This window comes from Pan paniscus, chromosome 19 (genome assembly GCF_029289425.2).
Source record: "Pan paniscus chromosome 19, NHGRI_mPanPan1-v2.0_pri, whole genome shotgun sequence".
Classification (NCBI taxonomy): domain Eukaryota; kingdom Metazoa; phylum Chordata; class Mammalia; order Primates; family Hominidae; genus Pan; species Pan paniscus.
Genome location: NC_073268.2, coordinates 12,277,259 through 12,378,690, shown reverse-complemented (window position 1 = coordinate 12,378,690; position 101,432 = coordinate 12,277,259). Strand labels below are relative to the sequence as shown.

General features: G+C 49.6%; 5 protein-coding genes and 1 pseudogene across 16 annotated transcripts; 3 read left to right on the top strand and 3 right to left on the bottom strand.

Annotated features, from left to right (window-relative positions):
• Positions 1 to 13,333: 13,333 nt before the first annotated feature.
• Positions 13,334 to 21,304, bottom strand: ZMYND15 (zinc finger MYND-type containing 15). Of its 4 annotated transcripts, none has more exons than XM_034941328.3 (14): positions 21,098 to 21,304; positions 20,008 to 20,629; positions 19,334 to 19,568; positions 19,080 to 19,235; positions 18,664 to 18,824; positions 17,698 to 17,850; positions 17,309 to 17,389; positions 17,049 to 17,165; positions 16,878 to 16,966; positions 16,689 to 16,787; positions 16,380 to 16,533; positions 16,230 to 16,288; positions 15,783 to 15,943; positions 13,335 to 15,222 (listed from the first exon to the last, which is right to left on the bottom strand). In XM_034941328.3, the coding sequence occupies exons 1-14, from the start codon at positions 21,302 to 21,304 to the stop codon at positions 15,051 to 15,053; spliced, it is 2,466 nt and encodes an 821-aa protein (XP_034797219.3). In that variant the 3' UTR covers positions 13,335 to 15,050. The 4 variants fall into 4 exon arrangements, with proteins under 4 accessions (XP_034797220.3, XP_034797219.3, XP_063454942.1 ...); XM_063598872.1 differs by having other exon boundaries at positions 21,131 to 21,304; XM_034941329.3 differs by lacking the exon at positions 17,049 to 17,165 and having other exon boundaries at positions 13,334 to 15,222.
• Positions 21,305 to 21,460: 156 nt separating this feature from the next.
• On the top strand, positions 21,461 to 27,591 carry CXCL16 (C-X-C motif chemokine ligand 16). Of its 2 annotated transcripts, XM_003810203.5 has the most exons (6): positions 21,461 to 21,881; positions 22,222 to 22,360; positions 22,652 to 22,734; positions 25,639 to 26,055; positions 26,495 to 26,564; positions 26,668 to 27,591. In XM_003810203.5, the coding sequence occupies exons 1-5, from the start codon at positions 21,752 to 21,754 to the stop codon at positions 26,539 to 26,541; spliced, it is 816 nt and encodes a 271-aa protein (XP_003810251.2). In that variant the 5' UTR covers positions 21,461 to 21,751; the 3' UTR covers positions 26,542 to 26,564; positions 26,668 to 27,591. The 2 variants fall into 2 exon arrangements, with proteins under 2 accessions (XP_003810251.2, XP_034797221.1); XM_034941330.3 differs by having other exon boundaries at positions 26,495 to 27,591.
• Positions 27,537 to 29,743, bottom strand: MED11 (mediator complex subunit 11). 2 transcript variants are annotated; one of them, XM_055101842.2, is made up of 3 exons: positions 29,564 to 29,743; positions 29,232 to 29,362; positions 27,537 to 28,193 (listed from the first exon to the last, which is right to left on the bottom strand). In XM_055101842.2, the coding sequence occupies exons 1-3, from the start codon at positions 29,646 to 29,648 to the stop codon at positions 28,152 to 28,154; spliced, it is 258 nt and encodes an 85-aa protein (XP_054957817.1). In that variant the 5' UTR covers positions 29,649 to 29,743; the 3' UTR covers positions 27,537 to 28,151. The 2 variants fall into 2 exon arrangements, with proteins under 2 accessions (XP_054957817.1, XP_003810252.1); XM_003810204.5 differs by having other exon boundaries at positions 27,537 to 28,082; positions 29,564 to 29,728.
• Positions 29,744 to 39,621: 9,878 nt separating this feature from the next.
• On the bottom strand, positions 39,622 to 50,358 carry ARRB2 (arrestin beta 2). 7 transcript variants are annotated; one of them, XM_003810205.5, is made up of 15 exons: positions 50,102 to 50,358; positions 46,056 to 46,086; positions 45,092 to 45,152; positions 44,934 to 44,978; positions 44,517 to 44,713; positions 43,846 to 43,905; positions 43,370 to 43,437; positions 43,099 to 43,234; positions 42,777 to 42,861; positions 42,438 to 42,510; positions 41,703 to 41,840; positions 40,823 to 40,906; positions 40,650 to 40,729; positions 40,482 to 40,536; positions 39,622 to 40,176 (listed from the first exon to the last, which is right to left on the bottom strand). In XM_003810205.5, exons 1-15 carry the CDS (start codon positions 50,122 to 50,124, stop codon positions 40,083 to 40,085), a joined length of 1,230 nt encoding a protein of 409 aa, XP_003810253.1. In that variant the 5' UTR covers positions 50,125 to 50,358; the 3' UTR covers positions 39,622 to 40,082. The 7 variants fall into 7 exon arrangements, with proteins under 7 accessions (XP_003810253.1, XP_034797217.1, XP_034797218.1 ...); XM_034941326.3 differs by having other exon boundaries at positions 40,482 to 40,572; positions 50,102 to 50,256; XM_034941327.3 differs by lacking the exon at positions 44,934 to 44,978 and having other exon boundaries at positions 40,482 to 40,572; positions 50,102 to 50,256.
• Positions 50,359 to 55,653: 5,295 nt separating this feature from the next.
• LOC106633942 (small ribosomal subunit protein eS12-like) lies at positions 55,654 to 56,122 on the top strand (annotated as a pseudogene).
• Positions 56,082 to 89,427, top strand: PELP1 (proline, glutamate and leucine rich protein 1). Its single transcript, XM_003810210.6, has 17 exons — positions 56,082 to 56,989; positions 69,390 to 69,454; positions 69,839 to 69,944; positions 77,875 to 78,024; positions 78,254 to 78,325; positions 84,012 to 84,071; positions 84,317 to 84,467; positions 84,662 to 84,788; positions 84,940 to 85,027; positions 85,462 to 85,550; positions 85,629 to 85,745; positions 85,868 to 86,015; positions 86,155 to 86,314; positions 87,151 to 87,206; positions 87,369 to 87,575; positions 87,680 to 89,128; positions 89,288 to 89,427. Exons 1-17 carry the CDS (start codon positions 56,435 to 56,437, stop codon positions 89,378 to 89,380), a joined length of 3,693 nt encoding a protein of 1,230 aa, XP_003810258.2. The 5' UTR covers positions 56,082 to 56,434; the 3' UTR covers positions 89,381 to 89,427.
• Positions 89,428 to 101,432: the final 12,005 nt, after the last annotated feature.

Here is a 101,432-nt window from a genome sequence, read left to right as displayed (position 1 = left end):
ATAAGACAGAGGAACTGGATTGAGAAAACTACATGGAGAATTTACCTCTTGAATCAGAGGATGTCTGAAAAAGAAAATACTTTGAACCTCCCCAACTATTTGTCTCTGACTCATAGGTAATTATGATGACTGATACATTTGGTTTTGCTTCTGTTGGCATGTTTAATGCTTTAAAAAACATTTCCATATTGCTTCTGATGTTTTCTGTCCCTCTTCTTTTTTGTTTTTTGAGACAGAATTTCGCTCTTGTTGCCCAGGCTGGAGTGCAGTGGTGCGATCATGGCTCACCGCAACCTCCACCTCCCAAGTTCAAGCAATTCTCCTGCCTCAGCCTCCCGAGTAGCTGGGATTATAGGCATGCGACACCACCCCCAGCTAATTTTGTATTTTTAGTAGAGACGGGGTTTCTCCACGTTGGCCAGGCTAGTCTCGAACTCCCAACCTCAGATGATCCCCGCCTCGGCCTCCGAAAATGCTGGGATTACAGGCATGAGCCACTGTGCCCAGCCTCTGTCCCTTTTCTTTAAAGATTTTACATTATCCTTTTTTTTTTTTTTTTTTTTGAGACAGGGTCTCTGTCACTCAGACTAGAGTGCCATGGTAAGATAATCATGGCTCGCTGCAGCTATGACCTCCTAGCTCAAGCTGTCTTCCCACTTCAGCCTCCTTAGTAGCCGGGATTACAGGCCCACACCACCACACTCAACTAATTTAAAAAATTTCTTTTGGCCGGGCGCGGTAGCTCACGCCTGTAATCCCCGCACTTTGGGAGGACAAGGTGGGCAGATCATGAGGTCAGGAGATTGAGACCATCCTGGCTACCATGGTGAAACCCTGTCTCTACTAAAAATACAAAAAAAAAATTAGCCGGGTGTGGTGGCAGGCACCTGTAATCCCAGCTACTCGGGTGGCTGAGGCAGGAGAATTGCTTGAACCCGGGAGATGGAGGTTGCAGTGAGCCAAGATTGCACCACTGGACTCCAGTCTGGGTGACAGAGGAAGACTCCATCTAGAAAAAAAAAAAAAAAAAAGATACAAGGAAAAGGGTCACCTTGGATCCCACCCTAGATCACCTGACCCGCAGCCAACTCCTGTGTGTGTATCAGTGAAATAAATGCTTATATTTATTTGACACTAAGACTTCGTCGAGGGGGATGGTTTGTTGCCCAGTAACAGGTTCCTAATACAGACCCCCTTATCCAGGCCAGGGCTGGTTGATTGAGGAACAAGTAGCTGACCCAAAGGCAGACATATAGCCAGAGACCTGTGAGGTCTCTCGAGGTGAGAACTCCATCCAACAGAGGTACACTGACTGGATAATGACCAATCCACCGACTGGATCTTCCTGATTGGGAAATGTGTCTGTGAGACAAGCTGAGACAGTCATCAGAGAGTGGGGTGGCTTCAGACTGAGAGTTGTATGCAAGAAAGAAGCAATCAAAAGCCAGAGGCAACTGACACCGGAAATAAGCAGAAGTCACAGCAAGAGAAGTGTATGGAGAATAGTTACTCTGAAACAGCGCCAGAGGGAGAAGCACAGGCACTGGAAAGCTCTGGTTCCTTAGGAGGTGGCCGATGAGAGGTTGTCACCAGCACTAATGTTGAACTACCAGAGCAACTGTCATATCTCGAATAGTGGCCCTTCCAACCGTGGACCTGAAGAGGGGATTCAGCCATTGTCCTGATGGACAGAGAGAAGGGCCAAGAGCTGGCCACCTATTTGTCTACAAGTTGCTCAAGCTGATTCTGAGAGATGGTGCCTCTTTTTTATTTTTTTTGAAACAGAGTTTCGCTCTTATTGCCCAGGCTGCAGTGCAGTGGTGTGATCTCGGCTCACCGCAACCTCCGCCTCCCGGGTTCAGGCGACTCAAGTAGTTGGGATTACAGGTGCCCGCCACCACGCTTGGCTAAGTTTTGTATTTTTTGTGAAGATGAAGACAGGGTTTCTCCATGTTGGCCAGGCTGATCTCGAACTCCTGATCTCAGGTGATCCACCCGCCTCGGTCTCCCAAAATGCTGGGATTACAGGTGTGAGCCACTGCGGCCAGCCAAATGGTGTCTGTTTTGAGGATGAATAAAGAGAAAAAAAATAGTTGTGTGGGTGGGGTGGTCCACAGGCATTCATTACATTATCTTTATACAATTCTGGATGAATGAAATAATGTTAATAATGTTAACAAAACATTATAGGGATTCTGAAAAATTTTCTCAAAACCAGTGGAGGGCAAATCAGCCTGAAGACTGAAAGAAACAGAATCCTCTGGAGGAGCATTTACTATAGGATTTGGAAGAGATTTCCAGGAAGATTTTTGGTGACATCACTAGAATTCTCCTGGAACTAGGAACAGAATAACTTAAGAAAGAAAAGGCTGGCTGGGCGCGGTGGCTCACGCCTGTAATCCCAGCACTTTGGGAGGCCAAGCTTGGTGAATCACCTAAGGTCAGGAGTTTGAGACCAGCCTGGCCAACATGGTGAAACCCCATCTTCACAAAAAATACAAAAATTAGCCAAGTGTGATGGCGGGCACCTGTAATCCCAGCTACTCAGGAGGCTGAGGCAGGAGAATCGCTTGAACCCGGGAGGTGGAGGTTGCAGTGAGCTGAGATCGCGCCATTGCACCCCAGTATGGGCAACAGAGCAAGACTCCATCTCAAAAAAAAAAAAAAAGGTCCGGGCGCAGTGGCTCACGCCTCTAATCCCAGCACTTTGGGAGGCCGAGGCGGGCAGATCACCTGAGGTCAGGAATTCGAGACCAGCCTGACCAACATGGGGAAACCCCGTCTCTACTAAAAATACAAAAATTAGTTGGGCATGGTGGCGGGTGCCCGTAATCCCAGCTACTCGGGAGGTTTAGGCAGGAGAATCGCTTGAACCCGGGAGGTGGAGATTGCAGTGAGCCAAGATCACGCCATTGTGCTTCAGCCTGGGTGACAGAGTGAGACTCTGGCTCAAAAAAAAAAAAAGAAAAAAATTCAGGAAACTGGCTTCTCCTAAGAACAAGAATAGAGCTGGTGGAAGTGACACAACAGTTAAAACATCTGCACTAGGAGAAGACGTCACTGAGCGCAGATAGATCCACTCAGGTCAGTAGGTTGAAAGTTATGCTGCACGGCAGGTAAAATATTAAAAGTCAGCTGACCATAGAGTCATCCTGACAAAATATCTGAATTAAAGGATACATCTAGGCAGAATTTAAAAAGGCTACTTAGAAAGAAACAATAGTTGGTGTGGCCAGAGTCTTCTCTGAAATACTGAATGTCAGAGGACAAAGGAGTAAGGCAGCTGTGTCCACCAAAAAAGGTAGAACTATCATATACATGTCTAAGTTGCATTTTGTATGTTAAGGGCAACACAATTGCATTTCTGAGAATGTTTGGATTTCAAAATAACACTTTGGCTCCTTTTTTTTTAGAGAAATTGTGTTGACTCACCAAGAGATGAAGCAAAATAAAAACCCCAAAATGGGGAAGTCTTGACGTAAGTCTAAATAATTTTCATATATCTGGTTACAAAACTGGATGCACATTTTGGAAAAAAATATTTTTCTTCTCCTTTGTTTTGAGTCAGAGTCTTGCTCTGTCATGCAGGCTGGAGTGCAGTGGCGTCATCTTGACTCTGCAACCTCAGCCTCCTGAGTTCAAGCGATTCTCCTGCCTTAGCCCCCCAAGTAGCTGGGATTACAAGTGTGGGCCACCAGGCCTGGCTAATTTTTATATTTTAATAGAGACTAAGTTTCACCATGTTGGCCAGGGTGGTCTTGAACTCCTGACCTCAAGTGATCCACCTGTCTCGGCCTCCCAAAGTGCTGGGATTACAGGTATGAGCCACCACAACCCGGCCAGAGCCATTGTGCCCAGTCTCATTTTTTTTTAAAGACAGTGTCTCACTCTGTTGTCCAGACTGGTGTGCAGTGGCATGATCTTGGCTCACTGCAAACTCTATCTCCTGGGCTCAAGTGATCGTCCTGCCTCAGCCTGCCAAGTAACTGGGACTACAGATGTTCACCACCCACCATGCTTGTCTAATCTTTTTGTGTGTATGTATGTAAATATATATATATATATATATATATTTTTTTTTTTTTTTGAGACAGAGTTTCACTCTTGTTGCCCAGGCTGGAGTGCAATGGCGCAATCTCAGCTTACTGCAACTTCTGCCTCCCGGGTTCAAGCGATTCTCCTGCCTCAGCCTCCCTAGTAGCTGGGATTACAGGCATGTGCCACCACGCCCGGCTAATTTTGTATTTTTAGTAGAGACGGGGTTTCTCCATGTGGGTCAGGCTGGTCTCAAACTCCTGACCTCAGGTGATCCGCCCACCTCGGCCTCCAAAAGTGCTGGGATTACAAGTGTGAACCACCGAGCCCGGCCATCATTTTGTATTTTTTGTAGAAATGGGGTTTCATTTTGTTGCCCAAGTGGTCTTGAACTCCTGGGCTCAAGAAATCTGCACACACAGGCTTCCCAAAGTGTTGGGATTACAGGCGTGAGCCACTGCACCTAGCCCCGTAAAAATTTCTTTTAAAGTGGCCGGGCGCGGTGGCTCACGCCTGTAATCCCAGCATTTTGGGAGGCCGAGGTAGGTGGCTCACCTGAGGTCGGGAGTTTGAGACCAGCCTGACCCACATGGAGAAACCGCATCTCTACTAAAAATACAAAATTAGCTGGACTTGGTAGCGCATGCCTGTAATCCCAGCTACTTGGGAAGGCTGAGGCAGGAGAATCGCTTGAACCTGGGAGGTGGAGGTTGCAGTGAGCCAAGATCGCGCCATTGCACTCCAGCCTGGGCAAGAGCAAAACTCTGTCTCAAAAAAAAAAAAAAATTCTTTTAAAGGGCAGCTGTATAATGTAAATTCTAAAAATGATATTAATACTATTAAATATGTCATTATTGCTTGCCATACTCTGGGTCCATTGTAAGGAACTATACCAGGTAACAGAAAACCCAACTCTATTGCAACAAAAAGGGAATTTATTGGTTCAAGCAATCAAAACATCCAGTAGGACTGAAGTAGGACTAACTGCAGGTGCAGTTTGGTCCAGAAGTTCAGGATGTCATCAGTGTTCTTGTTTCTCTGCCATTCTCTCTGCTGTTCCTTTTTTTGGCTTTGACTTCCTCCTTAAGTGGGATCTTCCTCCTGACAGTAGTATTAGCTGCAGCAGTTCCAGACCTTATGTCTTTACACCCTACCACCAGGAGGAAGAGAATCTCCTCACGTAGCTTTCCCTGAGTAGAGAGGAAGTTTCTTTCCCATTTACCCCAGAAAATTTCTCCTTGGTGCAGACTGGGTTCTATGTCTGTCCCTTACACGGATCACTGTGGCCAGAGGGTAGAACATGCTGTATGAGTCCGTTCTCACGCTGCTAATAAAGACATACCCGAGACTGGTACTTTATAGAGGAAAGAGGTTTAATTGACTCACAGTTTAGCATGGCTGGGGAGGCCTTAGGAAACTTACAATCATGGCGGAAGGGGAAGCAAACACGTCCTTCTTGACATGGGGGCATTCCAGCACAGGGAGGTGTTGTCAATTCCGTCTAAGCCACCAGGCTGGGAAATTAAGGGCAGTATTAGGAAGGAGGAAAGACAGAATGAATGATGGGGAGGCATCCAGCGAATATCCTCTCCAGGGAATCTGTCTAAACTCTGTGGCTCCGTACTCACTGCCCATAGCTGAGTAGCACATGCTTGACCTAGTATGTGACAGAGATAGTGAGTTAGTCCCAGTCTTCTGTTTTTATTATAGTAGTAGACTTTGTAGTCTGCTGCTAAAGGCACATGGCTGCTAAGCTAGAGACTATATTTTCGGCCAAGCCCGGTGGCTCACGCCTGTAATCCCAGCACTTCGGGAGGCTGAGGCGGGTGGATCACCTGAGGTCAGGAGTTTGAGACCAGCCTGGCCAACATGGTGAAACCTCGTCTCTACTAAAAATACAAAAATTAGCCAGGCGTGGTGTCTCACGTCTGTAATCCCAGCACTTTGGGGGGCCAAGGCAGGTGGATCACCTGAGGTTGGGAGTTTGAGGCCAGCCTGACCAATATGGAGAAACCCCATCTCTATGAAAATACAAAATTAGCCAGGCGTAGTGGCACATGCCTGTAATCCCAGCTGCTCCGGAGGCTGAGGCAGGAGAATCGCTTGAACCTGGGAGGCGGAGGTTGCAATGAACTGAGATCATGCCACTGCATGCACTCTAGCCTGGGCGACAGAGCGAGACCCCCTGTCAAAACAACAACAACAACAAAAAACCCTATTTTTTCTAACTTCTTTTGTAGCTGTGGCCATGCGTTGTCACATAGTTATGGCTTATGGGAAGGAGTGTAAATGATTTGATCAACTTTGTTTCTTTTTTGTGAGAATGCTGCTAGTTGATCTTACCTTACTGCAATGTTGGTTTTAAGGCATAATGCAGATGTTTTCTGTAAGTTCTATGAGATCCCCACAACAAAGTATTTAATTTATTTATAATTTCAGCTTTTATTTTAGATTTGGGGGTACATGTGCAGGTTTGTCATAAGGGTATATTGTGTGATGTTGAGGTTTAGGAACATGATTAATCCTGTCACCCAGGTACTGAGCATAGAACCCAGTAATTTTTTTGGTTTTTTGTTTTTTTGAGACAGCGTCTCACTTTGTCACCTAGGCTGGAGTGCAGTGGCACGATCTCGGCTCACTGCAACCTCGGCCTCCTGGGTTCAAGCGATTCTCCTGCCTCAGCCTCCCAAGTAGCTGAGATTACAGGCGCATGCCACCACACCTGACTAATTTTGGTATTTTTAGTAGAGATGGGGTTTCACCATGTTGACTAGGCTGGTCTCGAACTCCTGACCTCAGGTGATCCACCCGCCTCAGCCTCCCAAAGTGCTGGGATTACAGGCATGAGCCACTGCACCCGGCCAGAACCCAGTAGTTTTTTCAACCCTTTCCCCACTCTCTCCCTTCCCGTCTGGAGGCCCCAGTGTCGATTGTTTACATCCTTATGTCCATGTGCACCCAATGCTTAGCTCCCACTTGTAAGTGAGAACATGCAATATTTGGTTTTCAGTTCGTGTGTTAATTGGCTTAGAATAATGGCCTCCAGCTGTATCCATATTGCTGCAAAGGACATGATTTTGTTCTTTTTCAATGGCTGCAACAATCAACTTTGGTGGTAGACTTTAAGGAATGAGCTTCCCTTTCCTCATCCTGCTGGCTGGAATGTAGGCCAGGAGTTGAACCGTTTGGACTCTTTGGTGAGGACAACCCTTAGAGATGGTGGAACAACAATATCAGGATTCTGGGCTCCTGAACAACCTAGAAGAGCAGGAGTGCTGCTGTGGACCACCTGCCTCCTTACTATTTATTTATTTATTTATTTTGTGAGACGGAGTCTCGCTCTGTTGCCCAGGCTGGAGTGCAGTGGTGCGACCTTGGCTCACTGCAATCTCTGCCTCCTGGGTTCAAGCAATTCTCCTGCCTCAGCCTCCCAACTAGCTGGGATTGCAGGTGGGCACCACCACACCTGGCTAATTTGTGTATTTTTAGTAGAGACGGGGTTTCACCATGTTGGCCAGGCTGGTCTTGAACTCCTGACCTCAAATGACCCACTCCCCTCGGCCTCCCAAAAAGTGCTGGGATTCCAGGCGTGAAGCACCGGGCCCGGCAGCCTCGTTACTATTTTGTGAGCAAGAAATAAACTTCTACTCTATTTGAGACATTGGTAATTTCAGTCTTTGTTTAAAGCAGTGGAAGTTACCAGAAATTTGTAAACTGTACCACAAGCTGAGTGTCCAGGCCAATTAGATTTGCTTTCTCTTAGGATATAAACTGGGAAAAATGGAAAAATTTCCAGTGGTTTCTGGACTTTAAATTGGTTATGAGAATACTGTGAAATTGAGTCAGCGACGTTTATTTCTTTTCTTTTCTTTTTTTTTTTGAGACAGAGTCTCACTCCCAGGCTGGAGTGCAGTGGTGCAATCTGGGCTCACTGCAACCTCCACCTCCCGAATTCAAGTGATTCTCCTGCCTCAGCCTCCCAAGTAGCTGGGATTACAGGCGCACATCACCAAGCCCAGCTAATTTTTTGTATTTTTAGTAGAGATGGGGTTTCATCGTGTTGGTCAGGCTGGTCTTGAACTCCTGACCTCAGGTGATACACCCACCTCGGTCTCCCAAAGTGTTGTGATTACAGGTGTGAGCCACCTGTTTGGCCTATTTCTTAAATATTTAGCATATTTCAAATTTTTTTTTTTGGATACAGAATCTTACTCTGTCATGCAGGCTATAGTACAGCAGTGGTGTGATCTTGGCTCACTAAAACCTCAGCCTCCTGAGTAGTTGGGACTACAGCCATGTGTCACCACGCCTGGCTAATTTTTTGTATTTTTAGTAGAGATGGGGTTTCACCATGTTGGCCAGGCTGGTCTCGAACTTCTGGCCTCCAGTGATCTGCCCGCCTCGGCCTCCCAAAGTGCTGGGATTACAGGTGTGAGCCACTGCACCTGGCCAATCAATTCTAAGTCACGTGTTTTAGCACATTTTATTGTTCCCAAAATTAGGATATATTGTACAATCCATGGTGTCATACAACATGGTAGGTTTTGCCTACACTTGTGAGAACCCAGTCGTAGCTGTTCATATTGTTATCACTTCAGCTGAGTTGTGAACCCTACTGGTATTACACTTCTTGAGTTGAATTGCTGTTTATAATGTCTTCAAATAACACACAGTACCAATTACATTAGCACTGTCCCAAATTAAATACTGACATATAAATCTAACAAAATACGTATAAGATCTACATGAAGAAAACTACAAAACTCTGATGAAAGACATCGAAGAAGATATAAATAAATGGAGAGAGTCCATGTTCATATATAGGAACACTCAACATTGTCAAGATGTCAGTTCTTTCCAGCTTGATCTATATCTTCAACACAATCCCAATCAAAATGCCAGAAAGCCATTTCATGGATATTTACAAACTGATTCTAAAGTTTGTTTGGAGGGGCGAAAGACCCAGAATAGCCAACACAATATTGAAAGAGAGCAAAGTTGGAAGATTGACACGACCCAGCATCAAGACTTACTACAAAGCTCCAGTAGGGCTGGGCATGGTGGCTCATGCCTGTAATCCCAGTGCTTTGGGAGGATGAAGCGGGAGGATTGCTTGAGGGCAGGAGTTGCAAGTTACAGTGAGCTGTGATTGTGCCACTGCACTCCAACCTGGGTGACAGAGCAAGACCCTGTCTCTAACAAAAACAAACAAAAGGCCAGGTGTGGTGGCTCACACCTGTAATCCCAGCACTTTAGGAGGCTGAGGTGGGTAGATCCCTTGAGCCCAAGAGTTCAACACTAGCCTGGACAACATGGTGAAACCCTGTCTCTATTTAAAAAAAAAAAAAAAATAATAATAATAATAAACCAAAACCGCCGGGCGTGGTGGCTCACGCCTGTAATCCCAGCACTTTGGGAGGCTGAGGCTGGTGGATCACCTGAGGTCAGGAGTTCGAGACCAGCCTCAACATGGAGAAACCCAGACTCTACTAAAAATACAAAATTAGCCGGGCATGGTGGTGCATGCCTGTAATCCCAGCTACTTGGGAGGCTGGGGCAGGAGAATCGCTTGAACCTGGGAGGCGGAGGTTGTGGTGAGCCAAGATCTCGCCATTGCACTCCAGCCTGGGCAACAAGAGCGAAAGAAACTCCATCTTAAGGGAGAAAAAAAAAAAAAAAAGTAAAAGGCTACAAGTATATGACTTTCTGGAAAAAAAACAGAACTCTGAAGACAGTAAAAAGTCAGTGGCAGCCAGGGGTTGGTAGGGAGGGGAAGGAGGAATAAACACAGCACAGAGGATTTTAGGGCAGTGAAACTTCTTTGTATGATACTACATATATAATGGTGCGTCATTATATATTTGTCTAAACCCATGGAACGTGCAACACCACGAGCGAATCCTAATGTACACTATGCTATGGACTTTGGCTGATAATGACGTGTCAATGTAGTTCACTGATTGGAACAAATCTATCACTCTGGTGCCGGATGTTGATAGTGGGGGAGGTTGTGCATGTGTGGGGGTAGGAGTATAAGAAAACACTATACTTTCGGCTAGGCGCAGTGGCTCATGCCTGTAATCCCAGCACTTTGAGAGGCCGAGGCGGGCGGATCACTTCAGGTCAGGAGTTCAAGGCCAGCCTGGGCAACATGGTGAAACCCCATCTCTACTAAAACTACAAAAAAAAAAAAAAAAAGAAGAAGAAGAAGAAGAAGAAAAGAAAACCCTGTACTTTCTGCTCAATTTTGCTGTGAACCTAAAACTGCTTTTAAAAAATAAAGGCTATTCAGCCGGGTGCGGTGGCTCATGCCTGTAATCCCAGCACTTTGGGAGGCCGGGGCGGGCAGATCACTTGAGGTCAGGAGTTTGAGACCAGGCTGCACAACATGGCAAAACCTCATCTCTACTACAAATACAAAAATTAGCCAGGCATGGTGACGTACACCTGTAATCCCAGTTACTCCAGAGGTTGAGGCAGGAGAATCGCTTGAACCCAGGAGGCGGAGGTTGCAGTGAGCCGAGATAACACCACTGCACTCCAGCCTCGGTGACAGCAAGCGTGTCTCTAAATAAATAAATAAATAAATGCTATTAAGAAAAAAAATCTTCAAAAAGATAACATGCTTTAAAACAGAAATCAAAAGGAAATGATGTATTAAGCATAGAAATAAAGTAGTGGAGCGAAAATTTGTTAGTGAAGACATCAATTTTGTTGACACTATTTGGTAAAACAAGAATGTGTCACTAGCTTAGAAGAAAATCTCGGAGACAGTAGTGGAGCACTTTTTAAAGAAATTCCGCTTCTCCAATGCCCTCGACAGTAGAGGGGACAGCAACACAGACACTGATAGAAAGTGATTCAGAAGAGTCAGACTTCAAAGATTTTTTTGGAATATTTTAACCATATTATTTTTGTTTTTGTGTATGCACCAGAATTAGATTTTTTAATGGTCTGAAAGAGACTTCAATTAGCATAAAATAAAAATTGAAGTGTTAAGAAAGCATTGTATCATGGTTTGGCCGGGTGCTGTGGCTCACACCTGTAATCCCAGCACTTTGGGAGGCCGAGGCAGATGGATCACTTGAGGTCAGGAGTTTGAGACCAGCCGGACCAACATGGTGAAATGTCATCTCTCCTAAAAATACAAAAATTAGCCGGGCATGGTGGTGCACGCCTATAGTCCCAGGTACTCAGGAGACTGAGGCAGGAGGATCGCTTGAACCTAGGAGACAGAGGCTGTAGTGAGCCAAGATGATGCCACTGCACTCCAGCCTGGGCAACAGAGCCAGACTCTGTCTCAAAACAAACAAACAAACAAACAAAAGCATGATGTATAACACTTGAAAGTATTTAAGTCAGTGCAATGCAGGATCGAGTACCCTCTGTGTAACGTGCCTAGTTGTGAACCCAGTGGATACAGCACTAAACTTGACAGATGAGGTACCTCTTTGTAGTTTATATTATAGTTTGGGGAGACAGGCAGTAAACTAGAAATTAGAGGTTATGTTAAATTACATGAAAGGAAATAGGGTGGTGTGGTAGAGAGTGACTGGGAGGCAGCTACTGGGAGGCAGCTACTCAAGATTTGCTGGTCAGGGAATCAGAACTACCCTTAGACCTGGACAGGAGGGGCTCTTACTTGGCTGTCTGCTTAGTTCAGTACTTCTCAAACCGTAACTTCATACTGATTTCCTGAAGATGGTGTTAAAAGCAGATTCCGGGCTGGGCGCGGTGGCTCATGCCTATAATCCCAGCACTTTGGGAGGCCGAGGTGGGAGGATCACCTGAGGTGGGATTGTAGAGGAGAGCAGTGGAGGGAGGGAGACCAGGAATGAGAGTGATGCTTTTCTGAGGACCCATGAATTGCCACTGAAGGTGTTTGGCAATGTGACCTGGGGAGGAGTGGGGGTTGAATGCTCTCTGAGCAAGGCAAGGCCAGAGTTATCAGCTCCTGAGAACTAAGATCGACGTGAGGACCAGATGGAGTCATTAGAAGGGAAACCATCTCAGATGATGAAGATTGTTTGAAATCAGATTTTTCCATAGAAACCCTGCAAATATAGCCCTTTGACATTTCTCTCTTCTTCCTTCTCCTAGCTCAGACTCCTGGAGATCGGGAGACCAGAACTTGTTCACCCTCCTCTACGGTGAGCAGACACTGACATGCCAGAAAAAAAAAAAATGCATTTGGCTGTAATATTTGCAAGACCCAAGAAGGTACTGGGAATAAATTTATTTCCATAGAGGAAGTGGTTGGTGTTTTATGAGAAAGAGCACTCAGTCTCAAAAAAAAACAAAACAAAACAAACAAACAAAAAACCCCAAATAGTTAGAAATGCCGAGGGAGACTGTCAGAAATATAATAGTAGTGGGAAACTGTAATATAATTCTCTTCGACAAAGTAAGAAAAATATACAAACGTATAAAGAAACAGAGAACCTCAATGATAAAGTTGATTGATTAGTTAGCCTCTCATTCAACAAATATTTACTAAATGATATGTGCCAGGCCCTTTGCTGGATACCAGGAAGATATCAGCCATAAATACATCATCGGTGAACATCCTGAGCCTCCATCCTCCTGGAGCATGTATTCAAGTGCTATTTACTTGACTTTGTATCTCATAAATGGAGAACCTACCTTTTTCAATGCCAATAAAACATTTACAAATCTTGGTCAAATATTAGGCCGTGAAGGAGATGAAATTCCCCAAACTTGAAATTGTACTGGACTGATACTCAGACCATAATGCAATAAACCAGAAATTTCTAAATGTTTAAGTAACAGCAACCTCTTAAAAAATCCCCAAATAGTTCTAATCAGTGAGAATATTCAAATTGCAAATACAGATGATTATAAACAGACAATAAGATGAGGCTTGGTAGCTGATGCCTGTAATCCCAGAATTTTGGGAGGCCAAGGCAGAAGGGTTGCTTGAGGCCAGGAGTTCAAGACCAGCTTGGGCAACGCAGTGAGATCCCTGTCTCTCCAAAAAATGTTTACTTAAATTAGCCTGGCATGGTGACACACACCTGTAGTCCCAGCTACTCGGAAGGCTGAGGCAGGAGTATTGCTTGAGCTTAGGAGGTTGAGGCTGCAGTGAGCCAAGGTCACACTATGGGGCACAAATAATAACAGATTTTTAGGAGTGTGTTGCTGTTGTTGTTTTTTAAGAGACAGCATCTCGCTATGTTGCCCAGACTGGTCTTGAACTCCTGGCCTCAAGCAATCCTCCTGCCACAGCCTCCCAGCATGCTGGGTTTACAGGCATGAGCCACTGCGCCCAGCCATGTTATTATTTGATAATGAACTAAGCTTGGTGTTAGGGGCTTCTCATACTTTGTTTTATATAATCCTCACAACTAACCTAGGGTAGCACCCTGCTGCTGAGTAGGAACTCAGTAAGTATTTGTTGAATGAGTGGATGTAGCTCCGAGTGAAAGTAAGTTGCCTGGCCAGGTGTGGTGGCTCGCACCTGTAATCCCAGCACTTTGGGAAGCACAGACGGGGAGGATCCCTTGAGCTAAGGAGTTCAAGACCAGCCTGGGCAACACAGGGAGACCCCTGTCTGTATTTTTTTTTTTTAAGAGACAAAAAAAGGCCACCACACCCGACCTTTTTTTTTTTTTTTTTTAAATAAAGTGACTTGCCTAAGACTACACAGCAGAAGTTAGTCAAGCTGGGGCTTGCACTTAGGAGGCCTCTGCTTAGTTCTGTGCTTGTCACTGCGATGCTACTCGATCAACGTGGTTGTTGAAACATGCAGACAGGAAGAGCTAATGATTTAAGATGGCTTTAACCAAAACCTTTTCTTTTTTTTTTTTTGAGACGGAGTTTCTCTCTTGTTGCCCAAGCTAGAGTGCAATGGTGCGATCTCGGCTCACTGCAGCCTCTGCCTCCCGGATTCAAGCGATTCTCCTGCCTCAGTCTCCTGAGTAGCTGGGATTACAGGCATGCACCACCATGCCTAGCTAATTTTATATTTTTAGTGGAGACAGGGTTTCTCCATGTTGGTCAGGCTGGTCTCGAACTCCTGACTTCAGGTGATCCACCTGCCTCGGCCTCCCAAAGTGCTGGGATTATAGGCGTGAGCCACCGTGCCCGGCCCTCAGATGTCTTTTTTTGAGGAGGAATACTCTGGGCTGCAATGTGGCGATGAGATACAGTGGAGTTTGCAGCAGGAATGGACATACCTTGATGGACTTGAGTGATTTCAGAAGAGCTCAGCAGGAGTTGATTATTGAATACGAGGTGGTGAGAAAAGGTGGAGTTGGGTGGCTGGGGCCTTTCACTGAATCCAAACCAAGGATCTGTGTGGTCCCAGGAGGTTGATTGCTTCTCCCGCCCCCAGGAAGAAGCCACTTTCTGCTGCTCGGTCTTTCCTTGCCTTGGGGCTGGTCCCTGAGGGTTACCGGGGCTGGAAAGTGACTAGCCAACACATAATTAGGAGAACCATGGGATTACCAAGCAGGGTCACAATCCCTGACTCTGAGTTAAAGAAATGACAGCCGTCGAGGGGACTAAAAGGGGCTGGGGGAAAGTAAGTCATCCCTAACTCCTTTTCCGATGCGGGCGGATCACCTGAGGTCAGGAGTTCGAGACCAGCCTGGCCAATATGGCGAAACCCTGTCTCTACTAAAAATACAAAAATTAGCCGGGTGTGGTGGTGCATGCATGTAATCCCAGCTCCGGAGGGTGAGGCAGGAGAATCGCTTTAACCCGGGAGGCAGAGGTTGCAGTGAGCCGAGATCGTGTCCCCTGCACTCTAGCCTCGGTGACAAGAGGGAAACTCCGTCTCAAAAAACAAACAAACAAAAAAATCTTTCTCTTCCTTCCCAGTTTAATGGCCCAATTATGAGCGTGTAATCAAAAGATCCATGACTCAGTGGTTTCAAACAAGTAATTTTATTTACCTTTTCGTGTTTTACCAACCTGTCCTCCCCCTAGGCCTTGAGTGTTTTCACGTTTTCCTTTCAGTGTTTGGGAGCGGGGGACTACTAGGGTATCAGCATTCATTTCCGCCGGCGGGCCCCCCGCCCAGGTTTCTTTTCTCCTCGGCGCCTTCGGGTGAGGGCAGGAGGAGCAGAGGGAGTTGGGGACGGGGGTGGGGGGCCGGGGGCCGGGCGGGCCCCGCTCCCTTGCGCAGGCTTGTAAACCAGGTGGAAGATGAAGGCATTGCAGTACCTGCGGGGGCGCGGGGCGCAGTCAGGGACCACGGGGCGGGACTCCCAGGGGTCGGGGATCCCAGGGGTCGGGGCTCCCAGGGGCGCGGTCAGGGACAAGGGGGCGGGACTCCCAGCGAGCTGGGCTCCAGGGGGCGCGGTCAGGGACAAACGGGCGGGGCTCCACCGGGCGGTCAGGGACCAGGGGGCGGGGCTCCCAGGGAGCGGGGCTCCAGGGGGCGCGGTTAGGGACCAGGGGGCGGGGCTCCCAGGGGCGGGGCTTGCCCCTCTGAGTTCCAGGGCGTGGGGCTAGACTCAGGGTTGGGTCTGTTGGAGGGTCGCGGGGTCTTCTGTGGGTTGGGGAGATTCCGTGAGCTAGATCTAAAGAGGGGTGTGCTGGGGGATGTCGAGACCTCCCATGGGGGCGACGAGTAGTGGGGGCAGAGAAGGCAGGTTGCTGGGCTGGGGGCAGGAGGGCCCCAGGACAGCAGGGACTAGGGTAGAGGTGGGCCTTTGAGGATGTGGAGCCAGAGAGTAAGAGAAGTTAAGGGTCAGGAAGGAAATAGGGTCGCAGACCCTTACCAGGGCATGCAGTTGTCGGCCGCTCTGAGGCGAAAGGGGGAGCGGAAGGGGTTGGGCTGGGGAGGGCTGGTGCCCCCTCCTGTGGCCACCGCCATGGTCTGGCCGTCCATCACACAGCTGTACTCGCTGCTCTCGGTGAAGAAGGCTGGCACTCGGAGGGACTGGGGTGGAGCGAGAGTCGCTCTGAGAGGCCCCTCCCCAAATCCATCCCAGCAGCCAGAATGACAGACCGGGCTGAAAGCCGAGGTCCCCGGACAGACCGGGCGGAGGGGAGCAGGGGGAGGACGGAGACAGACACAGAGAGAGGCAGGGGGACCCGTGGGCACTCCCCAGGTTTGTGGAGCAGGTGATGGTGAAGAGGAGGAGAGCCCAGAGACTTTCAGAAAAGGAGATGGGGAGGGGCCAGGCAGGAGGGGAGAGAAGTTCCCTTTTGCCCCCATTGCCCACCTGTAACCGGGGCAGAGACCTCAGCCACGTATCCTTGAGAGCAAACCCAGAGTTAAATCCTGCAGACAGAGAGGAGGGAGAAGCTGGCTCCCACGGTGGGCTTCTCTCCCACCTTCCCCACATGCCTAACCCTGAGACCCAGGCTTTTACCAATAACCAGGTCAGGCTTGGGCCCCTGGAACAGGTGGTAGGGCCTTGCTGACACCTTGATCTGCAGGTCCCTGCGGCCCCCTTTCTCCTTAGTGCCAGAGCTGGGCCGTGCTGATATGCCGGAACCAGGCCGGACAGACACCTCCAGGCTGTCCTGAGGGGCCAGGAGTGGGGTGGAAAAGCCACTGGAAGTCAGGGAACTGGAGGATGCACCAGGCAAGATGGGGAGTGGGGGGCAGAAGGGCAGGACCCAACCAGGAGGTCACTGGAGGGGTCAGGGCTGAAAAGCAGGGCCCCCTCAGCCCTCACCCTCTGCAGGGTAAAATGCTGCTCGTCGCTTTCGGGGGGCAGGCCATCACCTACAAACTGCAGCTCCAGGGCCACGTGGGGGAGCAGGACCAAAAGCTCCTGAAGGACAGAAAGAAAGAAAGATCTGGGGTCTACCCTGTGCCCACCCCCATACCAAAATGCCCAACCTTCAGGCCTGGGGTGACTTACCCAAAACACCATGACAAGGTCAAACTCCTTCCCGGCCTCCACCACGTGGATCTTCAGTGATTGTTTGTTTTGGATGTTGAGCTCAGGGACTGGGTGAAAAACCAGCGCTTTAAGGATGTGGTCCGCTCTCACTCCCCCATCCTGCTCCACCCCCCACTCCGCTCTCCTTACAGGACTGGGGCACCAGGTGGGTGATGATGTAGTACACGGTCAGCGGGTAGGTGAGAAGCACGGCTGTGGGGGAGTCCAAGCTGAGGCCCCGCCATGTGTAGTAATCGTGCCATGAGCCTGGCAGGAGAGGGTTGCTAGAGGACCTGGCCCTGGGCCCCCACCCCCTCTAGTCTAACAAACCTCTTCTTCACAGCCACCCGGGCTCTGGTTCTCCAGTCCCTGGCCCTACCCCTAGCTTCCACAGGGCCCCTCCAGCTCACCAAAAACACCCTGGGGTGGATGTGGGGGCACAGGAGGCATCAGGGCAGTCCCGTCTCCCTGGAGAAGCTGGTAGGGGTCTCCTGAGAGGATGAAAGAAAGAGGGGCCTGGGGTCAGGGAGACCCCCACCTGACCCATCTCCTTCCTTCCAAAGGGGCTGTATTCCCTGAGACAGCCGCAGTAAGAGGAATGGGGGTTTGCATAGGGATGGGGTTTCTGGGTGGAGTTGGTAGGGGTGATTCCATTGAGGGCTGGGAAAGGCCTGAAATGGCCCTGGTGCTGTTGGTAGGGGCCGGTGTGTATGTGGAGGGATCATCTGGGACCCAGACAACTTCTTCCCAGTCCTTCCCTCTAGGCCAAGGGGCCCATGCCTGGAGAGACCCCACGCACCACCGCGAGGAAGGCTGAGGGACAGCGTGTTGCCTCGGGGGTGTCTGGAGAAGCCCGGGCCTGGAATCAGCATGCTGAGCTGCGTCCAGTAGCCACGCGTGAGGCCCCGAGAGGCCAGGAAGGCCTCTTTGTTGAAGGTTTCACTGGTCACCTCTGGAGAAGGAGAAGGGGAGGAGTTGAGGTGCTGGGCTAGAACCCCAGACATTTTTTTTTTTTTTTGAGACAGTGTCTTGCTCTATCACCCAAGCTAGAGTGCAGTGGCGTGATCACGGAACACTACAGCCTCGACCTCTTGGGCTCAAACGATTCTCCCACCTCAGTCTCCCGAGAATTGTGACCACAAGCGAGTGCACCATGCCTGACTAATTTTTTCTATTTTTTGTAGAGACAGAGTCTATGTTGCCCAGGCTGATCCCAAATTCCTGGGCTCAAGTTGGCCTCCCAAAGTGCTGGGATTACGGGTGTGAACCATTGCCCGGCCTAGAACCCCAGCCTTGAACTCTCCCTAGCCTCCCGCGAGGACCCTGGTTCTAAGTCTGGTTCCAGTCAGGCCGGGAACTACCATTTCTGAGTGCCTCCAGTGTACCAGGCACCAAGCCAAGATAATCCTTGTAACAATTCCATGGGCCTTCTCCGTATCCCTCATGAGGACACGGAAGCTTCAAGAAGTAAAGTGGTTTGTTTAAGGTCACACTGCAGTTAGTGGTGGAGCTGGGAAGCAAGTAAATGTTTGAATCCCTGTCCCCCAATCCCTGCACTCTCTCAGGGACCCAGACACTCAGGCCTCGGCTTCAGAGACCCTGTCTCCAGCCCCAAACACCCAGCCCCTGCCCTTGTTCCAGGGATCTAGGCTCTAGCCCCAGACACTTAGCCTTCAACTGCAGGACCCTGTTCCCAGACATCTAATACCCAGTCTCAAAGACCTGGTCCCAGTTTCCCCCAACCATTCTGACCTCCTTATGGTACCTGCGGTGTAGGTAAAAGGCAGGGTTGCCAGTTCTCCTGCCCGCTCCATGAAGGCTGCAAGCCTTGGGCACCAAAATCGGTGGCTCACATCATCTGGGCACCGCTGCCAGTCAGCCCGGAGACAAGCCTCTCCACAATACAAGACAGCACTACACTGGGGGCTGGGGACACAGCGGGTGGTGGGCACCTAGTGTTAACATCTGTAGGTCCTGTCTGCTGTTCAACTGCCCAGCAGCTGCCCATATGTCACTCGGTCTGTTTGTCTTACACCCTCTAACCGCCTGTAACAGTCTGTATTGTTTCCTCTGCATCTTCTCATGTCCCTGCCTCTCCTTCTGTCTGCTAGCCCCCCCTCCCCGCCTTCCTTCTATTTGCCTATTGGGGTCTTCCTCTCCCCCAGCTTTGGGGCTGCTCACCAAGGTGTCAGCTTCGCTTCAAAGCTGTGCCTGTGACACACATGGCAGGTTCGAGCACGAAGGGAAGCAAAGGTGAAGCCTGGCCGGGGACCCCATGTCCGCATTGGGGTTTTGGCTAACTTCACACCTAGCCTTGGGACCAAGCTCTCCAGCTCTCTAAATGCGGGGTGGGGGGAGATGGCATCAGGCTGGAGGAGGTGCTTGGGAATCCCGGGCCCCAGTCCTCCCCAGCCTCAGATACCAGATTTCTATACCGATGCAGCCGGGCATCTCCCACAGTAAGCTGTCGGGGCTTTCGGGGATCCCCAGAGCCCATGGGACAGGCCATGCTGTGACAGAGGAGAGCATAGGCCCAAGGAGCCAGGTCCTTGGTCCCTGAGCCCCAGCTTGCGGTTCCCTGGGCTCCATCCACTAGCAGATCAATGCCCAAGATGGTGCCATGCTCATCCGTCACAAGTAAGAGACAGGAAACGTGCAGGGGGGCAGCCTCTGGGGAAAGAGGGAAAAGTTGAGGTGGTAGGGGGCAGCGAGAGACAAATGTGGTCAGGGTCAGGAGTACCAAACTCAAATACCTACGGGGCTAGGCAAGAAACCTCACTGAGTAAAGGGCTCTGGGTAGAGAGGGCACGCTCCTTCTAAAGGGGACAGCTGCTACAGAGGACCAGAATGCGCTGCCATGCAGAAATGCAGGCCCACTGTCAGAGCTTGAGATTTTTCTTGGGAATGTGTAAATCCAGACTTCTGGATACTTTTTTTCTTGCAATGTTTAAACATTAAATTAAAAAAAAAACCCACTGTGGGTCAATAAAAACACCTTTTCAGGCCAGATTGGCCTGAAGGCCAGCACTCAGAACTAGTGGCAGGGGAGGGCTTCCGAAGGGAGGATGGCTGGGCAAGGGGTAGGGCAGGGCCAGCCCTGGGTTCTTACCACTCCTCTGTCCCTTCCTCTTCTGGGGTCTTGTTTCGTTCTCCACCCTGTCCTCTCGGCAGCCATCCTTGCCACCTCCTGCCTCCCGGGCAGCCTCCTCTGACTCTCCTGGAGGGTTTGTTTCCTGGGGGGACTCCCTGCTGGTAGGGGCTAGCTCCCGGTCCTCCTCTGGTTCCACCTTCTCTGTGCTGCCTGCACCCCCGTCCTCTCTCTTCTCTTCTTCTTCATCTTCCTCCTCTTCCTCCTCCCCTTCCTCCCCATCCTCTAGGCTGACAAAGCTGATGTAGGGGCTCAGGTCTCGCAGGTGGAGTGGAGGGTTGTCTCCCAGGAGCCAGGCAGTCCCCAGGCCTGGTCCAGGACCTGGTTCTGCCCCTTGCCCCAGGCTGATGCCCACACTATGGTTGGGCAGGATATGGAGCACCCAAAGGGCAGGGTCCTGGGGTAGCCTTCTGATCTGGGCCTCCAGCTGCCGGCAGCAGCCCTCAAGGCTAGTCCCTACAGCTCCACGCTCTGCCACAAACTTTCGGAACCAGCCGAAGAGAAGGGCAGTGAAATCAAGGAACTCATCCCGGTATCCAGACACAAACTCCATGTCTTCAGCGGCACAGGGCCCCGGCCCAGACTGAGCAAAAGAAGGGATATATGGTGAGGGACAGGAAAGCAATGATGGAGTTTGGGGCTGGGTCACAAATTGAGGGAGAGGGTAGGTTTGAGAGTCACTTAGGGTTGGATCCGTGGATATGCTAGGAGCGGAGAAGAGGATTTTTCAGGGCTGAGGATGGGAGTTTAGGGAGGAAAATGGGGGCTGGACTTGAAAGTGGGTGACCAGGGTTGGAGAAGACTACTCAGGGATGAGATGGTATTTGGGGCTTAAAATTAGCGAGTTCACACCCTCAAAAGCAGAGTTTAAATTAAGGCTAGAGAGGAGAGAGGGCTAATCCTATCGGGAACGGTTTGGTGGGGAGGGAAGCATTTTGGATGCGTCTGTGGGGTATGGGAGTGGGAGCGAGGGCGTTCCCTGGGCTCGGATCTGCGTGGCGGGCAGCCCCGGTAGACCTAGCCCCTCCCGGCCGCCCCACTCCTCCGGTACCTGCAGCCGCCACCACTTTTCGAAGGTAAATACCTCGCGGTGGAGGGTGCGCGGATGCGGCTGTGACGTCAGGGCTGCCCGAGCCCTCGCCGGCTCAGCGGGCGGCCACGCCCCCCGGGCTCGGTGCGTCCGCGGGTGGCTGCCCCGCAGGTGCGCGCGGCCGGGGCTGGCGGCGACTCTCTCCACCGGGCCGCCCGGGAGGCTCATGCAGCGCGGCTGGGTCCCGCGGCGCCCGGATCGGGGAAGTGAAAGTGCCTCGGAGGAGGAGGGCCGGTCCGGCAGTGCAGCCGCCTCACAGGTCGGCGGACGGGCCAGGCGGGCGGCCTCCTGAACCGAACCGAATCGGCTCCTCGGGCCGCCGTCCTCCCGCCCCTCCTCGCCCGCCGCCGGAGTTTTCTTTCGGTTTCTTCCAGGATTCCTGGCCTTCCCTCGACGGAGCCGGGCCCAGTGCGGGGGCGCAGGGCGCGGGAGCTCCACCTCCTCGGCTTGCCCTGCGTCCAGAGGCTGGCATGGCGCGGGCCGAGTACTGAGCGCACGGTCGGGGCACAGCAGGGCCGGGGGGTGCAGCTGGCTCGCGCCTCCTCTCCGGCCGCCGTCTCCTCCGGTCCCTGGCGAAAGCCATTGAGACACCAGCTGGACGTCACGCGCCGGAGCATGTCTGGGAGTCAGAGCGAGGTGGCTCCATCTCCGCAGAGTCCGCGGAGCCCCGAGATGAGACGGGACTTGCGGCCCGGGTCCCGCGTGCTCCTGCTCCTGCTCCTGCTGGTGTACCTGACTCAGCCAGGTTAGCCGGGGGCGGGGCAGGGGACCCAGATTCCCCTGTCATGGGAAGGGGGTGAGTTGGGGAGGGGACACGAGGCCCACGGAGTTGAGTGGATGAAGGCAGCGGGGACAAGAGGAAAGCCAGCCAGCCGCCTAGGGTTGGGGACACAGGCCCGGGGACGCCTGGCTCCGGGCGGGATTATGGATGTTGTCGGGGGCGTGATGATGTGTGGGTTGAGCCCGGCGCTCTGACCCTGGGTCCACCGAGAGGCTGTCATGGGGCTGTGGATTGGATGCCAGGGAACAGCGGAGTGGGGACCCTGGGCCTGGGAATGGGTGCCGACCACCTTCGTCCCGCGCAGGCAATGGCAACGAGGGCAGCGTCACTGGAAGTTGTTATTGTGGTAAAAGAATTTCTTCCGACTCCCCGCCATCGGTTCAGTTCATGAATCATCTCCGGAAACACCTGAGAGCTTACCATCGGTGTCTATACTACACGAGGTAATTTCACCTGCCTCTGCGAGGGCAGCGCCTGGGCGGCCCCTCCTTGCAGGTGCCTCCAGGACCCCCTCTGGTCCAACCTGAACTCCTTCCCGGCTCACCGAGCCCCATCTCCGGGTTCCGTTTGCTCTCATTCCCCGAAACTTCATGACTCCGTCTCACCCACTGGGGAGTTTCCCAGTCCCAGGAGAAAGGGCTCTTTCTTGGTGGCAACTTCACGCCTCTGGAATGAGGAAGGAGCCGGGGAAGGAAAGAAGGTGCCGCAGCTAAGCCCAGGTCTCTCCTCCGCAGGTTCCAGTTCCTTTCCTGGAGCGTGTGTGGGGGCAACAAGGACCCATGGGTTCGGGAATTGATGAGCTGTCTTGATCTCAAAGGTGAGACTTTTCCACTGCTCTTCAGGCTCTGCCTCCAGGGCTTAGCGGCTTCCACCTGACAGTTTTCTTTACCTGAGCCTTTTCCCCTGGGGCCGCACATTCCTAGAACCTTCTTCTGATCCTGTCCAAAGTACTTAGACTCCAGTCCCTGTTTGCCAAACGGGGTGATCATTCACCATCACCTTCATGAGTTTTGCCAATTCATTCTACCACGTGTGCTATTGCCTACTTATTAATATTTTTCTTGAAATCAAAGTACTATTTTATTTTTTTTTTGAGATGGAGTCTCACTCTGTCACCCAGGCTGGAGTGCAGTGGCACCATCTTGGCTCACTGCAACCTCTGCCTCCCAGGTTCAAGAGATTCTCCTGCCTCAGCCTCCTGAGTAGCTGGGATTACAGGCGCGCACCACCAAGCCTGGCTAATTTTTGTATTTTTAGTAGAGACGGGGTTTCACCATGTTGGCCAGGCTGGTCTCGAACTCCTGGCCTTGTGATCCGCCCGCCTCGGCCTCCAAAAGTGCTAGGATTACAGGCGTGAGCCACCACACCTGGCCTATTTTTCTTTTCCAATATTTTATTATGAAAATTTACACATATACAAAAGTTGAAAGAATGGCACACTGAATATCCAATGCCTCCACCTAGATTCTACAATTTTATTTATATATGTATATTTTACATATTTACATAAACATATATTTTACACTATCAATTTTACAGCAATTACACGATATTTGCTTTATTAAGTATCCATCTATTCATTCTTCTATCCATCATCCATCACCTCATTTCTTGATGCATTTCTTTTTTTTTTTTTTTTTTTTAATGGAGTCTTGCTCTGTCGCCCAGGCTGGAGTGCAATGGTGCCCTCAGCTCACTGCAGCCTCTGCCTCCCAGGTTCAAGCAATTCTCCTGCCTCAGCCTTCCGAGTAGCTGGGATTGCAGGTGCCCGCCACCATGCCCAGCTAATTTTTGTATTTTTTTAGTAGAGATGGGGTTTCACCGTGTTGGTCAGGCTGGTCTCAAACTCCTGACCTCAGGTGATCCACCCGCCTCAGCCTCCCAAAGTGCTGGGATTACAGGCGTGAACCGCCGTGCCCGGCCTCTTGATGCATTTCAAGGCAGGTTGCCGACATCATTGCACTTCATCCCAAGACATTTCAGCATGTATATTAAGTAGAGTTCAATATTTTAACGTTTTTTTTTTCTTTTGAGTTCAAATTTACATACAATGAAATGAATTACTTTTAAGCGTGCACAAACTAGTTTTGAAAACTTAAGTAGAGGCCAGGACGGTGGCTCACTCCTGTAATCCTAGCTCTTTGGGAGGTTGAGGCCGGTGGATCACCTGAGGTCAGGAGTTTGAGACCAGCCTGACCAACATGGTGAAACCCCATCTCTACTAAAAATACAAAATTAGCCAGGCATGGTGGCATGTGCCTGTAATTCCAGCTACTCAGGAGGTTGAGGCAGGAGAATCACTTGAGCCTGGAGGCGGAGGTTGCAGTGAGCCGAGATCAGGCCATTGCACTCCAGCCTGGGCAACAAAAAAAAAGAAAGAAAACTTAAATAGTAAATTATCCTAAGCAATAATATCTGTGAAGTCACAAGTTTGATGCATTGGTTGTATTTTTCTCTTAAAATAAATATACAACCATTAAAATACAAAAGGTTCTTCCATGTCCTAGCTAAAGTTTTGTAGGATCTGTGTCATCCATACTGCCTTTAAGTCTGCCTAGACCTCTATGATTTCCTTTCATCCTCCCAGGAACCCTGGCCCTTGGTACTACAATTATCCTCATTTTACAGCTGGAAGATATCACTTCCGGAGAGGTTAGGGACAAGGGGCGAGGTTACACAGCTACTTGAGGTTACACAGCTACTTTACAGCAGAGCTTGGAATCCAACCCTGGTCTTCTGATTTCCCAGTTCATGACACCCACTTGTCTCGTGGTTTGCTCACTTCCTTGTCCCCTACCTTTTCCGTCTGTCATCTGCCTTCCTCTTCTGGCCTTCAGCGTGATAACCTCCCTGACTCACTCTTCCCTCTGTTGGAGCTCAGAACATGACACTCCAAAACATGGCACCTTGGTAATTAAGAAAACAGCAGAAGTAAGTAGCTCACTCTGCTCTTTCTGTTTTTCTGTGAGAGCTGGCCATAAAGGAATTCTCTAACTTCACGTGGAAGTAGGTCATAGGCCCTCATTTCAGAGGGGTCCTGCCCTATACTTGGAGGCCAAGAAGAATCTGGACAGGCCTTGCTGCTCCCCCACCCCCCATTTATTGCCATTAGATCATACCCTTTTTGTCCAATCATACTTTTTTTTTTTTTTTTTTTTGAGATGGAGTTTCGCTCTTGTTGCCCAGGCTGGAGTGCAATTGTGCAATCTTGGCTCACTGCAACCTCCACCTCCTGGGTTCAAGCGATTCTGCCTCAGCCTCCCATGTAGCTGGGATTACAGGCGCATGACACCATGCCTGGCTAATTTTGTATTTTTAGTAGAGACTGGGTTTCTCCATGTTGGTCAGACTGGTCTCGAACTCCCGACCTCAGGTGATCCACCCATCTCAGCCTCCCAAAGTGCTGGGATTACAGGCGTGAACCACCGCGCCTGGCCAATCCAATCATACGTCTATACAACTGTCCATTCTTCACAGCAAGCCTAAGCATAAAAATGCACTTTTCCTCGGGTCTTTGTTTCTGAAGGTTCCTATGTCATGTAAAACTGTGATTAAATAAATGTTAGGCTTTTCTCTTGTTAATGTTTTTTATTTATAGGGGTATCAGCCTTGACCCTTGTGATGGGTGAGGAAAAGATATTACTTTTTCTCCCCTATACCTCTATCTGCTTTTTCACCTTGTCTCCTGATAGTCCTGATTCCTCATTTCTTTCCTTTCCAGAATGTGGACATGCTTACTCGGGGATTGTGGCCCACCAGAAGCATTTACTTCCTACCAGCCCCCCAATTTCTCAGGCCTCAGAGGGGGCATCTTCAGATATCCACACCCCTGCCCAGATGCTCCTGTCCACCTTGCAGTCCACTCAGCGCCCCACCCTCCCAGTAGGATCACTGTCCTTGGACAAAGAGCTCACTCGTCCCAATGAAACCACCATTCACACTGCGGGCCACAGTCTGGCAGTTGGGCCTGAGGCTGGGGAGAACCAGAAGCAGCTGGAAAAAAATGCTGGTCCCACAGCCAGGACATCAGCCACAGTGCCGGTCCTGTGCCTCCTGGCCATCATCTTCATCCTCACCGCAGCCCTTTCCTATGTGCTGTGCAAGAGGAGGAGGGGGCAGTCACCGCAGTCCTCTCCAGGTAAACTGGACCTTTGAACCCTCCCCCCAGGGACCCAGAGCCTTCCTGACAGGCATCCTGACCCAGTGGCTCTCAGGTGGCTGGAAACCTGGCCTTGGCACAGAAGTATCAAGGTTGTCTGCACAAGGTTGACTCTGGGCCCTCCGAGGACAGTCAGCCGGGGACTGTAGACAGTGGAGAGGGAAGGAAGCCACCACGGGCACAAGGACTAGTGCTTGGAGCAACATCATGGAGAAGATGGCTAGAGCAAGCTAGTGGGAGATGAAGCTGTGGAGGGAGGTGAGGGCCAGTCATTCAATTCACAGATTTTCACTGAGCACCTACTGTGGGCCAGGTCATAGTGTTGATGTCTTGATCTGATTCCCTAGTTCAAGCTATCATCCCCCAAACATTCTCCTTGATCTCAGAGCTCATCTGTCAATTTCTTTATCCTTTCCAGGTTTGCCGGTTCATTATATACCTGTGGCACCTGACTCTAATACCTGAGCCAAGAATGGAAGCTTGTGAGGGTAAACTGTGGCTTATTCTTACAAAAAGTGTAATAAAGAAGACTGACCCCTGACAACATGGTAGGCACTGTATACATACTTGTTTTTGTTTTTTGTTTTTTAGAGACGGACTCTATGTTGCCCAGGCTGTTATAGAACTCCTGAGTCAAGTGATCCTCCCACCTTGGCCTCTGAAGGTGTGAGGATTATAGGCATCACCTACCACATCCAGCCTACACATATTTGTTAATATCTAACATAGGACTAACCAGCCACTGCCCTCTCTTAGGCCCCTCATTTAAAAACCGTTATCCTATAAAATCTGCTTTTCACACTGGGTGATAATAACTTGGACAAATTCTATGTGTATTTTGTTTTGTTTTGCTTTGCTTTGTTTTGAGACGGAGTCTCGCTCTGTCACCCAGGCTGGAGTGCAGTGGCATGATCTCGGCTCACTGCAACCCCCATCTCCCAGGTTCAAGCGATTCTCCTGCCTCCTCCTGAGTAGCTGGGATTACAGGTGCTCACCACCACACTCGGCTAATTTTTTGTATTTTTAGTAGAGATGGGGTTTCACCATGTTGACCAGGCTGGTCTCGAACTCCTGACCTGGTGATCTGCCCACCCAGGCCTCCCAAAGTGCTGGGATTAAAGGTGTGAGCCACCATGCCTGGCCCTATGTGTGTTTTTTAACTACTAAAAATTATTTTTGTAATGATTGAGTCTTCTTTATGGAAACAACTGGCCTCAGCCCTTGCGCCCTTACTGTGATTCCTGGCTTCATTTTTTGCTGATGGTTCCCCCTCGTCCCAAATCTCTCTCCCAGTACACCAGTTGTTCCTCCCCCACCTCAGCCCTCTCCTGCATCCTCCTGTACCCGCAACGAAGGCCTGGGCTTTCCCACCCTCCCTCCTTAGCAGGCGCTGTGCTGGGACACCATACGGGTTGGTTTCACTTCCTCAGTCCCTTGCCTACCCCAGTGAGAGTCTGATCTTGTTTTTATTGTTATTGCTTTTATTATTATTAAAACCCTAGTTCTTGTTTTGTCTCTCCGAATGAAGAAGTATGTATCTTCGTTAGGCCAAGTCTGCGGGAAGCCTGGGGCAGCAGCATGAAGTGTTTGAGGAAGTGGGTTGGGTATGTCAGTTTCCATCTCCTCTCTGAGCCTGTCAGGGTGTTTCTGGAGTGCAGAGGAGGAGCACCCTGCTGGAGAGGCCAGGGCATAGCTGTGGGCAGGCTCGGGCTTCAGTTTTTCCATGCCTACCATTTGCCCCTTTGTCCTAGGGTACTTTGACCAGCAGGGTATGTTGGTGCTCATACTCCCCACCCTACATGTTCCCAGGTTCTGTCCCATGGCACAGGTGATGGTCTCCCTCTCAGCTCTGGGTCCATCTCCCTGGCCTAGTTCTCCAGCATCTGCTCACAGGTTCGAGCCACATCACTGAGCTTGAGGCGGGCATAGTCCACTCGCTTCAGAGCCATCTGACAGTCCTTCCTCGAAGAGTAGCTGGAGCCCTCATGGGGCTGCCCTGTGGCCACCTACAAGACAGACTATCAATGGAGCACCATCTCCTTTACCCTAACTCCAACCAGGCATCAGGTCTCGTCTCATTTCTTTCCCGAGTTTGAATTTGTTAGGCCACCTGGTAGCTGGGTAAATAAATCATTTAACTTATGTTAATCTTGCCTGTAAAATGGGGGTGACAATAACTACTTCCTAGAGTTGTTGAGGATTAGATAAAGTAATGCAGAGTATCTGGCACACCGTAAAAATTAGTAATGGTAGTGGTCCCTGCGACGATTTCAGAACCTTCTCAATCCTGTCCCTCTTCTCAGGATATAAGGATTTGGGACCTCGTGGCCTGGAGGTCAGGCCAAGTTTCCAGTGACAAAGTTCTGTAGTTCTAGCATTAGTTACACATCTTCTGCTAGGCACATGTGATGTTACCCAGTGAGGTATGCAGGGCCACCTTTAATTCTTTCATTTTATTATTTATTATTTTTTGAGACAGAGTTTTTGCTCTGTTACCCAGGCTGGAGTGCAATGGCATGACCTCGGCTAAGTACAACAACCTCCGCCTCCTGGGTTCAAGCGATTCTCCTGCCTCAGCCTTCCAAGTAGCTGGGATTACCGGTACTCACCACCAAGCCCGGCTTTTTTTTTTTTTTTTTGGAGACAGTCTTGCTTTGTCACCCAGGCTGGAGTGCAGTGCTGCAATCTTGGCTCACTGCAACCTCCACCTCCTGGGTTCAAGCGACTCTCCTGCCTCACCCTTCCAAGTAGCTGGGACTATAGGCGCCCACTGCCACACCCAGCTAATTTTTGTATTTTTAGTAGAGATGGAGTTTCACCATGTTGGCCAGGCTGGTCTCGAACTCCTGACCTCAGATGATCCACCCGCCTCAGCCTCCCAAAGTGCTGGGATTACAGGAGTGAGCCACCGCGCCTGGCCTAATTTTTATATTTTTAGTAGAAACGAGGTTTCACCGTGTTGGCCAGGCTGGTCTCGAACTCTGTCAAGCCACTGCGCCCGGCCCATTCTTTCCTTTTAGAGGAAGAAACCCGCTCTGGATGGCCGGCTGGGGAGGTCTGGTCCTGCCCAGTTAATGCTCCACCCGGGATCACCCAAGCCTGAGGCTTTGACCCAGAGCTGGGGTTCGCTCGCAGAACCCCCCAGACACACCGACCTGGGTGAGGTAGCGGATCTGAGCTGACAGCTCCGCCTCCACGTGTTGCACTGAAGCGGTGAAGGCCGCCGCCTGCCGGTCTAGGAGCCGCTCGTTAGTTTTTTCCTTGGACAATTCTAGGATCACAGTACCTGCCAGGGCGGAGAGAGGGCGGGGACACACGGAGACTGCCAGTGTAGCCTCCCCCTAGGCCAGCCCCTCTCAGTCCCGCCCTTTCGCTGCGCACGGAGGTAGGATTCCCTCCCCAACCCTGCTCCAAGTCCCAGGTCAGCCTGCCGGTGCAGCCCGGTCACGCTTTCGCTCCCCGCTGTCCGGGTTGTCGCATCCCGAACCTGCATTCTGAAGGATGGCGCCGATTTCCCGTTCAATGTCTTCCAGAGCGCGTAGTCTCTCGTTCGCCAGGCTGTAGGTAGCCATTATCACTCTGGGATTTCTCACCAAGAGTGTCTCCTCAGAAACGCGACGCTTGTTCCGGAAGTGGCTCTCGGTGTGCGCCTGCGCAGAGGGCACCGCGTAGCGAGCACTACGATTCCCAGGATGCTCAGCGCAGCCTCGCCTCCTCGTTCCGCTTGATGAACTACAACTCCCAGGGCCCGCTGCGCCTCAGCCACAGGACCACCCGTAGTCAGAGGCGACAGTGGAATATCCCCTAGCCCGAGGCCATTCAGGCCTGTCCATCTTCTTGACACTGTCTGTGGCCTCTAGTTTATTCTACACAAGTTTATTTATTTATGAGACAGTCTTACTCTGTCGTCCAGGTTGGAGTGCAGTCGCAAGATCTCCCTCCCTGCAACCTCCACCTCCCAGGTTCAAGCGATTCTCCTGCTTCAGCTTCCCGGGTGCCTGAGATTATAGGCGCCCGCCACCACGCCCGGCTAATTTTTGTATTTTTAGTAGAGACAGGGTTTCACCATGTTGGCCAGGCTGGTCTCGAACTCGACCTCAAGCGATCCACCCGCTTCGGCCTCCCAAAGTGCTGGGATTACAGGCGTGAGCTGAATCTTAAAGGTGAACTACGTGGATGAGAGCTTGTAGTGGAAAAGGGAGACGGCATAGGCAAGAGCATGGTGCTGTGACGGGAACAGCGCATGTGGAGTCCAGCAAGGGATTCTGCCTGCCTGGAGTGAACGGAATGTGGTGGGGGTTAGGTATGACAATGGTGAGGCTGGAGAGAGGAGCGGAAACAGGAAAAGGCTTGCAAGCTATGTACTTTGGACTTGAGTCTGAAGACATTTGAGCCTTTAAAGGGTTTTTAAGAAGTGTGTTATGACCAGAATTACCTTTTTTGGAAAGATCGCTTGTAACAGTTTATAGTGGATTATCAAGAATGAAACTAGTTTGCCCAAGGTTAGCAAATGAAGGTTAGACTCAGTTAAACTGAATGGTCTAGCCTGGGGAACATAGTGAGATACTGTCTTTATAAAAAAATTTGGGGGCTGGGCATGGTGGCTCACTCCTGTAATTTCAGCTCTTTGGGATGCTGAGGTGGGAGGATCACTTGAACTAAGGACTTCGAGACCAGCCTGGGCAATATAGTGAGACCCCGTCTCCTATATTTAAAAAATAAAGGCTGGGTGTGGTGGCTCACACCTGTAATCCCAGCACTTTGGGAGGCCGAGGCGGGTGGATCACCTGAGGTCAGGAGTTCGAGACCAGCCTGACCAACATGGAGAAACCCCGTCTCTACTAAAAATACAGAATTAGCTGGGCATGGTGGCGCATGCCTGTAATCCCAGCTACCCAGGAGGCTAAGGCAGGAGAATCACTTGAACCTGGGAGGCGGAGATTGCGGTGAGCTGAGATTGCGCTGTTGCACTCCAGCTGGGGCTACAAGAGTGAAACTCCGTCTCTAATAAATAAATAAATTCAAATAATTTTTTAAAAAGTATAAATTAAAAATTAAAAAAAATAGCCAGTCTTGGTGGCTGATGCCTGTATTCCCAGCTTCTTGGGAGGCTGAGATAGGAGGATTTCTTGAGCCTGAGAGGTCGAGGCTGCAGTGAGCCATGGATTGTGCCACTGCACTCCAGCCTGGGTAACAGAACGCGACCCTGTCTCAAAAAACAAAAAACTTGATGGGTCTGGCATTTGACTTAATCCTTCCCTAAATGCTAATAAAATAACAGAAAGTTGCTTTTTAAAAAAAATTTTATTTTTTGAGACAAGGTCTCACTCTGCTGCCCAGGCTGGAATGCAGTGGCTCAGTCATGGCTCACTGCAGCCTTAAACTCCCATGCTCAAGTGATCCTCTCACTTCAGCCTTCTGAAGAGTTAGGACCATAGATGTGTGCTACCATATCTGGCTAATTTTTAATTTTTTTTGTAGAGACAGGGTCTCATTGTGTTGCCTATGCTGGTCTTGAACTCCTGGACTCAAAGGATCCTCCTGCCTTGGCCTCCCAAAGTGCCAGGATTTCAGGTGTGAGCGTACTGTGCCTGGCCTAAAGTTGTTTTAAAAAGGAGTCAAAGGGAGAGGAGTTAATAGCAAAACTTTAGACAGATGCTGGAAAACAGACTCATTTTGCAGTGAGGTGGTAACTAAGCCAGCAGCAAAGAAAGCTTACAAGCAACCTGATTTACCATGAAATTAGTAGCATCGCTTACAGCTGGGGTGAAAGTGGTACTAAAATTAGGAGGATTATTTGAAGTTAGACCTCCAGATCTCTTTATTGACTCTATATATCTTGGCAACCGATCTCCCCCAACCCATCAGAATACTGGAGTTTGTTGGAAATGGAAAACGGGTTTTTTAGCTTAGAGGGCACCTGAGTACAGTTGAGGGCAAGGGTACTGCATTGAAAACAGAGATTAAGCCGGCCGCGGTGGCTCACGCTTGTATTCCCAGCACTTTGGGAGGCCTAGGCGGGTGGATCACCTGAGGGCAGAAGTTCGAGACCAGCCTGGGCAACAGGGTGAAACCCCGTCTCTACTAAAAATACAAAAAATGAGCCAGGCGTGGTGGCGGGTGCCTGTAATCCCAGCTACTTGGGAGGCTGAGGAGGTTGCAGTGAGCCGAGGTTGTGCCACTGCACTCCAGCCTGGGTGACAGAGTGAGACTCAGTCTCCAAAAAAGAAAAACAGAGATTAAGTGAAAGTTTAGGGCCAGGTGAGTTGGCTCATGCCTGTAATTCTAGCACTTTTGGAGGCCAAGGCAGGAGGATCACTTGAGCCCACGAGTTTGAGACCAGCCTGGGCAACATAGTGGGACCCTAACTCTACAAAAAGTATAAAAATAGCCTCAGCTACTTGGAGGGCCCTGAGGTGGGAGGATTGCTTGAGCCTGGGAGTTGAGACTGCAGGGAGTCCTCATCACGCCTCTGCTCTCCAGCCTGGGTGACAGAGTGAGACCCTGTATCAAAAAAAAAAACAAAAACAAAAACGAAAGTTTATATAGTGAGTGGTGGTTTCCAGAACTCCAGCAACAAGCTTATACTTTCCAGGTAAGAGACTGGAAGACTCTTCTCTGGGGAATTTGGTAAGTGAGAAAAGACCTCAGGATATGAACATCAGGGGTTCTCCAACCAGTCAGTTGGCCAGATCACCTCATACTGAAACTCACAGTTGGCAAGTCCCAACTGTGTACATGGAAATTCTAGTCAACTTCTTAGCACCTCACTCTTTTTTTTTTTTTTTAGTTTCTTGAGATAGGGCCTCTCTGTGTCACCCAGGCTAGAGTGCAGTGGCGCAATCATAAGTCATTGTAGTCCTGAACTCCTGGGCTCAAATGATCTTCCTGACTCAGCCTCCTGAGTAGCTGGGACTGCAGATGTGAGCCACCATGTCAAGCTAAGCACCCGCTCTTAAATGTGAGCAGAAAGCAAAAATTTCTAGGTATGTGAAGAAACTTTCTAACATGAAAGACAGAAACCAAAATAAAAAGGGGGAGGTGGGGACAACTGTTGAAGCTTTTAGGTAAGACATAGTATAAAACATGATTGAATCCGAAAAAGCATCCTTGGCTGGGCATGGTGGCTTATGCCTGCAATCCCAGCACTTTTGGAGGTCGAGGCGGGAGGATCACTTGAGGTCAGGAGTTCAAGGCCAGGGTCGGTATAGAGCTTTTCATTCCAGAGTCAGGCTCTCAAGGTAATTGGCAGAGAGCAATGCCAACATTTTATTGAAAGTAGATGTTGTTGCTATTGTTTATGTGTCCAGTAGGGTTGGTCCTGAGGGAATTTAAATGATGGTGCTACATTTCTTGATCCCTTCCTCCACAAACATTATTTTCAGAAGACTAGAAGGTATCAGTAACACTGCAATTTGGAGCAAGACTCCATCTCAAAAACAAAACAAACAAACAAACAAAACACCCTTGAAAAATCAAACCATGAGGGAAGTAATGAAAAAAATCTGTCACACAAGCCAGGTGTGGTGGCTCATGCCTATAATCCCAGCACTTTGGGAGGCCGGGACTGGCGGATCACCTGAGGTTGGGAGTTGGAAACCATCCTGGCCAACATGGTGAAACCCCATCTCTACTAAAAATACAAAAATTAGCTGGGCGTGGTGGCACGCATCTGTAGTCCCAGCTACTCAGGAGGCTGAGACAGGAGAATCGCTTGAACCTGGGAGGCAGAGGTTGCAGTAAGCTGAGATTGCACCATTGCACTCCAGCCTGGGCGACAGAGCGTGACCCTCTCTCAAAACAAAAAAAAACAAACAAAAACAAAAATCATGAAGTTGCCAAATAAGCATGTTTAGAGATAGGGAGGTAAATGCCAAAATAAACATGTAAAGGTGGTGAAAGTAAGCTGGGTGTAGACTGAGCGACGTGAGGATACTCCATCTCTACAAAAAATAAAAAAACTGGCCGGGCGCGGTGGCTCACGCCTGTCATCCCAACACTTTGGGAAGCCACGGTGGGTGGATCACCTGAGGTCAGGAGTTCAAGACCAACCTGGCCAACATGGTGAAACCCCATCTCTACTAAAAATATAAAAACTAGCTGGGCATGGTGGTGGACACCTGTAATCCCAGCTACTCGGGAGGCTGAGGCAGGAGAATTGCTTGAACCTAGCAGACGGAGGTTGCAGTGAGCCGACACAGTGCCACTGCACTCCAGCCTTGGCGACAGAGTGAGACTCTGTCTCAAAAAAAAAATTAATAAAATAATTTAAAAAGTTAAAAAAACTAGCTGGGCATGGTGGCTTGCACCTGTAGTCCCAGTTACTTGGGAGGCTGAGGTGGGAGGATCTCTTCAGCCTGGGGCATCGAGGAGGCTGCAGTAAGCTGTGATCATGCCAAGGGTGACAGAGCAAGACCCTGTCTCAAAAAAAAAAAGGTGGTGAAAGTAGTTGCCTCTGAGGAGGAGGAAATTAGAGCGGGAAGGGTCTGCTTTTTATTGTAATAGGTCTTGTAGTACTATCTGATTCTTTATATGTATATATAACGTTGAAAACAAAAAGTAAAGAAAGAATGAAGAGTGAGAGAGGGCTGGGTGCAGTAGCTCATGCCTGTAATCCCAGCACTTTGGGAGTCCGAGGCGGGCGGATCATGAGGTCAAGAGTTCGAGACCAGCCTGGCCAACATGGTGAAACCCTGTATCTACTAAAAATACAAAAATTAGCTGGGTATGGTGGTGGGTGCCTGTAATCCAAGCTACTCAGGAGGCTGAAGCTGGAGAATCACTTGAACCCAGGAGGCGGAGGTTACAGTGAGCTGAGATCTCGCCATTGCACTCCAGCCTGGGTGACAAGAGCGAAAATCTGTCTCAAAAAACAAAACAAAACAAAACCAAAGAAGAGAGGAAATAAAAAAGAGACGTAAGTGTAGAGGAGAGTGTATGGTTTGGTTTGTCCTTTCCTTCTTCCTCTTTTTTTTCTTCTCCCTCCTCTTTCCTTAAATGGAATAGACTTATGTGGGCTTATTTACCATGGAGGAAGAGCCATAGACACAGGTAGGAGAGGGGTGTGGTTTGGTGAATCAAGGTCTCAATGGAGGTGGGAGGACAGCAATCTGAGCACAGGTGGAGGGATTAGCTTTGAACTGGAGAAGGCATCTTAACCTTGGTTGTGTAGGAGAATTGGTGTAGATGTCACTGTTTGTCAGTAGGAGGTGGGAAATTGAAATTATTCATCCTTCATTGCCTAATCTCTGTGAAAAACAGAAGTCACTTTGAGCATGAGGAAGGTAGAAAATTAGTGCGTAGGTAGCTGGGCGCGGTGGCTCATGCCTGTAATCCTACCACTTTGGGAGGCTGAGGCGGGCAGATCACCTGAGGTCAGGAGTTTGAGACCAGCCTGGCCAACGTGGTGAAACCTCGTCTCTACTAAAAATACAAAAATTAGCCAGGCATGGTGGCGGGCGCCTGTAATCCCAGCTACTTGGGAGGCCGAGGTGGGAGAATCGCTCGAACCGGGGAGGCAGAGATTGCAGTGAGCCAAGGTCGTGCCATTGTACTCCAGCCTGGACAACAAGAGTGAAACTCCACCTTAAAAAAAAAAAAAAAAGAATTAGTGCATAGGATGGGAACAGGAGAGGGAGGTAACCAGGGACATGGAGAGAGACAAAAGCTTATCGGGTGTTGGGGGCCCACCTTGGGTTAGAGACCATATATTTTTAGCAGCCCCAGATTCATACCTAGTGTCTGGTACCTAGAATAAGTTCAAAAAAGTTTGTTGGCCAGGCGCGGTGGCTGACGCCTGTAATCCCAGCACTTTGGGAGGCTGAGGCAGGTGGATCACATGAGGCCAGGAGTTCGAGACCAGCCTGGCCAACGTGGTGAAACCCCATCTTTACTAAAAAATACAAAACTTAGCCAGGCGGGGTGGCGGGCACCTGTAATCCCAGCTACTCAGGAGGCTGAGGCAGGAGAATCGCTTGAACCCGGGAGGCGGAGGTTGTGGTGAGTCGAGATTGGGCCACTGCATTGTAGCGTGGGTGACACAGCGAGAACTGTCTCAAAAAAAAAATTTGTTGAATGAACAAGCAAGTGGTTGTATGAGCACCAACCCCTGTGTTCAGAGCAGAGAAGGGAGATAGTTGGATGGATCCAGGCTGTGGATTGAGAACAGGATTGTGAATGGAGGGTGGAGTGTGCTGATGAGATCGGGGTTGATACGGTGACCTTGAAGTATAGGCTGGAAAGAAAAGGAAGTGTCAAGTAGTGAGAAAACAGAAGGGCCAAAAGCTTTGTGACAAAACACCCAATAAGCTGGTTTTTTTGTTTGTTTGTTTGTTTTTGAGACGGAGTCTCGCTCTGTCACCCAGGCTGGAGTGCAGTGGCACCATCTCGGCTCACTGCAAGCTCCGTCTCCCGGGTTCACACCATTCTCTTGCTTAGCCTCCCGAGTAGCTGGGACTACAGGCACCCGCCACCCCGCCTGGCTAATTTTTTGTATTTTTAGTAGAGACGGGGTTTCACCGTGTTAGCAGGATGGTCTCGATCTCCTAACCTTGTGATCCGCCTGCCTCGGCCTCCCAAAGTGCTGGGATTACAGGCATGAGCCACCGCGCCTGGCCATAAGCTGTTTTTTTTTTTTTTTTTTTTTTTTTTGTGGCTATTATAACTGACTACATGAAAATAAATATAAAAAATTTTCCTAGTGTATGAACCTAAAAAGCAAAAAGAATTTTTTTTTTTTCTGAGATGGAGTTTTGTTCTTGTTGCCCAGGCTGGAGTGCAGTGGCACAATCTCAGCTCACTGTAACCTCCACCTCCAGGGTTCAAGTGATTCTCCTGCCTCACCCTCCCGAGTAGCTGGGATTACTGGCACCCGCCACCATGCTCAGCTAATTTTTTGTATTTTTAGTAGAGACGGGGTTTCACTATGTTGGCCAGGCTGTTCTCGAACTCCTGACCTCAGGCGATCCACCCGCCTCGGCTTCCCAAAGTGCTGGGATTACAAATCACAGGTGTGAGCCACTGTGCCCGGCCTTAAGAAAGACAATTTAAAAAAATTTATCTGTTATTGAAAATACAGGAAGCCAAATGTTTGGAAGTAGACAGAGGGGATTGTTGTACAACATTGTGAGTATACTAAATGCCATTGAATTAGACTATTTATTTATTGAGAGAGAGTTTTGCTCTTGTCGCCCAGGCTGGAGTGCAATGGCGAGACCTTGGCTCTATAAAAATACAAAAATTAGCCAGGTATGGTGGCACGTGCCTGTAATCCCAGCTACTCGGGAGGCTGAGGCAGGAGAACGGCTTGAACCCGGGAGGCGGAGGTTGCAGTGAGCTGAGATTGCGCCATTCCACTCCAGCCTGGGTGACAAAGTGAGACTCCATCTCAAAAAAAGATAATAATAAATGTTAATTAAATAAATAAAAAGGGCAGTTTCTCAAAGTGTGTACTAATTAAAAATCCGGATTTTTGGATTCTTCTTGGGACCTTGTGACTCAGAATCGGGAAAGGTGGAGCCCAACTCTGGATTTTTACCATGGCACCCCGAGGGTTCTGATTCTCCTGAAAAAAATTTGAGATCGGCCAGGCGCGGTGGCTCACGCCTGTAATCCCAGCACTTTGGGGGGCCAAGGTGGGCGGATCAGGAGGTCAGGAGTTCGAGACCAGCCTGGCCAATATGGCGAAACCTTGTCTTTACTAAAAATACAAAAATTAGCTGGGCGTGCTGGCGTGTGCCTGTAGTCCCAGTTACTTGGGAAGCTGAGGCAGAAGAATTGCTTGAACCTGGGAGGCAGAGGTTGCAGTGAGCCAAGATAGCACCATTGCATTCCAGCCTGGGTGAGAAAGCAAGACTCCATCTCAAAAAAAAAAAAAAAAAAAAGATTGAGATACCTGGGCTTAGAGGTCAAGGAGCAGGTGCATGGGAGTCGGAGGGATGCTGGAGATGGTATTAGGAGGGATGGTTCTTCCGTTCTTCCGCATGAGAAAGTCCAGGGTCTGCAGGGGAGGCTGCCGCCGTGGCGGGGTAAGCAAGGTCACGGGGCCTTTTGGCAGTACTTAAAGCTTGTGGGTAAATGGCGATTTAACTAGAAGTCACGAGTCATAACATAGACTAAAGGCCTGTGCGAGCCGTCCCCATCTGGCTCAGCAGCCAGAAGGAACTACTTTGCCTCTGGCTGTCTCTGTCCCAGTCTCTCTGGCCTCTTTAGGTCCCAGATGTGCTGTTTCCTCCTGCCTTCACACGACACTGCCATTGCCCAGAATGCTCATCCCTGGACGGTCCCCGAACTCCCCTCATCTTTCACTTCTCTGCTTAAAGGTCACTTTCTTAGGGAAATCTTCCCCAAACCCAACCTAGCTCAGAACTCCCTGTCACGCGTTCTCCTGGCTCCGGTACTTCTCCTCTGAAGCAAAGATATTGTAGTTAAATAACTAGGGAGGCCTGGCGCGGTGGCTCACACCTGTAATCCCAGCACTTTGGGAGGCCGAGGCGGGTGGACCACTTGAGGTGAGGAGTTTGAGAACAGCCTGACCAACATGGCGAAACCCCGTCTCCACTAAAAATACAAAAATTAGCCGGGAGTTGTGGCAGGCGCCTGTAATCCCAGCTACTCCGGAGGCTGAGGCAGGAGAATCACTTGTACCTGGGAGGCGGAGGTTACAGTGAGCCGAGATGGCGCCATTGCACTCCAGCCTGGACGACAGAGCAAGACTCTGTCTCAAAAGAAAAAAAAAAAAGGGAATGAATTAATGTTTTGTTGTTGTTGTTGTACTGCTATACTATGCCTGGTACCTTGTAGGGACTCAAATCCAGATTGTTTGTGGAATGAATGAAGGAGCTTTAGGAGAAAGATTGGGCTTCAGGAGTGGAAGCAGATGATGGAGGTGAGAAATGTTCGTGGAGTGATGCTAACTCCCTCCAGCCCAGCCTGGGGCTTCGGTCAAGCCTCAGGGAGTCCCTGATGAACATCCCATGAACAGCACTAAGATGTGGTCCCCAGGACAGGGGCCCACGGCAGCATGATGTTCTTGCTGCCCAAGCCTCAGCTTCTGTGTTAGAATGTAGGTACCAGACTCCAGAGACGTCATGTGGCTTGTCTGGTGAGGCCTGCGGTTGTGGCACCACCGAGCCACAGGAGCAGATTGCTTGAGCAACCATAAGGAGCAGTGGAAATGAACACGACTCGGTCACAACAGGTCACAGGTGGTCATGTGCGTCGGCCGCAACAGGGAAGGGCCTGCCCTGGCTAGCTCCTGTGAGCATCTGTGTGCAGGCAAGTTAGTTTAGTCACTGTGACCTCTATAAATGACTAAGTTTACTTTGTGGCCTTATCAAGCCTCACCCTTGAGTTTGGACTAAGTCAAGTTTTGATGTTTACCTTGGAACACAGCCACAGCACAGTCATCCAATAAACATTTACTGATAGCCTCCGTGTCAGGTGGCTTTTGGGTGCAGAAGAGAGACTGGGTCCTCCCCCACAAGCTAACAGAATCATGGATAAGCACACCATACACTCTCTAAACACTACAGAGAAAACACACACTCATGCTTAGTAAAAGATTTATTTTCTTCTTTATGCTCAGAAACAAAGAAACGGCCTTGTCCCCAAAGGGTCTCCTCTTGAAGGAATGGGGGCAGAGAGAGTGATAATGGGAGGTGTTGGTGTGAGGTTGAGAGTAGGAGTTTTGTCTCCCCCTTTCCCTCCTGTCACTCCTCTTTTCACTGTCCCCTTCCAGAAAATTTAGGTATGAACACAGCTTGCCACCCACGGCGGGGCTGGAGAAGCAGAGCTGCAGTCAAAAAATTAATGCCCACATTCAGCAAGAGAGGGTCCAGTGCGTATCTTGGGGGGATGGGGGAGAGAGTGTGAAGGGATTGGTTGAAGAAGCTTCCAGGTGAGGGGAAGGGAAGAGGGGCTGGGACAATCCCCCATTGACAGTGGGGATCTTAATCCTGCCCTCACCTCTCCCAGCCCCATCCCCTCCCTTCTTCCCACCCCGCTTCCTAGCACAGTTGATCATCATAGTCGTCATCCTTCATCCCCTTCAGCCGAAGCCGGGCAAAGTCCTCAAACACAATGTCATCATCTGTGGCATAGCTTGGTGGTGGGAAAGAGGGTTGTGAGGTGAGGGCTTCTGACTCTTGTCCCAGCCTCCCACTCCCTGCCCTCCCCGAAGCTAGGCCTCTGGGACAGAGGCGTTCGAACGGCAGTGGGACCAGAGGTATTTACAGGAAGGGACAAAGAAAAGGCAGCAAGAGGCAGCCTCACAAGGCTAAGGCATCTTGATTTGATGCTACAATCCGCTTCTCCCCCCCAAAAGCAAGGAAGAGGTATGAGGGCAGATTTGAATGTTATAGGAATCTTTGTCCCAAGAGGGTCAAGTAGGGGAATGAGTTTCTTACTTGGTATCAAATTCAATGAGGTTGGTGTCCACAGGGACATCTGTCTCCGGAGCGGCTGGGGGGACGGGAAGAGGGGGTGTGGGGGTGGGTGCTGGAAGGGCCAGTTTTCCTCCACTGGCCCTGCTTCAGGCCCTCCCTCTGAGGGCTTGGGGTGGGTAGTGTGCTCACCTGACTGGGGTCTGGGGAGGGGGATGTGGTCGTGGGGCTTGGGGTGCATAAGAACAAAAGGCAGCTCCACAGAGACATCCCTGGGGAAGGGGAGAGGCATCGTGAAGAGGACGACGACATGGGACTAGAGAGAGCCAGTGTGACCCCCACCCAGGCTCCCCCATGACACTCACCCGCCTCGAGACACCACCAGCTTCACCTTGACCCTGTAGGACACCAGGATTCCCAGCACCTCCTTGTTGGCACCCTCCTTCACGCTGCAATTGAGGGTGTTGGAGTCAGACCAGGGCCTATCACCCTGTCACCTGGCCCACCGTGGGGTTCCCACGGGGACTCTGGGCAGGACCACAAACTCGCACAGGCCCCCAGGGCCCCAGCAGCCCAGGCCGTGCGGTTATGGTACAGTGCGCACTGCACTCCCTGCTCAGAGCCTCCTGTGGCTCCTCTCCAGGAAAAGCTGACGTCCTTCTCCGCTAACAGCCCTGCACCGTCTGGCTCTCCATTAGCCCCTGACCTCACCTCCTCCTCCTCTCCTGGTACTTAGTTCTTCTCCCTAAGTTGCCCTCCGGGCCTGCTGTGTGTGGCTGTGCAGTGAGAACCCTGAACAAAGGCATCCGGAGAGGTGAAATCCAGCCCTTTGTGAAGCTGGGGACCTCCAGGGCTGCTCCTGCCCGAGGGCACGATGGCACCTCCCCATTCCTCCAACACCCCAGGCTGCCCCACCTCTGAGTCTTTGTTTTCTCTCTGCCCAGAACCCTCCTTTCCTGCTCACCCACATTGCTTACTTCCGCTGGGTCCTTACTCTGAATTCACCTTCGCACCTCACTGTCCCCCATCCCTTCCTTCTCTGCCTGGCTTTTTCTCCTTCATACTTGTCACTAAACCTGCTGTACAGTGACCACTGATCAGATTTGGCTATCCTCCCTCCCCTAGACTGTAAGAGTTCTTTTTGTCTCTTCTGTTCACTGATACATCCCTGGCACACTAGGATAGAGCACTGAACCGACGTCTGGCCCCTGGCCTGCAGGGGACCCACCCCAGCCCCACCCTCACATGGTGCTGGAAGCCAGGTTGGTGTCCTCGTGCTTGAGTTTCCCATCCAGGGCGAGACCCCGCTTCTCCCGGTTGTCGCTGAGCAGTGGGGTTATGGTGTACACCTTACAGAATGTGGAGCTGGGAGATACCTGGTCACTGGGGGTGGGGACAAGAGAACAAGACGCTTAGGGGCGCTGGGCTGGGCAAGGGGCGGCCTATCACCCCCAAGCAGCATCTCCCCCTCACTAGTCCCTGGTTTCTTTGGACACAGGTCACAAGGGAGTAGGTTTTGGCTCAATGTGCTCAAGAAAATTAACAGCCTGGAGCCTGGCTGTGGAGGGAATACCCTTTTAAGTGAAGATGGTGGCCAGTCGCGGCGGCTCACGCCTGTAATCCCAGCACTTTGAGAGGCGCGACGGGTGGGTCGCTTGAGGTCAGGGGTTCGCGACTAGCTTGCCCAACATGGTGAAACCTCGTCTCTATTAAAAATAAGCCGGGTATGGTGGTGCATGCCTGTAGTCCCAGCTACTTGGGAGGCTGAGGCAGGAGAATCGCTTGAACCCGGGAGGTGGAGGTTGCAGTGAGCAGAGGTTGCCCCATTGCACTCCAGGCTGGGCAACAAGAGCAAAAACTCCATCTCAAAATAAAAAAAAAAAGTGGAGATGGCTCAGGAAGAATTCTTCCTCCACCTCACATTCTCCTGATCCTGCTCTTCTCCCCTAGATTGGAACATGGGTCTCTCCCGATACTCACTCTTGTTCGAGTTGAGCCACAGGACACTTGTACTGGGCGGTGCTGAAGAGGCAGATGTCGGCGTACTGTCTCACTGTGGGGTGGGACGGGGTCAGGCAGCTCTGGATGGAGCACAAGCCACCACCACACCGCAACTCCAGACCCCGTGGCGTGGCCCCCCCATGCTCCCCACTGAAGCAGTAAACACCGAGGCTCCCCGTATCATTCTGGAACAGCCTAAATTCTTTGAGCCCTGGTGGGTCTCCCGCACTGGGAAATGGCCTGGGCTGAGATCACACCAGGAGCCACCTGTGCAGTAACGCCCTCCCCGAAGACCCCCTTCCAAACCCCACCTCCTACCAGAGACTTTGATCTTCTTGACGGTCTTGGTGGAGTTGTTGGTGACGTGGACATTTACACTGAGGGGCTCCCCATGGTAGTACAGCTTTTGGGGGGAGGGGGTCATGTGAATTGGAACTGGTTTTCACTGTTCCCATCATCAGTGTGTCCCCAAACACAGACACATTGTTCTGGCCCCCTCCCCTCAAACCCAAGCCCACGGCAACTGTCCACACCCAGCCAAAGCAACCTCCTTTACAAATGTCATCTTGATGTGTGGCTTCGCCCCTCCCCCAGGGTCTAAACTGCACCGTGGCATCCGTGTCACCCTCTCACGCCCCACCTCCTTGTCCAGGGAAGCCTCGAGGTGCAGGGACCGGTCAGACATGAGGAAGTGGCGTGTGGTTTCGGCTGAAGGCTGGGGGCCGGGTTTCTCCGGGGCGAACTGCACCTTTCGGATCACCAGCCGCACGGAGTTCCTGGGATCAGAGTAGGGGCAGGAGGGGTCATTCCTCACACACCCCAACCCTACTCCTCCCCCGCACGGGGCCTGGGCTCCTGGAAGCGGGGAGGAAAGCCTCCTCTTATACCACAGAGGAGGTCACTTCCCTTACCTTTTGTGGCTTTTCTCTTCTAGTGATTTAGCACAGAAGGCTCGAATCTCAAAGTCTACGCCGCAGGCCTCGGGAAGGGGAGAAAAGGCCACATCTTACCGGAGGCTCCCGCCACCATCACTGCCCTTTCTTCCTCCCCCTTCCCTCCTCTCGGGCAGGGACTCTTGCCTCATTGTGGTCTCACGACCCTGGGGACTAAGTCTTCTTCCTCTCCAAAGCCCAGAACCTGGCAGAGGCTTGGTCATGGTAGTGCAAGGGGAGCCCCCATCCCCAGATCCATGCGGGTCCACAGAGCAGGAGGCAGTGTCATGCGTGCACAATGACCACCATATACGCCCCACTTCCACGGGGGACACTGGCCTACCCTCGGCCCCACCCTGGCATCTCGACAGTTCACCCTCTGGCTCAGCTGTGCCTCCAGGCTCCTGCTGGCCCCTGTCCTGCCCTAGGAGCCCTCAGAGCTGTTCCTCCCGTACCTTCCCTGTATCCTCTGGGCCTGGCTGCAGTGTGACGGAGCATGGAAGATTCTGGGGTATCTGTGGCGGAGGAAAGAGAAGACTTCAGTTCTTCCAGAAAGCCCCCATATCTTCCTCCAAATCTCAACCTAAGAGGCTGGAGACGCTAGGTGTGGTGGCTCATGCCTGTAATCCCAACACTTTGGAAGGCTAAGGTGGGCGGATCACCTGAGGTCAGGGGTTCCAGACCAGCCTGACCAACGTGGCAAAACCCCATCACTACTAAAAATACAAAATTAGTCGTGTGTGGTGGTGCGTGCCTGTAATCCCAGCTACTCGGGAGGCTGAGGCATGAGAATCACTTGAACCTGGGAGGCGGAGGTTGCAGTGAACCAAGATTGTGCCACTGCACTCCAGCCTGGGCGACAGAGCGAGACTTTGTCTCAACAACAACAACAAAAAAGAGGCTGGAGAAAGGTATCCTGGGGATGAGAAGGGAAGAAGGAAGGGGCCCCAGAGAGGAGGCAGATAATCAAGGGCTTCCTGAATGCACTGGGACCCTGAAGGGAAGTGGAACTAGGGTCCCTGCCTCACTGTTTCTTCCAGATCTGCCCACAGCAGTGCCTTACCCCCACCCCAGACACAGTCCCAGCCCCAGCCCCCTGGCCCTCAGAGGGCAGGGGCATCCTCACGGTGAAGAAGAAGGGGTGGGCATGCTGGCCCAGCTTCCTCAGCAGCCGGTCCTGCAGGCGGGTGGGGGGCCGGGGCGGGTTGGGCACCGGGGGGAAGGCCTGGTAGGTGGCGATGAACAGGTCTTTGCGGAAGGACAAGCCCAGCACATCCAGGTCTTCACGGCCATAGCGGAAGGCGCAGGTGAGGGTCACAAACACTGGCAAGGGAGGGTGAGATGAGTGGTCAGGAGCCCCACTTCCCCAGTCCCCCGGCACCTAGCAGCCGCTGCTCCTCCCTCAGCAGCATAAGACTTGCCTGAACCCTACTCCTGGCTTCCACCTCCAGCCTCCATCTCTCTGGGGCGCCCTTCCAAGGCCAGCCCATTTCACTTCCCTAGCCCCCACTTTCCCTGGGCCCCCTGGACTTGGGGCCAGTACCTTTGCGGTCCTTCAGGTAGTCAGGGTCCACAAGCACCACGCCATCTAGGAGGGGGACACACCAGCTCACTTCCTGAAAGGGCCGCTCCCCCCTTTCCTGGGCCCGGGAACTTCTTCCCCTCTTGGGGAACGAGCTGTCCCTTTCTGGGAAAACTTACCTACAGGGTCCACTTTGTCCAGGTGATCTACGAAGTCCCGCTTGCCCAAGTACACGGTGAGCTGAGGATGTCAAGGGGTCACAGGGGAGATTGGGGAGGATGGTGACAGGGCATCGGAGCCCTCAAAACTGGCTGCCCTGCCCGGGGATCTCCAGGCTGGGCTATCAGGAAGGAGTTGTTCCAGGCTTCCTCCCAATAGTGTTGGAAAGTGAGGGTGGTGGCGTTTCTCAGACTAGTGGACCTTTAGGCTTTTGAGCTGCTCCTTTATCTCTGCACACCTCTGCCCACCAGCCCGGTGTGTGTGTGTGTGTGTGTGTGTGTGTGTCCTCAGCCAACCAGTCAGGTGTGTGTGTGAACATGTATGTGCATGTGTGTCTGTGTGTGTCCTCAGGGAGGACTCAGCCCAACCAGCGAGGTGTGTTTGTGTGTGTCCGTGTGTGTGTGTGTGTCCGTGTGTGTGTGTGTTTGCATCCTCAGGGAGGACTCAGCCCAACCAGCCAGGTGTGTGTGTGTGTGTGTGTCTGTGTGTGTGTGTGTTTGGATCCTCGGGGAGAACTCAGCCCAACCAGCCAGCTAGAGAGCAGCTGCCACCCTCACTAGGTCCCCTCAAGGGGCTCTAGGATAAATAGGCCATAGCCCGGGGGCTGTTAGGTTTTCCCAGCCCCACGCACCTTGGGTTGGCTCCTAGGAGGGCTACAGGCACATGGCTTGCTTTTGGCCTCCTCCTCTGTGGTCTTGCTTGGGGACCCAAGCCTGCCCCACCCAGCCCTGTGGCTGGCTCAGGCTGAGCAGCCTCTGCGGCAAGGGGCTTCAGGAGGGAAGGAAGTCGGCGCTTAGCTGTCACAGGAAGTGGGGAGCTAGGGGTTGGGGATCATCTTTGGGTAGGTTGGGGATCGTCTAGGGGAAGGCTGGGCTTTGTTGGGGCCCAGGGAGGGTCAAAAGGGTAAGTGCTGTGGAGACTCACCTTGCAGTTAGGGCTCGACTTCTTGAAGACCCTAACAAAACAGAAAGGGAAACCCCACTGCCTCCCTCAGACTCAGCAGGGACCCCACACCAGGACCCTCTCCCTCCCAGGCCTGAGAAGCAGTGCTCACCCAGGCCTCCTGCCTGAGGCTGCGGGGCTTTGCCCAGCTCTGCCCCTTTCCCCTTCTTCCCGGAAGGTCCTTCCTATTTCTAACGTGGTGGCAAGGGGAAATGCCCCTTGTCTTGTCCACCCTCCTTCGTCCCCTTCCCTCCGCAGTAATGGCCACTGGTTGCCCTAGGAACCACCCAGGCTCTTCCCAGAGGACCCGAATGGGCAGGTAGCCGCAGTGTCTGGATAAGACCTAACCATCTTTCCATCTGGTCTACAGCTCTGACAGCTGGAGCATATAGGAGAGCAATGACCCTGGCCTTTGGCCCTCAGATAGTTTCTACCACAGGCCCTACCCAAGTTCGACTCTACTCATCTCCAACTGTCCCCAACTCCGATCTCAAGAGCTTAAAAGCCTATTTGTCTTTTAAGGCCCAGCCTTTAGGAAGCTGACCCAGCCCAGACCCTGGTCACTCCTTGTTTTGGGTTCCTGTCACACCTTGTTTATGTTTTACTTGTGGTGTGGTAGCACACAAGGATAGTTAGCTCTCTCCCCCCTCAGACTGTGAGCCTCAGAGGCCTTATTAATTTAGGCATCTCCAGCACAATGCCAGCCATATCATGAAGATGGTAATGCTGCTAACATTTCAGAGTGACTACTCCATGCCCAGCACTGTTCCAAGTGTTTCAAATGTGTCATCTCTTGTAATACTCTGTTTTTTGAGACGGAGTCTCACTCTGTTGCCCAGGCTGGAGTGCAGTGGTGCGATCTCAGCTCACTGCAACCTCCGCCTCCCAGGTTTAAGCGATTCTCCTGCTTCAGCCTCCCGAGTAGCTGGGATTACAGGAGTGAGCCACCACGTCCGGCTATGTTTTGTATTTTTTTTTTTTTTTTGGAGACGGAGTCTCACTCTATCACCAAGGCTGGAGTAGAGTGGCACGCTGTCAGCTCACTGCAACCTCTACCTCCTGGGTTCAAGTGATTCTCATGCCTCAGCTTCCTGAGTAGCTGGGATTAGAGGTGCCTGCCATCATGCCTGGCTAATTTTTTGTTTGAAACGGAGTCTCACTCTGTCACCCAGGCTGGAGTGCAGTGGTGCGATCTCGGCTCACTGCGACCTCTGCCTCTCGGGTTCACGCCATTCTCCTGCCTCAGCCTCCCGAGTAGCTGGGACTACAGGTGCCCACCACCACGCCCGGCAAATTTTGGTATTTTTAGTAGAGATGGGGTTTCACCGTGTTAGTTAGGATGGTCTCAATCTCCCGACCTCGTGATCCACCTGTCTCAGCCTCCCAAAGTGCTGGGATTACAGGCGTGAGCCACCACGCCCAGCCGCTAATTTTTATATTTTTAGTATAGATGGGGTTTCCCCATGTTGGCCAGGCTGATCTCAAACTCCTGACCTCTAGTGATCCGCCCGCCTCAGCCTCCCAAAAGGCTGGGATTACAGGCTTGAGTCACTGTGTCTGGCCTGTATTTTGTATTTTTTTAGTAGAGAGGAGGTTTCCCCATGTTAGCCAGGCTGATCTCCAACTTCTGACCTCAGGTGATCCACCCGCCTCAGCCTACCAAAGTGCTGGGATTACAGGCATGAGCCACCGTGCCCGGCCTTAGGTTGCAGTGAGCTGAGATTGAGCCACTGCACTCCAGCCTGGGTGACAGAGCAAGACTTTGTCTCAATAAATAAATAAATAAATAAATAAATAAAATAAAATAAAACCACCCAGTGATGGAGCTCCTAATATCTCTGTTTTACAGGTGAGGAAACTGAGGCAGAGAGAGGTCAAGTGTTTCAAGGTCACAGAGGGAGTAAATGGTGGGAATTAATAGAAACCAAGGCAGTCTGGCTCCAAGTCCATCCTCTCGATCAATATTACACTATCTGTCTCTGCAGTTGGCATAAATAGTTTGTTGAATTGAAGGTTATTCGCTTTCCAGTTGCTGAAACAATTTAAGCCTGGACTCCACCCATTGCTGGGAGGGTAAGGAAGTGTTTGGCAACCCCAGTGATCTGGCCAATTGTGGGCCTGTTCTTTGAAGCACCACCTTACTCCTTCCAATCCACTCTGCCTCAGCAGTGATCCCTGGAAAGGATCCTCAGATAGACAGCAGAAACGTGAACTCCTGCCAACTAGCCCATCCCTCCTCCAAGTCTACCACCCCATTCCCAGAGGACCCCAATGGGCAGGTTACCACAGTGTCTGGGTAAGACCTAACCATCTTTCCATCTGGTCTCCAGCTCTGACAGCTGGAGCATATAGGAGAGCAATGACCCTGGCCTTTGGCCCTAAATGGTTTCTACCATAGGCCCAGTTTCTGCTACTTCACTTGCCCCTTCTTCCCAGAAAGCCAAGCTGTCCAAAGGTTGTAAGGCAAAGGGTATGGAGGGCCCCAGGTATTCCTAACCAATAAAAGAGAATACACATCGATATGGTAGCCGCTAGAATAAACACCCTATCTTTCATCCCAACTTGGGAGCTGAGTGCCGTGGCATCATCCAGGCTCTCCCTCCCCTTTGCTTCTGGTTTTCCTCTTTGTCCCAGGGTGTCCTCCCATTAGGAGCCCTGGCACAGGGCTGTGACAGCCACAATCAGTGGGCCAACTGGAGTGTGGTTCTGGGGCAATTGCCCTGGAGCAGCTGCAAGGCACCTGCCCTTTGGATCCTAACCCAGCCACCTCCTGCCAGGCTGGGGAGGAGCAGCATGCATATACTAGGCTGGCCAAGGAGGCAGAGTGTGGGGATGACCAGGGAGGTGCCCAGTGGGAGCAGGGGTAGCTGAAGCAGATGTCCTTTCACACTTCCTGCTATTCGCTCCATTTCCTGTGGCCCAGAATTTGATGGGGGTGAGGGAAATTGTGCCAAGTTAGCAGTCCCCTTTGGTCCATCTGTCCCACTCCCTGAACCACATGACGGAAATCAGGGGCCTCCCACAAGTCAGCAACTTCCCCTTTCTCTGGGATGTTTAAACCCTGATCCAGGAGACCGATCATCTCTCTGATGATCTCTTTCTGATGCTCGTCCACTTGATGCTCAGAAACCCGGGTTCTCATACTCTATAGGTTGGAAGTGGGGTTGATATGATGTTTTGCAGAGCAAGCCAGAGCTCAGGACCAATTCCCTATTCCTGATACCCTCTGAGTTGAGGCCTACAGCCCCAACCTTTTCGTCTTTTGCTCCCGCTCCCCTGGGACTCAGGCATCCACCCCTTGCCCCTTGGGGGTGTTGAGTCACAACAGGAAGTGGATTTTGCTAGAGACCAAAAAAGAGAACTCGGGGTATCAGTGGAAGGAAAGAGCCTCGATTGCACAGAAAACATCCGGGGAGTGGACGCGCGCCCAGGGCGAATACTGCCTCCCCCACCCCCAGAGAGAGGGATACGATCTAGTTTCAGGGAGGGTCGCCACGCACTCGGCTCCCCCAAGATGAAGCTGTTGCTCCTGGCAACCCAAGGGAAGGTAGAAGTTTGGGTGAGGAGCCACCCGGCCCTCGGGACAGGTGTGGGCAGCGCGACTACCTGGGGGATATTGGACAGGAGGCTTTCCATTGGCTTGGCGCGAGTCTGGAGTGGATCCCCCACCTCCCGGCATCCAGCCTCCCCGTACACGACCCCTCGGGGCCAGCCACCTGCTCCTCCTTCCTCCGTCCCTGCATCGCAGCCTGCACGGGAGAGCCCAGTAGTCTGGCCCCACATCCCTGCGAGAACCCCGACACCGGTTTTTCTGATCCCCCTCAGGCCTCGCTTTCTGCAGGGGCCCGGGCATTTCCCTCCCACCCTCATTATCCTCGAGGACCTGCGCGTGCGGCCCCGGATGGCTGTCCCTAGGGACCCAGGCGTCCGGCCCCCAGATCCTCTCCGCTGCGCCCTCGTCTGGGACCGTCCCAGCCCCCGCCCCGAGCCGCCGCCCATGCCCCGCCGCGTGGCCCCACCTCCCTTACCTGGTCCCGGGTTTCTCCCCCATGGTGCGCGCGCCCGCCGCCCGCTCGGTTCGCGGCTCGCTCGCAGCCTCCTCGCCCGCTGCCAAGATCCCTGCTCCTCCCCGCGCCAATGCGCACGCGCGCCCTCCGCGCTCTCGCCTCTTCCCCCTCCCTCCCGGCCCCGCTCTGGTCTGGGGGAACCGGGGCCAGATGCGTCAGCCGGATCGCGCGCGCCGCGGCGCTGCCCGCCCTCTCCTAGCAGACACGCGGGGCCATTGGCTCCGCCCCCAGCCCTTCGCGCTCCTTGCCAGCCTGGTAGCCCTCCCCCGCGCGCGGGGCCCGCTCCCGCTCCTCCCGCCCATCTCCCCGCCCCGCTGCAACCCCTTGAAACCGATTGGACCCCCCTAAACCAAGGCGCCCGCCTTCCAGGGGATCTAAGTCTTTCGATTGGCCTTCGGCATCCAGAACCTGCAGGGGTCTCCTCCCCTTTGTTTGCTTTCTCAGTGGCGGTGGGGGCGACCGGGCTGCTGGGGGCTGTGGAATGAGCTGAAGCGCCGTCTGGGAAGGAGGATGGTGGGGGGGAACACGTGGGTGAGCGGTTCAATTGCGTGATGCTTGCTTCAGTGCGCGCCGCTCACCTGCTCCACTCGGAGCGTGCCGCCTTCTGTGGCCAGCCCTCCCGCTTCTTCACTGCAGCGTGTCAGCTCCTCCTGGTGTTTGCATTTGATCTTCGCAGGGTTCCCTTTTCCAATGTCTCTGACTATCCATCTCCTTCACCCACCCATCCCAGCTAACATCCACTCACTCACCCGCTCCCATCCATCGGTCCATCTATGGACCCATCCATCCGTGCCTATGTTATGCTATTCACTATGCCAATCGATGGGGACACATACGAATTACCATGGCCCCTACCTTCCTAGAATAGTTGAGGAGACACATACACAGGTATTACCCAGGAATGCTATTACAGAGGTCTGAGTCAGAAGACACAGCCGCTAACAGCAATTGGCCCGGGCGGGGGTGGAGGGAGTGCAGGCTGTCCAGAGCGGGCAACGGATGAGGACAGTCTTTCTGAAGGATGCGCAGAAGTTTTTTTTCTTTTTCTTTTTTCTTTTTTTTTTTTTTTTGAGACAGAGTCTCACTCTGTCGCCGAGGCTGGAGTGCAGTGGTGAGAGGTGACAGCGTGCTGGCAGCCCTCACTCGCTCTCGGCGTTCCTCGGCCTTGGAACCCACTCTGGCCGCGCTTGAGGAGCCCTTCAGCCCTCCACTGCACTGTGGGAGTTCCTTTCTGGGCTGTCCAAGGCCGGAGCCGGTTCCCTCAGCTTGCGGGGAGGTGTGGAGGGAGAGGCGCGGGCGGGAACCGGGGTTGCGCGCGGTGCTTGCGGGCCAGCGCGAGTTCCGGGTGGGCGTGGGCTCGGCGGCCCCGCACTCGGAGTGGCCGGCCAGCCCCGGGCAGTGAGGGGCTTAGCACCTGGGCCAGCAGCTGCTGTGCTCAATTTCTCGCTGGGCCTTAGCTGCCTTCCCTCGGGGCAGGGCTCGGGACCTGCAGCCCGCCATGCCTGAGCCTCCCCTCCCCCTCCGTGGGCTCCTGTGCGGCCCGAGCCTCCCCGATGAGCACCGCCCCCTGCTCCAAGGCACACAGTCCCATCGACCACCCAAGGGCTGAGGAGTGCAGGCACACGGCACAGGACTGGCAGGCAGCTCCACTTGCGGCCCCCAAGCGGGATCCACTGGGTGAAGCCAAATGGGCTCCTGAGTCTGGTGGGGACTTGGAGAACCTTTATGTCTAGCTAAGGGATTGTAAATACACCAATCGGCACTCTGTATCTAGCTCAAGGTTTGTAAACACACCAATCAGCACCCTGTGTCTAGCTCAGGGTTTGTGAATGCACCAATCCACACTCTGTATCTAGCTACTCTGGTGGGGACTTGGAGAACCTTTGTGTCTACACTCTATCTAGCTAATCTAGTGGGGACTTGGAGAACTTTTGTGTCTAGCTCAGGGATTGTAAATGCACCAATCAGCACCCTGCCAAAACAGACCAATCAGCTCTCTGTAAAATGGACCAATCAGCTCTCTGTAAAATGAACCAATCAGCAGGATTGTGGGTGGGGCTGATTAGAGAATAAAAGCAGGCTGCCTGAGCTAGCAGTGGCAATGCCTTTGGGTACTCTTCTGTTAAGGTAGACCGTTTGTTCTTTTGCTTTTTGCAGTTAAATCTTGCTGTTGCTGCTGCTTCCGCTTCCTCTTTGGGTCCATACTGCCTTTATGAGCTGTAACACTCACTGTGGAGGTCTGCAGGTTCACTCCTGAAGCCAGCATAAACCACGAACCCACCAGGAAGAATGAACAACTTCGGAGACACGGCCTTAAGAGGATTAACACCACAGAGGTCTGCAGCTTCACTCTTAAGCCAGCAAGACCACGAACCCACCAGAAGGAAGAAACTCCGAACACATCTGAACGTCATGAAGGAACGAACTCCGGATATGCTGCCTTTAAGAACTTTAACACTTGCTGTGAGGGTCCATGGCTTCATTCTTAAAGTCAGTAAGACCAAGAACCCCATCAATTCTGGACACAGTGGTGTTGTGTTGGCTCACTGCAACTTCCATCTCCTGGGTTCAAGCAGTTCTCCTGCCTCAGTCTCCCGCGTAGCTGGGATTATAGGCGTCCACTACCCTGCCTGGCTAGTTTTTAAATTTTTTTTTTAGTAGAGATGAGGTTTCAATATGTTGGCCAGGTTGCTCTTGACCTCCTGACCTCAGATGATCTGCCTGCGGGGGCCTCCCAAAGTGCTGGGATTATAGATGTGAGCCACTGTGCCCAGCCTTTTTTTTTTTTCTTTTTTATGAGATGGAGTCTCACTCTGTCACCCTGGCTGGAGTGCAGTGGCGGGATCTCGGCTCACCAAAACCCCTGCCTCCTGGGTTCAAGCAATTCTCTGCCTCAGCCTCGTGAGTAGCTGGTGTATTACAGGCACCTGCAACGCCTGGCTACTTTTTGTATTTTTAATAGAGACGGGGTTTCACCATGTTGGCCAAGCTGGTCTCGAACGCCTGACCTTGTGTTCCACCTGCCTCAGCCTCCCAAAGTACTGGAATTACAGGTGTGAGCCACCGCGCCCGGCCGGGCAGAAGTTGAGAAAGGGCATTTCAAAGAGAAAGACAAGGCACGTCCTGTTGCGTAGTGTTGGTGGGGAAGTCTGGAACAGGCTGTGGAGGAGTTTGTATAGCAGATGGAATGAGATTGAGGGCCGCACAGAAGGACATGTGGAACCAGTACTGGTTTTTAAAGCAGAGAGGGTTGGGTTCAGTGGCTCACACTTGTAATCCCAGTACTTTGGGAGGCCGAGGGGGGCGGATCACCTGAGGTCAGGAGTTCGAGACCAGTCTGGCTAACATGGTGAAATTTAGCCTGTAATCCCAGCTACTCGTGAGGCTGAGGCAGAAGAATCGCTTGAACCTGGGAGACGGAGGTTGCAGTGAGCTGAGATCGTGCCGTTATACTCCAGCCTGAGTGAGAATAGTGAAATTTCGTCTCAAAAACGAACGGGCCGGGCGTGGTGGCTCACGCCTGTAATCCCAGCACTTTGGGAGGCTGAGGCGGGCGGATCACGAGGTCAGGAGATCGAGACCATCCTGGCTAACATGGTGAAACCCTGTCTCTACAAAAAAGTACAAAAAATTAGCCAGGCATGGTGGCAGGCACCTGTAGTCCCAGCTACTTGGGAGGCTGAGGCAGGAGAATGGCCTGAACCTGGGAGGCAGAGCTTGCAGTGAGCCAAGATCGCGCCACTGCACTCCAGCCTGGGTGACAGTGCAAAACTCCATCTCGAGGAAAAAACAAAAAACCTCCAAAAAACCAAAAATGAGCCAAGTATAGTGGCTAGTGCCTAGAGTCTCATGTACTAGGGAGGCTGAGGTGGGAAGATCGTTTGAGCTGGGAGGTCAAGGCTGCAGTGAGCTGTGATCGTGCAACTGCACTCCAGCCTGGGGAAATATTTTTTCAGCACCTTTTATGTACCAGGCACTGTTTTAGGTGATAGGAATAGCATAGTGTAGGAGACAGGAGCCCTTTCATGGAGTTTGTATTTTAGACAAGAGATAGTTAATAAGAAAGCAAATAAATTTCTGGTAATGACATGAATTATAAACAGGCAAATGTGATGGAGGCTGATGGGGGTTGGAGTGGGAGCTACCGAAAAGTCGTCTCAGGATGGCAAAATGGCGTTAGTTACATAGAATCAGGACAGTTTCTCCAGCATAATCAGCAACATGTGCAAAGGTTTGGATGTGAGAATGGGCTTTGCTGGAAAATAGAAGGCTAGTGTGGCTCAAGAATAGGAAGAGAGAAGGAAAGTGGTACTTGTATGTGTTGAGGTCAGGGAGGTGGGTATGAGTCAGATTGGGTGGATTCTTGTAGGCCTCAGTGACGAGAGGGGATTTCATTCTCATCACATTTGGAAGCCACAGAGGGGTTGAAGCTAGGAGTGACGAGAACTTGTTTACATTTGAAAAGACCACTTTGGTTGCTGTGTGAAGGGACTACAAGGTGCTAAGAGGGAAGCAGAGAGCAACGAAGGCTTTGTAAGAGACTAGGTGAGAGTGAATGGTAATTTGGACCGGAGCGGCAGTGGAGATTGGAGAAAAATTAATGCTATTGGGTTAATGTATTTTGGAGGCCTTGAATGCCAGGACTTGAAGGATTGGATAGGAGGCAATAAGAGGAAAAACGGGCCAGGCGGGGTGGCTCACACCTGTAATCCCAGGACTTTGGGAGGCTGAGGCCGGCAGATCACTTGAGGTCAGGAGTTTGAGACCAGCTTGGCCAACATGGTGAAGCCCCGTCTCTACTAAAAATACAAAAATTAGCTGGGCGTGGTGGGTGCCTGTACTTCCAGCTACTTGGGAGGCTGAGGCAGGAGAATCACTTGAACTTGGGAGGCGGAGGTTGCAGTGAGCCGAGATCGTGCCATTGCACTCTAGCCTGGGCGACAGAGAGAGACTCCTCAAAAAATAAAGAAAAATGATGACTCTTGGATTTGAATCTAACAATCACAAAAGTACACAAACATAGTTATCAGCGTGTTCACTACAGTGTTTGCATTAGCAAAAAGCTGGAGCAGCCTTTAAGCATTAATTCAGCAATAGAATTATTAAATCATGGTGCACCCATTTCATTCATACCACAGTTTAAAAAACAGCATAAAGAAGGCCATGAGTGAAAAGCCACACGCAGACCCCAATCTTGTAAAATATTCATTTATGTGCTTGTGCATAGACTAATATTAGGAAAGTATACACGCTACTGGGGCAGGGCTTTGCGGGGAGGAGCAGTTTTTCTTTTTTACTTTATGCCCTTCTGTACTGTTTGAATTGGCTTTTGCAAGGCGCACATCTTGTATCATTTCTGAAGTTGCAAATGTAGTTAAAAATGTCTGTGATTTCAAGTTACCTAGAGAGTTATTGATTCCTTCTCTTTCCCTGCCGCTGCCAAGTTGCGCGGAGGCGGAGGCTTGGGTACCTTCAAGATTCAGCTTCACTTGTAACCCACCGCCACGGCCGAGGAAGGCATTGCTGCTGGAGGTGTAATGGATGTTAGTACTGCTTTACAAGAGGTGCTGAAGACCGCCCTCATCCACCATGACCTAGCACGTGGTGGAATTCGCGAAGCTGCCAAAGCCTTAGACAAACGCCAAGCCCATCTTTGTGTGCTTGCATCCAACTATGATGAGCCTACTATGTATGTCAAGTTGGTGGAGGCCTTTGTGCTGAACACCAAATCAACCTAATTAAGGTTGATGACAACAGGAAACTAGGAGAATGGGTAGGGCTCTGTAAAATCGACAGAGGGGAAACCCCGTAAAGTGGTTGGTTGCAGTTGTGTAGTAGTTAAGGACTATGGCAAGGAGTCTCAGGCCAAGGATGTCATCGAAGAGTACTTGAAATGCAAGAAATGAAATCTTTGGCGCGCGCGCGCGCACACACACACACGTTACTGATTCCTAGGCCGGGCGCGGTGGCTCATGCCTGTAATCTCAGCACTCTGGGAGGCCAAGGCGGGCGGAACACCTGAGGTCAGGAGTTCAAGACCAGCCTGGCCAACACGGTGAAACGCCATCTCTACAAAAATACAAAAAAAATTAGCCGGGCGTGGTGGCGCGCGACTGTAATCCCAGCTACTCGGGAGGCCGAAGCAGGGAAATCGCTTGAACCCGGGAGGTGGAGGTTGCGGTGAGCCGAGATCGCGCCACTGCACTCCAGCCTGGGCCACAGAACGAGACTCCGTCTCAAAAAAAAGAGTTACTGATTCCTACAGCGAAGATGTCCCAAGACTCCGTCCGCTAAATGGAAATCGTTCCGACTTTGGCGCCTTTTGTCCGGACCACGTGTACCTTTAACATCACAGGACCGCCTCGGACACGCTCACAGGAAGCCTCATCCGCCATCACTCCGGGAACCGAGCACCCCGCTGCCTCGGCGCCCAGGCTGCTCTCTCCGCGCATGCTCCTTCCCAGCTTGAGCCCGCGAGTCCAGCCTGCCTTCACTCAGTGCGCAAGACCGCAGCCCCCTCCCCAGGCCCCCTCCCCAGTAGGCGGCCGTCGCGGTGTGTTTGCGTCATCGCGCCACGCCACCACTGGAACCCGGGGGAAGATGGCGGCAGCCGTTCTGAGTGGGCCCTCTGCGGGCTCCGCGGCTGGGGTTCCTGGCGGGACCGGGGGTCTCTCGGCAGTGAGCTCGGGCCCGCGGCTCCGCCTGCTGCTGCTGGAGAGTGTTTCTGGTTTGCTGCAACCTCGAACGGGGTCTGCCGTTGCTCCGGTGCATCCCCCAAACCGCTCGGCCCCACATTTGCCCGCGCTCATGTGCCTATTGCGGCTGCATGGGTCGGTGGGCGGGGCCCAGGTGAGTCCGTGGCCCGCGTGCCCGCGGCCCTGTGGGGAGGTTGGCGCGGCGCCTGTGCGCCGGGATTACGGTGCAGTGCAAGTGCGATAGGGAGGTTGAAGGAAGGAGAGCTGCGGGCAGAAAGGGGATCCAGGTATCAGTCCGGACGGGATGCACGTATTTCTCCTTTATCGGCCATGAGTTTCTCCAGGGGAAAAATGGGCCTTATTTTTCTGTTGTTAGGCTATTGGTCGGCACACAGGAATCGATTAGGTTCCAGGCCCGGTCACTCACTAGTTGTATAATCTAAAAGCCTCTTTTTCCTCTGGCAATATCTGTTTCGGGGATTGTTTCGACTGACTTAATGACGCATCCAACAATAAACATTTACCGAGCTCTTATTGAGGGTCAGATACTGTACTAGGCGCTCCGGTTACAGACGTGGTGGCGATACACAAAATGCTGCGAAACAGATGAGAATTGAATATCAGGGGTCTCTAACCTTATCTGAAGACTGGCAGAGATTTTTCCAAAGAAACCGGCGTTTAAGCCGAGACCGTAAGGATGAATAGGGGTTGGGTAGGGAAAAAATATGGGAGGGGCTGTTCAGTCAGAGGAGAGCTCATGTGGGAAGACCCTGTGGTAGGAAGGAACTGGAAAGAAGGGCATCGTTCCTGGAGCTCAGATGTGGAGGGGAAGAGAGTGGATACAGATGAGACTGGTGAGATGGGTAGGCAGTGGTCGAGTCATGCAGAGCGTTTTAGGCCGGGTTAGGAGCCTTTGGAATTCTATAAGAATGGAATCTAATAACCATTCAGTTCTGCAAGCTAGACACTCAAGTAATTCTAAACTCTTCTTCATACACCTCCATAAGCAATCTGTCAAGTCCTGTTGATTTTATCCTTTGAGTAGTTTTCAGATCTGTCCACTCTTTTCCATCTTTCTCCTTGCTCCCATTCTAGCTTGAACCCCCACCATCTTGTCCAGGTGAAGGCACTGATTCTAAGAAGGCATATTTCTAGCCCATAATAGCTGCTCCTTTAACAATCTCCTATCTTCCCTTCTCTCCCACTAAACCTCCCCCAAATTCTACCCATCCTTCAAGACCCATAAACACGAGATCTTCTGTGTCCACCCTTCATTCCTGGGACCTTCCCAGCTCTATGCTACCTTCCAGGAAGATGGTTGTCACAATCTGCTGGGTGGTTCAATAATCTTAACCCCAGATTTATCACAGATAACCCTATCTGTTTGTCTTTAACATTACTCTGCATAATTGAGGGTGACAAAACTATATCTCTGCTATCTCAGCCCAGTATCAGAGGCTGGAGCTGATTATGTATTTTCTCTTGTCTCTAAATTCCCCTCTTCTAATTTATGTGGTTTTCATCAGTCAGTTATATTACAGTGGGGTTTTTCTGTTTTCTTTATCTCACAATAGTCCCAGAATTATTATTATTTTTGAGACAAGGTCTTACTCTGTCACCCAGGTTGGAGTGCAGTGGCATGATCTTGGCTCACTGCAACCTCCATTTCCCAGCCTCAAGGGATCCTCCCACCTCAGCCTCCAGAGTAGCTGGGACCACAGGCATGCGCCACCATGCCCGGCTAATTTTTGTATTTTTGGTAGAGACGGGGTTTTGCCATGTTGCCCAGGCTGGTCTCAAAGTCCTGAGTTCAGGCGATTCACTTGCCTTGGCTTCCCAAAGTGCTGGAATTACAGGCACAGGCCACCATGCCTTGCCCCCCAGAAATTTTTTTTATAAGTATTTGTGAAATATTACCTATCCCGCCTATAAATGTGTGATTTCTTTCATCATCTCTTTCAGGACTTCCTCTCCTCCCTCAAAGTCAACTACATGAACTTAACGTCTTGCTTATTTTTCTTACATGTCTGAAGTCTAGTAGAATTTTGAGTAAAGAAGCTAAGAGTGATGTGGGAAACTAGGGCCGCCCTTTAATATTTCCTGTGCTACATGTTTAGATACATCCTGCCTTGAATTTTTTTTCTACTTGTGTCCTTTGAATTGGGATTATGTGGAGGGTTTCCTTTCCTTCCCCAAAAGTTTCATTCAACAAACATTTATTGAGTATCTGTTATGTTTTATGTACTGTTCCTCGTCTCTAGGTAGATAAATAAGACATGGTCCTTTCCCTCAGAGAATTTCTAGTCTAGTTAAGATGAGAAATGAAAGTCAGCAATAGACCTGGAGCTTGCGAGCAAGGGGGATCCACTGTTTGATCATCCACCTACCAACATGGCCTTTCCGCAGGTACTGCAAGCTCAGTAGTTCCAAAATGGAATGATCCTAGCACAGTGCTCCATATCTAGCTTGGAGTATATTATAGCAACAATCTTCTAACGGGTCTCCTTACCTTCAGTCTTGCCCTCTGTAATCCGTTCCCCACACAGTAGCTGGAGTGAGCTTTCTAAAGTAAAATTCTGATCCTGTTTGCAGCTTTTAAAAATCCTTCAGCCTCTGGGTGTTCTTTCCTCAGAGGCTTTGTACTTACTGTTCTCGGAATCCCTCCCTGTGCAGCACCCCCACCCCCCCAACTCTCATCCTCCTTCCCAGTCTTCTCAATTCTTTGCTTATTTGTCACTGCCTTTGGGATATATTTCTTGGCCACCTATGATTGACTGCTCTTTATCCTACTGTCTATTTATTTCACATATACTTATAACCTTTCTCCCCTACATTCAGCAAGTCTTTGATTTGTTCTTGTATGTAATTAATAAAACTTATATAAAATTTCAGACATAAATAGTATTTTCCCCACCGCACCCTGTGCTGCCCCCATCACTCAAATTTAACTGAACGTTTGCCAATGTTATTTCATTCCTCCCATAGCTTGGCTTTTTTTTTTTTTTTTTTAGTGGAACTTTGCTTTTTCTTTCTTTCTTTCTCTTTTTCTTTTCTTTTCTTTCTTTTTTTCTTTTTTGAGATAGGGCCTTACTCTAACTCAGGGTGGAGTGCAGTGGCCAGATTATGGCTCACTGCGGCCTTGGCCTCAACCTCCCAGGTTCAAGTAATCCTTCCACCTCAGCCTCCCGAGTAGCTGGGACTACAGGTGTGCCACCACCCCTGGCTAATTTAAAAATTTTTTTTGTAGACATGGGGGCTTTATATGTTGTCCAGGCTGGTCTTGAGCTCCTGAACTCAAGTGATCCTCCCGCCTTGGCCCCCCAAAATCCTGGGATTACAGAGGTGAACCACCGTGCTCAGCTTGGTGGACCATTTTAAAGCAAATCCCAAATGTCATTTATCCTGTATATTCTTTTGAAGGACAGAAACAGTGTCTTGTTCTGTCTTCTACGTAGGCCTCAGCCTCCTGAGTAGCTGGGATTACAGGTGCCTGCCACCATACCCAGCTAATTTTGTATTTTTAGTAGAGACGGAGTTTCACCATGTTGGTCAGGCTGGTCTCGAACTTCTGACCTTAAGTTATCCTCCCCACTCGACCTCCCAAAGTGCTGAGAATACAGGCGTGAGCCACCACATCCGGCCACTTTTTGTCGTATTTTAGAGTGTACTCCTACTTAAATAAAAAAATCTTCCTGCCTCAGCCTCCCAAAATGTTGGGATTACAGGGATGAGCCACTGCACCTGGCCTCTCTTTTTGTTGGATCATTTTCATCAGCATACAGCTCAAAACTTCACCCTTGGCCAGGCGTGATGGCTCACGCCTGTAATCCCAGCACTTTGGGAGGCCAAGGTGGGTGGATCACAAGGTCAGGAGTTTAAGACCAGCCTGGCCAAGATGGTGACCCCGTCTGTATTAAAAATACAAAAATTAGCCGGGCGCAGTGGCAGGCATCTGTAATCCTGTAATCCCAGCCATTCAGGAGGCTGAGGCAGGAGAATCGCTTGAACTCGGGGCAGAGGTTGCAGTGAGCCGAGATCGCGCCTCTGCACTCTAGCCTGGGTGATAGAGTGAAACTCTGTCTCAAAAAAAAAAAAAAAAAAAAAAATCACCCTCTAGGGCTGGGTGCAGTGACTCACATCTGTAATCCCAGCACTTTGGGAGGCTGAGATGGGTAGATCATTTGAGGCCAGGAGTTCGAGACCAGCCTGACCAACATGGCGAAACCTCATCTTTACTAAAAATGCAAAAATTAGCTGGGCGTGGTGACGCATGCCTGTAATCCCAGATAATCAGGAGACTGAGGCAGGAGAATTGCTTGAGCCTGGGAGGCAGGCATTGCAGTGAGCCGAGATTGCGCCTGCGAACTCTGGCCTGGGCAACAGAGGGAGACTTTGTCTCAAAAAACAAACAAATCACCCTCTAGCTATTGCCTCATTTGCCATTTGTGTACTTCCTTTTATGGCAAAAACTCCTTGAAAGTGTTATCTGTACTTTTTGTCTCTCATTCTTCTTCTTTTAGCGTTACTTTGAAATAACTGAAAATTTACAGAAAAGTTGGAACAATATTTGAAAGAATTTCAATATATACCCTTCTCCTAGATTCTCCATTTTTTTTTTCTTTTTGAGATGGAGTCTTGCTTTGTTGCCCAGGCTGGAGTGCAGTGGTGCGATTTTGGCTCACTGCAAGCTCTGCCTCCCGGGTTCACGTCATTCTCCTGCCTCAGCCTCCCAAAGCTGGGACTACAGTTGCCCACCACCATGCCCGGCTATTTTTTTGTATTTTTAGTGGAGACGGGGTTTCACCGTGTTAGCCAGGACGGTCTCAATCTCCTGACCTCGTGATCCGCCCGCCTCGGCACTCAAAGTGCTGGGATTACAGGCCTGAGCCACCGCACCTGGCTGGATTCTTCAGTTTTTAAATGCATATTTATGTTATTCTGATAATGACAGATCTCCTAAACTATCATTCTGAGAATAACATAAATGCACATTTGAAAACTGGAGAATTCTGGGTGAAGAGGATACAGGAATTCTTTCAGATATTTTTTCTGGGTCCATTTAGGAGTAAGTTGCAGATATGTCCTTTTACTTTGACATATTTTAGTGTGTATTTCCTTAAAAACAAGGACATTCTCTTACATAATCATACTCTATCATCATGATCAGAGAATTAATATTGGTACAATAAATTATTTAACCTACAGATCTTTTTTAAGTTTTGCCATCAGTTCTCCTAAAGGCATCCATTATAACAACAACAACAACAACATTTCTAGTCCAGGATTTAATGTAGGATCACACGTTGCATTTAGTTGTTTTTTTTGTTGTTGTTTGTTTTGCCTTTTTTTTTTTTTTGAGATAATCTCAGTCTGTTGCCTAGGCTGGAGTGCAGTGGCATGATCTTGGCTCACTGGAACCTCCGCCCCCTGGGTTTAAGCGATTCTCCTGCCTCAGCCTCCCAAGTAGCTGGGATTACAAGTGCCTGCTACCATGCCTGGCTAATTTTTTTTCTTTTTTTTTTTTTAGTAGTGATGGGGTTTCGCCATGTTGGCCAGGCTGGTCTCGAACTCCTGACCTCAGATCATCCACCCGCGTTGTCCTCCCGAAGTGCTGGTGTGAGCCACCGCGCCCAGCTTGCTTTTAGTTATAATGTCTCTTTAGTATTCTTTAATCTGAAATAGTTCTTCAGCCTTTGTCTTATGATCTTGATATTTTTAAAGAGTACAGGATAGTTATTTCGTAGGATGCCCCTCAGGTTAGGATCTAATCATGAGGAAACAGCAGACAAATTAAACTGGAGATTTGTGCGTTTTCAGCAAGAATACTGCAGAAGTCGTCCAGGTGCAGTGGCTCATGCCTGTTATCCCCGCATGAGATTCAGAGGCTTAGTGGGAGGCCGAAGTGGGAGGATCACTGAGTGCAGGAGTTCAAGACTAGCTTGGGCAACATGGCAAGACCCTATCTCTACAAAAAAAAAAAAAAACCTTGCAGAAATGATGTGTCATTCTTGGTGCATCATATCAGGAGCACGTATTCTAGGTTAAGCAGGTCTCTCTGCCAGATTTCTTCACTGTTATAAAGGTATGATTTTTTTTTTTTTTTCCATTTGTAGTTAAGTGTCTTGGGGGGAGATAATGTGAATGTCTTAGGTCTTGTCAACCTTTCACCCACTCATTTTAACATCTATTAAAGGTTCTTCCCTGAATGAATTATTACTATGATGGTTGTTCCGTTGAACTCATTACATTCAGGCTTTTAGCCTAAATGTTGCCGAAACAACCCTTTGCTGGGTGAAATGGTAACTCTTGAAGATCACTGGTGTCCATCAAGACATTAAGTTCAAAGGTCAATATGGGTCATCATATTTGACTTATCACTACCATTTGATACAGTTAATTATACTTTCCTATTTAAAAAACTGTCTTCACTTGACTTCTGGGATATCTCTCCCCTGTCTTTTTGTTTTTGTTTGTTTGTTTCATTGAGACAGGGTCTCGCTGTGTTGCCCAGGCTGGAGTGCAGTGGCGCGATCATAGCTTACTGCAGCCTTGATCTTCCAGGCTGAGGCAGTCCGCCCTGCTCAGCCTTCTGGGTAGCTGGGACCACAGGCTTGTGCCCCCACACCCAGCTAATCTGTTTGATTTTTAGTAGAAACAAGGTCTCGCTATGTTGCTGAGGCTGGTCTTGAACTCTTGAGCTCAAGCAGTCTTCCCACTTTAGCCTCCTAAAGTACTGGGATTATAGGCGTTAGTCACCCTCCCAGCCCCTCTCCTCTCCTCTCGATTCTCCTGTTACCACACTGGTTACTCCTTTCCAGTAAAGACTGATCCCTCCTCACCTCTGTGACCTCTGAAGGTTTGAGTGCCTACATCCCAGGCCTTGCACTGTTTCTCTTCTCTTTACTCTTATTCCCTTGGTGAACTGATCCAGTCTCAAGGCCCACACCTCTTGAGTTTACATCTCCAGCCAGAAGTTCTCTTCACACTTGTCTAGCCGGTGCCTATTTGGCATCTCCGTTTTCATGTTAAATACACATCACAGATTGAACAGATCTGAAACTGAACTCCCTATTGTCACCCCAAAACCTGCTCCTCCTGCATTAGTTCCCTTCTCGGTGAATGGCAGCTTCATCTTTCTAGTTGTTCAGCAAAAAACCTTGGCATTATCTTGGACCCTTCTTTTTATTTTCCACCCATATCCAATTTGATGGCACATCCCGTTGGCTCTACCTTCACAATACTTCCTGATTTTGACTGCTTTGTATTGCCACAGTTGCCACATTCTTCAAGCTGCATCATCATTTGTCTGGAATATTACAGTAACCTTCTACCTCATCTGTTTGCTTCTGCCTTCTCAACAAGACAACACAAATGCTGTTGATTAAAAACAAAACAAAACAAAAAGCAAACCAGAAGTCAGATATTGTCACTCCTGTGCGCAATTTCTCTCTCCCCCTCGTGGCTTTTATCTTCCTCAGGGTGAAAGTCGGTAATCACCTATATGTCTCTGCACAGTCTGGTCCCACTCCCTTAACCTTCATCATTGGTTACTCCTCTCCACCTTGCTCACTTTTCTCCATCAACAATTTGTCTCCTTGTTGTTCTTTGGAAATAACGAAGTATGCTCTCATCTCACAGTCTTCGCTCTTTTTATTTTTCTTTTTTGAGACAGGATGTTGCTTTGCTGTTCAGGCTGGAGTGTAGTGGTGGCGATCATGGCTCACTGCAGTCTTGACCTCCCGGGGTCAAGCAGCCCTCCCACCTTAGCCTCCCAAGTAGCTGTGACCACAGGTGCCCTCCACCATGTTCGGCTAATTTTTAAAAATTCTTTGTGGAGAATGGGGGTCTCCCTCGGTTGCATAGGCTGATCTTGACCTCCTGGGCTCAAGCCATCCTGCTGCCTTGGCCTCCCAGTGTTGGGATTACAGTCATGAGCCCCTTGCCCAGCCTGTTTTTTTTTTCTTTTCCTGGAACACTCTTTTTTTTATGGTTATTAGTATGCCTTTTTATAAAAACAGCTCTACTGCGGGGGTTCACGGTGGTTCACTCCTGTAATCCCAGCACTTTCGGAGGCCAAGGTGGGCGGATCACCTGAGGTCAGGAGTTGGAGACCAGCCTGACCAATATGGTGAAACCACACCACCACGTCTGGCTAATTTTTGTATTTTTAGTAGATTTTTAGATGTTTAGTTTCGCCATGTTGGCCAGGCTGTTCTCAAACTCCTAACCTCAAATGATCTGCCCACCTTGGCCTCCCCAAGTGCTGGGATTACAGGCGTGAATCACTGCCCCCTGCCAGATTTTTTTTTTTTTTTTTTTAAGAGAGAGGGTCTCACTCTTTTGCCCAGGCTGGAGTATAGTAGTGTGTTCATAGCTCACTGCAGCCTTGAACGCCTGGATTCAAGCGATCCTTCTGCCTCAGCCTCCCGAGTAGCTGGGACTGCAGGTGCATGCCATTGCACCTGGCTAATTTTAAAAAATTTTTGTAGAGATGGTGTCTCTCTGTGTTGCCCAGGCTGGTATGGAACTCCTGGCCTCAAGTGATTCGCCTGCCTTGGTTTCCCAGAATTTTGGGATTACAGGCCACCATGCCTGGCCAAAACAGCTTTATTGAGAAATAATTCACAAACCATACAATTTAGCCATTCTATGTATTTATTTATTTATTTTTTCCAGACGGAGTCTCACTCTGTTGCCGAGGCTGGAGTGCAGTGGCGTGATCTCGGCTCACTGCAACCTCTGCCTCCCGGGTTCAAGCGATTCTCCTGCCTCAGCCTCCCTAGTAGTTGGGATTACGGGCGCCCGCCACCATGTCCGGCTAATTTTTGTATTTTTTAGTAGAGATGGGTTTTCATCATGTTGGCCAGGCTGGTCTCAAACTCCTGACCTCGTGATCCACCCGCTTCGGCTGCCCAAAGTGCTGGAATTACAGGCATGAGCCACGGTGCCTGGCCTTTTATTTTTTTCGAAATGGAGTCTCACATTGTCACCCAGGCTGGAGTACAGTGGTGCAATCTTGGCAAACTGCAATTTCTGCATCCTGGGTTCAAGCGATTCTCCCGGGTTCAAGTGATTCTCCCGGGTTCAAGCGATTCTCTCAGGTTCAAGCGATTCTCCTTCCTTAGCCTCCCGAGTAGCTGGGATTACAGGCGCCCACCACCACGCCTGGCTAATTTTTGTATTTTTAGTAGAGCCGGGGTTTCACCATGTTGGCCAGGCTGGTCTTGAACTCCTGACCTCATGATCCACCTGCCTCGGCTCCCCAAAGTGCTGGCATTACAGGCGTAAGCCACCGTGCCCGGCCCATTTTATTTTTATTTTATTTTATTTTTTTGAGGTGGAGTCTCATTCTGTCACCCAGACTGGAGTGCAGTGTCACGATCTTGGCTCATTGCGACCTCCGCCTCCCGTTCTCAAGCGGTTCTCCTGCCTCAGCCTTTGGAGTAGCTGGGATTACAGGCGCCTGCCACCACGCCTGGATGATTTTTTTTTTTTTTTGTATTTTTGGTAGAGATGGCGTTTCACCATGTTGGCCAGGCTGGTCTCAAATCCCTGACCTCAGGTGGTCTGCCCACCTTGGCCTCCCAAAGTACTGGGATTATAGGCATGAGCCACTGCGCCCGGCCACAGTTCACTCACTTAGAGTATACAATTCCGTGGATTTAGTATATTTGCAGAGTTGTGCAGTCATTGCTGTGCTGAGTTTTGGAATATTTTCATCACTCCATAAGGAAATTCTGTACCCACTTACAGTCATTCCCATTGCCCACCAAGCCCTCCCTGGCTGCCTCCAGCTTTAGGCAAAGAGTAATCTACTTTTTTTCTTTAGAGATTTGCCTATTCTGGCCATTTGATAGAAATGAATTGTATAATATGTAGCCTTTGGGTTTGGCTTCTTTCACTTAGCAGTCAGTTTTCAAGGTTCATCCATGTGTCAAGACTTTATTACTCTTTTCTGTTTTGCTGTGTTGGGTCTTGTGTTGCCTAGGCTGGATTCAAACTCTCAGGATTAGTCAAGTGATTCTTATGCCTCAGCCTCCCAAGTAGCTGGGACTACAGGCGGGTGCCATTGTGCCTGGCTAAAACTTCATTCCTATTTATGGCCTTTTATGCAATAGTCCCCTCTTATCTGTGCTTTCCCTTTCCATGGTTTTACTTACCTGTGGTCAACCATGGTCTGAAAATATTAGGTGGAAAATTCCGGAAATAAGTAATTCATAAGTTTTAAATTACGTGCCATTCTGAGCAGCGTGATGGACTCTCGAGGAGTTCTGCTTCATCCTACCTGGGACGTGAATCGGACATGAGTCATCCTTTTGTCCAGTGTATCCATGTTGCACACGCTCCCTGCCTGAGGGTCACCTTGTAACCATCTCGGTGATCAGATCCACTGTGGCGGTATTGCAGTGCTCGTGTTCAAGTCACCTTTATTTTACTTCATAATGGCCCAAAGCGTAAGAGTAGAGATGCTGGCATATTATTATAGTTGCTGTACTGTATTATTAGTGGTTGTTAATCTCTTACTGTGCCTAACTGATAAAATCTTTCATAGGCTTGTATGTATAGGAAAAAAAATAGTTTATGTAGGGTTTGGTAGTATCCGAAGTTTCTGAGGTTTCAGGCACCTGCCTGGGGTTTTGGAAGCACCCCCTGCAGATAAGGGGGCGCTGCTGCACTATATTTGATCTGTTCACCAGTGGGTGGACGTTTGGGTTGTTTTCCCATTTTGGTTATTATGAATGATGCTGCTGTGAACGTCCATGTACAAGTTGTTGTGAGGATGTAGGTTTTCATTTCTCTTGGGTATATACGTAGGGTGGAATGGCTGGGTCATGTGTTCACTCTATGTATAACTTTTTGAGGAACTGCCAGATTGCTTTCCAGAGTGGCTGCGCCATTTTATATTTGTGGCAAATGTTTGAGAGTATCAATACATCTTGTTCTCACTTTCCTTTAGGTCTCTGCTAAATGGCTTTTTCTTTTTTTGAGATGGAGTTTTGCTCTTGTTGCCCAGGCTGGAGTGCAATGGTGTGATCTCAGCTCACTGCAACCTCTGCCTCCTGGGTTCAAGCGAGTCTCCTGCCTCAGCCTCCCGAGTAGCTGGGATGACAGGCGCGTGTCACCATAACTAGCTGATTTTTCTATTTTTAGTAGAGACGGGGTTTCACCATGTTGGCCAGGCTGGTCTCGAACTCCTGACCTCAGGTGACCCACCTGCCTCGGCATCCCAAAGTGCTGGGATTACAGGCGTGAGCTACCACGCCAGGCCTAAATGGCCTTTTTGGAGATGCTCTTTGTACCTACTCTCCTAAATAAAATCCTGTCCCCTTTGCCTACTCTGGGCACTCCTTTCCTTCCTTACTCTGCTTTATTTTTCCTTGGAGTTCTTAGCACCCTCTGATACACTATGTATTTACTTTGTCAGTTGTTTATTTTCTGTCTCCTCTTAACTAGAAAATAAGTACCTGGCACCTAAAATAAGGTCTCACATGAAGTATATATCAAGTAAATATTTTCTTTTTTTTTTTTTGAGACAGAGTCTTGCTGTGTTGCCCAGGCTGGAGTGCAGTGGCGTGATCTCGGCTCACTGCAAACTCCGTCTCCTGGGTTCACGCCATTCTCCTGCCTCAGCCTCCCGAGTAGCTGGGACTACAGGTGCCCGCCTCCACGCCCGGCTAATTTTTTGTACTTTTAGTAGAGACGGGGTTTCACCATGTTAGCCAGGATGGTCTCGATCTCCTGACCTTGTGATCCGCCTGCTTTGGCCTCCCAAAGTGCTGGGATTACAGGCGTGAGCCACTGCGCCCGGCCATGTCAAGTAAATATTTATTTAACGAATAAATATTTCCCTCCACAAAAGGGAGAGACCTTATTAATTTTATTCAGCTCTGTATTCCTTCACGTAACCTCATGCATAGTGTATGTGTTGGAAGAAGGAACGATGCACGCCGTTAGGGAGACGCGGGTGCCGTGAGAGGAGGCTGGCCATTTGGGGCATGGAGAGGTTACCTGGGGGGCTGATGAGGAAACTCTTTCGTGGGCTTCCAGAATGTGAGAGAAGGGGAGAACTGGAAGGAGGATTCTTGTTGACTCGGTCTGTGTTGGCATTTTTACAGCTGTAAGGAAGCCAGGAATAGGGGGAGGAGGATTTGTTTGAGGGTGAAGGAGGGATAATGGATGAGTTCAGTGTCCATTCAGCAAGCATTTATGGATGTCTCCTATTAGGTGCTGCCCAGACATATAGAGGTGAAGCAGACCCATCTTTGAAGTCTGGTAGTGGGATTAGTTGGGCTGTCCTGTGTTTGGCACTACTTGGGTGGGGCATGGAGGGAAGGATCAGGCAAAATATAACTCGAGGAAAGGCCGAGAAACAGCCTTTCCCACAGGAAAAAAGGGGGAAAAGCTCAAGGCTTCTAGTGGGATGGCCTTTTGGCCTCAGAGGAGGTGCGACTTCAGAAAGGCTTCATAGGTGCTGGGACAGAGAAGGGCTTGAAGAATCTTCTGCATTTTTAACATCCCGTTTGTGACTCGCTTCCCTGTTTTCTTTCCTCCAGAACCTTTCAGCTCTTGGGGCATTGGTGAGTCTCAGTAATGCACGTCTCAGTTCCATCAAAACTCGGTAAGTCTTTGGCCCTTTTTTTTCTCCAGGGGCGTGTTCCCTTAGCAAGTGGGCATATGTACATCTTTGCTTTCATTGTTACCGTCCCCAGGATTCAAGACCTCTCTCTATTCCCAAGAGTGTGGAGAGTTACATTCCTTTTGTGAGCTCACTTGATTTGAACCCTACCTTTTCCAGCTCCCAGATGTCCTATTCCACCCTGGGATTACCTCTGCTCCCTTCTTTCTTTGCTTCTTCCACCTCATTCCAAGTATTTCAGGAGTTGGAAACCACAGTGGATCTGGGGATGAAGTCTTGCTGTAGCCTAGTGAGAATAAAAGAGCAGTCACTTTCTCTGAAGTCTAGCCTCCGCCCACTTAACATGACTCTCTTCTTTCTTTGAAGGTTTGAGGGCCTGTGTCTGCTGTCCCTGCTGGTAGGGGAGAGCCCCACAGAGCTATTCCAGCAGCACTGTGTGTCTTGGCTTCGGAGCATTCAGCAGGTGTTACAGGTGAGGTTTCAGCTGCTGCCCTACTTCCTCCTCCTCCCCCATCTTATTCCCCATCTTGGATGTGGCATGTTCTTTTCAACTTGGACATGTAGTTCTGGGGACAGAATAATTGGAAACAATTCCCTGATAGCAGAGAGGATAAGCTTCAAATAGAAACTTTTTTTTTTGAGATGGAGTCTCGCTTTGTCACTCAGGCTGGAGGGCAGTGGCATGATCTTGGCTCACTGCATCCTCTGCCTCTTGGGTTCGAATGATTCTCCTGCCTCAGCCTCCTGAGTAGCTGGGATTACAGGCCTCTGCCACCACGCCTGGCTAATTTTTGTATTTTTAGTAGAGACGAGGTTTTAACATGTTGGCCAGGCTGGTCTCAAATGCCTGACTTCAAGTGATCCGCCTGCCTCAGCCTCCCAAAGTGCTGGGATTACAGGTGTGAGCCACTGTGCCCAGCCTATATATATATTTTTATTTCAGTAGTTTTGGGGAACAGATGGTGTTTGGTTACATGGATAATTTCTTTAGTGGTAATTTCTGAGATGTTGGTGCACCCATCACCCGAGCAGTGTACGTTGTACTCAATATGTAGTTTTTTATCCCTCACCAATCTCCCACATTTCCGCCCGAGTCCTCAGAGTTCATTATATCATTTTTATGCCTTTGCGTCCTCATAGCTTAACTCCCAGTTGTAAGTGAGAACATACGATGTTTGGTTTTTCATTCTTGAGTTACTTCACTTAGATTAATGGTCACCAACGCCATCCAGGTTGCTGCGAATGCCATTATTTTGTTCCTTTTTATGGCTGAGTAGTATTCCATGGTATATATACACCACATTTTCTCTCTCTCTCTCTCTGTCTCTGTCTCTCTCTCGACAAAGTTTTGCTCTGTCGCCCAGGCTGGAGTGCAGTGGCGCGCTCTCAGCTCACTGCAACCTCTGCCTCCCGGGTTCAAGCAATTCTCTTGCCTCAGCCTCCTGAGTAGCTGGGATTACAAGCGTGCACCACCATTCCTGGCTAATTTTTTACATTTTACTAGAGATGGGGTTTCACCATGTTGGCTAGGCTGGTCTCGAACTCCTGACCTCGTGATCCACCTGCCTTGGCCTCCCAAAGTGCTGGGATTACAGGCATGAGCCGCCACTCCTGGCCCACACTACATTTTCTTTATCCACTTGTTGGTTGATGGGTATTTAGGCTGGTTCCATATTTTTGCAATTGTGAATTGTGCTGCTATAAAATATTGTGCGCAAGGGTCTTTCTCATATAATGGCTTCTTTTCCTCTGGTAGATGTCCAGTAGTGGGATTGCTGGATCAAATGGTAGTGATGTTTCATGTTTGTTGGCCATTTGTATATCTTCTTTTGAGAATTGCCTGTTCATGTCCTTAGCTCACTTTTTGATGTGATTATTTGTTTTTTTCTGGCTGATTTGTTTGAATTCTTTGTAAATTCTGGATGTTAGTTCTTTGTCAGATGCATAGTTTGTGAAGATTTTCTCCCGCTTTGTGGGTTGTTTACTGATTATTTGTTTTGCTGTGCAGAGGCTTTTTAGTTAAGTCCCATCTATTTATCTTTGTTTTTGTTGCTTTTGGATTCTTGGTCATGAACTCTTTGCCTAAGCCAATGTCTAGAAGGGTTTTTCTGATGTTATCTTCTAGAATTGTTATGGTTTCAGGTCTTAGATTTAAGTCCTTGATCCATCTTGAGCTGATTTTTGTGTAAGGTGAGAGTGATCCAGTTTCATTCTTCTACATGTGGCTTGCCAATTATCCCAGAACCATTTGTTGAAAAGGGTGTCCTTTCCCCACTTGTTTTTGTTTGCTTTGTTGAAGATCAGTTGGGTGTAAGTATTTGGCTTTATATCTGGGTTCTCCCTTCTGTTCCATTGGTCTATGTGCCTATTTTTATATCAGTATCATGCTGTTTTGGTAACTGTAGCCTTGTAGTATATTTTGAAGTCAGGTAATGTGATGCGCCCAGATTTGTTCTTTTTGCTTAGCCTTGCTTTGGCTTTATGGGATCTTTTTTGGTTCCATATGAATTTTTGGATTGTTTTTTCGAGTTCTGTGAAGAATGATGGTGGTATTTTGGTGGGAATTGCATTGAATTTGTAGATTGCTTTTGGCAGTATGGCCATTTTCACAATATTGATTGTACCTATCCATGAACATGGATGTGTTTCCATTTGTTTGTGTCGTCTGTGATTTCTTTTAGCAGTGTTTTGTAGTTTTTCCTTGTAGAGGTCTTTCACCTCCTTGGTTAGGTGTATTCCTAAGTATTTTATTTTATTTTTTGCAGCTGTTGTAAAGGTGGTTGAGTTCTTGATTTTATTCTCAGCTTAGTTGCTGATGGTGTTTAGCAGTGCTGCTGATGTGTATACATTGATTTTGTATCCTGAAACTTTACTGGCTTCATTTATTGGATCTAGGAGCTTTCTGGATGAGTCTTTAGGGTGTTCTAGGTATATGATCATATCACTGGTGAATAACGACAGTTTGACTTCCTCTTTACCGATTTAGATGTCCTTTATTTCTTCCTTTCTTCCTTTTTTTTTTCTTTTAGATGGAGTCTCTCATTCTGTTGCCCAGGCTGTAGTGCAGTGGCGCAGACTTGGCTCACTGCACCCTCCGCCTCCTGGGTTCAAGCAATTCTTCTGCCTCAGCCTTCCAGGTAGCCGGGATTACAGGTGCCTGCCACCCCGCCCGGCTAATTTTTGTATTTTTAGTAGAGATAGGGTTTCGCCATGTTGGCCAGGCTGGTCTCAAACTCCTGACCTCAGGTGATCTGACTGCCTCGGCCTCCCTAAGTGCTAAGATTACAGGTGTGAGCCACTGTGCCTGGCCTAGACGCCCTTTATTTCTTTCTCTTGTCTGATTGCTCTAGCTAGGACTTCCAGTACTATGTTGAATAGAAGTGGTGAAAGTGGGCATCCTTGTCTTGTTCCAGTTCTCAAGGGGAATGCTTTCAACTTTTCCCTGTTCAGTATAAGGTTGGTTGTGCGTTTGTCATACTTTGTTGCTCTTTTAACGTTTTAATTTTTTCCCCTACTTTTACATCCTTTGATAACATCTCCACTTAGTTATTTAACAAGCATTTTCTGAGCACATATAGCAGGCAGTGTACCAAGCTCTGGGGAGACAGTGAGATGTACATGGACCCTGCTTTCATGGTACTCAGAGTCTAGCACTTTTTCTATGAAGTAAATGTTTACAAATAGGAAGTGTTTATGCTTTGTGAACCACATATAGTTTCTATTGTATATTGTTTATTTTCCAATCCTTTAAAATGTAAAAGCCATTCTTAGTTTGTGGGCCATGCAAAAACAGGCACCCATAGACCATCATTTACTGATTCCTGTTCTAGTTGAAGATACCTTTTTTTTTTTTTTTTTTTGAGATGGAGTCTTGCTGTGTCGCCTAGGCTGGAGTGCAGTGGCGTGACTGCCTCAGCCTCCCGAGTAGCTAGGACTACAGGCTCCCGTCACCACACTTGGCTAATTTTTTGTATTTTTAGTAGAGATGGGGTTTCACCGTGTTAGTCAGGATGATCTCGATCTCCTGACCTCATGATCCGCCCGCCTTGGCCTCCCAAAGTGCTTGGATTACAGGTGTGAGCCACCACACCCAGCGAAGATACTTTAATTGAATAATTATATAAATGAATATGAAGTGATAAACTGAGGTAGGTGCTGTGGAGGTAAAGACTATAGTTCTTGGAAAACATGTAACAGGAGAATCTGACTTCAGCTGGGGTGGTGTGGGTATTTGTGATCAGGGCCAGCAGTCCAGGGAGAGCTTTTCTGAACTGATCAATAGAAGTTAATTGGGTTAAGAAAGTGTTCTAATGTGCCAAAGCCGTGAGAGAAGAGGAGCATGGCCTGTTTGAAGAATTCCAGCATGTGGCTAGAATTGATGAGATGTGGCTGGGGAGATAGGAAGACTGGGGACCAAGTTGTGTATGGCCTTATAGACCATGCTAAGGGTTTTGGCTTTTATTCTTGGAGTAGTGGCAACTCATGGAAGGTTTTAAGCAGGGATGAGGAGGTGGTGGTGGTGATTGAAAGTATCTCTCTGAGGCCAGGCGTGGTGGCTCACGCCTGTAATCCCAGCACTTTGGGAGGCCGAGGTGGGCGGATCACCTGAGGTCAGGAGTTCGAGACCAGCCTGGCCAACATGGTGAAACCCTGTTTCTACTAAAAATACAAAAATTAGCCAGGCGTGGTGGCAGGCACCTGTAATCCCAGCTACTTGGGAGGCTGAGGTGGGAGAATTGCTCTAACCCGGGAGGTGGAGGTTGCAGTGAGCCGAGATCGTGCCACTGCACTCCAGCCTGGGTGACAGAGCAAGACTCCATCTCAAATAAGAAAGAAAGAAAATATATCTCTGGCTGCCTCTGGATAATGGATTAGAAAGGAACAGATTGGAAGCAGAAACTCTATGTAGATGGCTGCTAAAGTAATCTAGGAGAACATTCATAGTAGCTTGGACTAGGGTTGTGGCAGTAGAACTGATGAGAACGATATAGGTTTGAGAGAGATTTAGTGTCAGAGTGGCAGATGCTGAGGATAGATTAGCATCGAGTAGAACACATGTCCAGGGTGACTCCTGGATTCCTGAACACTGGAAGACAGGTTTGGAGGTGTGGGAAGAAAATACCATGGCTGTGGCCTTGAGCATTCAGTAGAAGCACCATTAGTAACTATCCCCCTGATCCGGCATCAGTGGAAGTGGCCAGGCATCTCAGTGTAGCCTTGATGGTTCAGTGGGTGGAGGCTTTAGTTGGCTGTTTTTTGAGGTGGAGTCTAGCTCTGTGGCCCAGGCTGGAGTGCAGTGGCGCGGTCTCGGCTCACTGCAACCTCCGCCTCCCGGGTTCAAATGATTTTCCTGCCTCAGCCTCCTGAGTAGCTGGGATTACAGGCGCCTATCACCACACCACACCTGTCTAATTTTTGTATTTTTAGTAGAGATGGGGTTTCACCATGTTGTCCAGGCTGGTCTTGAACTCCTGACCTCAAGTGATCCACCCACCTTGGCCTTCCAAAGTGCTGGGATTACAGGTGTGAGCCACCAAGCCCAGCCCTTTTTTTGTTCTTTTTCTTTTTTTTTTTTTTTAAGACATGGTTTCATTTTGTCACCTGGGCTAGAATATAGTGGTGTGATCATGGCTGACTGCAGCCTTGACCTCTGGTGCTCACATCAGTACCCCCCACCGCACCCACCAATAGCTGGGACTACAGGCGTGTACCACCACCCCCCGCTAATTAAAAAAATTTTTTTGTACAGATGGGTTCTTGCTATATTGTCCAGGCTGGTCTCGAACTTCTGGGCTCAAGCAGTCCTCCCACCTTGGCCTCCCAAAGTGTTGGGATTACAGGCATGTGCTACCGTGCCTGGCCTGGCATCTTTTACTAGGGGGAAGAGTCTTCAGTGTTTAGATGGCAGTTGAAGCTGAGGATGAGATTATCAAAATGAGCCCTTTTATGGACGGGATTTTAAAGCACACCACACTTAATGGTCAGGTAGAGGAAGATGAACTGACTAAGGAGACTGAGACAGGCCAACAGAAAGAAGAAGATAACCGGGATTGCGGGCTGGAGGGGGCCAAGCGAAGACTACTTGAGGGACGAGGGAGGAGTTATTTCTGTGTGTGCCTCCTGAGGTGGGACAAGACGCAGACTGAGAATTGTTGATCAGATTAGCAGCATGGGTGGTAAGACCATAGTGAGAGTGGTTTTGCTGGAGCAGTGGACGCTGAAGCCAGACTGGCACGGGATAAGAAGCCAATGGGAGAAGGGAAATGGAAGGAGAGAAGATGGGAAATCTTTTCGAGATGCTGGGCTCTAACGATGAGGGAGAGAAATTGGGTGATTACTGGGATTTGGCAAGTGAAGTATGGGCTCAAGAAAAGACTTTTTTGGTGGCTCACCCCTGTAATCCCAGCACTTTGGGAGGCCAAGGCAGGCAGATAACGAGGTCAGGAATTCAAGACCAGTCTGGCCAACATGGTGAAACCCCATCTCTACTAAAAATACAAAAATTAACTGGGCATGGTGGCATGTGCCTGTAATCCCAGCTACGAGGGAGGCTGAGGCAGGAGAATCGCTTGAACCAGGACCCGGGAGGCGGAGGTTGCAGTGAGCCAAGATCACACCACTGCACTCCAGCCTGGGCTACAGAAGGAAACTCCATCTCAAAATAAATAAATAAAATAAAAAAGACAAGATTTTTTTAAGATGGGAGAGACTTGAGCTGTATAAATGTCAGTGGGAAGAGTCCATGTGGTGGGGACTGGTTAGAAATTCAAGGGAGATAAAGCGAGTGACAGTGTAAGGTTCTGAGAGGAAGGGAGGAAGATAGTATTGAAAGCACAGCAGAGGGACTGTCTTTGGGTAGGAAGAGGGCAGGAGAGGGTGGGTAGGATGAAGATGAAATTTCGAAGTTTGGGAGTGGGAAGCGAAGGCTGTTTTATTAGGTTGGTGCAAAAGTAATTGCTGTTTTTATAGTTACTTGTAATTATCTCTGGGCTTCAGTTTTTTCTGTGAAGTTATGGGCAAGGTTAAACAGAGGTGACAGTGGTGGGAGAAGTAGCGATTTGGAAATTGGAGGAGAAAACTTTAGTAGCAGCGTTAACCAGAGAAATGCGGTAGGATTACTGGACAGGGATGAGGGCCTGTGTCGTTGGTAGGCCTGCCTGTTTTTGCTTCATAAGTATTCTCTTTTTTTGACACATGGTCTCCTCTCGTCTAGCAGGAGATATATGCTGGATGTTTTTCCTTAGATACATATTAATTTTCTAAGGAAGTCCTTTTAAATTCAAATTGTTTTTTCTCCATGGGTTCCAGGGTGGGTTTGAGCCAGCTAGCAACAACCTCGAAGAGATGGCACAGTCTTGTTATGGTTGAGGCTTATTTTTCAGTCTGAAAAGTGCTCTTCTCCCTTTCTAGCAGGGAACATTAGTATGAGATCATCGGAAAATCTTTCCAGGGCTGCGGTGAGCCAAGATTGCGCCACTGCACTCCAGCCTGGATGACAGAGTGAGACCCTGTCTCAAAAAAAAAAAAAAAGGCTGGGCACCATGGCTCACACCTGTAATCCTAGCACTTTGGGAGTCTGAAGTGGGTGGATCACTTGACTCCCAGAGTTCAAGACCAGCCTGGCCAATGTGGCAAAACCCCATCTCTACTAAAAATACAAAAATTAGCCAAGCATGATGGTCCATGCCTGTAATCCCAGCTACTCAGGAGGCTGAGGCATGAGAATCACTTGAACCCAGGAGTCAGAGGTTGCAGTGAGCTGAGATTGCCGCAGTGCATTCCACCCTGGGGGACAGAGCAAGACTCTGTCTCAAAAAAAGAAAAGAAAAGAAAACTCGGCTGGGCACGGTGGCTCACACCTGTAATCCCAGCACTTTGGGAGGCCAGGGCGGGCAGATCACGAGGTCAGGAGATCGAGACCATCCTGGCTAACATGGTGAAACCCCGTCTCTACTAAAAATACAAAAAATTAGCCAGGCGTGGTGGCGGGCGCCTGTAGTCCCAGCTACTCAGGAGGCTGAGGCAGGAGAATGGCGTGAACCCGGGAGGCGGAGCTTGCAGTGAGCCGAGATCGCGGCACTGCACTCCAGCCTGGGCGACGGAGCAAGACTCCGTCTCAAAAAAAAAAAAAAAAGAAAACTCTTCAGTTAATCAGGTCTTTAAGGTATAGCTTTGTTACTCTTTTTTTCCCCCACACAAATTCCTAGGACCCCAGATACCCGTAATAGTAAAATGTAAATACAGTATCCGTGTCTCCACACCCTCTTTTCCGCCAGGTAGTGGCTTGGATGGTCAGACTGACATTAACCGTGGCATTTCTCAGAAGGCTTGTATTTTCTCCTGCTGCTCTTTGGTGACAATCAAGGTGAGGCTGGAAGCACGAGACATTATTTTTTCTTTAGACCCAGGACCCGCCTGCCACAATGGAGCTGGCCGTGGCTGTCCTGAGGGACCTCCTCAGATATGCAGCCCAGCTGCCTGCACTGTTCCGGGACATCTCCATGAACCACCTCCCTGGCCTTCTCACCTCCCTGCTGGGCCTCAGGCCAGAGGTGAGATGTCTCCCTGGACCCTTCCCCATGGCCCCCCGCAGTCCTCACCTTCACACACTGTTTAATTGTTTGATGGAAGTGACTGGGGAATAGGATTGAAGAAGTGAGAAGAGGGAGGGGCCAAGAAAAAGTGATTTCTGGAGAAGGGCCCTTGTGGGGTGCTGGGGGAGATGGAATATGGTGACATGGTGCTCTCAGCCTCTCGTTTCTCCCTTTGTTTTTCCTACAGTGTGAGCAGTCAGCATTGGAAGGAATGAAGGCTTGTATGACCTATTTCCCTCGGGCTTGTGGTTCTCTCAAAGTAAGTATTTATGCACTCTTCTCCCCACCAGTGTAAGCGTTGAGAGCTCTTACCTCAGATTCCTGTCCTGAGATTCCTAAGCACCTATCTTCTGATTATCCTTTAAAGTTACCTATCTCCACAAGTACACTTCTACCACTTTGTAGCACTTACCTCATTTAACCCTTGTTTTTCCAAAGAAGTTGGAATTGAGAACTTGCTAAGATCAGCAGGCACTGGAACCTGTATCTGTTTGATGCCTAAGCCAGACTCTGAACCATGGGCTCCTTCCTTTTTCTGCCTTGCCTTTTCTGTATCTCTTAAAATGCCCTACCCACTTTTCTACCACCTTGTCTTTTTTTTGAGACAGGGTCTTACTCTGTTGTCCAGGCTGGGGCGCAGTGGCACACACTTGGCTCACTGTAGCCTTGACCTCCTGGGCTCAAGCAGTTCTCCCACCTCAGCCTCCCAAGTAGCTGGGACTAAGGCGTGTGCCACCACGCCCAGCTAATTATTAAATTTTTTGTAGGGGGTCTCGCCATGTTACCCAGGCTGGTCTTGAACTCCTGACCTCAAGTGATCCTCCTGCCTCAGCTTCTCAAAGTGCTGGGATTATAAGTGTGAGCCACTGTGCCTGGCCCCCTATCTTACTTTATTCATTTTTTTTTTTTTAATTTTTAACATTCAACCAATTCACATCATATCTTATTTTATTAATTTTTTTTGAGATGGAGTCTCACTCTGTTGCCAGGCTGGAGTGCAGTGGCGTGATCTTGGCTCACTGCAACCTCTGCCTCCCGGGTTCAAGCAATTGTCCTGCCTCAGCCTCCCGAGTAGCTGGGACTGCAGGTGCATACCACCACGCCCAGCTAATTTTTGTATTTTTAGTAGAGATGGGGTTTCACCATGTTGGCCAGGATGGTCTCGATCTCTTGACTTTGTGATCCGACCGCCTTGACCTCCCAAAATGCTGGGATTACAGGCATTAGCTACTGCGCCTGGCCATTTTATTTTTTTTGAGAGAGTCTCTGTTGTCCAGACTGGAGTGCAGTGGTGTGATATCGGTTCACTGCAAGCTCCACCTCCCAGGTTCCAAGTGATTCTCTTGCCTTAGCCTCCGAGTAGCTGGGATTACAGACGTATGCAAGTAGCTGGGATTACCGACATATGCCACCACGCCCAGCTAATTTTTATATTTGTAGTAGAGACGTATCACTATGTTGGCCAGGCTGGTCTTGAACTCCTGGCTCCACGTGATCCTCCCGCCTTGGCCTCCCAAAGTGTTGGGATTACAGGCATGAGCCACCTGCACACCCAGCCTTTACTTTATTCTTGAAGGTCTTGTAATTTTCTCTGGGAATGCTTTCTGACATATCACTTCCCTAGGACAATTGCCCTAACACTTCTTTCTGTGTATATTCCTGTTTAAACTCCCTCTGTCGCTTCCTGACTCCTTCCTCCCAGTTGTCATGACACATACAAGGTGACTACAAAAGAGCCTTAGTAGGTCAGACAGGCAGGTCAGGGTGTATGTGGGTCAGATGATGGAGGAGGTCAGGAGAAGAATTACAGTGTTGTTTTTAGGGAGATACAATAACAAACATGAATGCTTTACAAATTCTACCTAAGCAGTCACAGTTAAAGGGCCATTCGTAATTGGCACATTTGTTGTTTGCAGTATAATTGGATGCCAACTATACCTAAGAACAAGTAGATGTTCCCCTGTAGATTAAATGTTCTCTTACTTTGTTATATTCACCATTGGTTTGACAAACGATTGGACACCTGCTTACTCAGATGGAAACACAAATCTCTAGAGAGCTGGAATTTGTGGCAAATTAGTAATTTTTTGTTTAACTGGTGGGGTTAACTGTATTTGCCATTAGTATTGTTAGTCAAGGGGGAGTTTGCTATTCAGGTTGTCTTGAAAGTGAGATTATGAGGCCGGGCGTGGTGGCTCATGCCTGTAATCCCAGCACTTTGAGAGGCCAAGGCGGGCAGATTGCATGAGCTCAGGAGTTTGAGACCAGCCTGGGCAACACAGTGAAACCTCGCCTCTACTAAAATACAAAAAATTAGCCAGGCGTGGCGGTGTGTGCCTGTAGTCCCAGTTACTTGGGAGGCTGAGGCAGGAGAATTGCTTGGACCCAGGAGGCAGAGGTTGCGGTGAGCCGAGATCGCACCACTGTACTCCAGCCTGGGTGACAGAGTGAGACTCCGTCTCCAAAAAAAAAAAAGAAAGTGAGATTAGTGTGGTTCTGTGACCAAAGCAAGAAAGTAAGTTCTTGGAGGGACAGGGAACTGGTCTTTAGTGGGTGCCCACTGTGCCATTCACTCTCCTGAGTGTCTAAGATGTGTTGTGTCATTTTATCATTGTAATTATTCTGTGGAATTTGTATCATTGCATTTTACAGAGGAGAAAACCAGCTGAGAGGGACTTAAGTGACGTAACCAAAGGTTATATTATCTGGTAATTGTAAAACCGGGGCAGGTAGCAGCTCTAGTCAATTGTTAGTGGCTGTGTAGCTCGCTGGCCTGGGAAGGACTGTGAGTCAGAGTTCCATCGGCCTGAGCGCTGTGATCAGGGAGTGATGCCTGCAGTGTCGTTAGTAACTGGTTACTCGCAGTATCTGAAAAGTGCCTGAGCAGATGCTAGTTCTGAGTGAGCGTGGGGTTGTGTCCTTGCTGGTTCCTTCTTTTCATGTGAATGCCTCTAATCACAGCTAATAGAATCTTTGGGTAGGCAGGGCAGGACTTTTTGTCAAGAAGGTATTTGGAGTGACTCATCGATTTTATTAAAGATTAGCAGAGGTTATTTACTGAGGTTTTACTAAGTTTAGTAAAAACTGGTTATCTTGTCAAATGTTCTGTAAGTTAACCTCTCAAATGACACAGGCCAGCAGTTTGTCCCTGAACAAAGGTTTGGTTTTACTGCAAAAGTGTATTTTGATTCAGCTCTGTTAGGTATTATCTTTATCTACCTGCATCCCCCATGAAAGTGGAGGGGAAATTGAGTGTTACTTAACAGGGTAGAAGTGTGAATAGTAAGAGTTAAGGAGACTAGAATGCTAAGTGTTCTTCTGCTGTTGCTTTTTTATTTTCAGTGTGAGTAGTCAGGAGAATTTATCTGTAATTCTCAACCTTTTGTCAGACAGTTGAACTTAAGGCCTGCATTTTGAGTACCCTTTCCAAACTAACAAATGTTCCTGTGTCCTTCCAGGGAGTGTCTTACCTTTATTTCCCTAAGAATCAAGTGCCATCTGCCAGGAGTTTGAGATCAGCCTGGCCAACATGGTGAAACCTACCTCTACCAAAAATACAAAAAAATTAGCTGGGTGTGGTGGTGTGTGCCTGTGGTTCCAGCTACTTGGAACATTGAGGCAGGAGATCCCCTGAAGCTGGGAGGCAGAGGTTGCAGTGAGCTGAGATCGTGGCACTGCACTCTAGCCTGAGTAACAGAGTGAGACCCTGTCTCAAAAAAAAAAAAGGTCATCTGGAGAACTTCCCTCTGTTGAGGGTGTTGAGGGTTTTGGCTTTGTTGGTTGCCAGCACTTCAGATAAGAATCTGTCATGCAGAGGCTCCGGGGCAATTTGCACTTGGAAAATCTCGCAGACTAGTACTTAGGAAAACTGGTAACTGCCGTTTTGAAGTGTCTGTGTTTTCTGTTACATTCCCCAGGTACTCTCAGGGTAATTGTAGACTCCAAGCTCAGGATTACTACTCCCAAGTAATGTGAATCAAGCATTCTGAGTCCATGAGGTCAATTCCTGCAGAGACTTGAACTCACTTCCTCCTCCTTGCCACATTGATGAGCAGTTCCTCGGAATGGGTGGGAAGACTGACCTACTCTTGAGAGAGCCCCAGGACATGCTGTGTGTGTGCGCGTTTTGAGTGAACTGTTCCAAGCGAGTCATCGCTTTGGTTTGCTTTGTGGGTCAGCCAGGGTAACCTGTGGTTAGAGCCGTGTCGCTTCACCGTACACTGCTTTATTGCAGTCACATAAGCAGACTTCTGTTGGCCTCAGTCCAGCTTTTTGAGCCGTTTTTGGAGATAGGGTCTCGCTCTGTGACCCAGGAGTGCAGTGTTAAGATTGTAGCTCACTGTAACCTTGAACTCCTGGGCTCAAGTGATCCTCCCACGTCAGTCTCCCAAGTAGCTAGGACTACAGGTGTGCACCACTAGGATGTCTCGGGGAAAGCGTGAGCCTGCTCTTTCCCCTTCTCTGTATGTTGCCAGTGTTGGCTCCAGATTCTTGTTTTTCCATATGCTTGTCTTGTTGTCCTTACTAATTCTTTTTTTTTTCTGAGACAGAGTCTTGCTCTGTCACCCAGGCTAGAGTGCAGTGGCGTGATCTCGGCTCACTGCAACTTCTGCCTCCTGGGTTCAAGCAATTCTCCTGCCTCAGCCTCCCAAGTAGCTGGGATTACAGGTGCCCACCACTGTGCCCGGCTAATTTTTGTACTTTTAGTAGAGACGGGGTTTCACCATGTTGGCCAGGCTGGTCTTGAACTCCTGACCTCGTGATCTGCTCACCTCAGCCTCCCAAAGTGCTGGGATTACAGGTATGAGCCACCGTGCCTGGCCTTTTTTTTTTTCTTTTTGAGACAGGGTCTCACTCTCATCACCCAGGCTAGAGTACACTTGACTGGCGTGATCTCGGTTCTGGGCTTGGGTGGTCCTCCCACCGCAGCCTCCCAAGTAGCTGGGACTACAGGTGTGCGCCACCACACCCGGCTAAGTTTTTGTATTTTTAGTAGAGATAGGGTTTCTTCATGTTGCCCAGACTGGTCTCAAACTCCTTGGCTCAAGTAATCCGCCTGCCTTGACCTCCCAAAGTGCCTGGATTACAGGCGTGAGCTACTGCACCCAGCCTGTGCTTTTTTATTGACATGTTAAGTAATAAGATCCAGAAGCAGGTCTTACGACGACTATAATTGCAAATTAGTGATGCATGTGAATGATATTTCAGGATGTGTTACAATTATAATGTGACATGAAAATGATTCTATTAGTGACAGTCACAGGTACTGCTGATACTACTGTGGCTATTTGTCTGCATTTATAAGTGAAGGAAACACTACATTTTACAAATAGGCTAGTGGGAGTAATTTTTTTCCCCATCCATGTTCACAGGCCCCCTATGATTATATATCCAACTAAATTGTGGTTCTCAGGTTAAACACTCCTGCCCTAGCACCTTCACACAGCAGGCAGAGAAAGTGCTGAATGACAGATTGCTACTCCGAGACTTGCTGCCTTACTTCTGCTCTAGCAGCCTTCTTTTTTGACCTTGTCCTGCCCTCATACCTCTGGTTAGTGTCTTAACTTCCAGCTTGGACCCTCGTTTTTGTGTGTGAGCTGGTAGAGAGTTGGAGTGTGGAGACTGTTTTTTAGTACTATGTCCTTTCGGCTTGAGGGAAAAATTTTGCAAAAACTGTCAAGGAGGAAGCCCAGCTGTCTCTGGGACAGGGCCAGGCCCTTTTCGCTCCCAAGCAGGAAGCCGAGGACCAGAGCTGGCGTTGAGGAGTCTTTTACCATGAAAGCATGTCCGTGCCTGGTGTTGATGCCCCATAGAGGGCTTTGCTTCTTGTGTCTACAGGAAAAAGAGACCTGGGCTTAGAGTCTGCTGCTGGGAATGGATGGGATGTACATCTCTGGCTCTCAGAGCTGGCTCACCGGCCTCTTCCTTTTTTCCTCCACATCCAGGGCAAGCTGGCCTCATTTTTTCTGTCTAGGGTGGATGCCTTGAGCCCTCAGCTCCAACAGGTAAAGGGCAGGGAGGGAGAGGGAGAGCCCGGGGATCTGAGCCTGGATTGTCTCTTGCTGCTCCTCCTCCAGCTTTTCTGTCCTGCCTTCATATGCCCATCTGTGTCCTTCGGCCTCATTGTCCCATCTCAGGTTTCCCTCAGAGCTCTCTCTGATCTCCGTCTCTTTTGGGTATCAGTGGGGCTGGGGGTTCTGTGGCTGGACTGGATTCCCATCTGACCAGGTTTCTGTCCTTTCTCCCGCAGTTGGCCTGTGAGTGTTATTCCCGGCTGCCCTCTTTAGGGGCTGGCTTTTCCCAAGGCCTGAAGCACACCGAGAGCTGGGAGCAGGAGCTACACAGTCTGCTGGCCTCACTGCACACCCTGCTGGGGGCCCTGTACGAGGGAGCAGAGACCGGTAGGGACCAGGGCTGCTAGTTAGTGGAATAATAGTGAGGAAGCGTGGCAGGAAGGAACAGGAGGGGAGCCCAGAGACATGGGGCAGTTGGTTTTTGGGGAAAATGGGTTAGAATACAGGCAGGTCGTCCACCAGAAATGACAGAGGAGGGGATGGAAGAAAGACAGTGTACAGGGTAGTTGTGCTTCTGCCAGCTCCTGTGCAGAATGAAGGCCCTGGGGTGGAGATGCTGCTGTCCTCAGAAGATGGTGATGCCCATGTCCTTCTCCAGCTTCGGCAGAGGTTTTCGGGACTGGCCCGCTGCCTAGGGCTCATGCTCAGGTGTGTGTGGGTATTGGAGGGAGCGGAGGCGTGGAGCAGGAGGGATTGATGAGGGAGTGTCGCCTTCATCAGGAGAAAAGAGATGAAGGTGGGTGTGGGAGTTATGCCAGGGAGCCTGCTCTGAGGGTCTCCCTGCTCTGATTCTCTTTAGCTCTGAGTTTGGAGCACCCGTGTCCGTCCCTGTGCAGGAAATCCTGGATTTCATCTGCCGGACCCTCAGCGTCAGTAGCAAGAATATTGTAAGTGGGATTTGTCATCTCTTCAGAGCCCTTGCTCAGGATACCAGGCAACCAGGAAAGTACTGGGGACCTGAGTCTCCCCAAACAGTGTCATCCTGGAGTCGTCCCAGAGAGCTTCCTACTTTTGTCCAAATAACATCACTTCCTATGTGTCGTGACACAGGAGCACAGTGTCAGAGTGTAGCAAATGCTTCCTTGGGGGAGGGTGAATTTGGGGATCAGCTGAGTCATTGCTGAGAGGCCCAGCCATCCTTCTTACCTTCCATCCAGGGTCTATTTTAGAGGATAGGGGTTTGATTTTGTTGGGAGAGCTGAGATCAGGGGTTGGGTTTCTTACCTATGTGTACATATGTAAATGGTCTGTCCCTGTTTCTGTCTCTTTCTGGCTCTCACTTTCTTCCCCCACTCTTCATCTCTGCCACTTTTTTCTCCAGAGCTTGCATGGAGATGGTCCCCTGCGGCTGCTGCTGCTGCCCTCTATCCACCTTGAGGCCTTGGACCTGCTGTCTGCACTCATCCTCGCGTGAGTGGGATTGGGCTGGCTGTGGTGAAGGGATAGGGCATGCCAGAAACGAGGGTCACCATTCCTTCTCTGCCCCAGGTGTGGAAGCCGGCTCTTGCGCTTTGGGATCCTGATCGGCCGCCTGCTTCCCCAGGTCCTCAATTCCTGGAGCATCGGTAGAGATTCCCTCTCTCCAGGCCAGGAGAGGCCTTATAGGTGACCATCCAGGAAGGCAGGAAGGGAATAAAGAGGAGAGGGGGGTGAGGGGGTGCAGGTGGGCTGGGGCTTCTGGCATGTTGACCCCCCATTCATAACTGCCATCTTTGCTCATGACACAGCACGGTTCGGACCAAGGTGTACGCGATATTAGAGCTGTGGGTGCAGGTTTGTGGGGCCTCGGCGGGAATGCTTCAGGGAGGAGCCTCTGGAGAGGCCCTGCTCACCCACCTGCTCAGCGACATCTCCCCGCCAGCTGATGCCCTTAAGGTGAGGAGGCCTCGGCTCCGCCTTAGGACTCATCCTGTGCCCTTTGACCAAGTGTGCCTGCTCAGGAAACACTGTCTGCTGTGGCTGTCCTGCCTTCTTGTTTGCCTGTGGATGTGATTTATGTTTTCTCTGCCTCCAGCTGCGTAGCCCGCGGGGGAGCCCTGATGGGAGTTTGCAGACTGGGAAGCCTAGCGCCCCCAAGAAGCTAAAGCTGGATGTGGGGGAAGCTATGGCCCCGCCAAGCCACCGGAAAGGGGATAGCAATGCCAACAGCGACGTGTGTGCGGCTGCACTCAGAGGTGGGTGAGGCCTGTGCCCTGGACCACTGGGGCTCAAACGGGACCCCATCCTTTCCCCTAGTGGGACTCCCCTACCTACTATACCCTTAGATGAAACTTTTGTGGGGAGAGTGCCCAGACCAGCCTTTGTCCACTGCGATAAGTGATCCCCCAAACAGCAGGTGAAGGGGAAGGTGCCTGTGAAATGCAGAGCCAGGTGGAAGCCCGCAGAGAGGCCAGGAGGAGGCACCCAAGCAGCCACCCTGTTGCCAGGGCTTCAGGCGGCCTCGGGTCCTGCGGTTAGACCGGGAGCTCTGGTAGCCGACACAGCCCCTCCAAGGCCTTCGCTTCCTCCTGCGTTCAGCACGTCCTTGGTGTATCCACTTTCTATCAGGCAGAGTTCCAGCATGCGGGGAAGGCTCCTCCCTGTGAAGCTGACATTCTTCCAAGGGCAGGCTGCCTGGGGGAGCTCCCTGCTCTCACCGTAACCACTGACCTGTCCACAGGTTGCTAGTCAGATACTGTGCAGTTAATGGATGCCTTTCCTCTGGGTCCCATATATTTCACTGCCTGCCACCCCATCGCATGGGAAGGGGAGAACCGATTGTTCCCAAATACATAAATGCAAAATTATAAAATTTATAATTTTTTACTTACATTGTCTCAATTAAATACCGTCAGTGGCCCTATACAGTAGAGGTACTTTTATGATCCCCATTTTCTAGTTGAGAAGTTAAATGACTTGGCCAAGATAGGCAGTGGCAGAGTTGATGCCCATTTTGGGCTGTGTGCTTCAGAAGCCCTTGCCGTCAGTCCTGTTGGGAGCCTACCCTTTACACACCATTCTTCTTCCCCAGGCCTCAGCCGGACCATCCTCATGTGTGGGCCTCTCATCAAGGAGGAGACTCACAGGGTTAGTGGAGCCTCGTCTCCGTGGAGATAGGGGAAGGGGCCCCTGCTCTGTACACATTGGGGGGTGTGGCCCAGAGCTGGGTCCATTCAGACCTGGGAGTAGGCTCTGGAGAAGGGTTGGGTGGTCTTGGGGATGTTTCCAGGTGTGCTCTGTCCTTTTCAGAGACTGCATGACCTGGTCCTCCCCCTGGTCATGGGTGTACAGCAGGGTGAGGTCCTAGGCAGCTCCCCGTACACGAGCTCCCGCTGCCGCCGTGAACTCTACTGCCTGCTGCTGGCGCTGCTGCTGGCCCCGTCTCCTCGCTGCCCACCTCCTCTTGCCTGTGCCCTGCAAGCCTTCTCCCTCGGCCAGCGAGAAGATAGCCTTGAGGTAACTGTGATGGGCCAAGCCCCTCTTTGGTTCCTGGAGTCTCTTGTTTCCAAGAGACTCCCAGTATTTCTGGTGCTCACACTTGCCCTTTCTTCTTTCCTCAGGTCTCCTCTTTCTGCTCAGAAGCACTGGTGACCTGTGCTGCTCTGACCCACCCCCGGGTTCCTCCCCTGCAGCCCATGGGCCCCACCTGCCCCACACCTGCTCCAGTTCCCCCTCCTGAGGCCCCATCGCCCTTCAGGGCCCCACCCTTCCATCCTCCGGGCCCCATGCCCTCAGTGGGCTCCATGCCCTCAGCAGGCCCCATGCCTTCAGCAGGCCCCATGCCCTCAGCAGGCCCTGTGTCCTCGGCACGCCCTGGACCTCCCACCACAGCCAACCACCTAGGCCTTTCTGTCCCAGGCCTAGTGTCTGTCCCTCCCCGGCTTCTTCCTGGCCCTGAGAACCACCGGGCAGGCTCAAATGAGGACCCCATCCTTGCCCCTAGTGGGACTCCCCCACCTACTATACCCCCAGATGAAACTTTTGGGGGGAGAGTGCCCAGACCAGCCTTTGTCCACTATGACAAGGAGGAGGCATCTGATGTGGAGATCTCCTTGGAAAGTGACTCTGATGACAGCGTGGTGATCGTGCCCGAGGGGCTTCCCCCCCTGCCACCCCCACCACCCTCAGGTGCCACACCACCCCCTATAGCCCCCACTGGGCCACCAACAGCCTCCCCTCCTGTGCCAGCGAAGGAGGAGCCTGAAGAACTTCCTGCAGCCCCAGGGCCTCTCCCGCCACCCCCACCTCCGCCCCCGCCTGTTCCTGGTCCTGTGACGCTCCCTCCACCCCAGTTGGTCCCTGAAGGGACTCCTGGTGGGGGAGGACCCCCAGCCCTGGAAGAGGATTTGACAGTTATTAATATCAACAGCAGTGATGAAGAGGAGGAGGAAGAGGAAGAAGAGGAGGAAGAAGAAGAGGAAGAGGAGGAAGAGGAGGAAGACTTTGAGGAAGAGGAAGAGGATGAAGAGGAATATTTTGAAGAGGAAGAAGAGGAAGAAGAGTTTGAGGAAGACTTTGAGGAAGAAGAAGGTGAGTTAGAGGAAGAAGAGGAAGAGGAGGATGACGAGGAGGAGGAACTGGAAGACGTGGAAGACCTGGAGTTTGGCACAGCAGGAGGGGAGGTAGAAGAAGGTGCACCTCCACCCCCAACCCTGCCTCCGGCTCTGCCTCCCCCTGAGTCTCCCCCAAAGGTGCAGCCAGAACCCGAACCCGAACCCGGGCTGCTTTTGGAAGTGGAGGAGCCAGGGACGGAGGAGGAGCGTGGGGCTGACACAGCTCCCACCCTGGCCCCTGAAGCGCTCCCCTCCCAGGGAGAGGTGGAGAGGGAAGGGGAAAGCCCTGCAGCAGGGCCCCCTCCCCAGGAGCTTGTTGAAGAAGAGCCCTCTGCTCCCCCAACCCTGTTGGAAGAGGAGACTGAGGATGGGAGTGACAAGGTGCAGCCCCCACCAGAGACACCTGCAGAAGAAGAGATGGAGACAGAGACAGAGGCCGAAGCTCTCCAGGAAAAGGTGAGAGGCCAGGCAGGGAAGGTTCCTTGGGCGAGAAGGTGGGGCTGGCGGGAGAAGGGGTGACAGCTGCTTCTCTTAGGAGAGGTTTGCCCAGCCTGAACCATTCTTCTGTGTATATGTGTGTGACTATTCTGAATCTTGTGTCTTTGTGCCTAAAAGGAGCAGGATGACACAGCTGCCATGCTGGCCGACTTCATCGATTGTCCCCCTGATGATGAGAAGCCACCACCTCCCACAGAGCCTGACTCCTAGCCATCTTCTGCACCCCACTCTTTGTTTCCAATAAAGTTATGTCCTTAGATAGCGACTGCTGCTTCTGCCTTTTGCCACACCTGGGTCCCCAGCCAGAAGCTCAAGTGTCTGCTGGGCTTTTCAGGGTGTCCATAGTATTCCCCAGATGTCTCCATAGCTGTCCTCTTTTTGACGATCCAGAGAGGAACAATTGACATATTGGTGTAATGGACTGTCCCATCAGTCAGCACGATGGTGTCAGAATTGTAGGATTCTGGCTGGATGCTAAACGTGCAGAATTGTGTGTAGGGTTAAGAATGAGGAGTTATAGAGACACAGCCCTGCTTTCGTGTTTGTATTCGGGGTGGGAAATGTGTGGAGAATGCATCCTAGTGAGTGGACCTGTGTCAACACCCACATGCCCACACGCATGCGTGCTCAAACATACGGCCCCTTGGTCTGAAAGGGCAGGCTGAGTGATTGCTCAGTCTATGGAAGTTTAGGAAATTAGGAAAAGGTGTGGAGCAGTTTAGTCATTGAATTCTGGGAAATTTGGACCTTACCCCAAGATGAAAGGGTGTCCGTAGTGGGTACGTTGGGAATGACCTCTGTTTTGGGGCTAGTCCTCCTAATGACGGTTCCCCTCACAGCTCCCTGGCAGGAGTTTGATAAGCTCACCCCAGGCCTTTCTGCTCACTCTTGAGGTGTGGACATTTCCCACCCAGTGTCTTGTCTTGTCTTTTTTTTTTTTTGAGATGGACTCCTGCTCTGTTGCCCAGGCTGGAGTGCAGTGGCATGGTCTCAGCTCACTGCAACCTCTGCCTCCCAGGTTCAAGCAATTCTCTGCCTCAGCCTCCTGAGTAGCTGGGATTACAGGCGCCCGCCACTGCCTGGCTAATTTTTGTATTTTTAGTAGAGATGGGGTTTCACCATGTTGGCCAGGCTGGTCTTGAACTCCTGAGCTCATGATCCACCTGCCTTGGACTCCCAAAGTGCTGGGATCACAAGCATGAGCCACCGCACCTGACCGTCCCAGTGTCTTTTCTTTAAGCACTAATCCTATTCTAGGCCTTGCTGGGATGGACGTGTGAGGATGAACCGAGAGATGTGTCTGTGAGAGGGTACCAAGATTGGTGGGCTTGAACTAGGGGCCCCGTGGTTTTTTTTGCTCAGTCAGTTGAATCATGAACGTAAGTAAAGTGCCTTCGCAATGCAGAAGAGGGAGTCATTTCTCCCAACATGTATCCTGAAGAGCCCTTTGAGGAGGTGGCATTTGAGCTAATTTTTGGAAACTTCAGTAGGATTTTAAAAAGTTACCCCTCAACTTGTTTTCGAAATAAACAGAAAAGTGAGAACAGTATAATAGATAACCTTTGCCTAGATTTGCCAATTAACATTTAGTCATGTTAGCTCTTATCCCTATAAACTGCGTATCTACATGTAGACATGTATCTATATTACACCCATATATCTGTCTAATCTATACATCTGTAGTTATACACATTTCTTTTTTCATGGGACCACGTGAAAGTAAGCTGTAGACGCCGTGGCCCTTCCCATCCCAGATTCTTTAACATGAATTATCTTCTAAGATAAGAATGTTTTTCTGCACAATCCTGATACCGTTATCAAACCTAAGAAAAATAACAGTAATCCAGTGATAATTGTGATATTAAAATTTTCCTATTCCTAAAATGTCTTAATAGCTTTTTTTTTTTTTTTTTTTCCTCCTCTGAGTTCAAGAGGAATTTCTTGTAGGTGGAGAAGGCCCTGGAAGGTTTAAGGATCACTGCAAGGACAAGGGTGTAGTGTGAACAGTGCAATAGTGGTTTTTCAGAAAGGGAAAGAACCTGATTTCTGGAAACTGTAGATAGGTGAAGTTGACATTGATTTTGGGGAAGAGGCTAGAACAGAATTTTTTCTCATTTGAATGGTGTTCTGGATCGGGAAAACATCCACATGGTTCAAAAGTCAAGAGGTACAAAAGGTTTGTTGAAAAGTCCTCTTTAGCCATGAGATTTTCTGCCAGAGCAGCCAGTATGATCAGTTTTTGCATATTCATCTGGAGATATTGTATGCACATACAAATATATATATATAATTTTAAATGCAAATGGTAGTATATTATCACGTAACATAAATCAGAGGCTGTCTCTACTAAAAAATGCAAAAAATTAGCTGGGTGTGGTGGCAGGCACCTGTAGTCCCAGCTGCTCAGGAGGCTGAGGTGAGAGAATGGCGTGAACCCGGGAGGCGGAGCTTGCAGTGAGCCATCGCGCCACTGCACTCCAGCCTGGGCGACAGTGAGACTCCATCTCAAAAAAAAAATTAGCTGGATGTGGTGGAGTGCACCTGTAATCTCAGCTACTCGGGAGGCTGAGACAGGAGAATTGCTTGAACCCAGGAGGCGGAAATTGCAGTGAGCTGAGATCGCGCCACTGCACTCCAGCCTGGGCAACAGAGTGAGATTTCGTCTCAAAAAAAATATATATATATATATATATATGTATGTGTGTATATATATGCATGTATGTATATATATGTATATGTGTGTATATATATGTATGTATGTGTATATAATGTATGTAACTATAGGTCCACAGGAGGTTGCAGAGATGCTAATGAGAGGGTAGGTGTGACAAGCTGTCCTTCAGCCAGTTTCCTCCAGTGGTTACATCTTACATTATTACAGTAAAACCAGAAATTTGATGTTGGTAGTCATTGATAGGCACTGTTTTACAAAGCTGGAGATACAGCAGTGAACAAAATGCAGAAATCTCTGCCCTGCCCTTGTGGGATCTATATTCTAGATATTTTGGGGGTGGGGGGTAGACAAATAAGTAAGATGTATATTTGATGGTGAGCACAGTGGGAAAATAAAGCAAGGAAAGGGATAGATTCGTGTGGGTGTATTGTTTTCAGTATTTTGAATTTTTAAATTGTAACTTATTTAGTTTTCAAGATGGAGTTTTGCCCCAGGCTGGAGTGCAGCATTATGATCTCGGCTCACTGCACCTCTGCCTCCTGGGTTCAAGCACTTCTCCTGCCTCAGCCTCCTGAGTAGCTGAGTAGCCGGGCATGCACCACCACGCCCGGCTACTTTTTGTATTTTTAGTAGAAACGAGGTTTCATCATGTTGGCCAGGCTGGTCTTGAACTCCTGACCTCGTGATCCGCCTGCCTCAGCCTCCCAAAGTGCTGGGATTATAGGTGTGAGCCACCGCGCCCAGCCTGTTTTCAATATTTTATAATGAAAATTTTTGAACATTCGGAGTTGAAAGAATTACACCCAGAACACCCATGTCTACCATGTTACTACATTTGTGTGTGTGTGTGTGTGTGTGTGTGTGTGTGTGTGTGTGCAATTTTAATTACAATGGTTGAGGAAGCTCTTGCTGAGAAGGTGATGTTGAATAAAGACTCTAAAGACCCTAAAGAGTTGAGAGAGAGCTGTGTGGAGTTCTGGGGCCCAGGCACAGCAAGTACAAAGATCCTGAAGCAGGAGCATTCTTGGTGTGTTCAAGGAAAGCAAGGAGGCCAGTGAGGTTGGAAAAGGGAATGAGGTCAGAGTAATAATAGGGTGAAAGAGGATGGCTGGGGGATGGGGGGGCAGTGAGGCAGGGCCTAGGGTTTCTACTTGGTGAGGTGGGAAGCCACTGGAGGGGTTTAGGCCGATAATTGATGTCACATAATTTATGTTGTAATAGAACCCATGTCACTGCTCCTGGGGAACAGACAAAAGAAAGGGTAGTAGAGACACCAGCTAGGAAGCAGATTCAGCTAGAAGAGATGATACCTTCCACTAAGGTGTTGGAGAAGTGGTTGGATTCTAGATAATTTTTGAAGGTGGAGTTGGCAGAATTTGAAGATCATTCCATTTCTGTTCATACAGAGCTTCCTCATTCTCTTTTGACAGCTGCCTAGAATCTCATTGTATCATAATGTTTTAAACTAGTCCCTGATGATGAATATTTAGGTTGATGCTTTATCTCTTGCTGCCACAAAACAGACATATATTTGTATAAAATGCCACGTGGACATGTCATTCTTCACATAAGTGAGTATTTGTAGAATAAATTCCAAGAAGCAGAAATGCTGAGTTCTTTCGTGGATGTTGTATCAATTTTTGCTCCCACCAGGAGTATGGGTGTTTCCCCGAACCTTTGCCAAAGTGTGTTCACAGTTAACTTTGTGGTCTTTGCCAATATGTTAAATGGAAATTGGCACATTAATGTGTTTTAATTTACATTTTTCTTGTGAGAGAGTTTGAGCCTCTTTTTATGTGTTTAAGATCTCTTTGCCAGCCTGGCCAACATGGTGAAACCCTGTCTCTACAAAAATTAGCCAGGCATGATGGTGGGTGCCTGTAATCCCAGCTACTGGGTAGGCTGAGGCAGGAGAATCGCTTGAAACCGGGAGGCAGAGGTTGCAGTGAGCCGAGATCACATCACTGCATTCCAGCCTGGGTGACAGAGCAAGACTCCATAAAAACAAAAAACAAAAAACAACTCTTTGAATTTCCTTTTTTTGTGTGTGAAATGTTCATATCCTTTGCCTATTAAGTTGATTTTGTTTTCTCAGTTCATAGCTCTGTATATTAGGAACATCAGCTCTTTGTAATAAGAGTTGCATTTTTTTAAGGAGTTTGTTTTTCTCTCTTGACTTTTAGTGGGTTTGTTTTTTTGACATGCTGAAAATTTAATTTTCATTAGTTGAATTTATTCTTTAAAAGCTCCTGGATTTTGGACAGTATTTTTTTTAAAGGGCTTTGAAGATTATTGGAATGTTCTCACATTTTTTCCTGACGTCTTATTGGTGCTAATAAGCGCTTACAATGCGTGAATGCTTTCACAATCCTAATGCTTTTATGGTTTTAGTATTCCCATGCAAAGCTTTCATCCATTTGGAATTTGTTTATCTTAGCGTAAGGCATGAGGTACAAATCTAACTTTACAGTTTTGTACTAATGTCATTTAGTAAACAAAATACCCTTTCATGATTTGAAACACCTCTCTTATTATATTCTAAATTCCTATGTGTATTTGGATTTATTTTCGGCCTTGTGTTTTATTCCATCGATCTGCCTGTGTGCACATATTTATTGTGGTTTCATGATATGTTCCAATATCTGGGAGGAACAGCAGGTTATTCAGGTGTGTTTTGGCTTGATCTAGGGAAGAACACAATTGGTAGGGGCCAGAATGGGTCTGCAGTTCCAAACAGAGCCTGTCAGACTAGTCCTGGGTTTTGGAATTGCTAGTTGGGGAAATACGGGCAGGATATTGACTTCCACAGGCTCTTCAAGAGTCTATGACAAGCACAGCCCTGTGCTCGAGGACAGGGTTGGCTGAATGTTAGGATAGTTAAATTCTTCAAACAGTTAATAATCATACTCAAAGGATAATATATCAGGGTTATCCTGGAGAAGGTTTCTTGGGTGCAGTGGTGCATGCTTGAAGTCCCAGATCCTTGGGAGGCTGAGGCAAGAGGATCGCTTGAGCCCAGGAATTTGAGACCAACATGGGCAACACCGGGAGACCCATTCTCAAAACCAAAAACCACTGCAACCACTGCAATTAGCTTGGGTGTAGATCTGTTTATTAAATTTGCATGGGTGCATGGGACACAATTGGATGGCTAGCGTCTATTTGGAATTGTCTGACAAGGAATTTCAAAAAGTTGCATGGTGAAATTTCACAGGGTTTAGACTGGCTCTGTCTTTGAGCCCCTCAGTTGTGCTAAGTGCAGGAGAAAGATAATGGCTTAGCAGAAATAGGGGGGTTCAGAGATGGGTGGAGACCTTCAGGGCACCTTGCTGCTTTAGTTCGCTGGAGCAGGTGATGCAGGAAAGGAGGCATGAGGATGTGGCTGGACAGGTTTATGGGGGTCAGGTGGTGAGGGCCTCGAAAGCTGTGCTCAGGAACTTGGGCTGTGTTCTAAGTAGCAGGCATTCCTTTACAGTTCATCCTTGAGGGAAGTGACTCCTATTTTTGACCAGCTTTGGCAGGCTGTGGAGGAGAGTTGGACCTGGGAGTAGCCAAGATAGGAGTAGTTTGGGGTTGGGAAAGGGAAAGGAAGAAAGATTTAAACAAGCATTTATTGAATACTTACGGTGCACAAGCCAGGGCACCAGGCATTGGGGAAATGCATATTATCCAAGATGCTGCTCCAAGGGAATTCACAGGCTGACAATAATGTAGAACATTTGAATGAGCAGTACCTCTGGGGTAAGAAGCAGCTGGATATGTGAGGTGTGTAGTTGAGGACAGGGTTCAGGGCTGGAGAAGATTTGGGAGGGGGCAGGTCACCCAGGGAGGATGATTGGAGTGGAAAGAGACGTGGGCTTAAGTAGAACCACATCACACCACATTTTAGGGGCAAGAGGAGCGTGAAGAGGACTTGGAGAGGGCCATGTCCCAGAAAAGAACTTCAAACAGGAGGCAGAAAACATAGAAAACATCGTGCTGTTGAGAAATGTCCATTGGATCTGGGGAAGAGTAAGACCTCGTGAAGGAAGGAGAGAAGATGGTGCGGTGAGGTGCCAGCCCTGCTCCGCCGCCACTCGCACCTCAGCACAGGGACTGTGGCGACCCAGGCGCCTGCCCTACTTGGTTCCTGAATGTTATGTTCTTTGAATGGTTTCTGTCGGCCAGGGAGCAGCTGTTCCTCAGCCTCTCTATGGTTCCTTCTCAGTCTGCAGGGACAGAGAGGCAGAGCTCCAAGATCTCAGGCTTCTGGGCCCTGGCCACCCAAACAGAGGCAGAGGTTTGATGCTTTCTCTTCAGAAGCCTTAACTGGCCATCCTGTCTAAAACACCCCTCTTGCCTCCATCTCCCCTCATTAGCTCCTGCTTCCCCCACCCCCCACCTGATATATATGATATATATTTGTGAATATTTAGTTGGTCTCCTCGCAATAGAATGTAAACACCATTAGAGCAGAGACATTCTTGGTTTGTCTGTTGCTGCATCCCCAGTTCCAAATTCCTGTTATGTAGAAGGGGCTCAGTAACGAATGAATGAATGAACCAATGAACAAACGAATGTCTAATTGTGGTTCCTCCTCAGTTCCTTGAGCTGAACGTGGGAGATAAGCAAACCATCACCTGCAGTAGGATAAGCTCTGCAAGAACCTGGGGAGGCTCCCTCTCCAGCGGGGTGGATGTGCATTGCTGGAGCGGATTGAGAAACTGAGTTCTGATGGGAGCTTAGCTGCTCGGGTTCCTCTCACACCGTCTGTTGCAGACTGCTCCCTTTTGACTGAATGCAACAAAAAAGAATGGGCTGGGGTGGTAGGGCACCCCTAGCATGGCACACCCTCCCGCCACTTCACCCCTTGCAAGCCAAGGAGACTTTGAGGGGCAGCTCTCAGGGCACAGATCCTAGGGAGCCCACAGGGTGCCATTCTTAGGACTTTGTCACTGTGGGGTCTCATGGATCCTCAGTCCCGGGGCCTGGGTCACTTCCACTTCTAGTCTTTGACCTGTCTGGGTCCAGTGCAAATCTGTTTTCAAATACAGGATGAGTGACCTCCCTACAAACTGCCCAGTGGATTTCCCTAAATAGCAACTTATCTGTAGACCCCCTGGACAAGGGTTGTGTGTTAGGCCTTCTTTTCTCCATGTGGTTCCTGGCAAAAGACTCAGCATAAAGAGATATTTGTGCACACGAAGTCAATGAAATGCTCCCGCATGGGATCCAGAGCTCAAGAGGTTTCTTCTCGTTTTCAGTCCTTTGCAAAGACCCTTGGTCTGCCTTATCTCATGCTGTTCTAATGTTTCCCAACACTTGAACTCAGTGTTGCCCCAGATTTCTTCACCTTTCGGACATCTAACTCCCTGAAGTCTCCCATGTCTTTGGTTTCTCAGCCTCTCCTGTGAAACATGGTGCTGAAGCCACACTTTTGGGTCTTGAACACTAAGAACCTGCACTCATTTACACTCTGACCAGTTCAGTTCCTGCCAACCAGCCCTGCTTTCATTTGTCTTTTTTTTTTTTTTTTTTTTTTTTTAGACAGAGTTTCGCTCTTGTTGCCTAGGGTACAGTACAGTGGCGCGCGATCTCAGCTCACCGCAACCTCCGCCTCCCAGGTTCAAGCAATTCTCCTGCCTCAGCCTCCCGAGTAGCTGGGATTACAGGCATGTGCTACCATGCCCAGCTAATTTTGTATTTTTAGTAGAGATGGGGTTTCTCCATGTTGGTCAGGCTGGTCTTGAACTCCCGACCTCAGTCGATCCACCCTCCTTGGCCTCCCAAAGTGTTGGGATTACAGGCGTGAGCCACCGCACCCGGCCTCATTTGTCGTACTGCAACTACACTGTCTGCTTTTCCACCCAGCAAGCCTTTCATTCACTTGTTCCTTCCGCAACATGCATATAGTACTTCCTGTAGGCCACATGTTGTGCTAGATGTTGGAGATAAAAATGAAAACTACACAGTCACTGTCTCCAGGGGTCTCTCAGTCTCCCGAGAAAGAGAAAGGTAAATGGATAAATACAATGAAGGGAAATTGTTAGGTAATAGAGTACAAATGGGAGCCCCAAGAGAGAGCTGCCAGGTCCATAAAGGGGTTGAGTGTGGTGGGAAGATATAAAGGTATCAGAAGGGCTTTCGAGAGTAGTGCCTGTGTTTTGGACAGTCTGAGGGGCAGGTATTCTGGCTAGAAGAAGGTTGGGGAGCTCTACCAATCCTACGCGGCTGGAGACAAAAAGCGGGACATTTTGACCTTTATACTATAGCAAACTAGTATTTCAGCTGACAAACATCTAGAACTTCATTTATTCCCCAAACATTTTCAGATCTGTAGAAAAGATAACAATAGCAGTTCAAAAGCTACCCTGAACTTAGACTAACCAAATATTAAGTTTGCCACATTCACTTTCTTGATATCTGAGTTTTCTTTTTCTTTCTTTCTTTTTTTTTTATTTTTATTTATTTATTTATTTTGAGACGGAGTCTCACTCTGTCGCCCAGGCTGGAGTGCAGTGGCGCGATCTCGGCTCATGGCAAGCTCCGCCTCCCAGGTTCACGCCATTCTCCTGCCTCAGCCTCCCAAGTAGCTGGGACTACAGGCACCCGCCACCGCACCCGGCTAATTTTTTGTATTTTTAGTAGAGACGGGGTTTCACCATGTTAGCCAGGATGGTCTTGATCTCCTGACCTCGTGATCTGCCCGCCTCAGCCTCCCAAAGTGCTGGGATTACAGGCGTGAGCCACCACGCCTGGCGATATCTGAATTTTCTTTCTTGAACCATTTGAGAGTAAGTTGCACCATCATGATACCTTATTCTTAAACACTAATATACTCCTGAATATTTATATAATATTTCCCAAGATTGAGGACATTCTCTTACACAATCACGATACAATTATCAGTCAAGAATTTTAACAAATGAGAGAATACTGTTATCTAATATGTTGTGCATATGTGAATTTTCCCATTAATGTCTTTTATAGCTGTTTGTGAATTTCAGCTTCTTATGTCACCAATTCACAGGTCCCATCCCTGACACGAACTCTGTCCCTTATCCCATCCCTAAGCTCATTCCTTCCCTGACCCCTACATGTATCTATTCATGGCCCTTAGCTGAATCTCTATAGCATGGACCACCTGTGCTAACTTCTACTTAGCCGTTAAAGCCTTTTTTTTTTTGTTTTTGTTTTTTTGAGATGGAGTTTTGCTCTGTCACCCAGGCTGGAGTGCAGTGGTGGGATCTCGGCTCACTGCAACCTCCGCCTCCCAGGTTCAAGTGATTCTCCTGCCTCAGCCTCCCAAGTAGCTGGGATTACAGGTGCACATCACCACACCTGGCTAATTTTTGTATTTTTTAGTAGAGACGGGGTTTTATCATCTTGGCCAGGCTGGTCTTGAACTCCAAACGTTTTTGAGATGGAGTTTCTCTCTTGTTGCCCAGGCTGGAGCACGATCTCGGTTCACCGCAACCTCTGCCTCCTGGGTTTAAGCGATTCTCCTGCCTCAGCCTCCTGAGTAGCTGGGATTAATTACAGGCATGCGCTACCATGCCCGGCTAATTTTGTATTTTTAGTAGAGACAGGGGTTTCTTCCATGTTGGTCAGGCTGGTCTCAAACTCCCAACCTCAGGTGATCTGCCCGCCTTGGCCTCCCAAAGTGCTGGGATTACAGGCATGAGCCACCGCGCCTGGCCTCACATTTTTGTGTCTCTCCAGTCAAAAGCAAAAATAATCCCGAATGACAGGAAACTTACAACTTTTATCTAAAAGGATGCCTGTTGAACAAGAATGCTGTATATTGTCAGGCAAAGATAAGGTGCAGGTTGTGGCAGAATTGACAGGTTAGCAGATGGTTGGATCCCACTAGTCCTCTCTCTGTTCTCATCTGACCACACGCTCATCAAGAGTGGGGCCTTTGACCACTGGAATGCAAGAACAGCAGCAGCAACAAAAACAAAAACCCAGAAAACAAAATTCCAGCTTAGTTTTATTGCTTGGATTATTTCTTCAGTTTCTGCAGAGTACTGAATGTGGGCACCGAAAAAGACTCCTAAACTTGTGGGTCACGCTGAACAGGGGATACAGTTGCTCTTGTAACAACACAGAAGGCCCTTATTTTTTTGAGACGGAGTCTCACTCTGTCACCCAGGCTGGAGTGCAGTGGTGTGATCTCGGCTCACTGCAACCTCTGCCTCCTGGGTTCAAGCGATTCCTGTATCAGCCTCCTGAGTAGCTGGGACTACAGGTGCCTGCCACCACACCCGGCTAATTTTTTGTATTTTTAGTGGAGACGGGGTTTCACCGTGTTAGCCAGGATGGTCTCAATCTCCTGACCTCGTGATCCACCCGCCTCGGCCTCCCAAAGTGCTGGGATTACAGGCGTGAGCCACCGCGCTCGGCCTTGCATCTTATTATAATTTATATTTAATCAAAGTAAGATTCATTCGTTCATTCGGTCATTTATTCTTGGAGATATACTTCGTGCTGCACTCTGGACTGACTGTTCCTCTTATTTTATTCTGAACTTCTCTTCCTCATCCTTGGGAATTTCCTTTTGCCTTTCTGTTTCCTGGATCCCATACGTTCCTCTTTCTTGGCTTATTTCTTTATTTCAGTGGACCACATCCTCCAACAGCTTCTTAAGAACGGGTGTGTAGGAGGTAAAAGGGGTATTTACTCCTTGCATTTCTGAAAATAACTTTATCATCACGTTTATTTGACAATTTGGCCAGGTACAAGGATCAGAAATTCTTTTCCCTCAAAATCCTGTAGACATTTTGTCATTTCTTCTGTTTTCCAATGTTGCCATTAAGAAGTTTGATGGGCCCGGTGGCTCATGCCTATAACCCCAGCGCCTTGGGAGGCAGAGGCCTGAGGATTGCCTGAGCACAGGAGTTCGAGACCAGTCTGGGCAACATGGCAAGATTCTATCTCTACAAAAATTTAAAAAATTATCTGACTATGGTGGGGCACGTCTGTGGTCCCAGTTACTCGGGAGGTTGAGGCAGGAGGATTGCTTGAGCCCGGGAGGTTGAGGTTGCAGTGAGCCATGTGTGTGCCACTGCACTGAAGCCTGGGTGACAGAGTGAGACTTTCTCTCTCTCAAAAAAAAAAAAAAAAAAAAAAAAAGTTTGAGGTCGTTTTGGCTCATTTTGTCATTTTGTATGTAAGCAATGTTTTTTTTTTTTTTTTTTTTTTTTTTCTCTCTGGAAGCTTTTAGGATTTTGCTCTTTGTCCCCAGCTTTCTGAAATTGTGCAGTGCTATGCGTGGGTCCAGGTCTGTTTATGTTCATTTTGTTGGCACTTGGTGGGGTGTATCAACCTGGAACTAATAATATGTCCTCAGGTCTAGAAAATTCTCTTGTTTATGTTAAATGTTTTCCTCACATTTTTTTCTTATTCGGGAAATTCTATTGTTTGGATGTTGAGTTTTGGACTTACTTTCTAATTTTACTTACTTTTTCTTTCTTGATTTCTATGTCTTTGTCTTTTTTTCTGGGATGTTTCATCAACTTTTCCTCCAATCCTTCTTTTGAAATTTTAATTTCTGCTATCAAGTTTTGATTTCCAAGTGTTTAGTGTTTAGATTCCTTATAATCCGAA

Excerpts from the sequence above, each read along its gene's own strand:
- ARRB2 (XM_063598871.1), bottom strand. The coding sequence starts at position 50,124 with ATGGGGGAGAAACCCGGGACCAG. Across the intron at positions 45,153-46,055 it reads AGTCGAGCCCTAACTGCAAG|CTCACCGTGTACTTGGGCAA; the intron begins GTGAGTCTCCAC and ends TGACATCCTCAG. Across the intron at positions 43,235-43,369 it reads GAAGAGAAAAGCCACAAAAG|GAACTCCGTGCGGCTGGTGA; the intron begins GTAAGGGAAGTG and ends CTCTGATCCCAG.
- PELP1 (XM_003810210.6), top strand. The coding sequence starts at position 56,435 with ATGGAAATCGTTCCGACTTTGGCGCCTTTTGTCCGGACCACGTGTACC. Across the intron at positions 78,025-78,253 it reads TGCTGGGCCTCAGGCCAGAG|TGTGAGCAGTCAGCATTGGA; the intron begins GTGAGATGTCTC and ends TTTTTCCTACAG. Across the intron at positions 87,207-87,368 it reads TCAAGGAGGAGACTCACAGG|AGACTGCATGACCTGGTCCT; the intron begins GTTAGTGGAGCC and ends TGTCCTTTTCAG.
- MED11 (XM_003810204.5), bottom strand. The coding sequence starts at position 29,648 with ATGGCTACCTACAGCCTGGCGAACGAGAGACTACGCGCTCTGGAAGAC. Across the intron at positions 29,363-29,563 it reads CGCCATCCTTCAGAATGCAG|GTACTGTGATCCTAGAATTG; the intron begins GTTCGGGATGCG and ends CCGCCCTGGCAG. Across the intron at positions 28,083-29,231 it reads AGATCCGCTACCTCACCCAG|GTGGCCACAGGGCAGCCCCA; the intron begins GTCGGTGTGTCT and ends TCTGTCTTGTAG.
- ZMYND15 (XM_034941328.3), bottom strand. The coding sequence starts at position 21,304 with ATGAGCCTCCCGGGCGGCCCGGTGGAGAGAGTCGCCGCCAGCCCCGGC. Across the intron at positions 18,825-19,079 it reads GAAGCGAAGCTGACACCTTG|CCCCCAGTGTAGTGCTGTCT; the intron begins GTGAGCAGCCCC and ends CTGTGTCCCCAG. Across the intron at positions 16,788-16,877 it reads ACCTTGTCATGGTGTTTTGG|GAGCTTTTGGTCCTGCTCCC; the intron begins GTAAGTCACCCC and ends TCTGTCCTTCAG.
- CXCL16 (XM_003810203.5), top strand. The coding sequence starts at position 21,752 with ATGTCTGGGAGTCAGAGCGAGGTGGCTCCATCTCCGCAGAGTCCGCGG. Across the intron at positions 22,361-22,651 it reads CGGTGTCTATACTACACGAG|GTTCCAGTTCCTTTCCTGGA; the intron begins GTAATTTCACCT and ends TCTCCTCCGCAG. Across the intron at positions 22,735-25,638 it reads GAGCTGTCTTGATCTCAAAG|AATGTGGACATGCTTACTCG; the intron begins GTGAGACTTTTC and ends TTTCCTTTCCAG.